Source organism: Chlorocebus sabaeus, chromosome 22, assembly GCF_047675955.1.
Source record: "Chlorocebus sabaeus isolate Y175 chromosome 22, mChlSab1.0.hap1, whole genome shotgun sequence".
Lineage (NCBI taxonomy): Eukaryota > Metazoa > Chordata > Mammalia > Primates > Cercopithecidae > Chlorocebus > Chlorocebus sabaeus.
This window is the reverse complement of record NC_132925.1, coordinates 44,590,188-44,692,473: the sequence shown is the minus strand read 5'-3', so window position 1 is coordinate 44,692,473 and position 102,286 is coordinate 44,590,188. Positions and strand designations below refer to the sequence as shown.

Genomic DNA, 102,286 nt, shown 5'->3' with positions numbered 1-102,286 from the left:
ATTTAACACTTTATAATGACTTCCTTAAACTCTTAAAATAAATAAATCCTTAAATTGAAATGTTAGGTCTCCCTGATTTAGTTCCTATCAAATCTCCAGGCTTACCTCCTTCCATGCTCTTCCTCACTCTCTATCTCGGTCACAATAGCTTTCTTCCAGTCCTTTCCATGTATCCCACTTCCTCCTGTCTCAGGGGCCTTGTACATCTTCTCCCCAGTCTGCTTTGCCTGGTTAACAGCCTACACAGCTTTCAGATCAGGGTTCAATTTCATGTCCACGGGAAAACCCAACATACCCTCCTGAGAGCTCTCCTTCAGGCGCTTACACATGACAAGTTTACATTTATACTCTTCTAATTACCGTCTGTCTCCTTCAAACCCTTAAGCTCTACGATGTCACAGACTCGCCCAGCATTCAGCACAGTGCCGGGCACAGTGCAGTCACTCAGTAAATATTTGTTGAATGACTAAATAAAAGAAAGTCTTATGTTGGATTCTGAGGATATAAAGATGAATAAAGCACAGAGCGTCCCAGAAAGCACCTTGTAGATTAAGAGTGGGAGGGGACAAGCAGATGAGAGGATGAGCAAACAGACTCAGGGTTTAATAGGACGATGAGCAGATAACAGAGAAGCCATCAGATGCCCCAGTGGAGACACTGATCCCTGGGCCCAACCTACCTGTCCCTAGGTGGAGCTCAGTTCAGGTGTCTATTAACTGATCTGTCAGCCCTCAGGTACCCCAGGCACCAGAGTCCTGAGTGTCCCTGGGACATTACTGCTGTGCATCTGCCACTGCATCCCAGCCATGGCAATGCCAACCTGCGTGACCACAAATCCTGCACAGGCACCATCCTCAGGAACTGGGCACACCGTGGGGCCAGGTTAGAATGCAGTGTTATAAAAGTCTCTGGCTACCATAAGGGCACCATGCAGACCGCTGTAGTCAGAAGAGTTCCTGGTACCTTCTGGGCAGTGATCTCATCATATCCTCAGACCAACCCCAAGAGGCAGCAGAGGGAAATGATTTTTCTCCCCGCTGGGCAGCGAAGGAGACAGATCAATAGAGATCACCTGACTTGGCCAAGGAATGAGAATAGCTTCGGAACAGAACTTAGAGAGAACCCAAGGTCCTCTCTGTTGAGTCTACCAGTCAAGCTGCAGATCCGCTGTGGCAGGAACCTGTACAGTTTGTTCACTTTGGTGTGGAAGGACATTTCATGGCCCCTTCATACCACTGAATGTTAGATTAGGTGGCCTTGAGAGATCATTTGATTCAACACCCTCATAAAGAAAGAAACGGAGACCAAAAGATGAATCTTTTTACTCTCCCTTTCTTTCCCTGCTCTACTGATATCTAGAGGTAGGGCAGAGATTGTTAGCGGTCTACCCAAATCCCTTCTCTCCTTCTTTGCCTCTGTAGTTAGACTACATTTCCCAGCCTCCTGTGCAGTTGGGTGAGCCATGTGTCCATGCTCTCTCCAGTGGAATGTAAGAGGAGATGAGGCACTTCCAGACCGGGCCCACCAAAACCTCTGCTCACACCACCATGTTCTTTTCACCTCTGGCTGACTGGGATGCCAATTCCCAGAGCAACTTTGGAAGCCATAGTAGAGTATGGCAGACCCACCATAACGTGGATTCATAATGTGGATTCCTGTTCCTTTAACAGCCTTACACACTGACGTTCAGCTCAATGGGACAGCTTCTTCACGCAGCCTATTGAGCTGAACATCAGCGTCTAAGGCTGTCAAGGGAACAAGAATGAAACACATCTGGTGTTAAGCTGCTGCATCTGGGTGGCCTATTTGTTACTACAGCCTAGCCTAGTCTGACTAACACAAGTAGAGGCAGGAAAGCCCTGGCAAAAGCTCTGACTACATGAAGTTTCAGGTGGCAAAGACACTGGGCTCCCTGCTGATTTCACTGTCAATTACATTGGGGTGCCCCCACTCCTACCTGTGGAGAGGTCAGGAATGCCTGTTAACTCACTCAGTCCTGGAATTTGTTCTGAGCTGTCTTCCCAGCTGTTTTATCCTAGATCAACAGATTCCCAGGGCTGGAATGGGTCTGAGAAGTCATCTGATTTATGACCCTGGCTCCAGATAGGACCTCTCAAGCTATCTGAGATGATCAAGAATCTTGTCTGGATTTTCACATCCCTGGGAAGGAAACACTACAAACGTTCTTAGATAATTGTTTTAGTCTATGGCCGTACCACCCTAAAAGTGCCTGATCTTTTCTGATCTTAGAAACTAAGCAGGCTTGAGTCTGGTCAGTACTTGGATGGGAGATACCTATTTCATATGTCCTTGCTACTGTGCCGGAAGTTCTTTACTGAACTCTAAAACATCAGAGCTAGAACTCTCCTTAGCAATCATCTAGGACCATCTTTGTTTTAGAGATTGGAAACTGTGGCCCAGATCACACAATTAAACAGAGGTAAAGGCCAGAAAAGAAGCAAGGGCTCTAGCACCAAGTCAACTGTTCTTTCCAAGGTTCTATACTGCCTCCAGCTCTCTCTTGCTGTCTTGCTGTTTTCTCTTGTTCTGCCCTAGGAGGAGAAGAAAAAGAGCTGGAATCCATCTACACGGAGATCAATCTTTCCAAGTCTCCCTGTGTGTCCCTCCCCTAATCTGCTGGTTAAGCCCTTTCTAGTTGGCAGTTACCCTGAACTTGGTCATTTCTCTTAGAAGGCAGAGAGAAGATTAGAGAGAGATAAACCTGTGGTACTTAAAGTGGGAAGGGATTGGGGGAGTGGGGGAGGATTGCGGGGAGGTGGCAGGTACATGTTTACTCCTTGGGTCTTAGTAGAGAAGGGAGATTCTCTCATAGGATCCCTGAATCCACACGAGAAGCCTGTAAGGGCCATTCTACCCTTAAACCTTCCTGCTTGCCTGGGAGTGCAACCAATACTATGTGACATGGTCTCCTTGGAGGGGAGGGAGTGGCAGTGACCAGAACCTCTGAGCACAGTCCTAGTCTGTTGGGGCTTGTCTGACTGGGTCTGGGCAGCTGTGCAGTCCTGCCTGTTAATGTGAGAGCAGCATCCAGAGAAGTTGAGCTCAGGCCATGAGAGCAAACCAAGTCAGTTTCAGGGGGGTTATTGTTTGGTCCTTTCTTGGAGAGACCTGGAAGTTCTGTGTGAGAGCCCTGGAAAGCTAGTTTGTTTAAAAACAAAACAAAATAAAACCAAATCTTTACTCCTCATTCCCTCATTTAAGGTGAGTTTGTTTATACACAGCCTCCTTTATGTTTTTTTTGCCAAATGACTCACTTGTACTGAGTCACCAGAAAGTGGGCCTAGGCCCATCTGCAGCTGCCCTGAACACCACGATCTCATTCTCCTGGAGGTGGGTCATGGAGATCTGGAGACAGAGAAACAGAGAAGAGCAGAGAAACGGGATGGAGAGCCAGGCCTGAAAGTGAGGTGCATACTCATATTTTCATGAGCATTTGGTTGTCAGATGGGGGCCCCCAACAGAACTGGCAAGATCCCCAAGGAGCTTCAACATTTGTTTCTGTTGCAATACTATTTGTTTCTGTTTGCAAATTATTGCAAACTGTGAATTAGGAGACCAGAATTAACAATATCACACGGTCATTCACAGATCAATCATTTCGTCTTCGGGTCTACCTTCAGAATCTTGAGCAAGTTATTTTCCCATCTGAGCCCCTCTTTCTTCACTTAATGAGGAGGCTTACAGTCCTAAACTTTAGACATTTTATTATTCATTTACTGGGGAGGGAGTGGTTATGGAAACAAACGGAACTTTATTTACCAAGAAAATGTGTTTACATGAAATCTTTGAATCTTTCCCCATAGGTTTTCATTTAAAATTTTGTGATCTCTGGGCATCATTTGGTTTAATTTGCGATCTGCAGCTCTTTTCCTGATGATGAGTTTGCCCTAGCCTGCCTGAATTCACAGTTTTCTTTTCCCTGCAGCCTGTTTGGGTGTCCTCGCGGTGACATCTCTGCAGAACTCTGGTGTGAGCCAAAGGCAGTGGTCGGATGGGAACAGCATCCAAGCTTGAGAGGGCGTGGGGGATACTCGGATTCTCGCGTTGGCCAGAGGGTGAGGTGTTAGGTTTGGCAAACACGAGTTCATCACCAGCCCTGGGGCCTGAAGAAGGGGAAGTGGGGGTGGGAGTGGGGACACTTCAAATCAATTAAGGGCGGTGACAGCGCGGGCTGGGGACCAGGGGACCATTCCCTTTCTCTCTCCTATCAAAGCACTTGGGATAATCTAGTCTGGTGCTAATCACATTACCCAGGACCTGCTTTTCACCTACTTCTTGTGCGTTTAAGGAGTTGGGAAAGTGGTGCCTGATTCAGAAGACTCTATGCGGAGCATGTGTGTGACAAAAGTTGCAGCAGCGTGGCTCCGCTGACCTCATCCCGCTGTCCCGGGCCGGGCCGCTCTCCAGGCGCCGGGCCCCAGCCCCCTTCCTGCCCTCTCCCCGCCCCCGGGCCCGCCGCGCGGGGCCGGTGATGTCAACCGAGGAGGAGCCGCCCGCCCGCCAGCGACCCGCCCGGGCTAATTAGCATGTAGCGGCGCCGCGGGCCGCCTCCGCCCAGCCCGCCCGGCCCCCGGCCGCCCTCCCGCGGCTCCGGACAACTTTTGAGGCGGGGGAGCGCGCTCGCAGCCTCACTCTGCTTACTTCCCCGGCCCCGCGCGGCCCCCGCCGCCCGCTGCCCGCTGCCCTCGCCTCGCGGCCGCCCCGCGCCCGCCCCGCGCGCCGGGCATGTGAGCGCGGGCGGGCGCCGTCACCATGGCCTCACCGCGCGCCTCGCGGTGGCCGCCGCTGCTCCTGCTGCTGTTGCTGCCGCTGCTGCTGCTGCCGCCGGCGGCCCCCGGGACGCTGGACCCGCCGCCTTCCCCGGTCCGCCGCGCGCCCCTCGCGGGCGCGGGGCTGGAGCTGCAGCTGGAGCGCCGCCCGGAGCGCGAGCCACCGCCGCCGCCGCCGCCGCCCACGCCGCCCCGGGAGCGCCGCGGGCCCGCGACCCCCGGCCCCAGCCACAGGGCCCCGGAGCCGGGCGCCGCGACACAGCGGGGACCCTCTAGCCGGGCCCCCAGAGGCGGGAGCGCGGGTGAGTGAGAGCCGGGAATCCGGCGCCGAGCCAGCCTGGGCTGGGGGCGTGGGCGCGCCCCGGGCCGTATCCCCAGCCGTAGGCCCCTCAGCGCCGCGCGACCCAGGGTGGGGGCTCCTCGCCCGGCGTGTGCAGGACCCTGAGGGTCGGCGGGTAGGGAGGGACGCTTTCGCCGTTGGCTGGACTGAGGGATGTGACCATCCCGTTCTCCCCCCACCCTTTGGAAGAAAACTTATTTCCTATGGGGTACCCTGTATCTCTTCCACCCCACTTTAAGAAAATGGAAAGGAAAGGAAAGCAAAAGGGAACAAGGCTCCAAAGCATCTCTCACCTCTGATATCTGGTCAGCCCGTCCCCAGTTTCATTTTTTCCGCTATACAGAACTGGTCTCTCCAGGTACAGGGCTCGACTTTCTCATCTAAATAACTGATTTTTAAGGGGTTCTAGCACGGGATATTGTAAAGGACAAAGGATGTACGTAGTTTGAAACAAAACGCTCTACTGGTTCGACTTAAAAGCAAAGGAACGCGGTTGGGGTTGCATGGTTGAACCCCTACAAGGCACAGGCTGATATAGGACCATCCCTGAGCCTCCTCCCTCCCCTTTCCTTTCCCAATGAACTGTTGCTCCGTGATAGCCACTGCCCGTTCCACGCAGAGAGAAAGAACTGACCTCTTCTCCCTGCTACCTTTGTGTCCAGTTCTTTCTTATGATCTGGAAAAATATGTCACAGACTGAGTGGAATTCTAACCATAATACCATTATGACCTTGGGAATGTTGTTTCTTTGAGCTCGCTTTCTCCATCTGTGAAATGGAAGTGATGATGCCTGTTCCTTCTAGCCTCCTAGTGATGATGTGACAAAATGAAAGTAAAAATAAATGGAAAGTGCTTTGAACAAAGTCAGCAACGTGGTGGTGTTAGCCTTTGCCTTCCTGTGAGTGACACAGGGCATATGCTCTGTCCCGGCTGTTCAAAGAAGCTGGGTTGCTTGCAACACTGGACATTGATTTGGAGTTTCCCTGAAAGTTGAGTTTTTTGTCTGCGTAATTGACAATTCATTTAAGTTTCTCATATCATGCAGACTTTCTGGCACGTGAATTAACTTGCTTCCTCCAACCTAGAGGTGCTTCTTAGAGTTAAATAAGAAAAAGTTTGGATTTTAAAAAATCAAGTTCTCCTGTAAAAACTCAATTTCATATTCAACAGTATTCCCATTATCGCAAAATGCCTTATTTTGTGAATTTTTAAATCACTGGCATAAGATTGAGAAACTGAGGAACAGTAAGAAAAGGGAGAGGAGAGAGAAGCTTCTGAAGACTTGTAGGACACACATCCCAGAGTGACCCTGACTTGAGATTACTTACAGCATACACTGTTTTGCTAAGTTCCATGGGAAGGAATCAAGAACATAAAAGAGCACATTTCCCGACTTTCTTCAACTAGAAAAGTAACTGAGGAACACTGTAGTATTTTGTGAGTTTTTCGAAACAGAAGATAGAGTGCAGAGAATTGAGAACATTTCAGAGGAGACACCCAAGAGCTGAAGGCAGATTTCCCTGGGTAGTAGTCAGGCTTTGTTAGCTGAATGGCCCCCATCTTGTTGTTAGGGGATAGGTGGGAGGGACACTGACTTGCAGGGGCCCTGGTTGGATGGGGCTGGCACATGAGTCTCTTTCCTTCTCTTAGGGGTGGGATCTCCAGAGACCGTAGAGAGGTAGGTATTACAGAGATAGGGACAGTGGAGGCAGCTAGTTTACAGGACTCAGCTGGTAAGAATTGGGGCCTTATGTGATCCAAACATCCCTCACAGGTGTGGCAGGTAGCACTGCTAGTCTTGGCTTTGTGGCTTTCCCAGTTTGATTCGTTTGCAGAGGTGAGTGATGGAGTCTTCAGGTATATGAGGTACTGGAAGGAATACGTGTGAGAGTCCCAGAAAGCAGCGAGAGAGTAGTTGGAATAGTGCCCACCTTCTCTTACCTAAGTAGGCTCTCCTGGTCTCCTGCTGTCCCACAGACACCACCCAAGGAGTGCCTCCTCATCAGTGGCTCGAAGGCCCAATCTCTGAAGAGATGTTAGAAAGGTGCGATTAGAAGAGATGAAATGAACACCTGTTGAAGCTGCTAGAAGCTACTCATATGGCCAAGGATCTAGGCATGACCTGTGCTTGTTTTTCTGGTAGTGGCTCAAGCAGTGTCATTTAGGGATAAAAAAGAAACAACACATAAGAAAACCAGTGTTCAGTGATTTCAGTGAGTCTGACTTTTCTAATAACCAGGATTGGGGGCCTTTTGGATTGGCCCTCATGTTTCACTAGATGCTATCACTTATTTCACAAGGCAGCAAGGTCTTGATGCTGAGAGGTCCTCCAGTCCACACTGTGTTGCAGCAGATGTCTGCCCCTGCAGCACCCCTGACAGATGGTCATCCCGGCTCTCCCTCAGCATTTTTGTGTTTGGGGAGGCGCCATGCTACTGCTGCTAACAAGCCCTGAGTCTCACAAGTAACGTGCTCCATTTGGTTGCTGGGGAAGCTGCCTGCAGCCCCTTCGTGCCATGGGGATGCTGGTAGTCAGGGCCTGGCCCCTGGGACTTCCAAATACACTAGTGTCAGCAGCAAGGGCCACAGATGTCCTTTTCTTCCCTGTGGGCCATTCCCAGCTCTTCTCTTCCTGGCAGAGTTCAACTTCTCATTGCTGAGTAACCGCATTTGCATTCTATTATGTGGGTTGTTTGCCTGTATTAGACTGTAAGTCCCTGGAGAGCAGCTCCCTGTTTATATAGCCATTGTTAAGCTTTTGCGCCCACCTGTCACCCTGCTGGCTGTTCAATTGATGTTTATTACTGATGTTTCAGCCAGTGGTGACAAGATGCTGAGACCTAGAGGTTTTCTTCTAATGCGTGTGTTTTTCTGCCACTCAGGACTTCCGAGCCACAGTTCTAAGCTGAATGCAAAGTTTATGTGCCTTGATTTTGTGATCCATATGCTATGCTTTAATTGTGAGATCTGCAGATGAGAGGGAGAGAAGGCTTAAATCATAATGAAAATCAATGCAGAAGGAAAGAACTTTCCCACCCAAAGGGGAAATGACGCTGAGTAGCTGAGCAGCCAGCCCAAGAAATAATAATCTTAGAAAAATGCAGCTCCCTAGAGGAAAGGAAGTGCTTTGAGCGGAGCCCCTTCTGAACTGTTAAATAGCTGTCGCCTGAATTGCTCTAACTTTGTGGGCCAACTTCGTCATTTAGCTTGGCTGCTGGGAGAACCATTACAAGGTGCAGCGGGCAAGAGGCAGCCCCTCAGGGCAGGGAGAGTGGCTTTCCTCCAGAAAGCTGCTACCTCACTCCTGGCGGAGGCTTGCGGCGGGTGGTAGTGGGGATTCCTGAGAAGCCTGTTTGCTTTGATGGAGGGTGTCCCAAATAGAAGGGGGAAGGCGGGAGGGGGCAAGGGACTCTCCGTGGTGCATGAGTGTTTAAAAGCCACATCCTTTTTACTTTTCAAGAACCCTTTTATTGCTTTCCTCAGCCTGTGTGCACATGCTGAACTGTTATTTTTTGCCAGAGACCTGAATGGTGTGGACTGAGGGAGACTGAAAGGTATTTGCTGCCTAGGTGGGCAGTTTCTGCATCCTTGTCCTGGAGGCTGGGGAAGGAGCCTCTGCCCTCCCGGTGATCTCTCCTACCTTCCAGCAGCCCTGCCCAGCTGGCTGAAAACAGTGTTCCTGAGGTTTAACTTGTCCTTGTCCAGAGACACTCAGAAAGCAAAGAACAGATGGCAGTTGTGGTTTCGTTAGCCACTTACTGCCTTCTTCAGTGGCTTCCCTCTGTCTCCAGCGTCCTTTTTGTATGAATGGGAGGTTTCAGCTGCAGTAAATGTTCTCTTCTAAGAATCCTGGGGAGGCAACAAGGAAGGAAACTAGTTGGGGTCTGACTTTTGACTCCCTGGCCTTTGAGCACCTATGTGTGGTCAGTGCCTTCACACTCCTTGTCCATTTAACCCCAAAACAAGCCTGTGAGGGATGTTATTTCCCTGTTACAGTTCTGGAAACAGTAGCCTGGAGAGGTTAGATCACACAGTAAATGGAGGCAGCAGGATTCAAAAAGATTTTGACCAAATCCATTTGCTTGTCCCACAATATCAGGAGGTCTCAGTTTTCTCATCTGTAAAATGAGGTGCCAGTTGTCCTAGATCTCTAAGATCCTCTCCCGCTCATCATTCTTCTTCCTCCCTCCCTCCATTCCTTGCCTTGCTTTTTTGTAGAGATTAGGGGCCAGCGTTGGGGTGGGGAAAATATGAGGAGATGGCAGTAGCAATGAGTTTTTACACCTATTGAGTAAAAATGTTTAAAAAATTTTGTTTGAAATTGCCTGAGACAAGACCACAAGTCTTTAAAATGACATTTTATATAGAGATTGTAAATTATACCCTACTCATATGCCAATCCATAGGTTATTGATGCTAGAGGTTGCTGCATTAATTATAAGCCAAGCTGAAATGAATTGGTGACTTTCTGAATGGGCCCTCTCCTGGGAACGTGGAGCAGTGGCTGACATTGTGAGGCAGTTGTTATGAATACCTGCCCAGTAGAAGGCGAGGTTAAATGGTACTCCATGCAGATGCTGTCAAACTGCTTTCATTTGAACATCTATGTATGCTGTCTTCTACCCACTCACCATTCATCAGGCATAGACAGAAACAAAGACCTTTCTATCCTGGTTTTTCACTCTTCTTTTGTTGGAGTGTGGCAGATGTCTCTGTTTGTGTCAAATTGGACTGATTTGTAAATCAGAAAATATTTGCGGAAGGCTTGCTATGTGGAAGAGTCACACCAGGTGATGAGGTTGTATTGCATGTCTGTGATGCCCCCAGGGAACATTCAGTCTTGTTGGAGCACACACATCAAGGTTGTAAAAAGCGAACTAACGATGCATGAGTGATTCGCAACTGAAGAAATGCCACAGGAGATCATACTGACCAAAGGAATGGTGAGGGTGGAGATGGGCATGCAGACGTGGAAACCACTGGGGGCTGGATAGTCCAGGGAGACTTCAGTGGGAAAGGGGAGAGTTGATTTAACTTTGAAAGTTGACGGGGATGTGGACAGACAGAGAGGTGAAGGATGGGCTGGGCACGATGGCTCATGCGTGTAATCTCAGCACTTTGGGAGGCCAAGGTGGATGGATCACTTGAGGTCAGGAGTTCCAGACCAGCCTGACCAACATGGTAAAACCCTGTCGCTACTCAAAATACAAAAATTAGCTGGGCATGGTGGCATGTGCCTGTAATCCCAGCTACTCAGGAGGCTGAGGCATGAGAATTGCTAGAACCTGGGAGCCGGAGGTTGCAGTTAGCCGAGAATGCCCCACTGCACTCTATCTTGGGCAACAAAGTGAGACTTCATCTCAAAATAAATAAATAAATAAATAAATAAGTAAGTAAGTAAATAAATAAATAAAAGAGATGGAGGATGAATGGGATCTGCAAAATCCCAAATATTGAAAAGCTCAAGACTTTTCAAAATAGAGGTGATCAACAGCCAGTAAGGCTGGAGAAAAGGCCTTGAAGAGGCCAGTTAGGCTCCCAAATCAACTAATCATTGAAGACAAGACTGGAAAGGAGGATTAGACCTGATTGTGGAGGGCTTTAGAGGCCTGTTAAGGTGTTTGTCTTCATCCCATCCACACCAAGGAGCCCCGGATGGCTTTTGAACAGGGAGAGCATAGTTTGCTTGTTCATTTCTGCTTGGAGCTGGGGTCTCATAGATGAACCACATGCATATCTGCCCTCACTACAGCCCCGTACTTGTTTAAGAGACACTGGAATGCTGCTGGGCCTCGTACTGATGTGTTGGGAGGAAAGACTGAGGACAAAGCATAGGTTAGAGTGGAGGTAGTGGAAATTGAAAGGGAGAGATGCAAGTGCCACTTAAAAGAGTAAGGCTGGCGTACTAGACTGCCTGGCCATGGGGATGACGGGACAGAATGGAGAGGAGCTCTTTGCTGTTAAAGAGGCTCCTTCAGTTTCAGCCTTTCACTGTAAAGATTGCATGTACCCTTGGAAGTATTCTGTGGATGGCTGAGAATGTGGAACTGAACTACAGGGAGGCCAGGACCAGATTCAGCCCTGGGGGCAGTAGTTAAAGCCACAAAGGAAGAGGAAATCAGCTCCAGTCGGGTGGAGAACATCCAGTGTGGATGGTGGGGAGGAAGGAATGCCAGCCCTGCATGAGGGCACAATGAGAGGTGGGGGTGACTTGCCGGCTGGCTGTGGATTGGCAGATAATCTGAATGTAGCACGGTTTACGCATCAAATGTGGAGGTCTGTGAAGGTCCGTGTAAGTTAACATATTTCTGCTTTCTGCTTTGACTTGTCTTCTCATCTGGAAACTATGTGAGTTAAAAGGCAGAGGGAGACTGGGGAGAATGAGGTCTGGGGACAGGCCACTGGCCTCCATTCTGAGCTGTTTAGTGGGACTCCTAAAAGTGCGGGAAGAAGCCTGCCTACTGTATGATAGGCATGGGAGGCCTGTCTGTGACAAAGTTTGACGGTGAAAAAGAATAGGAAAATCAGAGAGAATCAGAATCCTTGATTCTCACCCCCTAACCCTGCGTCAACTCCTGCCTCTTCCCATGTCGGGAGTTAGCAACACCATGCACCTAGTTCCTTAAGCTAGAAGCCTAGAAGTCACCCTCTATTCCTCTCCTTTCCTCACCCACTACCGTGATTCTTTCTCTGGCAACTCCAAGTGATTCTGTTTCCAGAATACATGGTGAATCTGCTCTCTTCCTCCCCACTGCTCTTTTCTGTTCTCTGCATCCACTTATGCTCTCTCTCTAATCTGTCCTCAGAGAAGCCAGAGTGATCTTCTTAAAATGTAACTCAGGTCAACCTTACTTGGAGGCTTAACACCCTCCAAGAGCTTTGCATTGTATTTAGAATAAAATCCAACCCCCTAAATTGGAATATGAGGCCTGCAGGATCTGACCGGCCACCTCTCTCACCCTCTCTTGCTCTGCTCCCCACTTACACCAGACAATTGTTAATACATGCCAAACTCATTCCTGTCTTGGAGACTTGGCACATGGCGTCCCCCTGCCTATAGCAGCAAGAGCCTTCCAGGCAGGGGGAGCAGCCAGGGCAGATGATCTAAGACAGGACTCAGCTTGCCTTGTCTCAGGATTGGCAAGAAGGAAGGCCAGGGTGCCTGGATCACCCAGGGCCGTGAGAACCATGGTAAGGAGGTCAGTTTTCCTCTAGGTGCCATGGAGGATCGTGCAGCAGGGTCTGTACCACTAAGTGGTATGGGGCTCTAGTTGCAAGGATTCTTAAGGAGCTGGAAGGACCATCTGCAAAGTCTACAGAGGCTATTAAAAATGGACAGTTTCCTTTTGCTTAGTATTTTAGCTATGAAGTACTTGAACTTCATTCTAGCTTTCCTGTCATGTAAACGTTTTTGAGGAAAGTTTACAGGTCAGATGGCATGGCAGGGAGGCAAGACCGTGTTCCCAACTCCTGGAATGTCTTGGGGGACTTGAGGGAGGATCTGACCTCACTGAAGACCCTGAATAACAGAAGCCCCCATCTATCCGTGCAGAGAAGGTGCTGAAGGCAAAGATGGATTTAAGTTGGCAAGTTTCTCCTTAATGTCTCGGATAGGCTGGGAAATAAAGATGGGAGAAGAAGAAAAGTGACAAGAAGAGGGCAGAGGCCGACAAGAAGAGGGCAGAGGCCAAGGTCAAGCTCTTCAGGTGGCCCTGCAGTTCCACCTTGGAACTGAAGAATCAAATTGGAGGAAGGAGTAGCAAGAGTCAGGAGAGAGATGCCTGCTTGTCATCTGGAGGGATGTTCCTTGTGCCGGGCTGTGACTAGTGATTATCATATGTTGGGCTAGAATTGAAAACCACTTCATTTTCCTTTTCTGGGTGATAGGAGATGGAGACACTTCAACTTAGGGACGGGTTTCACTCCTGCCACCTCCCTGGCCACCAGGACCTTTATTACAACCATGTGGTAAGAATTTTTCAGGGGTCATCTTTTGCCAGGGTGTGGATGAGAGCCCTGCTGGTGTTGCAATCACAGGCCACAGAGGTCCCGGTTTGGAAGGATCAGACAGTCTCAATTCAAACCCCAGCAGTGCCACTTGCCAGTTGTAGGACTGTGGTAGGTTATTTAGCCTCTCTGTGCAGTCAGTTTGTCATCTGTCAAATGGGCTATTAATAGAAAGAGCCCTGCTCAGAATGGATAAGTGCAGTATAACACCTATAAAGCAGACGGCTTGATGCCTGGGCAGGAGAGTTCTAGAAATGCTACTGAAACCAGTGCCCATTTACACTGGTCATTGTGTTGACAGCAACACTCTCCCCCCCGCCCCACCGCACCTTGCCCTTCAGGTATTTTATTGGACAGTGGGCAAGCTCCCTGCCTAGGGTTCAAGTTCATGTTCCAAAAACCTCTGTTACCTGGTCTCCCCTCGTTAGACCCCTGCCAACCTCACCCTTTGGTATCCCTAGAACTCTCTCTTGCTTCTTAGCCTTAAACATAAAGAGGAAAGAGCCAACTTTCATGATTTGAAGTCAGAAAAACCAAGTGCAACAGCCCTCACCTATGGTCATCTGAGGAGACCAGATGACCACATAGAAGGCAACTAGGATTAAATAAAAGCAATGTGCCAGGTGTGACTTCAAAATAAGAAAAATCAGTCCCACTTGGACCTCTGTGGTCAATGAATATTCTTCAGATCAGAACCTTTGAGGGTTATCAATACGTGCTTCACAAGTGTTTGAAGGAGTTGAGAGCCACCTTCAGAGTGTGTGTGAGCCACACAGGCAACTCCCTGTTGTTTCTTGCAGCAAACCTCCTGGATTGAAAATGGGGTCGCAGATCTCCATCTCCTGCATCTTTCATCAGATCGTCTTTGAAGTTTTGTGTTTCCAAAATAATCCAACATCATTATCAAGAGATGGAAATGTATCATTATTCAGGAAACTCAAGAGAATAATATTCTGCAGGCTCTATTGAAAATTAGCCAATTGGGTCGGGCACAGTGGCTCACACCTGTAAACCCAGCACTTTGGGAGCTGAGGCAGGAGAATTGCTTGAGGCCAGGTGTTCAAGACCAGCCTGGGCAACATAGTGAGACCTCATCTCTATAATTTTTATATATATGTGTGTGTGTGTGTGTGTATGTGTATATGTATATATATATGCACATACATATATATGAAAAAAGAAAAGTAGCACATTTTAGAAAATGGTTTGAGCAATAGCAGTATTGATGGAGTAAGTGTTATCTTATTGGGACCTCTTTGAAAAGGACCATATCCACTTGGGTAGGGGAATTCTTGTGGTTAGGAATTATTTCTAGTACAGTCATGCTTTATGGTAATGGAGCGCTACTGGCTGTAGTTGCTGGCAGAGTTGGGGAGAGATGCCGTGGAGCTCTGGAGGGGGTTGGAGGACCTGTGCTTAACCCCTTCCGCTTTCCGCCTCTGTGGCATTGGATAGCTGCCTAATGTCTCTAGGCCTTAATTTCCTCATATTAAAATTGGGGATAGTAATCCTGCTGCTAAAAAGATTTTTGAGGAGGAGCAAATACAATTATAGCTGTGAAAGCACTTGTAACTGGACAGAACAATGTTTTAGTTGTGATATAGTGACCTGGCTATGACCTTGGGCAAGTCATTTAACTTTTGTACCTGCTTCCATATCTGTAAAATGGAGACGATAACTGTTTTGTTGACTTCACAGTGTTGTTGGAAGGATGAATGGAACTGATCCACATGGACACGCTTTGTAAACATTCATATGCTGTGTACATGTTAGTCATGAACGCTTCCCGGGAACACATCAGGTGTTATGTCTCTAAGAGAGGCAAGTATCAGGAAGAGGTAGACATGGAAGGATGAGTGGAAAGTTGGAGAGGAGTTGGAGAAAGGGAGAACATTTCTCGGAAATCTCAATAGCCTTTTCAGTTGTTCGTCTCTCTCCTGTCATCTGTCTGTGATTGCCATGGCTAACGCTTTCCCATCTCTTCTGCCTCCCACCAGATGGGATGTCCTTCACAACTCTACGCTTGACCTTCTGCCTCCCCCTCGGTTCAGTGAGTGCCTGCTATGAGCCACAGTCTCTCATAAGAGACCTAGGATTGCGAGAGAATAAGCTAGAATTGTGTAACAGGATAAAATAGTCCAGAGGGAGAGAGTTGTCTCTGGGGAAGATTTCTTGGAAGGGGTGATCTCTGAGCTGATTTTGCCAGGAGGCCAAGGGGAAGGAAGTAGGACAGTCTAGGTAGAGAGAACTGCGGGACAAAGGCTTGGAGAGAAAACACAGTGTGGCTTCACCTGTGTGAGCGCTTCTAACTATAATCCAGTTCTGTGTCTTCAGCCATCTGCCAGCATTCACACAGGTCTAGTGAGCTTCACTTTAAACCAACAGGTAACAGTTATACGTGCAAATACGTCATCCCTTCCTCCTCCAAAACCTGACCTCCCTTTGCTTGCTAATGGTCCCAATAATCTCCCAATAATGCACTCAAACCCATCATCTTCGTCCTTTGCCGCCTTTTCTTACTTGCAGGTAATCAGCATGGATTCCTCGCTCTCCCTTCCTCCCATCCTTGCTCCTTCCCTTTCTTCTAAATCGTATCAGAGTGCTGAATTCCATTTGGACAGTGAGTTACATAGGACATCAAGATGTCATATCCCTGTTTGTGTCAGGAAATTGCAATTTGGATCCCAGTTCATTAGTGAGACATCCCTGAAGCCCACAAGGAGGAAGCCTGGCTCTGTCCTTTCTGGCTTTTGCTTTCAGTCCATGTTACCCTTTCTCTGGAGTGCTCAGTCTTAGTTTTGCTCTTTCTTATTTCATTCTTTCTCTATTTCTGCATTTCTTTTAAACTGGGTTTTCATTGCAGTCAGACGGACCTGGGTTTGGATCCAGTTTTACTATTTGCTGTGTAACCTTAGACAAATTACTTAATCTCACTATACCTCAGTTGCCTTATCAGAAAAGCAGGGATAATAACGGGAGGACCTCATAAGGCTGTCGTGAGGATGGATTGAGACAGTGCATGTGAAATGCTTAGCACAGTGGCTGGCATGGAGTGGATGCTACCTACGTTTTGGCTGCAATATAACAATAATAATCATTATTATTGTCCTGCTCTGGTATGTCTTTTGAAAAAATTCCTTAGCTTTATTTCTTTTTGTCTTATTTCTCTTTTCAGCCCCCTTTCTTTCTTCCTCTTTCTCTGTTTTATCTCTTTCTTAACTGGCTATGGTATACAACTGATTTTTTAAAATACTGGTTATATTTGAACAGAATGTCAGGTTTCCCAATCTTGATATACAAAACGCATTCGCAGACTTTTCATTTTCTCCCTTAACTAGATTTTAGCCTCTCCCCTCGGAGGCCCTGAGGGTCCCTCCCGTCAGCCAGCACAGGCCTCAGAGCCCTTCGTGCTGAAACATCACTCCACGGCTCCATTTTCTAGCAGTCGTCAATGCTTCAGACAAATTATTTCTATGATTTCCTCAGAGTCCTGGGCCACTTCACAGAGGTCTGTCGAGTAAATTAACTGCAGAGCTTCTGAAAGTCAGCCTCCAGCCGTGTGGCCTCCGGGGCCCGGGCCCAGGCTGGGCTGCCCAGTGCGCACACCCCCGGGAGCAGGCCCGTTTCCTCCCGCCCCTCCTGCGCCCGCCTCTCCCCCCTCTTCCTCCTCGGAACCAGGATGTTTTTCCTTGCCTTTTTATTGTTTCGCTAACCTGGCAGGTCTCCTTTGGTGGAGCCCTGCCACCCAGCTTCCTCTCTGGGTGTGATCGAATGTGGCGGTGACAACACAGGAGACCCGGAGGCCTGCACCACCCCGCTGGCGCCCTTGGCCTTTGCGTCCAGCGGGGACTGGGAGCTACCGGCTTCAGCTTCTTTCTGGAAACTCCCCCTTTACCAAAGAGCCTCCTCTTCAGCCACTCTGTTGGATATTTATTTGTCAAAGGATGAGAGGGACAAAGAAAATGGAGGCAGCAAGGAAGGTGACCCTAGAAACAAGGTAGACCCCCTTTCCTCCCTGCAAAAAGCCTTTTTGTTCACTTATTTAACCAAATGGGAATCTTGTGACCTTTGACCGTAGGACTTTTTCTCAAGGCCTTGGGGGGAAAAAAATCCTATAGAATTCTTTTTAAAGCAAAGAGCTTGAGGTCACCTCAAGGTCCTTCATCTGTCACTCCTGCTGGGATAGGCTGCATCCCTCCTTCATGCCCAAGGCCACCTCAGAGCCGGTTCTATTTCTGGAAGGCTGACCCTGACTTGGGAGCTCCAGGCCAGGCCTCCCCTGGGTCTGGGTTCAGTCCAGCAGATGTCTGTCACCCGCAGAGAATGCTCAGCTGAACAAGAGCCGACCCCTCACGGGGAGGGGAGGTAGGTTTTACTTTCTTCGTCACTAGAGTGCTTGCAGGGGAAGCATTTTAAAAATCTGATCGTCAAATCTCAAGTCCAGCACTTTCCAACATGCTTGATTTTTCTTAGGGCTGCCTCTTTCAGGGCAAGAACAAGGAAGGAAACGAAACTCCCCGAGAGCCCTGGACAGTCCAGATCGAGGGCTGAGTCTTTTGTTCACACAAACTCATTTGGCTTCTAAACGTCCTCCACCCAAAATCATTACATCCGCAGCAGCGTTTCAAAACACAGCCCAGAGTGGCCTCGCTGAGTGGGTGGCTGCTTTTCTGGGGAGGCTGCAGCCACCTTCCCACAGGCCCCCAAGGTTCTTGCATGTCCCAGAATATCCCGCTGCTGGCCACTGGCCTGAAATCCCCCTCATCGGGAGGACCCTTGGGGGAAGGTATCAGGCCAAGAGGGCCTGCAGGGGAAGGGCTCCTGCTATCTGAAGGGGACGGGGACTGGCAGCCGTGGAAGGGAGGATGGGTTTGTAGTACCAGCCTTGCCCCTTCCAAACTCCCAGGCACAGTCTCAGTCTCTACCCTGGGGGGCCCCTTCTCATACCTCAGAAGCATCATAGAGACCTATTAACATGGTCCAGCTCTCCTGGAACTCCTGGAGGCAGATTCTATACCTGATTCATCCTTGTAACCCTCACAGTGCCTTGCTTATGGTTGGTGTTCAGTAAATACATACTTTTTTTTTTTTTTTTTTTTTGGAGACGGTCTTGCTCTGTCACCCAGGCTGGGGTGCAATGTTATGCTCTCGGCTTACTGAAACCTCTGCCTCCCAGATTCAAGCGATTCTTGTACCTCAGCCTTCTGAGTAGCTGAGATTACAGGCACGTGCCACCAGGCCCAGCTAATTTTTGTATTTTTAGTAGAGACAGAGTTTTGCCATGTTGGCCAGGCTGGTCTCGAACTCCTGACCTCAAGTGATCCACCTGCCTTGGCCTCCCAAAGTGCTGGGATTATAGGCATGAGCCACTGTGCTTGGCCTAGTAAATACATACATTTCTTATTGTAGTAAAATATGCACAATATAAACTTTACCATTTTAACCATTTTTAACTGTACAGTTCAGTGGTATTGAGTACAATCACAATGTTGTTGCAATCATCATCATCATCTGTTTACTGAAATTTTTCGTCATCCCAAATAGAAACTCATTAAATAATAACTTCCTGTTCCTCCCTGCTCCCAGCCCCTGAAAACCTTTATTCTGCTTTCTGTCTCTATGATTTTGCCTATTCTTGATACCTCATGAAAATGGAATCGTATAATATTTGTCCTTTTGTGGCTGGCTTATTTCACTTACCATCATGTTTTTAGGGTTTACCCATGTAGCATGTGTTAGAATTTCCCTCATTTTGAAGGCTGAATAATATCCCATTGTACATATATACCACATTTTGTTTATCCTTTTGTCTACTGATAGATAGCTGGGTTGCTTTCATCTTTAGCTGTTGTGAATAATGCTACGAAAATGGGTGCATAAGTGCCTGTTTGAGTTCCTGCTTTCAATTCTTTTGGATATAGACCCAGAAGTGGGATTGCTGGATCAACTCATAACTCTTAAAGTTTTGAGGACCTGCCATACTGTTTTCTACAGTGGCTGCACCGTCTTACATTCCCGCCAGCAATGCAGGAGTGTTCTGAGTTCTCCATATCCTTGCCAGCACTTCTTTTCCATTCTTCTTTATTGATAATAGCCTTCCTAATGGGTGTGAAAGTATTTTTTGAGTTGATAAATGCTACTCATTGGTTGGATTGCAGATTTGAAACTGTTACTCCTCCTCTCGGACCTCAGTCCTGTGATGGTCAGGCTAGCTGGTTGCTTTGGTCCCTAAGGGTAGTGGTCACCTTTGCAGAGGGATGGGGGCACCAGAGACAATCCAGGTAACTTTGGCCAGAATGAAGGAAGTAAAGCAGTTTGGATGCTAGCTAGTAGAGCTTGCCACACCCCAGAAATCAGTTTAGCAAGAGGTTCTCTCTGCTCGGTCCTCACTGGTTTTCGTTTGAAAGTGGTCAGTGAGGAAAGACACTGGAATGAAGGAGCTGGTCTCTAGTCTCCGCTCTGCCACCTATTTTCTGGGTTAACCCGGGCAGGTGACTTCTGTACAGAGCCTCAGTCTCCACTTCTGTAAAACAGGCCAAGAATTACCCGCCTGCCTGCCACTCAGAGGGTCAGAATCTAAAGGGATAATTTAGGCCGTGAAATTATCCCGTGAAAAGTACTTTGTCGATTGTAAAATGCATGGGAATTTTTTTCTTAATTTGATCTGTGGGAAGAGAAGCACAGATTCACTCTCCTGGCAAGGACCTGTGAATAGTGCTGTGCCCCTCTTCAGTCTGTGGCCGTCCATCATACTCAAAGGGGATTTTTAAAGGAGGGTGCTGAAAGTCCTTTAAAAAAAAAAAAAGTTTGTTTTGTCCCCTCCCTGTTTGAACAATTAAATTTTAGGAAAATGTTTTAAAATGACAAAGAAACCCACTCTCATAGGTGTAAGGATCCGTTGCTGGTATCTACAACAGTGTAGGTATATTTTCATTTGAATGTGGTCCACCAGACCCCAAATTGAAGATCCCAGGAATCCTCTACCGGGGAGGCAGGAATGGGGATTTCCGCAGCTGGGGATCAGTGTCTTACTGTTCTGGAACCTCTCCCTTTTAAGCAGTATGACCTTCATCTTCAGGCGACACCCTAGAAAGGCCTAGGGACTTTCTGTAGGGCTGGTCTCACTGCCTTCCTCTTCACTGGCTCCTACCTTTAATTTCATCCTATCCTTCCCTTGTCATCTGTGTCTCTGTCACTGGCTCTTCTCCTGTCTCCACATTCAAGTTTTCCCCAAAATCAGTCCTTGATCCTTGATTTTTCCCTTCATATGTCATATCCTGGCCTTCTCCTAATCAGCAGTCCTGAATCTTTAACTGTCTGCCAGACGTTTTCACTTGGAAGTTGTAACATCACCCCAAACGTCACATTTCAAAAACAGACTTTTCTTGTTCCTCAAGCTCGTTCTCCATTACGGCTCCACTCTTTCTCTCTTATTCTTTCGTTATGCATAAAAATCCTCTCTGAGTTAGAAGCTGATTTTGAAGTCCTCTTGCTCAGTCTTCTAGCTAATAACGTGCAGCTGTTGTCAAATCAAGTCTGTCTGATTCCAAAGCCCATGTATTAGGCAGCATTTCATTCCTCTTAGGGAGAAACAAGGTCAGCACAGTTGTGTTTCAAGCTGCAGTTTGGCTTTTTGTGGGGGGCTTTTTTTTTTTTTTGGCTCTGCTCTTCTGGCCAGTGCCTTAAAGCCTCACGGAATAAGCTGGAGTGTGATGGAATGAGCCCTGGGTTCAGACTGTGTCTGTACTGCTATTGAGTGCGTGACCTGGAACAATCACTTAATCTTTCTGACCCTCAGTTTCCCCATGTGCCGTATGAGGATAATAATACCCGCCTGACAGGGTATTAATGAGATAATGCATGTGAAAATGTTTAGCACGTGGTAAGCCCTAAATAGATGTTAGTGAAATCTGAATCCAATTGGAGGGAAAAGAAAATAAAGGGCTTGTTCTTCAACTGTGTGCCTCAGAAACACAAGCTTGTAGCTGGCAGTGCTTGTCATTTGGCCCGCTGCGGGGGCTGACGCCGAGGTGTGGGGGTGGGGTGGACCCTCCAGGAGGAAATTGCCTCTTTGGATAACACAGCACACTCCCTGTATGCTTCTACTCACTCCACTGCTCCGAAACAATGCAAGTTGAAAAGCCCCAAATCACGGGCAGGGAGTGGAGGGTGGCAAGGAGTTGACTCTGTAGCAGCTGCTAATTAGGAAGTCCTATTCTTGGGCTGTGCTAGCATCTCTGATGATGCTGGTTCACAAACAGATGTTTTGGAACATTAAGACGCTACAGAAGTGGAAGTTGTCAATTAGGAGGAAAAAAAAAAACAGGCAAAGCAAGCAATAAAACTCTCTTGTTAATTTAATCTCCATTCATGGTACCAGGGAAAGTTACAGCCCAGCACAGGAGACTAAGTACAGAGGGAAGGATGGTATTTTCAGCTCAAAAGATACCTGAGGAATGGGATGTCTCATCTCCAATATGAAGAGGGTTGGTGTGAACGGGGTTTGAATGATCATCTCCGACCATCTGCGAAGCTGGCCCGGGTGAGGTGCACAGCACCAGTCTACTGAGCCTCCAGGGTGCCCCCTCCCACCCCATGAATGTCTGAGGGGGCACAGCCTCTTCTCCTTACTCCTGACTTCATTGGGCGCAGGCTCTGAAGCTTGAGGAATCCTGTCTCCTTTCCATTTCTCCAGGGTCATTTCTCTTCTCCACCAAGAATAAGAGCAGGTTCTTTGACACCTCGCCCCCCATGTGGCAGGTTTATTCCAAATTACTCTCTATTCAGGGTTTACACAGGTGTTGAATAGGGAGCCATGCCCTCAACAGAATTCATCCACAGCGGCCCTAACTAACTCAGGGCTTCAGAAAGGATCAGTCATTGGACTTCAGTACATATTTTAGCATTTGACCCGTTGTCCCTGCTGAGATGCCGCCGGGAATGATGTAAAGCACTTGGATGTTCACAGTCAAACAAGACCTCCAGTGGCAGTAGGGGTGGGCTGGGGGTGTTGCCTGCCCCAGCTGTGTGGTTTATTAATCCCTTTCCTAAGGAAAAGTTCGTAGGCAATAAGAGATATAGAGGGGCACCCGGAGTTCAATAGGGGACAGTGGGATGTCTTTCATATTGTTTCATATTGTTTCCCAAGGATCAGTGAGAAAACTCATCAGTCTTTCAGCTATGCCATCAAAAGCCACTCACATGCTTACATTATGTTTCAGAAATGTCACTGGAACTCCTACCTGCACACTTGGTTAGTAGCAAATTGCATGAGCCAGTGACTTCAAGAGCTTGCTGTGCTGGAGGTGGTCCCAGGTCTCACCCTGTGCGCCCTAAGCTCTCCCTATACCTACTAGGAGAGGTGTCGTGGAGTGGAGTTCAGCGAGGCCCAGACTGTTCCTGCAGCCATTTGTCTAGCCTCAGTGCTTTTGTCAGAGTGGATTCCTAGCTTCCAAGAGGGCTTGGGAGCCTGGGGCCGCTCTGGTATGGGCTCTGGGCCACTACCTGAAGAAGGATTAGGACACTGAGCTTTGATTGATTAGCAGTGCCTGCCAAGGTCATCTACCCAAATCTATTTCTTAAAAGTTGACAACCCTAAATCCATTTAATAGCTATGACATATGTAGCATTCACTATGTACCAGGTACTCTTCCTACGCTCTTACATGTCTACATTCCACTGGTTTTCATAGCCACCCAGTGAGGGAGATACTGTTAATATCCTCATTTTACAGAAGGCAAGCTGGGGCGTGGAGAAATTAAGAATCTCACTTAAGATCATAGGGTATGAAAGAGGTGGAGCCAGAATTCTAACCTACATGTTCTGACTTGAACCACAGTCTGTGCATTCCCCCACTGCCTCTCTTATTAAGAATTGAATTTCTAGAGACACGGAAAGCAGTAGCTTCTCACCAGTGCAGGCGACTCTGGTGCCCGCTGACTAAGGAGAAGAAGTGGAGGTGGAACCACAGAAGGCAGGTCTTTGGGGCCAGGAGGGGCCAGCAGTGGCTGCACTGGCCAAGGGTGTGTCTTGTGTCTGGCTGCTCTGGGGAGGTGGTCATGAGCCACCAGTTACGGCCAGGACTGTTACTGAGAGTAGTTAGGCATCCAGGGGCAGAGCAGCCAAGGCACAAGGAAACTCATCAGTCTTTCAGCTATGCCATCAAAAGCCACTCACATGCTTACATCATGTTTCAGAAATGTCACTGGAACTCCTACCTGCACACTTGGTTAGTAGCAAGTTGCATGAGCCAATTTTCTATAAAAGGTCTACAGACTTCACCTACCTTAGGAGGCAGTCTGGGGATCCCAGAAAGCCCGTTCCTAAGTGGCTTCTCCAGGTCCGTAGACCTGGGATCCTTTTATCAAGATACCAACCATTTTTGTTCTTTTTCTTAGGAGACACGTGTCATAGATATATTTTTAATAACATGGAATCATATGATACATACTATTTTGTAATTTGTGTTTGCATTTAACAATATAGTGTGAGCATAATACATCAGAAAAACTGTATCAACAATATATTTTGGTCAGTCCTTTAAAATGTTGTTGTCTCGTAATTAACTCCCTATTGTCGAAATTTAGGTTGTTTCCACTTTTCATTATTATAAACAATTCTGTGATAAACTTCCTTATACCCGAAACTTTGCACACTTCCTAATCGTTTCCTTAGAACTCATTTCCAGAAATGGAATTCTTGGGCCAAAATATATACCTATATTTAACGCTTTTGCAATGGATTGCTAAATTCCTCACCAAAAAGACTGTTAATTGTATTTTTACCAATATCGTATGAAAGTACCTCTAACGACATTAGCTATTATTCTTAAATCTTTGCCAATTTGATATGCAAAAATAAACAAGTAATATAAAAGGTCTTTTCTAGTTTGGGTTTGTACCTTGCTTTTCAACAACGCTTTCATGTATTTATTCTCCACTTATATATTTCCTTTTGTGAATTGCACGTTCATGTTCTTTGTCTACGAGGGGTACATCTTAGGGATTTGAAAAAGTTCTTTGTGTGTTAAGGATGCTAAACATTTTTATCAGGCACTGCAGACATTTACCCTTGTTTGTCATTCAACTTTTTACAAATATAGCTTTTATTTTTGTCAGACTTATACATAGTTTGAAGATCAAATAGATTGTATAAGGCTGTAGTAAAACTCTGATTACTCCTATCGTCATCATTTTTTGTTCCCCAGAATCAAACATTCTCAACCCTTTTAACTGATTATCTTAGTATTTTTTTCCATATCTCTAACTTGCTTATGTTACTATCTATTATTGATTTTTTAAAAATATTTGGTTTTAGGCAGTATTCATTTTCTATTATTCCAAGCTCTACCAATTTGGAAGTGACACATTCTATTTCTATTCTGTTTTTTTTTTTTGAAACAGGGTCTTGCTCTGTCATCCAGGCTGAAGTGCAGTGGCACCATCACAGCTCACTGCAGCCTTGACCTCCTGGGCTCAAGCGATCCTCCCACCCTAGCCTCCCAAGTAGCTGCAACTACAGGCATGTACCACCATGCCTGGTTAATTTTTTTTATTTGGTAGAGAAAGAATCTCACTATGTGGCCCAGGCTGGTTTCAAACTCCTGGCCTCAAGTAATCCTCCCACCTCAGCCTCCCAAAGTGCTGAGATTACAGATATGAGCCACCATGCCAGGCCTCTATTTCTGTTCTTTAGAGAAGTATTTTAAATGCGTTTTTCACAGAATTCAAAGTTACCCTTCTCCTACACAACATGATTCTAATTATCCCATGCCAGACTTATGAGCTATTGTTATGCAGGATTTGTTCCATCTTGTTTTATTAATTTCACAAATGAGAAATTATTGTTATTATTTCATAAATTCAGTGTTCCTTTAGATTTGTTCACACATGTGTTGTTTTCTTTGCTCATTACATTGACTTGCATCTGATATCTTTCATTAAGGATTGTTTTTCTTCTGCTTGAAAGAAATTTGTTATAATTTCCTTTGGTAGAAATGGTTGAAAAGCTTAATTTTGACTGAACGTGTTTTTATTTGATAGTCTGAAGATGTTTCTGAAAGATAGCTTTGCTGAATGTACGATTATAGTTTTCTCTCTCAGCACGTTGAAAATATTTATCCACTGTCTTTTGGCTTCCATTGTCACTGCTGAGAAATCAGCTGTAATTGTCACCTTCTATAGATTATTTATCATTTTTTTCCCCTCTGGTTGCTTTTAAGACCTAGTCTTAGTCTGTGGTTTTTGTGCAGTTTCACTGTGATAGAGGTTTATGTTTCTTTTTCAATTTAGTCTCCTAAGAAGCTGCCATAAAATGAAGGTTTATAGTTCTCATTAGTTTGGGAAATTTTCCAGCCATTACCTTTTAAAATATTACCACTTCTATAAGCCCCACACTTTGGGAGGCTGAGGTGGGCAGATCATCTGAGGTCAGGAGTTTGAGACCAGCCTGGCCAACATGGTGAAACCCCATCTCTACTAAAAATACAAAAAAATTAACCAGGTGTGTGGCACACCTGTAATCCCAGCTACTCAGGAAGCTGGGGCATGAGAATTGCTTGAACCCAGGAGGTGGAGGCTGCAGTGAGCTGAGATGTACTCCAGCCTGGGTGATAAAGTGAGACTCTGTCTCAAATAAAAAATAAAACAATAAAAATTAAAGAAATATTTTCACTTCTACTTTCTCTGTTTTCTCCTCCTAAACTCCAATCCGTTGTGTGTTGGACTTTCTCATTCTTTTTGTCTCTTAACCTCTTTTTCATATTTTTCTGTTTTTAAATCTCATTTTGAGCATTCTATTATCATTTATTTTCTAACTCTTTTTTTTTTTTTTCTTTCGAGATGGTCTCACTCTGTTGTCCAAGCTGGAGTATAGTGGCACAATCACAGCTCACTGCAACCTTCATCTCCCGGGCTCAAGCGATCCTTCCACCTCAGCCTTCCAAGTAGCTGGGACCATGGGTATGCACCACCATACCCAGCTAATTTTGTTTATTATTTGTAGAGGCAAGGTCTCACTATGTTGCCCAGGCTGGGCTTGAACTCATGGGCTCAAGTGATCCTCCTGCCTTGGTCTCCCAAAATGCTAGAATTATAAGTGTGAGCCACCATGCCTAGTGAATTATGATTATTTTCTAATTCTCACTTTGGTCATATCTAATCTGCTGTTGAGTTTTTAAAATTTCAGTTACTACTTTTTTATTTCTAGAATTTCCATCTAGCTTTGTTTCAAATATTTTGGGTTATTATTTATAGTCTCTTTTTTAAACATTTTTTTCTGATGTAGTTTTGTATACTTCTTTGGTAATTCTAGCATTTGAAGTCTTTGCTTGTCTAATTTGTTGGCAATTGTTTAACAAGCAAAGACTTCAAATACTAGAGTTACCAGACAAAGAGGTATGGATGTCTTGTTTCCTCATGGATGCCTCATTTTCTCATGTATTTTGTGATTTTTGACTGTGGTCTCTTATTCCCTAGAATGTTATCAATAAGTGATAACAACTGGTTTGAAGATATGTTTATCTAGAGAGCATTTGTATTTGTGTCTACACAATACAGGTACCTGAAGGCACTATCCATCAGGACCGCCCCTGCTCCATTATTAACAGGATGTGTGTGTGTTGGAGATATAGTTTACATCAGTGGTCCCCAACCTTTTTGGCACCAGAGACCGGTTTCATGGAAGACAATTTTTCCACAGATAGGGTGGAGTGGGGTGGGCTGGGGGTTGGGATGAAACTCTTTCACCTCAGATCATATCAGGCGTTAGATTCTCAGACAGAGCATGCAACTTAGATCTTTCAGACATGCACAGTTCACAATAAGGTTCTTGCTTCTTTGAGAATCTGATGCCACTGCTTAGCTGGCAGGAGGCGGAGCTAAGGTGGCAATGCTCGCCCGCCCACTGCTCACCTTCTCCTGTGCAGCCTGGTTCCTAATAACCCATGGACCGCTACCAGTCCATGGCCTGGGTGTGGAGGCCCCTGATTCACATGCCATAAAGTTTACCCTTTGAAAGTATACAATTCGGTGGGTTTTAGTACGTTCGCAGGATTCAGGACCACTCGTAAATACATCCTTAGTTTAGACCACAGAGGTAATGTGACATGCGGCACACCCATACGAGGGCTAGCTTTATGGTTATATATTCTTGGGTGAGATTTATTTCTTCTTTCACTTGAAACCAAGATTGAAGGGCCAGGTTTCTTTGCTGTGCCCTTCTGTGGGGCAGGTTTGTTTCTATTTGCCTTACACCCAAGGCATAGCTGTGTAAAGTCCCAGCTTTACATAGTGATTTCCTGTTGGATTCCCTCCTTGAGAATCGTGTCTCCCATCTCCTGATTCTCGGCAGCCATCAGAACAGAAATTCAAGGTCACAAATGTTGAACAGGTGCCTCCAGGGCAGCTGCCAGCCTCAACATTAGCTCATTTCTCTGGATTCCTAGTCATGGTTCATTTTGGGCCTCAGAAGATTTGATTCTTTACTTACTTGCCAGCTCAGCAATGCTTTCAGAAATTTTTTTAAAAATACATTTTGTTCAGCATTTTGAGTTGTTTTTAGTGGCAGGGTCATTGAGGATACTGCAGGACTATTGTCTGCCTTTTAGTTTTGTTTATAGCGTGCATTTTTTCTTTCTTACATCCTTAGTCACCCCTCCAGGAAGAGAGCGCAGGTCAGTGTGGGTCCTGCCCTGTCTGCATGTGGCCGTTGTTTTCCCCTCGGAGACTGCACTGGAGTTCCCTGAGCTGACTGGGCTCCGGGACCTCCACTCCTGGTCCCTGGAGAGGAAGGGAACAAAGCTGCCTCCTCAAAGGCCCCGTCACACTCACCAATGGCTGAGTCGCACCTTGTCTGAAGGTTGTATTGGAGCCAAGTTCATTGCCTTCCCTTTGCTCACAGCTGGCCAGCTTTGGGGCATGGGTTTCGAGTCCCTTCTGCTTCCCCACAATCACTTCTCTCTGGCTTCCTTGGGGAATAATTTCTCATTGGGTACAGTTAACCAAGAGGAGAGAGAAAGCATCCTCAGACCTTTCACCTCCTCCCAGGAGACCAACTTGCCTTTGTAGCTCCCAGAGGTAGAACAAAGGGAGCGTGTCCTGTGGGCCACTGCTGTCTGTAACCCCAGGCTCTCAAGTTGAACTTGGAGGCCTTGTGGCTACCCCTGGAAACGCCCTTCCACGTCCCATTTCTAGCTGCATGTGGGTCTTGCCTGTCTGGAACTGGGCCCCAGAGGAGCCCAGATGCATGGCAACTTCCCTCCCACTCCAGGAAGCCTCTGTTAATTATCACCCACAGGAAACAGAACAAGAGGCATAAAAACAGTAACTCTTAAGGGATTTGGGGAGGAAGTGATTCTCTCAGGAAAGTTTGTCAGAATGTCTTCTGGAAGTTTTTTGCAATCATCACCCCCTAACCCCAAGTAAGTGAGCCACTGCTTCTAGAAGGAGTGAATCAGGGTGGAGAAATGTTCAGAACCATCGATCTAGAACTGCACTGGCAAGTGATGCAGCCACCAGCCATGTGTGGCTATGGACCTCTTGAGATGTGGTTCCCAAAACATTCACTGGATTTTAAACGTTTAATACCAAAAAAAGAATATAAAATATCTCAATATTTTTATATGAATTACACATTGAGTGATAATATTTTGGATATGCTGAGTGAAATAAAATATTAATATTGAAATTAATTTCACATTTTTTAATTTTAAAAATGCAGCTACTAGAAAATTTAAAGTGTACACTTGTAGATTGTGTTTGTGACTCAGTATCGCTTAGGCAGCATTGATCTGAGAGATAACTTGTTCCGTGCCTCTGTGTGTGTGTGTGCGTGCGTGTGTGTATGTGTGCGTGTGTATATGTGTATGTGTGCATGTGTATGTGTGTGCATGTGTGTGTGTGTGTGCGCGTATGTGTGTGAGGGGTATATGTGGGGGTGTGTGTGTGTATGTATGTATGTATGTGTGTGTGGTATTTAGATACAAACTGTAGGTTCTGCCTGCAGCTTCTATTTGTCTGATGGTTTGCCATTTTTGTTTGATTCATATAAATAGAAGTGATTCCATTCATCCCCACAGAGGTTTCTCACCAGTGCCCACAGTCCCCATTCCCAAGCAGAAAGAGAAATACCATTTCCAAGTGGGGAAAATTAAATGTTGTTTTCAGGGAGTCACGTAATCAGCGACAATGTCACGTGGCCCTGTCCTCACCCTTTCTCAGTGTCCCTCAATTGGCACCCATATTTGATATTGGATTCCATATTGTTTTGGATGTATGGGGAAAGGACAGTGTTCTCAGAATCCTGTTTGGTTTTGGTGCTATTTTTTAGGGGCCCAGCACCGAGCAGTGGCCCAGCTTTGGCTTCTGAGCAGTGGCCAGGCTGGGTACAGACTTTTCCAGAGTAACAGGGCAGCTTTCTTGGACTGGACTTGGGCATCCCACACACCTGCTCTGACCCTGAACCTCCTGCCTTGACAAATGGCATTTGATGCTACACATGACTTGCTCTTGCCCAATTTAACCCCCAACTTTAACTTTATCCTCAGAACATTTTTAACTAATACCCTCTTTGCCAGCATCTTGGGCATTATGGAAGTTAACTATCATTTAAATGTATTTCCTGACTAATATAAATACATTCCTAATATACAGGCTTCAAGTAACAGTCCATACTCAAGAGCATTATTTCCTCAGCACTCCCAACTGGAAACCATACTCCTCTCCACCATTTTTCCCTTCCAGCTGAGCACAGCTGGCGGGCGAGGGGCCTGGGTTTGGAGCAGGCTGCCTGGCCCTCCTGCTTTTTGACTGTGCGACTTGGGCAAGATGCATGACCCTCCCCCGCTGAAAGAGTTTTAGGTTCGTTCTTTCTTTTCCTTTTTCTATTGTAAACAATGCTGTAATGAACATCTATGCAGCTAAATCTTTGTCCACATTCTTGACTATCTCCTTCAGATAAATTCAATTTGGAATTACTGCCTCAAACCCATTCATATCACACAAGTTTTAGTAATATTGCCAGAGTCTTCATGTTTTATCAGAATTGTGCATTACACCTCCCACCTGCAAGAGTAGGTGTCAGGGTCAAGGGCTGCCAGCTTGTATAATAGCTTCCTACCACCCCAGGAGGCAGACTTAGCAACTTTGGCAAATATGAGATGCTTCTTGCCTTATGCTTACACCCAATCTTCCTTCTCCAGTTCCTTCTCTGACCTGCACAGGTGCCAGAGGTGCAGTTGCTCTTCCATGAGCCCCATGCTGATCTCTTTCTATCAATAAATTTTTATCATTTATTGTATGTACAATGAAATTTAATCCTGTATTGTATTGTTGCTTCATAATTCCTTCCTCTGGATTATAAGAATAATTAATATGGGGAAAAAAAGAAAGGAGAAATTATTATTATTATTATTTTGAGATTGAGTTTCACTCTTGTTGCCCAGGCTGGAGTGCAATGGCACATTCTTGGCTCACCGCAACCTCCACCTCTTGGGTTCAAGTGATTCTCCTGCCTCAGCCTCCCTAGTAGCTGGGATTACAGGTGCCTGCCATCATGACTGGCTAATTTTTTTGTATTTTCAGTAGAGACAGGGTTTCACCATGTTGGCCAGGCTGGTCTTGAACTCCTGACTTCAGGTGATCCTCCCGCCTCAGCCTCCCAAAGTGCTGGGATTACAGGTGTGAGCCACCACACCTGGCCAAAATTCTTTTATTTGCATTCCCTCTCTACTGATGAGTCTCATAGTATCTTTTCTGAAGGTTTACTTTTCTTTTCAGAAGCCAGCAAGTTCTCCCTGATGCATCCTCTTCTTGTTTCAGATGCTGCCTGGAAGCACTGGCCAGAAAGTAACACCGAGTCCCACATAGAAAACATCACCTTCTATCAGAATCAAGAGGACTTTTCAACAGTGTCCTCCAAAGAGGGCGTGATGGTTCAGACCTCCGGGAAGAGCTATGCTGCTTCGGATGCTCCAGAGAACCTCACTCTACTTGCTGAAACAGCAGAGGCTAGAGGAAGGAATGGCTCTTCAAGTAGAACAAACTTCACCAATTTGCCTGTTGGGTACTCGCTGGAGATTGCAACAGCTCTGACTTCCCAGAGTAGCACCTTAGGTGAGCTTGTGCTGATGATGTGCGTTTCATGCATGCATGTCCAGTCCTGGAAAACAAAGTTTCTGCCATTCCCCACAACCCCCATTCTGAGCCATTGTGCCCTTCCAAGGTTCCTAGGCTGGGGTGGGTCAGACCTGTGACTTAGGCCTCATTTGTATTATGCTTGTCAATACAGACCAGACAAGGATGCAGATTTGCTGAGCAGCCTCGCTGGTCCTGTGATATCTGCGATCCACGGCCAGTGGAATCCAAACTTCGTGCCTTTTCCAGGGAGCCTGCCACACCCGAGGGTCTCAGAGACAGTATATTTTGTGGGATGCATAGCTGGGACAGGCTTGGGTTTGGTTCGTGTTGATGTGGCCCAAACGGTTGTTCTTGCTCTGGTGTGCACAGCCTGGTGGTTTGCTATTTTTAGCAAAGAATGTCAAGAAGGTGCTGGGGCTCAGTGGGTAAGATTTCATCGAGGAAGAGAAGACTAAGAAAAACTGGCATTAATTGGGGACCTACTACATACCACCGTGTCTGTTCTTTCAATCCTTCCAGCAAGCCCGTTAGATCATGTTGTTCTCCTTTTAGGCATTTGGAAACTGAAGCTCAGAGAAGTTAGTTGACCCAATACGTGTAGGTCAAACAGTTAACAGGTTTCCAAACTGGGATTAGAGCTTATGTGTGTGTATTTGAGCAAGGTGGCGGGAGTGCTGAGGTGTGGAATGCCTGGACAACGAGAGTGAAGTGCAGAGGACAGAAAGACAGGTGTGGCCTGTCTGTAGGGTGGCAAGGCCAGCAGCCTCCCTTGGGAAGGGTATCGGTTGCCCACAGAGGAGAGGAGGAGCAGGCAGGACCATTGTGTGGATGGAGTTAGGGACAATCACAGAGGACTTTAGAAACCTGGCAGTTTAGATTTGGTGTGGTAGGAAGAGTCAGTGAAGGTTTCTGAGCAAGTAAGTGACATAGCTAAAGTGAATTTGAGGAGGATTCGCCCGGCAGGCAGGTACAGGATGTCTAGCATGGGGGTGGGAGGATGGAGGGAACCTGGAGTCAAAGGGACCACCCAGGCAGACAGAGAAATTCAGACATCAGGTGCTGCAATGTGGCCTGGTGGCCACAGGGATGAAGAGGAGGGGATTGGTAGAGACTTCACCGAGGGAAAGTGATAGGATCTGCTGATGGCCTGAAAGTAAAGGATGAAGCTGTCAGGGATGACTCCATGGTTTCAGGTCCTAGTGACAGGAGATCTGGTTGGGAGGGGCTCGATCCTGTAAAGATGCATATGAAAGTCTTTTGTATTCATAAGTGATTCCTACAGAGCTTAGAAACTCTGCACATGATATTCCCTGGTCTTCTTGGTCACCTAGATATTGGGAATTTTGTTTATATTGCATTCAGGTAAATTCTGGGACCAATTTGGTGGAATGTGGATGCTGGGTCCTGATGATCAGAACCCTGATCTCCGATTCCATACTTATCTCCAGTGAGCCCCTTTTCTGAGAATTTTACCACAATACACAGAATCTTTGTGAGATCTAATAACAGTCTCTGGCTTGGTTTGTGGTCTCTTTCAGGAGTTTATTTTTTGTAGAATGAATTCTCCTAATTTCTTCTCATGTGTGTATATTTTGTAGGTGTCAGAACTGAGCCCCCTAAAAGCATATTAAGACATTTTGAAGTCTGCTGGTGGAATTCTAATTGTAGCTGTCTGTTTTCAGCCTCGGAAAGTCTTCACCTGCCATCCAGCAGTTCAGAGTTCGATGAAAGAATTGCCCCTTTTCAAACAAAGAGCGGAACAACCTTGGAGATGGGAACAGAGAGGTTGATGGGGCTGTCAGAAGAAGTGACTGTGCACAGCCAAGAGGCCACCACTTCGGCTTGGAGCCCGTCCTCTCTTCATGCTTTGGAGATGGGAGAGCTGACCATGCCCTCTAGGAAGAGAAATGCCTCAGGACCAGATCTCTCCTGGCTGCATTTCTATAGGACAGCAGCTTCCTCTCCTCTCTCAGACCATTCCTCATGTGAGTGCCACATACCCAGCTTAACACTCGGAAGTTACCCAAAGTAGACATAAATCAATGTGCATAGCCAGCTAGTTACATACTCATAATAGGGAGTAAGGGGAAAAGACATCAAGCCAAAATGCTCTTCCTCTAATGCCAGGTACTTGGGGTGGAAGTAGGTACAACCTACCCAGTTTATCTCAGTATTGAGGCCCATGTTTAGCATAGTTTTTCTTTTTTTGTCGCCCAGGCTGGAGTACAGTGACGCAATCTCAGCTCACTGCAACCTCTGCCTCCCAGGTTCAAGTGATTCTCCTGCCTCAGTCTCCTGAGTAGCTGGGATTACAGGCGCCCATCTGCATGCCCAGCTAATTTTTGTATTTTTAGTAGAGATGAAGTTTCAGCATGTTGGCCAGGCTGGTCTTGAACTCCTGACCTCAGGGAATCCCCCCGCCTCGGCCTCCCAAGGTGCTGGGATTACAGGCGTGAGCCACCGCACCCAGCTATTGGTGTCTATTCTCAAACAAGAGACCTTATCTTGGGGTGCATGAAATGGTGAGCATTGTACCATTTGATTAGGAGTGAGATTTTATTTCTTCATTATTGCAAAAATGTTTCCTTTAGTGGTAAAGAAAACATGAGTGTACATTTTTCTAGGTGCCATTTTGAAAAAAAAAAAAAAAAAAAAAAACAGATATAACGCAGGAGTTTGCAAGGTGTGGTATTAGTAACTACAGCTGTGGAGTGCTCGCCTCTCTCTCTGCTGTTCCAATGACTACTCATCAGTTAAGTCTCAGCTCAGGGATTCCCGAGCCTTTCTTCAACCATCTGGTCCTCTGTGCTGTACACCTTGTCATAGCAGGTCATCTAATGCCTCCCTGCCCAGAGAGACTGTAATCCTCCTGAGGACATGGGCTGTGTCTGTTACTTCTTTTAGGTTCCCCCTCGCCCCAGAACAAGGTGTAGCCGATAAGACATAGGGATTAACATGTGCCCAGATACCCTCACAGGGCACATCATGCCATGGGCCAAAGAGAATATTGGAAGCTCTGACCATCTTTTTTCTTCTCTGAGGTTTTATTCAGTGTTTGTGTGTGCTGCTTGTGTTTTCATCCTCGCACCGTAGGGAGCAGGACAGAGAGGTTTGGAAATATTCTTGGAAAATAGAGGTTAGGTTGCCTCCGAAATTGCCATTGCAGAATTTTTATAGGTCAGAGGTTTTTAGAAAGTACCTTGTGAGACTAGGAGTTTGGGTTTGTGTCATCAAAGCCAAAACTAAAGCCAGAAGTCCCTTCTGGAGTGCCTGTTTAAAGCAGCCAGTTCCTCTTCCACATACCCTGTACACAGTTTCCTGCTGACTGGATTTGGATATAATTTATGATTCATGTTTTTAGAAGATTGCTTTTTAAGATTATTCATAAACATTGGTTGGATTGGATAAAAGCTGCAATTCTTCCAGCCTCAAAGTTCTGTGGTTCAGTGATTTACAACTTTACTAAACGGTAGAAAGGAAGCATTTTCTAGGAAGCTATGCTTTGATTCTGGTCAGGATCATTTAATATTTATAATTTAAATTCAACCTACTTTGGTGGTACATTTGAAAAATCAGCCTATGTTTTCAACTTTACTGGACTTGACTCTATGACTCTATATCCACCTATATATTTTTTTCATCTATATTTTTCAACACTAAAAAATGTAATTGTTCCTGAAATTCTTTTACCATCCATCCGTTTCATCATATCTTTCATATCTCTTGAGTCTTTTACTGAGCATTTCTCTTCCTTTTTAGTGAACTGTGTGTGCAGTTTGAGGTAGAGTCCCACCACCCTTTTAGATATTAGAGATGGCTCTGGGTGCTGTTAAATGGGCTTCTCACCAGGCATCCAAGTATGTCTGAATCCATCCTGCCAACCTCCCCTCCTCCCTGTGGGGATGCAGAGGGTACATGCACAAGGATCTGAAGTTACATGGGAAACAAAGTTCTGCTTTGTTTTTAAAGCTGGGCTGGCATCTGCTAACCCACTAACCAGAGTCTTCCCCTTGAATCTAATTGTTGAGACATTACTGTCCCTTTCTGACTACACGATACAGGAGCTCTAGGCACTCAGGCAAGAGTGCTGAGAGAGAGCCAGCAGGACCTGCCAGGCAGACCTGGAGTCGACTCAGCCTGGTTGGCCAGCTCTGGAAAAACAAAAGCAAAGGGGGAATGCAGCAGGGCTTGTGAACACTTGGCCACTCCACCCACTAGGAAATATGACCCTGTGAAAAGCCTGGCACTTGCACCAGTCCGATGAGTGATGCGCCTCACTAGGTGAATACAAGGAAGATAGCTAGGAGCCTGGCACAGAGAGGAGGGGGCTCCTTATTTGGAACGTGAAGGGATTTGAGCAGATGATCTGAAAGATTCTTTCTAGTTTCAGCATCTGTGATTCCACGTGTATCCAGCCTTTGTATTCTGTGCCTCGTTTCACTCTTCACTCAGCTACACAGACACACGCATGCAACATAACCTTTTCCGAGGCTGGGATAGCCAGGAGTCACCTGCTTCCAAAACCAAATTGTATGCTTTACAGTGTTAAAGCAAGTGTAGGCCTAGGGAATGGAATCAGATTTTTAAAAAGAGATCAGAAACCATTGGAAGTTGTTTTTCTTGCTGCTTTACATCTTTTGCTGCTTTTTATCTTTCTATACATTCCATATTTTTTAATAATGACCATTGTATTGTTTGATCATCGGAGGGAAAAGCAAACAAAGCAACAAACGGGAAAAAAGCTCCCTTTTGAAGGTGGAAAGAGATATGTGTATGTTGAATTGTGTGAGAGTGGCTACAATTGAGCACTAAATTTAGTACTGAGCTTCCTGGAAACCAGGGCACAAAGGGAAACCGGGTGGGGCATGCGATTGTTTTCAGATAAAGTAAGCATACAATTTCATCCATAGGCTTAAGTGTTTGGGGGCAGTACGTTTTAAGAGGACAGTTTATATAAGAAACGTTGAGAATCATAATGCAAAATGCCTTCAATTGCTGTTTTGTGGAAATTGTGCTAATGTTCTTTAAAAGCTGATATTTTATGTAGATTCTCAATAGGAGCTGAGGGTATACTAATGGATCTCAACTCATGAAAGTATTTCTGTGGGTAGCTAAGCTACTGTCGTCCAGGTAAATTGCTTTGTGGTGATTTCACTTTGTAAAGAAAGAGAGCATAAATAACTCTGAAGATTGTAGATGTGGCGTATCTTTCTCAAATATCAGCTGCTTCAGCTGCACTTCTGGCAAGTTCTGGATTGTGGTCAGGTCAAGGTTGAGCATTCCGACGTGCTCCTGAGGTTCCAGTGTTTTGTGCTATGATTGAAGAGAGACCCATGTACTTTTAGCAGACGAGCAGGCATTCTTACAACCTCCCATTATAAAGATCAGGAATTTGGCTTGTGTCTGCTCCCAGATGGATGGTCTTTCCATCTTTGAATGGCTGCTTTAGGGGTAGAAATGAGCAAGAAGGGCAATTATTAAATAACCAAGAATCTAGCCTGTTGATTAGAAATGTGGTACATTTCCCCCTAGATTTATTTAACAGGTGCTCATTTAGTAATATAAGTGGTGTTTGTAGATTAGTTTGACCAAACATTTTCTCTTTTTACAAAGAGTCACCAACTCTGTCAAAGTATTCACACACATTTCATAGCTTTCCTGTGAGGACTAAATGAGATTTGTACATAATGTACTTAGCCCAATTCCTTGCAAGTCATAATTGGTCAGTGAATGGTAGTTTTTGATAATGATGATAATGATGAGATAATGAGATAAAGAAGCAACGTTCTGCAGAGCTCTCAGAGTCAGGGAAAAACAGAACCATTTTCCTTTCCTGACTTTCAGCATTTGTGACTTTTGTAATTATATTTCATTTCCATTGATTTGCTAAATCCACTAGAGGTGGACAGGCCTGGGTTTTTCAGGCTGAATTCAGTATCACCATTGGAGTTTTTTGTTTGTTTGTTTGTTTTGGTTTGGTTGGTTGGTTGGTTGGTTGAGACCAAGTCTCTCTCTGTCACTCAGGCTGGAGTGCAGTGGCACAATCTCAGCTCACTGCAACCTCCACCTCCCGGGTTCAAGCAATTCTCCTGCCTCAACCTCCTGAGTAGCTGGGATTACAGGCACCCACCACCACAGCCAGCTAATTTTTGTATTTTTAGTAGAGATGGTGTTTCACTATGTTGGCCAGGCTGGTCTCAAACACCTGTCCTCAGGTGATCCACCCACCTCGACCTCCCAAAGTGCTGGGATTACAGGCATGAGCCACTGCACCAGGTCGATCACTGGACTTTGATGGGAATGTTGAATGGATGAAATTCATGCAGTTTCCTGGGAATAGAAGTGTTTTGAAAGAACCTCCAGAAAGCTGATGAGGCTGTAATTTGGTGGATATAAATGATGACTCTAATGAAGTTAGGGCTGAGAAGCCATGTGGTTGAGTGAGGATTTGGGGCATGTCTATTATGCTTTTTTTTCTTTTTTTCTTTTTCTTTTTTTAAATACTGAAATATGTTTTGTTTGGTTGGTTTGGTTTGGTTTATGTTTTTAAGTAGAGGTGGATTTTGGTCGTCTGGGACTCTATTTTTGTGTCCAGGTCTTTCTGTTTCTTGTTTCCATTACTAGTTTTATAGATTGCCTGCATCTTCATTTTGTCTCCATTAAGGTGGGGTGACCAGAGCTGCTGGCTGTGTTCTAGATACAGCTGGTTTTATGGTTTTGCACAAGAGTGAGAGGAACCTTTTTGTTTCCCATGCTTGCTGGCTCTCTTTCTCTACTCTCTCTCTTGCTGTAGTGATATTTAAAATTTATTTGTGGTTGTGGTCACAACTACACATAGGACTGGTCTTCAAGGAATTGTTTGTAATGACAACTTCCTTTTTCCCTTTTCTAGGCCATAATTAACAGCTCAAAGCCTTTTATTATATAGGTGTAGAGTACTTTTTATTATTTTTAGCCTAAAAAGGAGAAAGAAACTCTCTTTTTGTGCCTTTAGTCTTACCCACCATGTTTCTTTCCATTCCCTAAGCTTTCCTGCAGTTTATTCCCGTTTGGAGTGAAGATTTTAATAGACCTTTCTGGAGGTCAGTTCTCAGGGCATCCTTTAGAAAGTTATTTATGGAAGGGAGCCACCTGTACTTATGTGGAGCAGACTACGTCTTTTGACCAATAGTGTCTGATTCACTCCTTGAGGTTCTTGACAGTTTCCTCGTGGCTGCCATCCTTCAACGAAACTGCTCGTGGAGTCCTTGATCTCCGAGGGGCCCACTGGAGTAGTATGAAGATTTGAGAGCTGGTCTCTAAAGCTTAATAGGGCAAAGTATGACAATGAAGCCTGTTTGCTTTTGGGTGGAATTAAATTTGTGGGGTAATAATAAGTATTTCCTGCTGGTTAGAAATTCTGTTACTTAACAAATGCAGTTTGGTGAATAGTCTTTCAAAGCATAAGGCTTAGGATGGCCATGAGGTGGGGAATAATAAAGAACCCTTGATGGTGACAAGGCTGGGAATTACTGCTCTAGGCCATGAACATTCCAACTGTGTTCTGCGAAACCCTAGGCCTCCTTAGTAGTGACTTGGGGTGGGCCACCTTGCAGCAGCTTCACTTTTATTCATTTTATGTATGGGATTTTAATCAATAACAACATTTGAACAAAAGCATTACATTGCTAAAACAAAGCAGAGCAAAATAACAAAAACTTTATCACAGTGGCCAGTCCTGTTTAAGCTGTCAGGTAGAATTCAGCAGACATTTTCATCTTCCTTTTTAAAAAACAAATCATGCAAATAACATATAAGCTTCTCATTGTGCCTGGTGAGGGATCTCGGTGTTCTCCACCTTCCTCCGTGAGAAGTGAGAATTAGAACTAGTAAGGGGAGAGTGCGGGCATGTGGTCGCATGTGTGTATATAGATATGTTTGTATCTATATTAGGTGCATGGTATTTAGATGTATCCACCAAAATGTAAGAAACATCATTTGTATCTCTAATACAGTGATTTTCTTACACTCCTGAGTAATTTTGAAGCATATCTTTTTCCGTTGTAGCTTCTGAAAGTACAGAGAAGCTTAACAACTCCACTGGCCTCCAGAGCTCCTCAGTCCATCAGACAAAGATAATGCACGTTGCCACAGTGTTCACTGATGGTGGCCCAAGAACACTCCGATCTTTGACGGTCAGTCTGGGACCTGTGAGCAAGACAGAAGGCTTCCCCAAGGACTCCAAGATTGCCACGACTTCAGCTTCAGTCCATCTTTCACCCTCTGCCATGGAATCGAGAAGAAACAGTAAAGTAACTGGGAATCCAGGGGATGGGGAATTCATTGAACCATCCACAGAAAATGAATTTGGACTTACATCTTTGCATTGGCAAAATGATTCCCCAAGTAAGTATTCCATCTTTACTTGATCTATTAGGGACATTTGTAAATTGTTAAATTTTCTTAGGGGATCTCTTCAAGACCATTTGTAATCTTCAGAGAAAAGTATGCTTTTAAATGGCACTATTGCATTTTGATGGTCACTCTTATGAGAATATTGTGAAGTTAGTCAGACCGGTGTCATTCCTCCTGCTTTCTTATAGATGAGAAAACTGCGGCTCTGAGGATTTAAGTAATGGGTGCCTGGCCATCTAGCTCACTCAATAGAGTTGAGACCTTAGCCTCAGGGTTCTCAGTTCCATCTTCTTTTCACTCAACAGCATGGTCTTCAAGCTGAGAGCTGGCCTGCTCTTTATGTTTTATTTTGTTTTGAAGACAATATCTGGCTCTGTCACCCAGGCTGGAGTGCAGTGGCATGATCACGGCGCACTGCAGCCTCAACCCCCCCAGGCTCAGGTGATCTCTCACCTCAGCCTCCGGAGTAGCTAGGACTACAGGTGCATGCCACTCCACCCAGCTAATTTTTCTGTTTTTTGTAGAGATGGGGTCTTGCAATGTTGCCCAGGCTGGCCTTGGGCTCTGGCCCTAAGCAATCCTCCCACCTTGCCCTCCCGAAGTGCCGGGATTACAGGCACGAGCCATTGTGCCCAGCCTGGCCCACTCTTCAAACTAGCTTCGGTTATTTTATGTACACATTGTCTTTCCACGTAAATGTGCAAATGTAAATACTGTTCCCAAACTCATGGTTTAGCTTGATCCTTATAATTGATTTTTGTTTCTGCTATACTTTGGTATTAGAATAACCTTTATTCGTAAGAGAACAGCTTTAGGAAAGTGCTCTGACTGTGCGCTGTATTTATGTGCGTTGTATTTGTTGTATGTAACCACACATTCACTCTCTCGAACACTTTCTATGGGAAAGAGAATGAAACACTCAAGCCTATAGGTTACTCTGCTACTTGCACATGCTGTTTCAAAGGTCCCCTATTCAGCAAGTTATATTTTTTTGTATTGCTACCTTACTGCCACCCAAGAGTTTTGAAATAATTATTTAGAATATGATAGTGCATAATACATTTAATAAACACCATACCAGGTTCCTTGGCAAAGCATCTTTCCCTAGAGAGGTCTCACTTCTTAGTTGCCAAGGGATCTCTTTCATATCTATGTAATGGCCTTTTTTCCTATGATACCTTACAGCCTTTGGAGAACATCAGCTTGCCAGCAGCTCTGAGGTGCAAAACGGAAGTCCCGTGTCTCAGACCGAGACTGTGTCTAGGTCAGTCGCACCCACAAGAGGTGGAGCGAGCACTGAACACTGGCTCTTGACCAACAGCACAACATTTGCAGATGTGACAGGAAGCTCTGCTTCATACCCTGAAGGTGCGAATGCATCAGTGTTGACCCAGTTCTCAGACTCTACTGTACAGTCTGGAGGAAGTCACACAGCGTTGGGAGATAGGAATTATTCAGAGTCTTCATCTACATCTTCCTCGGAAAGCTTGAATTCATCAGCACCACGTGGAGAACGTTCGAGTGAGTTTTTCTATTTCATGCAACTGTGCCCCATGGAGGAGAGAGGGACTCACGATGCTTATGAAATCTGTGGCATATTAAAACCATGCATGAGGGCCAGGCGTGGTGGCTCATGCCTGTAATCCCAGCACTTTGGGAGGTTGAGGCGGGTGGATCACCTGAGGTCAGGAGTTCGAGACCAGACTGACCAACTTGATGAAAGCCCATCTCTACTAACAATACAAAAAATTAGCCAGGTGTGGTGGTGGGCATCTGTAATCCCAGCTACTTGGGAGGCTGAGGCAGAAGAATTGTTTGAACCCATGAGGTGGAGGTTGCAGTGAGCTGAGATCACACCACTGTACTCCAGCCTGGGCAATCAAAGTGAAACTCTCCCCCCACCCAAAACAAAAAAGCATGAGTGAATGAAATAACTCCTCAGGCCCCTCCACCTTCCTTCCTTATTTCCCAGGCCCTTATTCTGGCTGGTTGATACAGATACACCTATATATCCCCCAGTTTTTTCCGGTACATCTCTGGGAAGCTGTTCTTGCCACTTCCTCTTCCCACACATAGCTCAGGGACTTCTCTGTCCACATCCTCTCATTCCCTGTGGCCAACCCATAATTCCATACCTGCCTCAGTCACAGAGCTTCTGGAAGGTGAAAATCTCACCTTCTTGTTAGTAGTTGTCGGTGCATTCATTCCAATAAATTCTCTCTTTTTAAAAAACAGGTTTATTGACGTATTTCACATTCCATAGTATTTGCCCATTTAAAGTACACAATTCAGTGATTTTTAGCATAGTCACAAAGTTGTGCAGCATCACCAATGTCTAATTCCGGAACATTTCCATCACCCCACAAAGAAACTCCAAACTCATCAGCAGTCACCTCCCATTCTCCCCTCTTCCAGTCCCTGGCAATCACTCCTGTGTTTTCTGTCTCTGTAGATTTGTCCATTCGAGACATTTCCTATAAATGAAATCATACAATATGTGATCCTTTGTGTCTTTCCCTTAGTGTCATGTTTTCAAGGTTCATCCATGTTGTATCACAAGTTCGTTCCTTTTCGTGGCTTACTAATATGCCATGGCAGGGATATGCCACACTTCGTTTATCAATTGTCATCAATTGATGGATGTTTGGGTTGTTCCCACCTTTTGGCTATGATGAGTAATGCTTTGGTGAACATTCGGGTGCAAGTGTATATGTGGTCATAAATTTTCAATTCTTTAGGAAGGGCCAGGTTATGTGGCTGTGACTGTTCTATTTTTAACCTTCTGAGGAACTGCCGAACTCTTTTCCAAAGTGGCTGCATCATTTTATTTTCCCACCAGCAGTGTACAAGTGTTCTAATGTTGCTACATCTTCACCGACACTTGTAATTATCCATCTTTCCTGATTATAGCCATCTGAGTGGGGGTGAAGCATCTTATTGTGGTTTTGACTTGTATTTCCCAGTTGACTAATAATGCTGAGCATCTTTTCATGTGCTTCTTGGTCACTTGTATGTCTTCTTTGAATATGTCTATTCCAATCTTTTGACTATTAAAATTGGGTTGTTTGACTCTTTATTATTAAATTGTAAGAGTTCTTTGTGGCTGGCTGTGGTGGCTCACACCTGTAATTCCAGCAGTTTGGCAGGCTGTGGCAGGCGAATCACTTAAGGTCAGAAGTTCAAGACCGGCCTGGCCAACATGGCAGGCCTGTCTTTACTAAAAATACAGAAATTAGCCAGACACAATGGCACATGCCTATAATCCCAGCTACTCGGGAGGCTGAGGCAGGAGAATCGCTTGAATCTGTGAGGCGTAAGTTGCAGTGAGCTGAGATCGTGCCACTGCACTCTAGCCTGGGTGACAGAGATACTCTGTCTCAAAAAAAAAATTCTTTGCATAATCTGGATACAGTCCTTTATCAAATATATAATTTGCAGACATTTCTCCTGTGGGTTGTCTTTTCTCTTTCTTGATGGAATCATTTGTAGCACAAAAGTTTTTAAATTTGAAGAAGTCCAATTTGTCAATTTGAGAAAATTTTTCTTTTGATGTTTCTTTTTAATAATGCTTTGGGATAATTTTTTAAAACAATTCTCAGAAGTCTTTTATCAATGTAAAGTATATTCTGACTAAAGCAAAAATGTATTAGCTTATCATTTAAGCTTTGAATAGGTTTAAATTCTTACTTCTCAAGTCACTAGTAATAGCTTCATTTCCCCCATATGAGAATCCTAATTGATGAGGAAGATTAGCATTTATTAATACTCATGTGATGTGGAAAAGCATGCATTTATCATGAAAGAATACCACACATATGAGCGGGGGATATTTATGCTCTTTTATGTCTGTGCCTGGAAAACACATTATCTATCTCCTAAGCAAAAGGAATCATTTTTCACCCTCACTACTGTGGGGGTCAGGACTTCTACCTTCTCAAACCAGGATCCTGAGTTTCATAGCCTTTCCCTTTTACATCTCTTCAGTACCCTCTTCTCTGCAATTAATGCTCAGTTGGTTTAAGAGGGATATATGATTTCAGTGTGATCAGATCTTGGAGTTCAGTTATAAAGAGCTAGATAGAAAGTAGCCACATTCCTGAAACCATCTCACTGTGGGTTAACACAATGCTTTATCTCGTTCCCTCAGAGTCACCCAAAGCTGACGGGTTCTGCACTCCAGCCTTTTAGAGCTCTTGACCCGCTCCCTTTTCTGCATTCAGATTCAGCCCCTCCATTTCATGTCTGACTCTCTCTCTACTTTGTTGAGCCTGTAACCCTGATGTAGTCATTGGCCTAAATTTCATTTAACAGAGAGTTTAGGATCTCCCTATCCAAGGCCTTTTTCTCTTTGCCCAGAGAAATCGTACTCAGTTAGATCCTGCTCTTGAGCCTCTCCTGGTTGGCTCTCCACAGGTCTCGAGCCCTTCAGCCTGGCTTGAGTTGCATCCCTCTCTGGCTTCTGGCTTTCTCAGTGATGCTCGTGGCCCATGCTCATTCCTGTCTCTTGTCAATTCAAACCTATCCCAAAATGAATGTAGCCAACACTCAGCTTTACACTGTTTTCCATCAAAGCATGGCCGTGGGGTACTGATAGCCAGTCTGGGCTGGGAATGTGAATAAGAACCAGAAAAGAGCCTGGTTTTTTTGTTTGTTTGTTTGTTTTGTTTTGTTTGTTTTTGTACAGCCAGATTAGGAAGGATTTAGGCCAAGGAGAATTGGACCTCATTTTCATCATTTCTGAAAAGAAGGGTTTATCTGATAATCTAACAATCTAAGATTAGTTCTAAGACCTTTTAGATTTGTAGCATAAACATATACCCAAAAGAGAATGAAAAGAACATTTATTCATGTGTCATCTTCCCTATTCCATCCCCATCAATGGAATAAAACACATGCATTTTAAAAAATAAAAGAAGACAAAAAACAAGCCCACCTTTCACCCCCAGCCCCAGGCTATTTCTTTGCCATTGTACTAATGCTCTGGAATGACTGGCCCTGTGGCCATTCATGTATTCCTGGTCCTTCCAGAAGGAAGAGCCTTCCAAGGAGGACTGTGGCCTCCCTCCTGGGCCTTGTGCAAATGTCTAAAACCCCAGTAGGGTTATTAGTCTTTGACCCACTGTTTACCTCCTCACCACCACTACCAGTTTCTCTGACATAAACTCTATTTATTATGTATCACTGAGCAAAAATCCAATATCGATCCTGTTACTAAAGTAATATACCCTCCTATAAATCCAGGGTGCCTGAACAGATGTGCTGATCCACAGTTCCTCTTGAGGTTTCAATCACTGAGCCATGTTTACAAGAGCGACAGACATCTCAGATAAAGACCCTAAGAGTACAGGGAGGTGTCTTGGCTCCCATGGCCCAGGAAGTGAGGCTTGGTGCACAATCCTGTTGCTGCAGCCCTGCATTTTTCAGCCATCCCCTTTCGCTCTACTTTTAGCCTTGGAAGACAGCCAAGAGCCGGGCCAAGCGCTTGGTGATAGTTCCGCCAATGCGGAGGATAGGACTTCTGGGGTGCCCTCTCTTGGCACCCACACCTTGGCTACTGTCACTGGAAACGGGGAACGCACACTGCGGTCTATCACCCTCACCAACACCAGCATGAGCATGACTTCTGGGGAAGCGGGCAGCCATGCAGCGACCATGCCCCAAGAAACAGAGAGCGCCTCTCTGCACGTGAACGTGACGGACGACATGGGCCTGGTCTCACGGTCACTGGCTGCCTCCAGTGCCCTAGGAGGTGGGATGTCTTCCACAGTCTCTTTTAACACATCCCTTCAGCTCATCTATTAATTTACTCACAGTCCTGGGATGATTCAGTTAGCTGTCAAGCCAGAAAGTGCCTTATAAGCTCTTTATGGAGAGAACTTTCTAGGTTCTCCCACGTCAGGAAGGTGAACACCCCTCCCCAATTCCCACCCCCAGCCCTCCACACACACTCACCTAAGGAATTTGGGATAGTGTCTGCTGGGAGACTTGAAATAAGAGACTAACCACTTGTGGCTAAGGTCAATCTCCTAGGAAAGAAATATCTCATTCTACAGAATGGCAAGTTGGGAAGGTTTTCATTTTTTCATTTAGACATAACAGTTATTCTATTTGGGGTCTTAAGAGCTTTTCAGATAGCAGTTTGCTTTTATCGAAAAAGGCATGTGGAGGGAATTTGGAACTCCTCTCCATTTTTAGACTCTTAGTCCCCACTTCTCTTTTGTTACCATTTCCACTGCCACTACCACTGCTTCTGTCAGAAGGTCAATCTGCTCAGAGGAGACACTGACCACTCCTGCCTGCCCACAATGTCTTTGTTCAGAGTGCTCACCATTGAAAGCCACCTCTCCAAAGCAAGTGTTTCACCCACTTGAATTCATTGAGTTCCAGGACACTGAAAGTCTGTTTGATAGTGTATGTTTCAGAGATTTGTTGTTCTTTTATTTGACCTAACTTTGGCTTTTCCCTTTACAGTCACTGGGATTAGCTACGGTCAAGTGAGTGGCACAGCTACTGAACAAAGGACTTCCAGTGACCACACAGACCACACCTACCTGTCATCTACTTTCACCAAAGGAGAACGGGCATTACTGTCCATTACAGATAACAGTTCATCCTCAGACATCGTGGAGAGCTCAACTTCTTATATTAAGATCTCAAACTCTTCACATTCAGACTATTCCTCCTTTTCTCATACTCAGACTGAGAGAAGTAACATCTCATCCTATGACGGGGAATATGCTCAGCCTTCTACTGAGTCGCCAGTTCTGCATACATCTAACCTTCCATCCTACACACCCACCATTAATATGCCAAACACTTCGATTGTTCTGGACACTGATGCTGAGTTTGTTAGTGACTCCTCCTCTTCTTCCCCCTCCTCCTCTTCCTCCTCCTCCTCCTCCTCTTCTTCTTCTTCAGGACCTCCTTTGCCTCTACCCTCTGTGTCACAATCCCACCATTTATTTTCATCAATGTTGCCATCAACTGGGGCCTCTGTGCATCTACTGAAGTCTACCTCTGATGCATTCACACTATTATCTTCCTCACCATCACCTTTACCAGTATCCTTAACAACATCTACATCTGCCCCACTTTCCATCTCACAAACAACCTTACCACAGTCATCTTCTACCCTAGTCCTGCCCAGGGTAACGGAGACTCCTGTGACTTCAGTTCAGACATCAACAATGACATCATTTATGACAATGCTCCATAGTAGTCAAACTGCAGACCTTAAGAACCGGAGCACCCCACACCAAGAGAAAGTCATTACAGAATCAAAGTCACCAAGCCTGGTCTCTCTGCCCACAGAGTCCACCAAAGCTATGACAACGAGCTCTCCTTTGCGTCCATCCTTAACAGAGTCCTCCACAGAGCAAACCCTTCTAGCCACAAGCACCAACTTAGCACAAATGTCTCCAGCTTTCACCACCACCATTCTGAAGACCTCTCATCCTCTTATGACCACTCCTGGCACCCTGTCAAGCACAGCATCTCTGGTCACCGGTCTTACAGCCATACAGACTACAGCTGGAAAACAGCTCTCGCTGACCCATCCTGAAATTCTAGTTCCTCAAATCTCAACAGAAGGTGGCATCAGCACAGAAAGGAACCAAATGAATGTAGATGCTACCACTGGATTGATCCCTCTGACCAGTATACCCACATCAGCAAAAGAATTGACCACAAAACTTGGCGTTACAGCAGAGTACAGCCCAGCTTCACATTCCCTCGGAACATCTCCTTCTCCCCAAACCACAGTTGTTTCCACAGCTGAAGCCTTGGCTCCCAAATCTGCCACCTTTGCTGTTCAGAGCAGCACACGGTCACCAACAACACTGTCCTCTTCAGCCTCAGGTAAAACACAGTCACGCAAGCACATGTTAACTGCAAGGCCCAGTCCAGCACTGAGAGCTACATGGGGCTCGGGGTTCATGTGAATTTGTAGAAATGGCTGGCATTTGAAATAGCCTCTGTTTTGTGACCTAAAATGCTTCCTGTTTAAACACTTAAAGTGTAAAAGAAGGTCATGGGTAGGCCTAATTTTCTCACCCCTGTGTTGCATAATGCTTCCTGAATAAAGAGGAAAGGATGCATTGGCCATGTGTCACATCAGTAGATGGTACAATTGCAGCTTTTAGTGTCCTGTAGTTGTAAGAGCTTTTCAAGCATGCCTTTAACTCCTCAGAGGTCAGAGGAGGGTAGTGAAGCAGGATTGCAGGGTGGAGAAACTCAAGTAAAGAAGCTTAGATGGCCTGACTGAGACAGGGATCAACTGGGTATCTGCTTCTGGATTAGATCTCAGAGTCTCTGAGTCAGGGGCTCCCCAGTCACCAGGGGGCTTCTTGGTATCACTGGGTTTCTCTTGATCCAGGGAAGCCCAAGCTCCTTTGTCTCCCAAAGAGGGTGTGGCTAGTTGATAAATGGGAGTGGGGAGACATGTAAATGAAAAGATGGTGAACTAACCTTTTCCCACAGTGACTGCATGGCCAGGGCTCCTTTATATCACACTTAGGGTTGTTTTTATAGCCATGTTGAAGTTGCTGGTACCAGGAAAGTAAAGTCAGCCAAATAATCCTTTGTCATTTAAGGAACAGTAGAAGGCAGTAGGATGATGCATCTTTTCATGTCACGTTCAAAATTACACTTTTGGCTTGTCCAGACACGGGAAAGGAAAACTGCTGTTGGAGAAGGAGTGAAATGGAAACTGGCGTCTTAGGGAAGAAGGAAAGAAGAGATGATGCTTTGTAGTGGCTGGAGCAGAAAGCTCAGTGAGCAGTACAGTTCCAGCCTGTCAGCCACAATCAACCTGGGCTGGAGGCTCATAAGCAAATCATCCCTGTGCCAGCCCAAGAGAAAGGACAGGGCACGTGTGCACACACGCACATAGAGTAAATCTAGCAGGGGGATGAGTTGATCAGAGATCCTTTTCCCCCCTAAAGTGTGCTTTCAATTGACATTGATTCAAGTAGAATTTTCTAAGTGTCACCAAGGCGATATAATCATCAATCCTGAATGGAGTGACCTGTAAGCTGCATTTGATTAGAATCAGTTCTTGCCTTCAGAGATCCCATTGTCTAACATTTATATCTGAACACAAACTAGTACCAGGACCCAGTCCCACTGCACCTCTGGGAAACCCATTTTACTTTTGTAATGTTGCCTTTCAGGGCAAGTAAACAGAAATAAGCAAGAATCAAATATTAGCTGGGAGAATTAAATATTTACCTAGAGCTGCCTTTACATTTCCTGTGTGGTTAACTGCTTTACTCCTGGAATGTGTTTGTAGTCAACAGCTGTGCCACGAACCCTTGTCTTCATGATGGCGAATGCATCGCAGACAACACCAGCCGTGGCTACCACTGCAGGTGCCCGCCTTCCTGGCAAGGGGATGATTGCAGTGTAGGTAAGAGAAGAAGTAATGCCCAGTGGTCTACACTATAGTAGGACATTAGGCTACCCAATAAACTCCTTTTTCCTCCAAAATGTGGACGAATACACTGTTTTAGTTAATACTCTGCTTACTCGAGAGTTAGCATGCTTGTAGGTGGTGATCTTCAGGAGAATGTCAGGAACTGTAGTGTGGCATGGACTGTAGTGTGGCACTGACAGACTTCCTGATCTGTGTCTGTTCCCGACACTTGTGCCACACAGGACCCTAGTCCTGCCCCTAGACTTTACTGTGCTGATGCCTCAGCCTGGAATCCGCCTGCTGCCACCCTAATCTATTGATTAAAGTCCTTCCAGTTGTAGTCCAGATGTTATGTGAAACAGTCTTTAATTCTCCCCTCCATTAAAATTTGCTGTTTTCCCCGTATATGCAAATCTTGTCTTGTATTTACAGTTGTTTATATGGCCACCTCCACCCTCAATAGGTGGCAAGCCCCTTGAGGGCAAGGGTGTTCTCATATTCATCCTTTGGGGTCTCACCACACCTAGCACATTTGGCCCTTACTAAGTACTTGCTACACTGGGTTATGGTTTTGCTGTTTGCTACAGATTCAAGATGGTCTTCTTTTTTCTCCTCTATAGATGTGGATGAATGCCTGTCGAACCCCTGCCCATCCACGGCCACATGCAACAATACTCAGGGATCCTTTATCTGCAAATGCCCGGTTGGGTACCAGTTGGAAAAAGGGATATGCAATTTGGGTAAGAGACTTGGTCTATTTTGGACTTTATTCTGTACCATAATATATTTTACAAGGTAACGTTTGTTATTTTTCTTCCTAATCAAAATCAGTAGTTGTCCAAGGTACAAACTTAAGGAATATAGAAAAAAGTGGAAACTATTGTCCGTTATTCTACTACCTGGAGATAAAGCGCCCTACTTTGCGTCATGTTTTTGATGTGCAGTGTATTTTTACATAGTTGGAATCATAGGACATTTGTATAAACTTTATATCTTAAACATTTTCCTATGTTGTTAAAAACATTGTACAACATCTTAATGAATGCATATTATGCTATCATTTATGTATAATATTATTTGCTTAACCACTCCACCCTGGAGCTAGGAAAAAATAATCAAAAGGATTATTCTGACTACATAGTAAAAAAAAAAAAAAAAAAAAAAAAAAAAGAAAGAAAGAAAAGAGAGAGTAAAACTCTGATTGTCCTACCACATTCACACATTCTTTCATTTTTAAAAGTGACCTTTGTGCTCTTGCTCACAGGCAGATGCGTTCTGAGAAAGCTGCTGTCCTAATTGTATCACACAATTTGTCATGTTTTGTTCGCTAATTTGATAGATTCATGAAGCTGTTTGATTTTGAAAATAATCTCCATTTTACAAGTTAAAAAGCAAACAAACCAAACAAAAGCCAAGACCCTCACAAGGTGCTGAGTGGCCAAGCTTACTTAACACGTTGGTGGGAAGCGTGGTTTCCAGCCCACAGCTCTTTCTATTACACCATAATGTGTTAATTTCAGGAGCTTTCTTGCTTGCAGGGTGTGACCCTTGTTAGAATATCAAGTTTAATGCATAGCTTGTTGAAGAAGTTAGAAATGAAAGATACAGAGTTTTGTTTTTTTTCTTTTTTCTTTTTTTTTTTTTTTTTGAGACAGAGTCTCACTCTGTTGCCCAGGCTGCAGTGCAGTGGCACCATCTCAGCTCTCTGCAACCTCCACCTCCCAGGTTCAAGCGATTTTCATGCCTCAGCCTCCGTGTACCTGGGGTTACAAGCGTGCACCACCATGCCCGGCTGATTTTTGTATTTTTAGTATAGAAGGGGCTTCGCTACATTGGCCATGCTCTCAAACTCGTAACCTCAAGTGATCTGCCTGCCTTGACCTCCCAAAGTACTGGGATTACAGGTGTGAGCCACTGTACCTGGCCAGATACAGAATTTCTAAGCTCAGTAAGGAAACTGGCAGATAAAATAACTCATCTTTCAATTGTCTTAAATTGCCCAGTGTGACACTTAACACACAAAAAGCGCTCAGTGTTTTTGAGAGAGCAAATGTCTGTATCCTTTGAAAGTGCTGTTAGCTGTGGGCTGAAGGGAATTTTTAAGAAGTACCCTACCAAAATCATGGTAGAATTGTGAAATTTGTTTAAAATACAAAGATCAAGTCAAAACATTATTTCAAAAAGAAGGATCTAGAAATAGAGACATCAGTCAAAATCAAGAATTTCTCTCATTCTGGCCTGGCTCAGTGGCTGATGCCTGTAATCCCAACACTTTGGGAGGCTGAGGTGGGCTGAACACTTGAGATCGGGAATTCAAGACCAGCCTGGTCAACATGGTCAAACCCTGACTGTACTAAAATTACAAAAATTAGCCAGGCATGGTATTACACACCCAAGTAGTCCTAGCTACTTGGGAGGCTGAGGCATGAGAATTGCTTGAACCCGGGAGGCGAAGGTTGTGATGAGTCGAGATTGCACCACTGCACTCCAGCCTGGGCCATACAGCAAGACTCAGTCTCAAAAAAAAAAAAAAAGAAAAAAATTTAAAAAAAAAAGAATTTATTTTATTCTAATAATGCACTTGCGTTTTAGTAAACTATTTAGCCACACCCTAAGAAATAGCCAGGAGTTTTCAGTTTAAGAACAGAGAAGCTGGAAATGATTTGTTTTTAAGGATTGTGGGGAAAGTATATTTGCCCAGGACTCAAATGATTTGCTTCCAGCTCCAGGGCCACCACCTATAGCACATGGCTCCTGACCCCTAATTTCCTCATCTGTAAAATCAGATTACCATCGGTCCTGCTTCCCACTCAAGATTATTGTGAAGATCAAATAAAGTAATATATTTGAGCAAGCTTTGAAAATGGTAAAGAGCTGTCCAGATGGGAGGTATCATTTAACTTTAGTCTTCAAACTCTCGGACCAGAATTGAAGGCATTGAAAACAATAAACTGCTCTGAGTGCAAAGTAATAATTATGACTCTTTCCCAAAAAAAAATCATTTAGATAACATACAGAAATCAACATTTCAATTGTAAGTAAAAATTCTACTTAAAGCCAGGTGCTGTAACTGCAGGCATAAAGGTGTAATAAGTGTCTTTAAAAACAACGACAACAACAAAAAATCCTCCCTGGAGTGAGTGCAGGGTTTGGAATGAAACCGATATATCTTTATATTCACACAGAAAGCAGAGGCCACATTTACTGTCCTGACTCAGAATAGACCTATGAACCTGACATTTGCAATATGAATTTCTATACAGAGAGTCTGGGTATCAGCCTAGACATGTGAGATGGAAAAGTGAAGAAGCGGGACCGTAGTTCTGGAAGCCTGTGTGCAGAGGGTCCCACAGGTAGCACGGCTCAGGAGGAGAACAGCACTATGGCATTCACAATCATCTTTCCCTTTTCAAGTCATTTAGCTTCCTTGTTCATAAACCTCGGAGGAACATGCAAATTAGAGCATGCTGAAATGCTTTCATTTGGCCAAGAATGTTTTCAGAGAGCTCCCTGCTGCTCAGAAAGAGTCCTAAGCAGCTGGCTTCACTGAACTGTAGAACAAGCAAAAAGATGTTAAGTAAGGATTAAGCGCTTTAGACAGTAAGTGTAAGATGTTAAATGTTTTCCCTGGCTCATTTGTGGGTCTTTTTCTCAATTCAGCATGCAAGCTTTTGGGGAAATAGCAGCTTCATGGACTTCTGTGTCTTGAGTTATTTTTTTTTCCATCTGGAGGGAAAGATAAGCATTTAATATCAAGGAAGATAAGAGCCAGCAATAAAACACGCCATACTAAATTTTGGTTGCCTGCCCATTTGTAAGTCCCATTCTCCTCTGGCCCAATCAGCACAAATTGATGTTAACTGGAATTTTATTTTTTGAGTGAAATGGGCCTTGAAAATGAGGCTGCTTTTTTTCATTTCTGAACCCAACAGTGTCTTGAATATGGGCTGTTTTCATTATGTGGCTTCTAATCATGGAGTTGGCAGCCCCATGGAGTATAGGCCCAAGACAAATGCTTGGCACCTTTCTTTCTCTCAAGCCCCTTGGGTGTCCTTAGGATATCATATTCCTCAGGGCACAGAGGTTATAGGGAAAGAAGAGCTTTGAAGATGGACACGCATATGCTCCAGTGCCAGTGGTGGCCCTTGGGAGCTTGGGTGAACTTTCTTAGGAAGTTGCCCCCTTTATCAATGATAAAATGGGAATTTCCTCTGACCAGGCGGAATGGGGATTTGGATGGGGGTAGCTCTAAGGACAAGAGAAACCTGAAGCACCCCCTTGAAGTGGAGGGCGTGACTCAGTTGGAGACCTCGGAGGACAAGAGCTTTCCTCTGTCGAAAGCCTGATGAGGCCTGAGGAGCATTTTTAGTGTCTAACACATCTCCCTCCCTCCACCTAGGATGACATTGTTTAGATCTGTTCATTTTTCTTCTTTGTAGCAACTTTCTTGGGCATCTATTATGTGGGAGGCCATCCTAGGGACATTGCAAAGGGTCCTTCTCTTAGCAGCCTTGCACATACACAAAAGGCTCTTTGGAGTTTCTCTCTCTCAAAAGTTTGCTCAATCTAAGCCTTCAGCACTGTCCAGTAGATGCTCACTTTGCTAGAGAAAAACCTAGAAGAGGGAGAGGAGGTCTCCACCCATAAGGAGAAAGAAATGCACCCAGATTGTCCTGTGAGGCAGAGTAAAGCCAGACACCCCAGAGATTTGCAAACACACAGCCTTGTGTAGATTCTTCTGTTGTGTAATCTAACAAGTTACATTCTCATTTTCAGTTAGAACCTTTGTGACGGAGTTTAAATTAAAGAGAACTTTTCTTAATACTACTGTGGAAAAACATTCAGACCTACAAGAAGTTGAAAATGAGATTACCAAAACGGTAAGTGTCCTGAATGGCATCTTTCTACTAGTCTTTTGTTTCCTAGAACAGATTTTATTCCAAGAGGGAACTGCCTAGGGGTCAGCTCTGTCTCCTGGGCTCTTCACTTTTGTTATATTTGGAAGGAAAACTTCACGGTAAAATAAAAAGCCTTTCAGAAATGGAAGCGAGGTGTGGGTGCCCAGTAGAAGAGTTTCTTCAAATGTGTCCTCATGCACAGTCTTTATCTGCACCTTGGTGTTTCTTTTCCATGTGCAAACTCATAGTCACAGACATGCAGATGACAGGCACCAGCAGGAGCTGTTGGTGAGGAAGAAGGACCCAGAAAATCTTACGGTCCCATCTGCTGTTGACAGGCTGTGTGACTTTCCCCTTGTATTTTGGAGCTCGGGGGAATGATACTCTTTTTCCTCAAAGGAATGCCAAAGGTGCAACAGTTAATCCTGATGCCCTAGGGTTTGAGAACTCACTGTATAGATGACTGAGGGGCCTTTGGTTCTGCTTCTTGCCGTCTTTGCCTGCTTTTTATCAGAAATTAAAAAAAGAAAAGAAAAATGCCATCCTGGGCAGCATGGCAAGACCCTGTCTCTACAAAAAAGACAAAAATTAGCTAGGGTTGGTGGCATGCACGTGTGGTCCCAGCTACTCAGGAGACTGAGGTGGGAGGACCATGTGAACCCAGGAGGTTGAGGCTGTGGTGAGCTGTGATCAAACCACTGCGCTCCAGCCTGGGTGACAGAGCGAGACCGTGTCTGAAAAACAAAAGAAACCCCCCAAAACAGCAACAACTAAAAAGGAAAATGGAGAGGAAGAAAGAAGAGAGGAAAATGAAGCTCATATAATAAACTTTGCTTCTCAACTGCTATCTGAGTCAGAGATTTGACTCGTCTATACAGTGAGTTTTTAAACCCTAGGTTCAGAAAATTGAAATTTACCATTAACAAACTTTAGAGATGAATTGATTTCCAATCTCAATGTTACTTGTTCTTTGTGGATAGGAGTTAGTATATTAGCCAGGAATTATACATTTCTATGGGACTTTGGACTTTATTTATGTAAAATGTGGATCCAGTTCTATTTCTCTATCTCCTGAGCATTCCCTTCATGATAGGGATGATGTCAGATGGCGCACTCCTGTGACAGGCATTGCCAGCACGTCTCAGAGAGAAACCCGGGAGGTCTGGAAGTGAATGACATTGCCTGAGTCCACGCACAGCAGGTGCAAAGTTGGGAAACAGTCCACTAAACCACCCTCACTACTGATACCAACTTCAAGTTCAGGCATCCCCAAGATCACCCTCAGTTTCAATATTCACTAGAGGAGTCAGAGCTTACTAAAAGCAATTATATTCGCAGCTACAGTTTATTACAGTGCAAGTCAACAGGTTTAAATCAGCCAAGGAAAGAGATGCACGGGCCAGAGAGGGCAGAGAGTCCGGGAGAGTTCCAAACACAGAGCTTCCAGCTGTCCTCCCGCTGAGGAGTCATGCACAGTGTTAACTCCTCCTGGCAACAGTGTGTCCAGTATGCAGGGAGTTCTGCCAACCACGGAAGCTCTCCAGAGCCTTGACTGGGGCTTTGTCATGGGGCTGACCTCAATCTCTAGCCCCTCTAGAGGTTGAGCTGATACCATGTTACCCAACCCCACCATAAATCACATTGTTGGACTCTCTGGCATGGCCCAGCACCCCCAGGTAAACAAAGAAGTTTTTATTAGACAGCACATTCCAAGGGCTTAGAGATGGCCTCCCAGGATCTAAGAGCAAAGGCCTGACTTCCCTGGGGCCAAGGTTAAATTCTTTACTACACAGCAGAATTTTATGTCTACTAATCCTACACCTTGTCCCTTCACCATAGCTGCCCCTTGGTCGTGCTGCAGGTGGATATCTCCTGCTAAGACAGTTTAGGGGTTTAGAACCCTATGCAGAAGTGCAGTCCTTCACATTACATGGCGCTCAGTGACTCATTTGACTTGCTATTTTTTGCCCAGTATCAATGTATAATTTACTGGTGATGTGACGCACCTGTCCCCAAGAATGAGTGAAGATTAATGAATCATTGGCTGGGAAAGCCACTCACATGGTCTTTCCCGAGATGTTATTCTGTTTACCAAACCTGGAAAAACAGGTTAATAATAAAACAACAGTAATAAATCATTGCTATTAGGCTATAAAATGATGTCATAGGAAGCCAGAAAGGGTTTGATAATGTCCCATGTTTGCCTCTATCTTCTGTAGAGTGGCATGTAGACAGGTGAGTCTGCACTGGGCCCAGTACTGAGACCCTCCACTCTGGGAAGGGAGTCTCGATAGCTCCTATTGTGCAGGGCAGCAGGGAAGCAGGCCTGATATTTCATGCTGTAGAGGGATTTTCTACTGTCTCCAAGGGCACAAGGCAAACATTGGGAGAGTAGCTCTTAATTTGCTCTCAACAAAAGGGCTCTTGACCCACGTAATGTAATTTCTCACGGAGAGCCTTTTTGAAGAAGACCTGTCTTTGAGTTAGGTCAACTCATTGTAGATTATAAGGCGTCTATGTAGGGCCTGTCAGAGCTAGGGTAGCTAAAAGGAGCCTTTCCAGTGCAGCTCGTTCACTATGCAAAGTCCAAATAAACAGTTGCCTCTGAGTTGTTTGAAACCCTGGGCCTTAGAAGAGAACTGCTCCTTTGAAGATGTTTTGCATCCAAGGGTGCTATTCTGAACATCATTTCCTGCCAAGATTTTCCCCACTGATTTACTCTCTGCCTCTTTCTCTTTGTACTCATGGAACAACAGAAAGGCATTTAAGAGGGGAACAAAAAAAGGACACCACTTCTGTGCAAAGCTGCCTGCTGATAACTTGATGGCTGGAAAACGCCTGTTTTATCCTGAAAATAGGAAACTGGTTCTAGGTCCAAGGCTTTTGTCTAACTCACAGTTAACGACAGACTTGTTCTTCCTTTCAGTTAAATATGTGTTTTTCAGCGTTACCTAGTTACATCCGATCTACAGTTCACGCCTCTAGGTAAGTGACAGATTACATTTGCTTGTGAACTAGTCTGTAGAAAGGGGAGGCTATTCTAACATGGGTGATAGCAACAAAACCGGTCTGTTTTCACCCAGCCATGGGGCAATCCAGGGACAAGGTCACTGACCTTCATGCTCTCCCATTCCGTCACTGGAGAATGGTGATGACACTCATTTCCAAAAGCCTTGGGACCTATGTGTCATTTCAGGGCTATTAAAAACCCACAAACTTTGCCTATAGGGAGTCCAACGCGGTGGTGATCTCACTGCAAACAACCTTTTCCCTGGCCTCCAATGTGACGCTGTTTGACCTGGCTGATAGGATGCAGAAATGTGTCAACTCCTGCAAGTCCTCTGCCGAGGTCTGCCAGCTCTTGGGATCTCAGAGGCGGATCTTCAGAGGTAAGAGGGCAGCCCTCTGGGAGGCCCCTACCCATATTGTTAGGCACAGACCTAAGATGGAAATGCAAGGCATCCAGGGCTCAGACCAAGGAAAGGCCCTCACAGAGCCTATTTTTGGCATGGGTGTTAAGTCAAAGACCTTTGTGCACATGCGTCTTCCTTTATGTGTGCATGCATGTACAAACACATGCACACACACACCCAGAGTCCTGTACACAAGCCTTGAAGACACCTGGTCCTTGGCATGCAGCTCCTTCTATTTCTTTTACCCAGTGTTGATGTGGGAGGGGGAGGGGTATAGGAGCTGATGTGACAAAGCAGAAATCACTCGTTTTCCCTTGAAAAGTTCCAGCTCTCTTTGGGGAAACAGAATGTTCATGCTTGTCAATGATCCAAAAAAACCTTCATCTGGCCAGAAGCAGTGGCTCACATCTGTAATCCCAGTACTATGGGAGGCTGAGGTGCCCTTAAGCCCAGGAGTTCGAGGCTGTGGTGAGCTATGATTGCACCGCTGCACCCCAGCCTGGGCCACAGAGTGAGACCCTGCCTCAAAAAGCAAAATAAACAACCACCACCAAAACCTTCATCGTGATACATTATTAGGTTAAAAAAAACACACAAAACAAACCCATGTGCGTTTTTACCCATTGTTTGTGTGTGTTTGCACATTATAAATGCACAGAAACGAGACCAGAAGAATGGAGGCCAGAATGCCCACAGTGGCGCCATAAACAGTTATTTTCCTTTTCTCATTCTTGCTTTGTCTGTTCTGTCAAAAGCTTCTGTAGTGCCTCTGGTGTGAGGCAAATGAAGAAAGGATCGGAGACAAGTTCAAAAGGGAAGTTTGGGTCTTGGAGGGGAAGTTTCACCTCCAGGACAGGAAAACTCAATTGGAATCTAAAGTACTTCTTTGCAAAGGGGGCTTGTCCCTGTTGCCACATGCTATATGATCAAAGTTAGCTCATTTTACTATACAAGTAGGGCTGGCAAAGGATGGAGAATCTAGTCTAAACCTCCCATCTGGCATCCAGATGCTGGACATGAGTAGAAGATACCAGGTTGTAACAGTCTGCTGGTAGATCCATGACACTGACGTTCCCAGTGGGCCTGGGTTCCGTAACTGCCGGTCAAGAGAGCTTTCCGGAGTGGGCCTGTATATTACAGAGCTTGGGAGCCAGATTGTTAGCCCTTCATTCTAGGATAAGAGCTGGAGCTTGGCCCATTTAAGGCTAGTTATTAATTTGAAAAAAAAAAAAAAAAAGCTAAACCTCTGTAGTTGAAGTTACTATTGATGGGGGAGTGAGGTAGAAAGGTCATGCCCCATTATATCATGGTCATGCCCCATTATATCATGCTCGAAACTTTGAGACTCTGTGGTTTTACTTTTTTGTTTCTCTTGCCACGGATTCAAGGGTACCAAGTTGTCCTCCCCACTGCAATAGGAAGGTCACCTTTCAGTTCACTAAATATTTATGGAGTACATTCTATGTGATCAACATTGTACCAGGTTACTTTCTGTGCCCCATAAATGCATTCGTGCCTTTACAATTCAAATGCCAGTCATTTGGATTTGAAAGAGCCTGCTCATGGCAGCCCTACCCACCCTCTGACTCCCATTCTTCGAACTGGTTGTATATGGTTTATGGGAAAGTACCTCTCACCCTTGCTACCTTGCTGAAGTTCCTATTTCTCCTTTCAGAGCCCATGAGAACAAAGACAGCTATGCATATCAACTGAGAAAAACAGGCTTGTTTCCCTGTTTTTCCTCCCAGGTCTTCTTCAGGTTTTGCCAAGACCAGCCTGGTCTCATGCTAACCTTTCTGAGTGCTAGAGAGGTGGCCTTGACAGCTTCTGACATCTGGGTGTTTCCAGCATATGGGCAGTGCTGGGCTACTCTGGACACTGCCGTTGGAAAGGAGGGTTTTCTGTCTTCACTTCATAAAACATCCACTTCCTTGCCTTTCAAAGAAGTGCAGCTCTTGTCGTCTCCAGAGGTTTAGTCTTTGGAAATCCCCCATGGAACGTCTCAGCTTTAGATTTACTTAGAGTCTCATTGTCTGTGTTGGCGGATGTTATGCCCAGGAAAGACCATGGGAATTGTGAATGTAACAAAATCACATCGCCGGGCTTTACATGAAAATGGGGTTCTACGTGGTCCTATTGGATGGATTTATGGTAGAATATTCTTCGAGAATTTGCAGGGTAGCGACTCCTCCACTGCAGAGGCGGGCCCTGTGTCCCATGCTTTTGCGTAGATCTGCTTCTGTGCAGGGCACAGTTGCTGCAGCAGAGTGTCCTTTTTGCCAACGGGCTGGATTAATGGGCAGGGTGGAAGGAAGACGTGACATTGGCTTCCAGAAAATATCTAATCAGGCCAGGCGACTCTGGCTGGCCGCTGGACAAGGCAAGTGTCAGCCTGGACAGGTTTCTGCCCTGGAGGAATTTCTTTATATTAAGGCTTGAGGACTGGCAAAGCCTTCAAAGAGTTGAGATGAGGGATTGTGGAAGTTCATTACCTCCCTGGTGCCAGCTTCGCAGTGTTTGCCTGGTGAGATTTTCCATTTTTAATTTTTCTCCCTTAAATACAAACTTTTTACAATAAACAAAGGAAATTCTATCGCACACACAAATGTGGTTCTGATTGAGCACGCCAGCTTCCACTGATAAAGGCAGGAAATTCAGCTTTGAGAACTAGAGTTGTGTCCTAAGCTTACCTCGTGTGACCAGGCTGTCCACTGGCCCTGAGCTCTCAGGACTCACAAAAGGGGGCAGATGTGAGGAACCCCATGTGGGGTGGCAGCTCATGTCACCAAAACTTGCCTGGGCAGGGGCAGTTTTGCACTTTTAAAAGGGGTACCTGGCTTCTGAATAGGTTGGCTTCCTCCTTTGGGTGGGAAATGGGAGACCATGGCTGGAAAATTGGCAGTCATTCCTCCCTGCACAGTAGATACATGGCCCTTCCTCTTGCATCTTTCTTCCCATTCTGAACTTGAGCTTGCCCCCCAATAACAACAGCAAGTATCTAGCTTGCCTTGCCCTGCACATGGGTGTAGATAAGGTACTATCCACTATCCAGTTGGTTTCCTATTTTTGTTCCATTCTCTGTGTACCCCATATACACAGTAGGCCTATGCACCCTTATTGTGTCTGCTGTAGACAACTTCACAGAGGGCCATATGCCCCATAGGAAATGCTTTCTGATAATAATGAAATGATTCTTTGTCATCCATAAAATGAATAAGGCCCTAAAGTGAATGAGGTAGCAAGCCTGAAAGATGGGCTCCTTCTCTGCCTGCCTCTGTTTCTCTCTGCCTGGTCAGTGACAGGCTGCCATGTGTACCAACCAATCCCTGTGCAAGGCACTGAAGACCCAGAGATGAAGAAGCCTCAAGAACCCATCAGTGGAGTGGGGGAGACTGCCTGATAAACAGAATTACACTGCAGCCCGGGGCAAGTAGATTGTCTTTCAGACCCCTCCTCCTCACCAGTGGGCAGGGTGATGTAGGCAGCACGCTGTCAGGACAGCAAGCCACCCTGCCACAGGGAGTGGTGCTAGGTCCCTTTTTAGGCCATGCAGAGACACAGAGCTGAGATGCACTTCCACTTGAGATAGGTGTGGCCTGCACTCCTGTTCTTAGCCTGAGTCTCGGCTTCCTAAGAACTTGGCCGTATTTTCTGGTTGTGCTGATCCTTCCTCTGCAGTCCTTTGGAAGATACCGGGTCATTAAGGGCTGTATTTGCAGTGAGCACCAGAGGAGGGAACAGGGCCCTGTTGATTCCAATTTGGTTTTTCAGTTGGTCCGTGGCCCGCCGTGAGGGTGTTTTCAATGGCGAAGGCTGGTGCACAGCCTGCGGCTGATCAGAGAAGGAGTGGCAGAAGGCAGTGCAGATGGACTCCCGAGAGGAGTGTTGCTCTGTGGAGACTTTCTGGAAAACTGTTCTCAGCCTCTTGAAATAGAAAGTTCATGCAGACGCACGAGCTTTGAAGTGGAGGAGGTTTTAAGGTTTGAAGTGGAGGAGGTTTTGTTTTGTTTCACCGTCTTGTTTTTCCATTCCAGCGGGCAGCTTGTGCAAGCGGAAGAGTCCCGAATGTGACAAAGACACCTCCATCTGCACTGACCTGGATGGCGTTGCCCTGTGCCAGTGCAAGTCGGGATACTTTCAGTTCAACAAGATGGACCACTCCTGCCGAGGTAGCCACAGCTTCGCCTAGGGTTCTGTGCCCCATCCTGGGACTCTGCCTGGTGCTCTGTCTCTCTCTCTTGCTCTCTCTCTCTCTCTCTCTCTCTCTCTCTCTTGCTCTCTCTCTCTCTCTCTCTCTCTCTCTCTCTCTTGCTCTCTCGCTCTCTCTCTCTCTCTCTCGCTCTCCCTCTCTGCTTAGGCGTGACCATTCTAAACTGAGGGTAACTGGTTCTTGTTATTTTGCTCATGGCAAGATTGAATACATTATCTCCTTGGAATAATAGCATTATCTTTGACTGGTGCATGCTGGTCTGGCCAATTAAATTCAAAGAAAGAGAGAATGGAATGCCTGTGGTAGCAGTGCCTTTTCTTTTTTTTTCCACTTAAAGGAAGTTAGAAAAATTATTGTTTTAATTCCCAAAGCTTTATCTATTGTCTGCTAATCTTTTAAAGTGGAAGTACAGGCATAGAGTCAGGCTTGTATCTTTCAGAGGCAGCTGAGGCCAGAGTCAAAGCCTGACTCTGCCTCACGGATCGTGTATCCCCTTGGGCAAGTTACTTTGTTTCTCTGAGCCTCAGTTTCCTCTTCTGATAAATGGGTATGGTGATCCTCTATTGGATATTTATTCTAAGAGTTAAGGAAAGCAGTGGATATAGAGGCCCTTTGTAAGCCGTCAGCATCTGCTCTTGTATTTGGTCCAGGTTGTTGTTGAATTAATGAGTTCTGGTTTTAAAGGTCTCATGCAGTGTTTGAGAGCAGAAATCTAATGCTACTAACCTTTAAGATGAGGCTTAAATTCATTTAGTTTGAGGGAAAAACTGCTCAAAGAATGTAGTCCAAGAATACTGCTTTAAAATAAAATTAATTCAGGTCCAGAGCACCACGCACCCTGACTTATAAAAAGGCTGCTGCAACTTGCAATCACCAGAAAAATTAATGATATAAAGGCCATTGTGGATGGCCAGTTTGCCTACTCAGTCAGCACCTTGTTGGTGATAGATGTCAATGGATGTTACTGGAATCTAATAAAAATCACATACTGGGGCAAGGTGACATGCCAGTTTTCTCTATCAGGACTTCCCATTGGAGGACTTGTTCATCACAGATAAAAATATATTTCAGGGCAGCACTCTTATCCTGAGCTTCAGACCCTCTGACTTTGTTAGGTTTGGATACAGAGTTCTCAAGTGCTCATCATTAGCTCTCCAGGTGAGACCTGTGATGGGTTTTGAAGGGGAGGGCCAACTCTCTGTTGGGCCTAGGTCCTGATGTGTGACTAGCACACAGCATGTCTCAGTGCCATGCCAGACTGCCACATTGCTACAAAGAGATGATGCTTCCTCATGCCATCTTATCTGCTTTAATGCAGAGGGTTCCTTGCACCTCTTAGAAATGGGGAGTTGAACCGGGAGCAGTGACTCACGCCTGTAATCTCAGCACTTTGGGAGGCCGAGGTGGGCGGATCACCTGAGGTCAGGAGTTCAAGACCAGCCTGACCAACACGGAGAAACCCCGTCTCTACAAAAAATACAAAATTAGCTGGGTGTGATGGCGCTTGCCTGTAATCCCAGCTACTTGGGAGGCTGAGGCAGGATAATCTCTTGACTCGGTGGAGCAGAGGTTGCAGTGAGCCGAGATCACGCCATTATACCACTGCAGCCTGGGCAACATCCGTCTCAAAAAAAAAAAAGAAATGGGGAGTTGAGCCTATCTTCACGTGGGAAGGGGGCTGGGCTAACATCCATGTGTGTTGGGGTGCTGTGCTGCTGACAGGGGATGATACAAGGTAGGCAGAGGATGGGCATGGTGCTGTGGTGTTCCCTGTGAAGAGTATCTCAACAAGGGCCCTATCACCTTTGCTTCTGGCTGGCCTGCGCCACTTCTTCTGTTTCCAAGTCAGCAATTTTATAATCGTTTCACTTACAGGCTAGCATTAACAATAGCTGTTAAAGATTTACCGAGTGTGCTGACACAGGCACCAGCCACCTTATGTTGACCAAGTAAGGACCCAAGAAGCAGCATAAGGAAACCTTAGTTTGCTTTTGGGCTTGTTGCTGAGACCCGGTGAAGCCCTTTCTTGGCAGTATTTGCACCATCAGGCTTCTGATGAGTGGATTCTGGAGCTTCTTGGGCCACAGCCCTTTAGGCTGGATTCTGATGGGTTAGCAGTGACATCTTCTGGCCATCAGTGCTGGAGCACTGACACCTCAAATCAAGGCTCAATCCTGTGTATAAATAGAGGATAGAGGAGTGTGTGTTCTCTAAATCACTGCAGTTCAAGCTATACATTAGCAAGTCTCTATGTTCTCTGCTGCGTGTGCACGCATACACACACACACACACGCACACACACAATGTGTTTGGTGTCTCACAGAAAATGTCTTTACCAGACTTTCAAAGCTACCTGTAAAATCAAAGTAGATATCCCTCTCATAGGTTTCTTAGCTTCCTTCCATCATGCAGGCATCATGATTAATTCTTTTTTTTTTTTCTTTTTAGAGACAAAGCCTTGCTCTGTCACTCAGGCTGGAGTGCAGTGGTACAATCAGGTCTCACTGCCGCCTTGACCTCCTGGGCTCAAGTGATCCTCCCACCTCAGTCTCCCAAGTAGGTGGGACTACAGGTCCTTGCCACTATATCCAGCTAATTTTTGTATTCTTTGTAGAGATGGACTTTTGCCATGTTGCCGAGGCTGGTCTCAAACTCCTAGGCTCAAGCAATCCACCCACCTCGGCCTCCCAAAGTGCTAGGATTACAGGCGTGAGCCACCACACCTGGCAATGAATTCGCACAACCTGTTCGCATGTCTCTTTCTTTAATCAGACTGCCAGTGCCTTAGGTGCCAGAACCGTGTCCTGAACAGTGCAGGGTTCAGCAAATGTCTGTTGAATAGATGAATGGATAAGGCAGCAGATAAGATAGGAAAAGATTGGCATGGCTAGATACAATTTCCCACAAGGGAACACAAGAGTTTTTAAGAAGCCACTGGCAGCTGGGCACAGTGGCTCATCATGCCTATAATCCCAGCACTTTGGGAGGCCAAGGCGGGAGGATCATGAGGTCAGGAGTTCGAGGCCAGCTTGGCCAATATAGTGAAACTCTGTCTCTACTAAAAATACAAAAATTAGCTGGGTGTGGTGGTGCACGCCTGTAGTCCCAGCTACTCAGGAGTCTGAGGCAGAAGAATCGCTTCAACCCGGGAGGCAGAGGTTTCAGTGAGCCGAGATCCCGCCACTGCACTCCAGCCTAGGTGACAGAGTGAGACTCCATCTCAAAAAGAAAAAAAAAAAGATGTCACTATCTACTTATTTCTATTTTTAAGTCCAGAAGACTTGAATTCACTTGTGCCTTATGGCAATAGGGGAAGCCCAGTTTGTGAATATGTACTAGCTGTTGCCACATTCATTTCATCTTCAGTGCTCTGTGTCAGAATACCTCTGGGGCAGGAGTCTCCAACCCTACTGGTCTATTAGGAACTGGGCTGCATAGCAGGAGGTGCAGTTAGGAACCGGGCTGCACAGCTGAGCTCCACCTCCTGTCACATCAGCGGTGGCATTAGATTCTCATGGAAGTATGGACCCTATTGTGAACTGCACACGCAAGGGATCTAGGTTACGTGGTCCTTATGAGAATCTAATGCCTGATGATCTGAGGTGGAACAGCTTCATTCCTAGACCATCTCCCCGAGACTGCCACCTTGCTGGTCCATGGAAAAATTGTTTTCCATGAAACCGGTCACTGGTGCCAAAAATGTGGGGACTGCTGCTCTAGGGTGAGTGAGATGAGAAGCTGGGTCCTAAGGAGCACAGTAGCACCTCACTGACAAGTTTCCCCAGAACAGCTCCACAGCATAGTAGCACTCAACCACCAATGAATGACGGAATGAGCCCATTTGAAATAGAGAAATATCATGACATCAGGGAGTCAGGTCACTCCTGAAACAAAATGAAAACAGCCCAACCCATCAGCTTGTGGCAGGACAACAGATGGACCTTACATCTGGCTGGATGACAGCCATGGAGTGGATCGCCTCCACCCAGCAGATGAAATCTCATGTTGGGTGGGGAGATTGGATGTAAAAACATTTCCAGGAAGAAGTGTTCAAAATAGAACAGGCTAGTGTGACATCACCCTGCCTCAGAGCCGAGATGGGTGGGGAGGAGTCACTAAGAAGCAAGCAATCCCCAGTGGCTGCCCTGCAGCCTTAGCCATCCACAGATCGTCCAGGGCAGCCTTCCCCACTCCCATGACCTGCTGCAGCATAAGGCAGAGGCACACACAGGAGGAGGGCCACCGGACATGGGAGAGGCAAGAGCACTCAGCTGCCTCCTTGGAGAAGACCCCACCTGAGTGAGGCCAGCTGAGAACTCAGGTATCAAAGATTGGGAGATGGGGCCTCGTTACTCCTTCCCTAAACGGGATGCAATTATGCTCTACCCGTGGCATAAAGCAAAAGCACCTAGTGAAAATTGAGTTGATAAAATAAGATTGAAAAATATGTAAAAGGTAAATCAGGTTGAAGGGGAAATTAACAGACTGTTTTGTTGAAGCCAGAAGGAAAGTGAATATGCAGAATGAGACACAGCAGGGTCCTGCACACTTGGTAAAAGAAGGCCCCTCACTTAAGTGCTGAGGTTCCCGGACACTGAGGCAAAAAGAGAAACATGACTTTGAAAAGAGTCAGGGTCCCTAAAATAAAGAACAGCTGTTCAGGAGCATCCCTGTCTTTTAAAACAATGGGGCCAAGAGAAATTTCTCTGGGGCATCCTCATCAAGAGGTTACTGAGTGGTATTGTAGCAAAGCAGTCCATGACATCCCCAAATAAATACCATAAGGACTTGCCCATAGCTGCTGCTTATAACAAAAAGGCCTTTAATACAAGAGATTGTAGCTCGGAAAAGTGATTCTGTGGGGCCAAAACAGTGCAGTCCAGGTGCACAGCTCTCTAATATCTTCCGTGAGACACATTACAGTTGATTTTGTTTTTGAAACTGTATTCCACAACCCTCTAGTGATATGTTAATAGAAAGTCTGTAACAATAAAGCAAGTGCCAGAGATGTTCAGCTGCTAACATTAAGAAAGTAGGAGGAGGGGCCGGGCGTGGTGGCTCACGCCTGTAATCCCAGCCCTTTGGGAGGCCGATGCGGGCGGATCATGAGGTCAGGAGATCGAGACCATCCTGGCAAACACGGTGAAACCCCATCTCTACTAAAAATACAAAAAAAAAGTAGCCGGGTCTGGTGGCGGGCGCCTGTAGTCCCAGCTTCTCGGGAGGCTGAGGCAGGAGAATGGCGTGAACTTGAGAGGCGGCAGAGCTTGCAGTGAGCGGAGATCTCACCACTGCACTCCAGCCTGGGCGACAGAGTGAGACTCCATCTCAAAAAAAAAAAAAAAAAAAAAAAAAAAGAAAGAAAGTAGGAGGAGGAAGAACATATTCAACACATCATCATGAGGAAAGTTATCATGCACAAGGATGCTGGAGCCAGCCCACAGGGCCCCTCTCGCCAGCCCCCTGTCCCTCCTCACCCCCAGCCATGCATGCTGCCGGCCCCCCAACCCACCATTAGCATGTCTGCTATCCCGTCAAGTATTGCAGCTCTACCACTCTGTACCTTTTCTTATTCGGGATCTTTTATGCAATATATCTCATACATTAACCCTGAATCACATTTTTATCATTCTTTGCAGCAGAGAATTTGTCTGTGAGGCCATTTTTCATTGTCTGCTTTCATTCAAGCATGCATTATAGCTCATGGTGTTCTGTCATCTTATTGTTGTGTTGAAAATGTTCTGTGATCACAGAAATTCAGGAACTGCTGATCCAGGGAAATGGCCGGGCCACAACTGCTTCAGTGAAGTAGTGTTCCAGGAGCCGCACCACCCAAGGGTTCAAAGTTCTGTTCTTGGGCAAGATGCCGATTAACACACATCTAGATATGTCCAAAATCCCCTACACAGACTACAGGGTGAGCATTCTGTTATGAAAACCTGGGCACACACCAGAACTGTGCCCCAGAAGATGTCACCCAAAGCTCCCCCCTTCTCATCGAAGGGTGGCAGCAGGGCCGTTATCAGGTTACAGGTTTGATTTACATTAAGAAGGTGAGCCATATGTTTTTGCGATGGAAGGAGGTTCCCCAGGGGACATTCTTCAGCTATAGAGAACTTCTAAATGAATTGCATTGGTCATATAATAACTACAACTACATGCCTGACACGGTGGCTCACGCCTTTAATCCTAGTACTTTGGGAGGTGGAGGTGGGCGGATTATCTGAGGTCAGGAGTTTGAACAGCCTGGCCAACATGGTGAAACCTCATCTCTCCTAAAAATACAAAAATTAGCCAGGCTTCATGGCGGGCCCCTGTATTCCCGCTACTTGGGAGGCTGAAGCAGGAGAATCGCTTGAACCCAGGAGGTGGAGGTTGCAGTGAGCCAAGATGGTGCCACTGCACTCCTGGGCGACAAAACAAGACTCCATCTCAAAAAATAATAATAATTACAACTACAAAACATTGATTTAGTGGTTACTGTGTACCAGACCTGTACTAAGCCATTTGAATGCTTTAATTTCACTTAATCACCTCCAATAAAATACTTTTTATAGCTGGGAGATTGAGAGCCACAAAGAGGTTAAGAAAAGTTTCTTGATAGGGTTAAGATTTGAGGCCGGGCACAGTGACCCACGCCTGTAACCCCAGCACTTTGGGAGGCAGAGGCGGGCAGATCACTTTGAACTCAGGAGTTTGAGACAAGCCTGAGCAACAGGGTGAAACCCCATCTCTACTAAAAATACAAAAATTAGCTGGGCATGATGGCACATACCTGTAATCCCAGCTACTTGGGAGGCTGAGCCTGGAGAATCCCTTGAATCCAGGAGGTAGAGGTTGCGGTGAGCCAAGATGGCACCACCGCACTCCAGCCTGGGCGGCAGAGTGAGACTGTGTCTCAAAAAAAAAAAAAAAAAAAAAAAAAGTTGCGCTGGCAACAGTATTTAAGTGAGGATCATTCCACAGCAATTTGCAGGCTTCTGGTACTAGAATAATCTTGTGGACTTTAGGGTGGCTGGCATTTAATTAACTGGGAGTTTGGGAGAGGTAAACAGACACACTCATGCATTTTCCTTTTCTTTTTCAGCATGTGAAGATGGATATAGGCTTGAAAATGAAACCTGCATGAGGTAGGCTGAAAGTTCATTTAGTCTCATTTTGTTACAAATCTTATCTAGAAGTTATTTAGATTAATTGCCTCACTTATTTCTTTTGAGATTTGAAACTAATTCTTACCCTTTTTTCTTTCTTGGCTTGCAGTTGCCCATTTGGCCTTGGTGGTCTCAATTGCGGAAACCGTAAGTGTACAAAAGTGGACCATTATGCATGGGCAGGGGCCTGGCCCTGTTGTTAGTGCACAGGTGTCAGTCTCCTCCCACTTCCCTCAGTTCACACCCGCTGTCTTCTTAGGTTCTGTGCCGATGGCATGGGGTCAACAAAGAGAAAGGCTGGGCATGGTGGCTCACACCTGTAATCCCAGCACTTTGGAAGATGGAGGCAGGAGGATCACTTAAGGCCAGGAATTAGAGACCATTTTGGCCAACATGGTGAAACCCCATCTCTAGTAAAAATAAAAAATTAGCAGGGTGTGATGGCATGTGTCTGTAATCCTAGCTTCTTGGGAAGCTGAGGTGAGAGAATCACTTGAACCTTTGAGGCGGAGGTTGCAGTGAGCCAAGATCACGCCACGACACTTCAGCCTGGACGACAGAGTGAGACTTCATTTAAACAACAACAACCAAAAAAAAAAAAAAGAGAGAAAGATTTGACTGGTGCTGTTTAGGGGCTCAAGGTCTGGGCAGGGAGAGAAACACTCACTCCTAAATAGCCCTGCTGTGTACTGAGTGTTACTGTAATAACTAGACATGGGGTGTGGGACAGGGAGGCAGGGACTGTGCCCAGAAAGAATGGGAGGACAGTCAACAGTACTTCTTGGAGGGAGTGGAATTAGAGGAACAGTTGGAAAGATTTAAACTGACGGGTGTGAGGGGAGGACATCCCAGGCAGAGGGAACAACTTAGACAAAGGTCTTGAGGCAGCCATGGATCCTTGGTGTTCTGGGGACAGTGTGTAAGTGGGCGTGGCTGGAGGATAGGAAGATAGGAAGGCAGAAAGTAGAGGATTTGGGCTGGCAGAGTATATGGGGTCTGAACTGTTGGCGTTAGGATCACCAGGCTGAGGAGTGTAGACTAACCAATAACTGTCAGGCAGGGCAAAAGTCTTAGAGCAGGAAAGCAGTTTGATCAAGGAAAGCAATTTGGGCTGCATTGAGAACAGACTGTACGGAGGAGAATGTGGGGGTTCAGCTTAGAGATTTCCAGCATAGTCCCCCCAGGCATGCTAGAGACACACTTAGGAATCCTCTCTGCTCCAAGTGGAAGTCGAGGGTGGAACTCCAAGCAGCCAAGAGTGTTGGTGGGGACTGTGAGTGTGGTGTGTTTTGCACCTAATCCAGTTCTTGGAGAAAAGCAAGTGTGATTCATTTAAGATTGCTTGCACTGACATTTTCTTATATTGATACATTAGAAATGGAAATTATCAGCAAAATTAAATTTGGGGATATAGCATATCATAGGATGCAACAGAAATACTAACAATGAAGATTTTAGTTTAGGACAGCTTTGTCTCTCATCCCACAGACAAATGTGCCAGGGGACTGTATTCTCAGTTTACTAGAAGGAAAGTAGACATGATTTTATTGAATGTGTGTAAAAAAGCCCCCTGTTTCTATTCCCCAATGGTATACCTTACATCTGATTTCTTCAGTGGTGTTTTCTTTGTTCGTAAAGGTTTTCTATTAGCAAGTTTCATTATTGACCTTCTTTGAGCATAACTAAAAAATAAAAATAATGAAATAAAATCGAACACATTCAATGCTGAATATAAAACTGACATAAAACTCTCTTGGCGCACCCAGCATGGAGCTACTCTCAGGCCAGAGTCTAGAGACTTAGAATTACATATCCATTTAGGATTACTGATGACTTTGGTCATCTGATTTATTTTGACTGCAAACTAGCAAGAGGTTACAGAAGACAGTCTCAGAGGAAGACTAAGGAGGCACTTCTAGAAGCAATTATATGTATAGTCTTATTGAGTAGAGAGGGAGGAGCTCACAGAATTGATATTTGTTTGTTTGTTTGTTTGTTTGTTTGTTTGAGACGGAGTCTCGCTCTGTCGCCCAGGCTGGAGTGCAGTGGCCGGATCTCAGCTCACTGCAAGCTCCGCCTCCCGGGTTCATGCCATTCTCCTGCCTCAGCCTCCCGAGTAGCTGGGACTACAGGCGCCCGTCACCTCGCCCGGCTAGTTTTTTGTATTTTTTAGTAGAGAAGGGGTTTCACCGTGTTAGCCAGGATGGTCTCAATCTCCTGACCTCGTGATCCACCCGTCTGGGCCTCCCAAAGTGCTGGGATTACAGGCTTGAGCCACCGCGCCTGGCCTGTTTGTTTTTTTGAGATGGAGTCTTGTTCTCTCTCCAGGCTGAAGTGCAGTGGCGTGATCTCGGCTCACTGCAACCTCTGCCTCCTGGGTTCAAGCGATTTTCTTGCCTCAGTCTCCCAAGTAGCTGGGAAAACAGGCACACACCACCACGCCCAGCTAATTTTTCTATTTTTATTAGAGACAGGGTTTCACCATGATGGCCAGGATGGTCCTGATCTCTTGACCTCGTAATCTGCCCACCTCGGCCTCCCAAAGTGCTGGAATTACAGGTGTGAGCCACCGTGCCCCGCCGATGTTTGTTTTTTAAGTAGCAGCCTGCAACCCTAAGTGGTGTAGTAAACAAGCCTGTACTCTTTAGAAGTCCCAGAGGACACTGTGGGGCCATAGCACCATGTGGGCACGGCCCTTCACTCCGATGGACCCCAGTCATCACACGCTAAATGGTATTTGGTGCACTCAATTTAAATAAGGCAAGGAAGTTATCATAATTTAGGCTTTTTTGTTTAATAAAGAATAGTCAGAATTCTTTCTAGGTGTCAATGCTTCACAGGGTAGGCTTGAGTATTTTGGAGATTTGGCTTATGTAAAACAATATGAATGGTAGTACATGTCCTTTTCTAAAGATCAGTATTTAGGCAAGTCAGTTTCGCAGCTGGGCTCAGGATCTTTATGCTTTCGTGTTTAGGAGGCTATCTGTGCCTTAAAGGGGCTGCCTGGTCTTCAGAGTGGTGTGTGTTCACTTTTTTGTGTGAATCTCATTTCTCACTTGAAACCAGAACAGAGTCACAGAGAGCTCGTAAACTGATCAGAGAATGGAGTAGCCTGTGCACAAAAATAGATAAGAAAATCTATAACATTTCAATGTGGAAAAAGGAGGCTGAACAATCAGAAATTTAAGATATTTGAGACTTGTTTCTCAAATGCTGGAATACTAGAACTACATGGTATATATATATGTGTGTGTGTGTGTGTGTGTGTGTATACATATATAGTCTTTCAGAAGAGATGCTTCAAGGCTAAGAGTAGAGGTTGCATCACAAGCCTGCAGACCTGATCCTAAGATATTATAAGTATTAGGAACAGAGGCTGAGACAATTTCATGCAGCATGGATTAAAAATAATGTGAGGGAAGGAGGCTCAAGGTGCAGCAGACCTGTATCACGTGTGCAAGAAACTCATCTGAATGCAATCCACCTGATGGCAGAGAAAGAGAGATCCAGTGAGACAGGTGAGAGGTGTGGAGGTGTGGCCACCCTGTTCTCCACGTGTGCCCCTTGGGTGAGCCAGGGAGCAGGAGGTAAGAGATATGACCTGCTCAGTCCTCTTGGGGCCTCTCATCCCTGACAGGCCTCTCATAGAATGAGCTACTGCTTTAACCCTGCTTTGGTCAGACAGCTCCCTAGTTTTTAATTTTTATTTTTAGGGATGAGGTCCCTCTCTGTTGCCCAGGCTGGAGTGCAGTGGCCTGCCTGATCATGGCTCACTGTAGCCTCAATCTCTCAGGCTCAAGCAATCCTCCCACGTTGGTCTCCCAAAGTGTTAGGATTACAGGCGTGAGCCACCGCACCTGACCCCTAAATAAGTTTTATTCGAAAATGCTTCATGTTTCTCATCGAATGGAAGAGTGATCCATCGAGGGAACATGAGTCTATAAAGGGTTGCAGGACGGGGGTGAGAGCTGCAGGGCATTTTTCTGAGCGGCATTGGTAATTTTTCTCGGAGATTATTAAGCACTATACATGTTTGGGGATGCTATTTCCCTATGTCATTGACAAGTCTGTAAATTCTTAAGTCAGGAAAAAGTCAAGCCCTCCCCATGATGTTTGTGGGGTTCTGGAAGTAGCCAAGATTTCTCTCTGATGCCTCAGACTTCCTTTTCCTTCCTGTTAGTCCAAGTCACTGTCACTGTGTCCAGCAGAGGGCAGAGGCCTGTCTGGATGGTTTGCTCCTGGCCACCTTTTGGACCTGGCAGCTTATCATTAGTGTGGTAACTGTTGTTATTCTGCGATGGTGTGTAAATATCACTTTATCATTTTGATATCTCTATTGGTTTCAGTGTTGCAAGGCAGTTAATATTATAGTGGCTGATAATAAGTAACACTTGCCACCTGCCTCTTTCTCTGAGGTCTGGGCCCAGACCTGGGTGTTGGTTAAGGAGTTGGGAATTCATCCTTCTCTATGGTGATAGCATCTTGGGAGTCTGTGACTCAGCATTCAGTGTTTTGTGCCAAATATCAGGGCTCTGACCGCCCACCACCGTTACTCCCATTATTGCCACCTAAGACAGCAGGGGCCTTCCTGGGGCTGTGACTCAGGCTGGGTTTTTCATAGGCAAGAAATGCTGCTTCTCTATGCAGACTTCTTAGGGCATGTGCTCTACCCAAGCCCAGTGAGGCTGGGGAGGCTGGCTTTTTCTAGCCAAGCACACAGTCTTAAGATTTTCTTGCTCCTACATTCCTTGCAATCATCCAACTCCAGTAGATTTGGGCATTAGGCATAACCTATGTCCTACTCCTGTAAAAGTTTCTGTTCGCTTTCTAGTTGTGCCCAGAGTTCAGTCCTTACTCCTTACAGAGAAACTGGAAAGGGCAGGGCACGGTGGCTCACGCCTGTAATCCCAGCACTTTGGGATGCTGAGGCAGGAGAGTCACTCGAGGTCAGGAGTTCAAGACCAGACTGGCCAACATGGTGAAACCTCGTCTCTACTAAAAATAAAAAAATTAGCTGGGTGTGGTGGCATGTACCTGTAATCCCAGCTACTCGGGAGGCTGAGGCAGGAGAATCACTTGAATCTGGGAGGCAGAGGCTACAGTGAGCCGAGATCGCACCATTACACTCCAGCCTGGGTGATAAAGTGAGACTCTGTCTCAAACACTAAATAAATGAATAAATAACTGGAAAGGGCAGGACAAGCCTTTCTCTCAAGTCTTCACCACCTGTGGAAGAGCAGGCCCTGCTGGAGCAGGGGCCCCGCTCCTGGGCAGCGCAGGTCTGCACCTTTCTTATCACTGCTCTCCTTTTAATTTTCTAAACATGTAAAATATCTCTCTGTTTATATCCCAGATTCCACCAATTCCAACAGCAAATATACCATTTGCCAGATGGCCCCAGAATTCTTTTAGGAATGTGTCATCAGATGTGTCTCTCTCTCCCCCTGCCTCCACCCTTTTCTTAGGGCGTGCGCATTTCCTCTGTTGCTGGAAGCTTACGTTGGTTCCTCCTCACAGTTTCATAATTGCTCTCATGACACTTTGGGTTGTTTAGCCTTTTTTCTGTTTTTAAAATAAATTCCTTTTTTAAAAAATAACAATACAGCACATGCCCATTAATTTCCCCTATTTTAACCCAAATTAATTGGAAAATAGAAGTTCAGGGAAGAGGAGAGTAAAGTAAAAAATCTCCGTTACACACTATGTTCACCACGTTTCCTTACTACTAAGTGTGCGGCATAGGCCAGCAGGATCCATGTCACCTTGGAGCTTGTTGGAAATGCACAGCTTCGGACTCCCAACTCCAGACCCACTAAATCCAAATCTGAATTTTCACCAGGCCCATAAATTTAGTTAATAGGCAGATTCATATGCATATTAAAGTTTGAGAAACACTGGTATTATGTATTTTTCCAGAGATATATATGTGTGTGTCTTTTTAACAGAAATTGAATCTCACTGAATATACTGTTCCGTGACCTGCTTTTAAAACTAGTAAACTGTGGAATGTTTTCACTTACATGATTTTATAATGTCACTTTGGATAGTCCTGTGGAATTCTGCTCTATGGACATACTGTAATTTGCTTAACCATTTCTCTCACTGCCTTTCAAAGTCTCTTTTTAAAATATTCTTGTCATCTAAGCCATTTTTTTTCTGTTTTTTGTTTGTTTTTGTTTTATTTTTTGGTTTTCTTTCTTTCTTTTTTTTTTTTTTGAGATGGAGTTTCACTCTTGTTGCCCAGGCTGGAGTGCAATGGCACGATCGTGGCTCACTGCAACCTCCGCCTCTGGGATTCAAGGGATTCTCCTGCCTCAGCCTCCCGAGTAGCTGGAATTACAGGCACTCGCCACCACACCTGGCTAACTTTTTGTATTTTTAGCAGAGACACGGTTTTATCATGTTGGCCAGGCTGGTATCGAACTCCTGAACTCAGGTGATCCACCTGCCTCAGCCTTCCATAGTGCTGGGATTACAGGTGTGAGCCACCGCGCCTGGCCCCATTTTTCTGTTTCATGGTTATTGTCATTTTGTGATTATAGAGCTCACATAATTCTCCCAGATTACTTTTTTCTGACCGCAGACTTTTTTTCCATCCCTCTGTCAGATTGCCACGTGTCTCTTTTGTAGGTCATCCTTTCATTCAAATGGTCTGCACCTCTTCAGAGCAGAACTCTTCCCCACAGCCTCCCAGCATAGCCAGCAGGGAGTGAGAGTCTGCCTTCCCCACTGACAGCCCTCTTCCCATGAAGTCAGACATTCCGCTTAAATGTCAGTCTGCACTGTCTCCCCAGCCCAACCCATGGTCTCACGACAGGTGTAGAAGGTGTCTTTAGTTGTGTTCACCCAGTCGTTGCCTTGTGTTATAAAAGACTTAAACCAGTAGAAGTGCTGTGTGTTGGTGGGAGTCACTCAGAACAAACATCCAGGAAGACAGCACTAAACTGCTTAGGAGGAAGGCGGAGAATCTATTAATATTACTCAGAAGGCAGCTGGAAGTCTCATTCAGCTAAAAGCAGTCATTTTATTCGGTCTTGACTGGCCTCCCTTCACTTCAAACGGGGGAAGGCAGGGATTGGGGAGAAGGAACTGCTGCTCTGTACCCAACCCTTCTACTAGCGAGGACTGTTTGGTGAGGTGGAAGGGATAGAGTTGTGTAAAACATCAGGAGAAAGTGACAGAATCATGTGGGGCACTATCACAGTGGGGAGTGGTGGGCACTAGGTATGTTCACACCCCGCCTGTAGACTTGAAAAAGGTGAATTTCAGAAGGTGCAGGGGAAAATAAGAACGCTGTGAACAGAGATGGAAGAGGAATGGAAAGATTTTAAAGGCAAAAATTGTCTGAGTGCAGTGGCTCACACCTGTAATCCCAGCACTTTAGGAGGCCGAGGAGGGAGGATTGCTTGAACCCAGAAATTTGAGACCAACCTGGACAACACAGCAAGACCAAAAAAAAAAAAAATTCAGCCAGGCATGGTGGCATGCGCTTAGTGTCCCAGCCACTCGGGAAACTGAGGTGGGAGGATCACTTGAGCTGGGGAGGTTGAGGTTGCAGTGAGCTGTGATCATGCCACTGCACTGCAGCCTGGGTGACAGAGCAAGACCCTGTCTCAAAAAAAGATTAAAAAATAAAAGGCAAAATTCTAACTATAAATCACGAGTGAGCTCAGTGAGGAAAATATGGAGAGAACTGAATGCATTGTAAGATAAAAACTAATGTGGCTACCTAGAAAGTTCTGTAATGTGTTCAAGAATCTTAAAAGAAGGTTGGCTAAGGTTCTCCTGGAGTAAGTGAGCCTAGCTAGCCTAAGTGACAAAGAGAGTTTATTGGAAGGATCCTGGCATCAGGAGTGGCAGGAACCAAGGAAGTGGGGGAAGGAAGCTCAGCAGCTGAGGGTAGCAAGGGGCTTCCTGTGAGAGCACATGTTGCCATGACTGCATCCTCATGTCTCGTCTCCGCTCTTTGCCGTGTGTCTGTACACAGGCTCTCCTTCCCAGACAACATGATGGAAAATAGGGTCACCAAGCAGCTCTTGGTCAGGGGTGGGGAGGTCACTAGCTCACAATTTTGAAAGCGATGGCCCTCTCTTTCCCACATTCCTGGGAAGTAACTAATGGATCCAGTTTGGATGGTGGGTTTATTCCAAGACCAGCCCGCTGTGTCCAGGGGATGGTGTTACATGTCAGAGTGTGCCCACCCCCAGCTGCAGTTGGAAGGGGTGTAGATCCCATCCAAATAAGCATATAAACATAGACAAATATGGCTCTGAGGAAAGGCTAAGGCCCAGAATGTGCTGTTGGTTTGATGAAAGATGCTAACAGTGATGACAACAATGTCAAGCTGTGAAGAATCAGGGAAACATGGAGGCATTGCTTGAGAAAGACTGAAATGTCAACAAATGCCGAGAAGAAAGGAGGACTAAGAATCCCAAGCTCTTCATGCCGGAAAATCTTTTCATACTAGAAAGGATAGGACAGACAAACCTAAGATGACATTCACTGCCTCTGTCTCACCTAAATAAATATTCAGAGCACCTCTGAAGCTAGGAAACACTTCAGCTGGCACTTATTCAAATCCGTGCACTTCTACATCATCATAAATCTAAAATCAGTACTTAACCCCAAAAGATCATTTGTAGAGTGATTTTAAGAAGATCTGTGGGGGATATTACAAGGTTACAGTGACATGGCTGCCAAAGAACCTCAAATGAACTCTTTAAAAAATATGTATGTGTATCTATACACAATGTCAAGATTTCAGGGAGGGGTGTCTGTATGTGTGTGTGCGCGTGTGCACATATGTAAATATGTAAATAAAATTTGGGAAATGCAGAAAAGCACAAAGAAGAAAGCAAGTTCTCCACCATTACCCGAGGCAGTACTAACTTGTGCAAACATTTTGGTGAGCTCCCTCCCAGGCTCTTTCTCTCTGCTTGTGTGCTGGGTGGTCTCCTGGCTTTCAGCCCAGTGCTCTTTCCTCTCCTGTGTAATCAAAACCAGTGCTCCCCACGGTCTGGTCCATTGGCTGGCAGCAGCACCATCCCATAGAAGCCTCTAGAAGTGCAGGTTCTGAGCCCCTGCCCAGTACGACTGAACCAAATCCCTTGGAGCAGGGACCAGGAATCTGGGTTTTAACAAGGCTTGTGGGTGACTGAGATGCAGATGGGAGTTTGAGAAGCCCTCATCTATGCCAGTGCTACGCAACTTGTGGTCTGCCATGTGAAGTGTTACTGGACTGTGGCAAGATGACACAGAAGTTGATAGTGAGCACTTAGAAGTGTTTATATTAACTTGACATAACTGTGACATCCAAGCATGGGAGCCTTGGAAAAGAGTGTTATTATATTTTACAAATATACCAGTCCACAGTCAACTCTTTTAAAAAAAAAATGAGAAAGTTAAATTTATGATAGTTGGTACCTGTGGGGACAGATGAGGGGAGGAGCACATGGGACTTTATTTTCTTTATTTAAAAATAATATCAGGCTGGGTGCAGTGGCTCACACCTGTTATCCCAGCACTTTGGGAGGCCAGGGTGAGAGGACCACTTGAGACCAGGAGTTCAAGACCAGCCTGGACAACATAGTGATACCCTGTCCCTACAAAACCCAAAAATTAGCTGCGCCTGTGGTCCCAGCTGCTTGGCAGGCGTCCGTGGTCCCAGCTGCTTGGCAGACTGAGACAGAAGGATTGCTTGAGCCCAGGAATTGAAGGCTGCAGTGAACTGTGATTGTGCCACTGCACTCCAGTGTGGGCAACATAGTGAGACCTGTCTCAAAAAAAAAAAAAGGATAACCAGAAGCACGAACAAGCAAGCAAAAACTGGTCCTCAGGCCAGGCGTGGTGGCTCACACCTGTAATCCCAGCACCGTGGGAGGCCAAGGTGAGCAGATCACTGGAGGCCAAGAGTTCGAGACCAGCCTGGCCAACATAGCGAAACCTCGTCTCTATTAAAAATACCAAAAAATGAGCTGGGCATGCTGGCACCTGCCTGTAATCCCAGCTACTCAGGAGGTTGAGGCATGAGGATTCCTTGAACTTGGGAGGAAGAGGTTGCAGTGAGCCAAGATCACACCATTGCACTCCAGCCTGAGCGATGGAGCCAGACTCTGTAAAAATAAAAAAACCAAAAAACTGGTCCTTGACCACAGATAGTTTGAGAAGCATTGATCTACACCATCTGTGTCTCTTTTTAGACAAAACTACTTGTTTCAAACAGGAACCTGCCACAGTTGCAGCCACTTGCAAGGGTCACTTCTAAAATGGATACTTACGCCTGTAATCCCAGCACTTTGGGAGGCCGAGACGGGCGGATCACGAGGTCAGGAGATCGAGACCATCCTGGCTAACACGGTGAAACCCCGTCTCTACTAAAAAATACAAAAAAAACTAGCCGGGTGAGATGGCGGGCGCCTGTAGTCCCAGCTACTCGGGAGGCTGAGGCAGGAGAATGGCGTAAACCCGGGAGGCGGAGCTTGCAGTGAGCTGAGATCCGGCCACTGCACTCCAGCCTGGGCGACAGAGCAAGACTCCGTCTCAAAAAAAAAAAAAAAAAAAAAAAAAAAAAATGGATACTTACTTCTTTTGTTGGAAATGAGAAAATTTAACTTGGTGTGGAAGGATAAGCAGGAGCTAGACTCTGGTCTTTAGGAAAAAAGGGAGCCACGGAGGGTTTTTTAAAGCAGGGAAATGGCAAGATCAGATTTGCTTTCTGTAGTGAGTGGACAAGACTGGGCACAGGTAGATGCGTTGGGAAGCAGCTACAGTTGTCCAGACAAGGGATGATGGTAGCTCAGAGCCATGTTGGGGGAGATGAAGAAAAGTGGATAAATTCAAGAGGTTTGTTTTCTGTCTTCACTTTTGTTAAAAAAGAAACTTTCAAATACATGTGTTGGGAGGTAAGGAAGAGAATGTGTTTATTCTGTGGCTTGGCTTTGTTTCCTGTGTATCTTAATACTGGCAGTTTTTGTATCCTAATACTGATGGTTTTACATAATAGTCAGGTTTCTATGCTATTTATTTAAATAAAAGGATAGGTAAATTGTTGCATGGCTTGTATTTGCTCACAGTCTGCCTGCTGCCTGTCTTCACTCTCAACCAGCACCTAGTGCTCTGGGAGCTTGGTGAGGAGGGGAGGAGCGTGTCAGCCCTGTACCTCATCCTTGTTTACAAGGACAAGAGAGCATGAGACCCTAGACAGCATAGCTCCAATCTTAATTTACTATCGCGAATCCGGCTACTGGTGTTTCATCCTGGATCCTACAACTAGAGAACACAATTTTCATTATATTTCCACAACCAAAAAATCAACCGGAATATTTAATAGGATTTATTGAATCTATGATTTTGCCAGAAATACATAGATATAAAAGCAACTAAAGCTTTCAATATTGCATCTACATATGATATGTACTTGCTTAATCACTGCTAATTTCTGGTAATTAAATTTGATGTGTATTTATTGAGGAGCTACTCAGTCCCTAGCATGATTGATGCAGTGATTCCCAGACTCTGTACTTAACTGATCAGTAATGTTCCTTATAAAATTGGGGAGTCTAACCTAGGGTTGCCTCCTTTTTATTTTATGAAGTAAAAATCTAGAACTGAATCAAGAATTTTTAGGCCAGGCATGGTGGCTCAAGCCTGTAATCCCAGCACTTTGGGAAGCCAAGGCGGGCGGATCTTCTGAGGTTAGGAGTTCGAGATCAGCCTGGCCAACATTGTGAAACCCCATCTCTACCAAAAATACAAAAAATTAGCAGGGCATGGTGGCATGTGTCTGTAATCCAAGCTACTTGGGAGGCTGAGGCAGAAGAATCGCTTGAACCCAGGAGGCAGAGGTTCAGTGAACTGGGATCACACCGTTGCACTCCAGCCTGGGCAACAAGAGCAAGACTCCATCTAGGGAAAAAAAAAAGAATTTTTATATCTACTATTACCATTAACTCAAAAAATTAAACAACACCAAAGGGTGGGAAGTGGCCAAGAAAAGATTCTGCGTTATCTGCATTACTTTTTTATTTATTTTTATTTTTTTGAGACAGAGTCTCTCTGTGTCGCCCAGGCTGGAGTGCAGTGGCGGGATCTCGGCTCACTGCAAGCTCCGCCTCCCAGGTTCACTCCATTCTCCTGCCTCAGCCTCCCAAGTAGCTGGGACTACAGGCGCCCGCCACCGCGCCTGTAGTTTTTGTATTTTTAGTAGAGACGGGATTTCACCGTAGTCTCGATCTCCTGACCTTGTGATCCGCCCGCCTCGGCCTCCCAACGTGCTGGGATTACAGGCGTCAGCCACTGCACCCAGCCCAAAAAAGGGAGCTTTTTGGCCGGGCGCGGTGGCTCACCCCTGTAATCCCAGCACGTTGGGAGGCCGAGGCGGGTGGATCACGAGGTCAGGAGATTGAGACCATCCTGGCTAACACGCTGAAACCCCGTCTCTACTGAAAATACAAAAAATTCGCCAGGTATGGTGGCAGGCGCCTGTAGTCCCAGCTACTCGGGAGGCTGAGGCAGGAGAATCGCTTGAACCTGGGAGGCGGAGGTTGCAGTGAGCAGAGATCGCACCACTGCACTCCAGCCTGGGTGACAGGGTGAGACTCTGTCTCCAAAAAAAAAAAAAGAACCTTTCTCAATACGGAGAGGCTTGGAGATAGCCATTGAGGATCCCTTGCCAGGGAGTAGGAAGTTGTAGGCGCGGGCACCCCTCAAGGCAGGGTGGTGACTGTAGAGTCAGGGGAGACCATTCTTGAGAACTCACTCATTCCTTCATTACCTCCAGCCAATCCGCCTTTTTGTTTGTTTTACGTTTAGCCTATCAGCTTATCACTGTGGTGATCGCAGCTGCGGGAGGTGGGCTCCTGCTCATCCTAGGCATCGCACTGATTGTTACCTGTTGCAGGTAAGTGATGAGAGTTCAGATTCCAGTCCTGTTCCTTTACCTGTGCTATACAAGGGTCAGATTCTATTCTCTTACAGAATACTTGAGATGGTTCACAATATTAAATCGTAATGTGACTAACCCATTTTAATAAAAGGAAAAAGGGAATTCACGATAGTTGGTGCCTGTGAGGAAAAAGAAGGGTAGTAAATGAAACTTCATTTTCTTTATTAGAAAAGAATAGCTGAAAGCATAAGCAGGAAATGAGAAAGTAAATAAATTAGGCTTCATCAGAATTAAAAACTTTTATACTCTGAAGAACACTATCAAGAAAGTGAAAAGACAACCCATACTTGCAAATATGGATTGCATGAGAAAATACTTGCAAATTATATGTCTAATAAGGGACTTGTATCTAGAATATAGAAGGAACTCTTATAACTCAACAACCTAATTTTAAAAATGGACAAAAAACTTGAATAGACATTTCTTCAAAGAAGATATACAGATGGCCAGTAAGCACATTGTCTTAGTCCATTTTGTGTTGCTGTAAAGGAATGCCTGAGGCTGCGTATATTAGTCCATTTTCATACGGCTGATAAAGACATACCCAAGACCGGGCAATTTGCAAAAGAAAGAGGTTTAATGGACTTACAGTTCCACATGGCTGGGGAAGCCTCACAATCATGGTGGAAGGCAAGGAGGAGCAAGATACGTCTTACATAAATGGCAGCAGGCAAAGAGAGAGAACTTGTGCAGGGGATCTCCCCCTTATAGAACCATCAGATCTCATGAGACTCGTTTACTATCATGAGAACAGCATGGGAAAGACCCTCCCCTGTGATTCAGCCACCTCCCACCAGGTCCCTCCCGCAACACGTGGGAATTCAAGCTGAGATTTGGGTGGGGACACAGCGAAACCGTATCACTGGGTAATTTCTCAAGAAAAAGGTTTATTTGGCTCACAATTCTGATGGTTGGAAAGTTTGAGACTGGGCATCTGCATCTGGTGAGGGCCTCAGGCTGCTTCCACTCCTGAAGGAAGATGAAGGGAGCCGCCTGATGAGAAAGGAAGCAAGAGGTGGGGGACTGGGGAAGAGGTATCAGGCTCTTTTGAACAACCAGCTGTCCCAGGAAAGGCATTAGTCCTTTCATGAGAGATCTGCCCTCATGGCCCGAACACCTCCCTGTAGGCCCCATCCCCCAGCACCTCCACACTGGGGATTAAATTTCAGCATGAGACTGGGTGGGGACAAACCATATCCTGATCATAGCACACACAAAAGGATGGTCAACATCATTAGTCACCTAGGAAATGCAAATCGAAACCACCGTGAGACACCACTTCACACCCACTAAGATGGCTATTAAAAACAAACAAAACCCCAGAAAATAGCAGCTGGGCACAGTGGCTCAGCCTGTAATCTCAGCACTTTGGGAGGTTGAGGCGGGTGGATCACTTCAGGTCAGGAGTCCGACACCAGCCTGGCCAACATGGTGAAACCCCTGTCTGTACCAAAAATATAAAAAATTAGCCGGGCGTCATGGTGGGCACCTGTAATTCCAGCTACTTGGGAGGCTGAGGCAGGAGAATTGCTTGAACCCGGGAGGCAGAAGTTGCCATGAGCTGAGATCATGCCACTGCACTCCAGCCTGGGCTACAGAGCCAGACTCCATCTCAAAAAAAAAAAAAAGAAAAGAAAAAACCCAAAATAACAAGCACTGGTGAGGATGTGGAAAAATTAGAACCCCTGTACACTGCTGGTGGGAATGTAAAATGGTGCAGCTGCTTTGAAAAAGTCTGAAAGTTAAAGACAGAGTTACCATTTGACCCAGCACTTCCACTCTTAGGTATATCAAGAGAAGTGAAAAGGTGTACTCACACAAAAACTTTACATGAATGTTCACAGCAACATTATTTACAATAGCCAAAATGTGAAAACTCTACCAATGTTTGTCAGTAGATAAACCAAATATGATGTATTTCTACAATGGAATATGATTCCAGCATAAAATGAATGAAGTACTGATACATACTATAACAGGGGTGAACCTTGAAAATATGCTAAGTGAAACAAGCCAGTCCCAAAAGACCACCTATTGTGTGATTCTATTTATATGACTCATCTGAAATAGGCAAATCTAATAGAGTTGGAAAGTAGATTAATCGTTGTCTAGGGCCAGGGTCGAGGGAAAAAGGGGAGAATTGGAAGATGGTGGCTGGGGGTACGGAGTTTCTTCTTGGGGTGATGAAACTGTTCTAAAATTGTGATGATGGTTGCACAAGTCTGAATATGCTAGAAACCATTAAATGAGTGAATTGTATGACATGTGAACGGTTTCTCTGTAAAGCTATATACAGAGAGAAAGAGAAGCAGACAAAGAAAGATGAAATATTTTTGCAGTAAAGAGGTTGTAGCAGCAATGTGGGATGCTTTGGGCTTCCTGGAAGCCACTGAGATTGGGTTGCTATTGGAAAAGGAAGGGAGAGGAGGAAATTGATTCCCCTTCTCCATGATGATCTATTCAGATAGGGGAAAATTATTACCTCTGACTTAGATGATAATAATGGCAGGAATTATCTAGATGTAACAGATGAGGGGAACCTCCCAAAATAGCTAGTTATCTTTTCTACCGCTGACATAAAGGACATTTTAAGATATCCTCTGTCTCCAAAAAGGCAGCAGAGAGCAATGTGCCCTAACTACCTAACTAGGAATGCAGGCCTTATGGTATAGCCTTTGCCTGTCATTTTCCAAATTGCTAGCAAATCATCAAGGATAAACCATGAGTGGAAATAAACTTCAGGGGATGAGACTAGGAATGGTTACCTAGAGGGACATAACCTGAGCACTCAAGGGACAGAAGCCTCATATCTGCTATGTGTTCTGTACTATATGGTGTACCCATTTGGGGAAGGAGCCTGTACCTGCTGGCTCCTGAGAAGAGAAGATAGTTGCGCATGAGTATATCTTTGTCTGAGCCCAGGTACCCCACCCACCAGGAAGCAACGCAGTGCCAGGTCTGTTCCCAACTTCCACAAAGAGCCAGCACCTAAGCCACACGCTGGGCATTCGGTTTTATGACCCCGAGTCACTTTATGCCTTCCCTGGAAAACTTATTTGTAGGTTAAGTGAGGTAGAAAGAAAAGACTTCGGATTATCCTGTCTGTGACAAATATAATTTTAAACTTCTGGTCCTGGGTCGGTTAGACAGGTGGAGAACACAGATTCCAACAATTTGCCATCAGTGAAATCTCACAAGTAGCATTTCTCTAACCTGCTGAAATGAGAATTTGTACAGATATATAAATAGGTGGACTTTTTCATAAACAAACCGTTCTGTTTTTATGACTTGTGAAATATTTGCTTATTGTAGTAGAAAGAGCACTGCCCGGAGAGTTGGAGGCCTGAATTCTAGTTCCAAGCCTTCTAGTAGTAAAAGGTGACCAAGAGGACAAGTCAGGTCTCTTTACTGAGCTGGAGCTGCCGTATCCTATCCCCAGAGCTCCTGCTTCAGTCAGTCTGGGGGACACCCAGACTCTTCATGTAAATTCTGATGTTTGGGCAGCTCGGGATCCACTGGACTAGAATGAGTCTAAGGGTCCCTCTGGCTCCAGCATTCTGTGAATTTATGACCCTCGTTTTCCTGGCCACCCCCAAGACACAGTAATCTCTGTCCGTAGAAGAGTCTAGATCTGCTCTGTTGCCACTGTTTTTGTCCCCCTACCCCTGATAATCTGGTCCTTTGGGATTGGAAGACTTTTTGCATCTTTTTTTGCACCTAACTGCATATTTACTTGTTGTAGGCAAATACCAAATAAAACAATACTAATAATACTCAGCGGGCAGCTACAAAGAAATATAATGGTAGCTTTCAGTTGAATTTACATTATAAAATCATAGTTGGTGCTTTCACAGATACCACTTCCTTACAGAATTGAGCTTTAAAATATTTTTGTATCCCGCAGAAAGAATAAAAACGACATAAGCAAACTCATCTTCAAAAGTGGAGATTTCCAAATGTCCCCATATGCTGAATACCCCAAAAATCCTCGCTCACAGGAATGGGGCCGAGAAGCTATTGAAATGCATGAGAATGGAAGTACCAAAAACCTCCTCCAGATGACGGATGTGTACTACTCGGTGTGTATTCCTGTGTCAGGATGACCCCAGGGCCCCTGGTTCCTCTGAGAAGTAAAATAATTCTGTTTTGTTGTAGTAAAAGCATTACAGTTAGTTAAGGGTTAAAGAGTAGTGGCATGAACCTCTGATTTGCTATTCAGTTTACCTGCAGTCTATTTGCATGGTACTTATCAGTGTTGCTATTGAGGTGTGAAGGATATTTCCATAAAGCACATTATATTTATGTGGTTGTAACAGTAACCTTCTTGTTACTAAACTTGCTTTTAAGTTATAGGAATGGAAACTGAAAGGTAGAGCAAGAATTTGGTGATATTTAGGCTTTGGCCCTTTCATTTTTATCTCCTGTCTGCCATGCTTACCTTGTGTGGTTAAGTATTTAAAACTAGGGGATTGGTGGCTGGGTACAGTGGCTCACACTTGTAATCCCTGCACTTTGGGAGGCCAAGGTGGGAGGATCTTGTGAGTCCAGGAGTTTGAGACCAGTCTAGGCAACATGGTGAAACCATGTCTCTACAGAAACCACGCTCATCTCTACAAAAAGCCTGGCATGGTGGTGCTTGCCTGTGGTTCCAGCTACTTGAGAAGCTAAGATGGGAGGATTGCTTGAGTCGGGGAGGTGGAGGTTGCAGTGAGCTGAGATTGCACCACTGCACTCCAGCCTGGGCAACAGAGTGAGATCCTATCCTCAAAATAATAATAATAATAATAATAATAAAATAAACAACAACCAAAAAAACCAACTAGGGGATGGGGAAAAGGTATAAAGAGAACAACAATTCAATGTCATCCTCAACAAGCACTTCTCAGGTTTAGAATATTGTATACTCAGTAGGCCTTTAATAATTTGCTATGTCCAGCCTGGACTGCATCATTTGGAAAGGTAGGAGACAACCTTGAACTCTTGCTGCTTCTCTCCCACGTTGAATTTAACCTGTGTCATATTCCTGTAAACCGTTCAGCTCATTTCATATCACTGTATCAACCATAAAGCAAACATGAACAGGCTTATCTGAGCTGAAAAGTAAATGGTTATCAGGTGACTTCTCGTGCCGTGTGCAGCTGTTTGAGGAATAGCAATAAATGTGAAACCTTGCCCCATGGGGACTTAATGGTGTTAGACAATCTTGTTACAGAAACCGTAATCCCTCTGGGTTGCTGTGGGAATTCACCATGAGGATTCAGACTTTGGATGGGAGGGACAAGTTTGTTCATGCTAAAGAGCTGTTTATTTCCGTGGACTCTTTTTGAAAATTTTGAACCTAAAGGAAGAACAAAAAGTTATAAATAAGGATAAAAACATAAAGAGATACAAACTTAGCTCTAGCGAAAATATTCCCATTAATATTTCTGCATAGGACTTTGTTTCTCTGTTCATCAGGAAAGTCCTTTTCCTTTACTAACTGAAGCCATAACTGAGCAGGTATTTTACCCCAGTGTGTCCCCACACTGACCTCCTTTGCTCAGGACCCCTCAGCCCCAGCACGTTACAATAACCAGCAACAAACAGGCCTGTGGCATCATAGGAACCAACTTCACTGCATGTTTCCATGGTATTAAAGAGTTGCCTTAAATAAATATAGTCAAGAATGTAAATGAACCCCATTTTTATTCCAAAAATAGCACACTGGCCAGGCACGGTGGCTCATGCCTGTAATCCCTGTAATCACTTTGGGAGGCCAAGGTGTGGGGATTGCTTGACCCCAGGAGTTCAAGACCAGCCTGGGCAACATGGTGAGACCCTGTCTCTACAGATTTTTTTTTTTTTTAATTAGCCAGGCATGGTGGTGGACCCCTGTAGTCCCAGCTACTCAGGAGGCTAAGGCAGGAGGATCACTTGAACCCAGGAGATCAAGGCTATAGTGAACAGTGTTTGTGCCATCGCACTCCAGGCTGGGCAACAGAGCAAGACCCTGTCTCAAAGAGAAAAAAAAAGGCCGGGCACAGTGGCTCCTGCCTGTAATCCTAGCACTTTGGGAGGCCGAGGCAGGCGGATCACGAGGTCAAGAGATTGAGACCATCCCGGCTAACACGGTGAAACCCTGTCTCTACTAAAAATGCAAAAATTAGCTGGGCTTGGTAGTGTGTACCTGTAGCCCAGCTACTCAGGAGGCTGAGGCAGGAGAATCACTCGAACCCAGGAGGCAGAAGTTGTAGTGAGCTGAGATCGCGCCACTGCACTACAGCCTGGCGACAGAGTGAGAATCCGTCTAAAAAAAAGAAAGAGAAAAAGAAAAGAAAAGAAAGAAAGAGAGGGAAAGGTAAAAAAAGAAAGAGAAAGAAAAAGAAAAGAAAGGAAGGGGGAAGAGAAGAGAAGAGAAGAGAAAAAAGAAAAAAGAAAAGCTGGCTGAGCAGTCTGTAGAGGCAGAGCCTAAGCTTAGGGCATGAAACTGTCACCTGGGTAGACAAGCTGTTACACACAGTGGGCTCAGGTGTCGTCCAGGTGATTCCCACACTGGGCTCTCCTGCGACTCATTTATGATACACAGTAGCTAGTATTTTATTTCTGCCAAGAAATAATTTACCTTTGGTGCTACTATGAAGGCCTCCTCAAAGTAGCCCCTCTTATTCCCAGAGAGCCTTTTTTGAGATCAAACTGGTCACTTGAGGATTGCTGTTGGCCTCCTGGTTTGGGGTCCTAACTCCACCTGCAACTAGGTGGTCGTAGGACTTTACAAAGGTCATTTCCTCCATTTGCATTAGTCACCTTCTGCATGGTGGCAGGGACAGGAAAGATTTAAAGCAGGTTGTGCTCCAGAGAGAAAGACACTTTAAAAAAGTTAGAAATAATCAGTAGAACCACATTATACAGGATAAACCCAGATCTTTTCCTACATTGGTCTAAAATCATTGGGATTTAACACTGTAATTTAAACCCAAGAAAGATAAATTGACTTTTCTTCTTTTCTCTTTGACCACCAGCCCACAAGTGTAAGGAATCCAGAACTTGAACGAAACGGACTCTATCCGGCCTACACTGGACTGCCAGGATCACGGCATTCTTGCATTTTCCCCGGACAGTATAACCCGTCTTTCATCAGTGATGAAAGCAGAAGAAGAGACTACTTTTAAGTCCAGGAGAGAGAGGCACTCATTTCTCTGAGCCAGTCACCTGGGACCTCTGACTCAGAGGACCGCACCAGGAGGCTGCGCTCAGGATTTGTCGGAGCCACGCTGAGTGGCAAGCAGGAAGAGGGACAGGCATGCGGGGCATGACCACAGTGGAGGGGACAGGTGGATGTGGAACCACAGGCTGCTCATTCGGCACGTTTGTTGTTACTGTGAACGTGAATGTGGGCCAGTATCAAGAGAGTCTCTCTGAGTGACTGCACCATGGCACTGGCACCAGGGCGACTATTAGCCAGGGCAGACCACTAGACATCAGTGCAGGGACCTGGTTTTCCCTTCATTTGCACTTTAGTAAATTGGGTGGGAGGTTTCCTTTTGGATCTGTTTCAAGACTGTTCCAGAAAGAAGGCTTCCTTTCCTGAGACACTTCCATAGGCAGCAATTTGGTGATTCATTTGCAGCAAAATACTGGCTTGTTAATTATTTTCCTGCCCAGCGCCTGTGTGCTAAACAACAGATGAGGATGAGCGTACCACTAAAGTCTGAAGACGTCGCCGCTGAACGGACAGTGTTTTCATATGTTTCTAGGTTGTCTTATGCTACAGTTTCCAAGCCAACCCCCACAATGAGGAAATGTGTGAGGCACAGCACACAATTGCAATGTGTTTTTTTTAAGTCAAGGTGACACATTTATTTAAGATTTTTTTTTTAATCTCTTTGCAGTTAAACCTCACTTTTTCAAACAAGCCTGGATCAAGGCAAAACAAATTACATTTGGTTTCAGCTGGAGGCTCCGCAGGCCGATTGCAGGCAGAGGGGCATTTTTCATCCATGAGGGTCCAGCCTAGGGCCTGGGACTCTGACCACCATCATGGAGGCCAGAGGCAGCTGCGTAAGGAGGAGAAATGTCAAACTGAATGCAGGTTTCACCACTCTAGGAAAGTAGCTTGATGAGCCCCGGCAGCTGGATGTGTTTAGAGGGATGGGCTAAATAGGCAGGTTAGATTTCCTGCGTCGACAGTGCTTTGGGAAGCTGCGTGGATTCCTGAGGAAGAACAGGGAGCCGAGATGGAGCCACATGTGAGTTTGCTCACCTGCTACTGCAGCACTTTGTACCCAGAATCTTGTCCACAAACCCCATGTAAACTTTCAACCACTCAAAGCTGTTTATTCAGCTGAAGAAATAACTATTTTTTTTCTCACCCAGTCATTTGTACCTCTTTATATGACTGTGTCACACCCTCCAGAAATGTTATACTTCCAGTCAGTGTGGGAGAACTGAAGACTTCCGGTTGGTCGAGGAACTGAGGGTTGACCTTCGGGAAGGAAGTTCCACTCATCTTATTTATTATACCTGTGACGTGGGTCCTGCCACGGAGACATCCAGTACTCGGTGTCTTTAATTGCCACCTGTGGAACTGTCTATTGGCCTGCTTTGGGGCATCCTGGTTTTGGATGAAGTGAAGGGATACAGAGGTAAAAGAATTGTCTCCACCCTGAAGCGGGGAGCGCCGCAGCACACACATTTCTGGAAATGGTGCAGCCACTGGGACAGTTCTGCCCCGGGCATGGTTGTTTCTTCAAGGTTCTCTAAATATAATCCCTATTCTTACATAATCCTTGGCCCTGATGGTTTTAAGCATGAACTCCTGTGTCCCGTGGTCTCTACCACTCACCATCACCCTGCTGTAGCAAGAGCCCTAGTTAGGGGAGGTGCATGTTAGTAGTTAAATTGCACTCATCCATGAGATAAATAAAAGGAGAACTGTTTTTATCAGTGGAGGCTAACCTAAAATTTCAAAGTATCGCCTTTTTGAAATCTTGGGCCTTGCCTCTCTCTCTCTGTAGAACCAGTGGCCCTTTGTGGCTCACGGCCTCGCACCTAACTGGAGAGCTCCGAGCTCCTGTAGCTCACCTGAGCCCACAGACTTGGCTTCTTGGCTCCTTCCGCAGCATGCCTGCTCATCCCCAGGACCCGCAGCTGTGGGAAGAGCCATGCAGGGAGGCTATTCCCAGGCACACACTTCTGCTGCCTTCAGCTGACATCACAACTGACAAATCATCTCCTCTATTGGAGCCAGAAACCTTCAGCTCCACAAAATGAAGTGTTCTGTCCCAAAAGCATTCTTGGGAAGAATCCCAACATCCAGAAAACGGTGTCCTGTGAGTTCCAAGAATGCTGCTTCTTCATGGGTTTCTTCCGTATGGAGGGGATTATTTATTTTGTTGTTGTTTTAACTGAGAAAAAAAGGAGGTACCCACAAGGTTGAGTTCACACTGTCTCCACGGTTTCCAGGAGGCGTGTGGGGGTGGGGAAGGCACCTCCAGAGCATGAGACTCTAAGGGGACGTGAATAAAGCATGGCTGTGAGCCTGTGAGGAAGGGAGGGCCAGCGGCACTCCTGCATGGGGTTCCTAGCTGCAGAAGGGTCCTGCCTAGGCCGAGGGGAAACACCCGGTAGCAGAAGAGGCCTGGATGCACACTTGGCACACCAAGGCTCTCCGCCCAGACACTGCTCTATGTCAGCCCCTGCAGCTGGGGTCTGTGATTCACGTGCACAGATGCCACAATCCTTCAGCAATATCCCACAGCTGGGGGAAGGTGAGAGGACGGGGCAAGTGATGTGTAACTGCTCAAGAGATGCTTAAACCTCTGTAGAGCAGAGCCGGTCGCAGGGCATCTGTGTGTCCTGTCACACACTGCAGCAGGGAAGGGTGGCTGGCTGGCTCCTTGGCATCAGTGGTTTGGTTTAAGCTCCAGAGGGTCTTATTGCATTGTCTTTTCCTCTGCCCCTTGAGCCAGCCCAAGGCCCTAGAGTCTGTGTCTTTAGGCAGATGAACTGACATGCTCCTACCATGACCAGGCTCTGGGCAAGGCTCCTCACAGCATCCTCGAGAGGTGGGCATGGAAGTGCCCATTTCTCAGATGCAGAAACATTCAGAGAGGATACATAGCTTGCCTTGTAGAAGCAGGACTGAAATCCTTGTCTGCCTGACTCCCCCAGCTGCTCTGCCCACTGTAGCCCCCGCCTCACTGTCCTGGCACACCCGTCACCATCCTGTGGACCTTAAATATCAAAGAGGGCAAGGAAGAAAGGGCTTTTAAAATAAGTTTCTTCTAAGGAACCTTAATATTATTTTTAAGGAGTAACCAAACTAATGATATGAAATTTTAAAAAAAAAATGCTGAATACCCTTTCGAAAATGTGCTTTCAGATTGGCTTTTACATATCTTTCTTAGACACTTGTCATTAAGAAAATAGTGGCTGGCTTGTGCTCAGCAAGAAGCACACCAACACGTGGCTTTGGTATAGGAAGTGTAAGGCGAGGACCTGGGTTTCTGACAAGCGCAGTCAGACATACACATCCATCTGAGAGCTGCTTGCCTTGTTCCCATGGTAAGGCCATGGCTCCCACCTACTGGAAGCATATTTTTGTGAACTGTTTTCAGAATTGGAACATATTCAGTGGAATGTCTTAAACGCTGACACATCTTCCTCCTTTGAGGGGAAGTATATTTTCAGAAGCAGCTAAGTCATTTAGAGCCAAAATTGCTGATAGGTGGTTCAGTCAAGCTGGCTGATGGCATCTGAGGTCAAAAACTTCAAGATGTAATAATTGAGTTCTTAAAGAGGTAACTCTTAAAGTGGGCCCAAGGCAGAAGGCAGCATCTTTGGACTCCTAGGCTGGATGGCTGGCCAAGAATATGCTGTTGAAGGATGACACCTATTCCAATGTGAAAGTTCCCAGAGCGGGCACCTTTGGGTCACCCACCTCGCGTGGCTTTTTGATGCCTGTGTGAAACTGTCTTGCCCCCTGGTGAAGTTCCCGGGTGTCCTGTAAGCCGATTTAACTCTGCCTGAAGAAGAGGAGCTGTCCAGTCCAGTTGCCCTTGGCTAAGTTTAGCCTAACACACCCAAAACTAGGGTTTTGACCCATAGTTCTAAAATACACCAATTTTGAGACTACAGCACTTCTTTGGAAAGAGGAAGAATGCAAAGTTCAGTATTTCAATATTTTGTATTTTACTTGAAATTACCCCTAGTATCATCTTTTTTTTCCTATCTGAAAGCTTTTGTGTGGATGAGAAGGGACATTTCATTTCCTCCCTTAACAAAGTGTCGTTCTGAGGTTCTCATGTGTGTTTTTGGAAACAGAGATACTGGTTTTGTAGAGTTTGCCTTTGGGTATGTTTTCTTTTTTCTTTTTCTTAAATCTCCAAGGAAGAGAACTGGCTAAAATAGTAGGAACATGAAAGTATTAAATGCCAATTAATTGTTGTAGTAAAGTATCCTCAGTAGCGTTACACTCCATCATATCTGGACCCTGTGAAACCAAAGGGGACCATTTAGGTCTAAAAAGAGACAGGTCTGAGACTGGGTCTGTCACCTGGGCATTTTCAAAGAGGACATTTTGAAGAATTTGCATATTCTGATTTTTAAATTGCACTTAACCATACTTCATTACAGATTTTTTGGGTAGGGAGGATGGGATAGGCCAGGGATGGGATGGAATCAGTTCTGCCTGGGAAATTAATCCGACTCATTTACCTTTCTTTATTAACCTTGGCCTGTCCTAAAAAGAGAATGACTATTTCATCATGAGTTGCTCTGAGTTTTGTTAATGTTTGTGTTGGTGGATTGATGGTTAAATGAAGCATGTAGCTGGAATATGAACTTTTGGAGTTTTCATTTTGTCCTGGATTTCTCTTTGTAAACCTTTAAACCTTAGCCCCTGATTGATTGTGTTAAACCTATTATGAGAATGTTATTTAAAGTTGTATTATAATTGCAACCTCCACTAATTATTCAGTACTGTAGCAGCAAAGTATTATTTGTAAGAATTTGGTTATTTTTATACTTATATCCACTATAAGTCTGGCGTTCTAGTCAGCAAAATGATGCAATAAAATTAATATCATTTTCATTGTGTGTTTTCCTCTTACAAACAAGAAAACCAGACTAGAATGCAACAGTTACTTTACAGGAGGGCATCACTTAAACAATGGAACAGTTGTACAGTGAACTTCCACATGGCAATGTGGAGGCTGAGTCATTTCTATATTCTCAGTGCCCAGCACGGGGGAAGTACACTTTTGGTGATGGATGGATAGATGGATGGATGGATGGAGGGAGGGAGGGAGGGATGGACAAACAGACCTAAATGGCAGAAAGCCAAACTTAGATATCACATCTGCTTTTATTTATGTGAATTGGAGAGCATAAGTGACCAATTCAGAAACTTACAATTTCCTCCTCAATGTCTCCCACTGCGCCTTCCATGCCAACTCTTCATGGGTTGGAGGAGAGAGGGGAAAGTAAGCCTTTGTGTGCTCTGGTGGGGAGAATCTGCAGAACTTTAAGATAGTGGGCCATGGACCTTACACTCATGGTGGCCGAGGGATGTGGCTGCCTGTCTAGATACACATTCGTGAATGAATTGCTTCCTTGGATACCTTGCAGGTCGGGGATGATGAGCCTCTCATATGCTTTATGGCAAAAACCTTGGCACTGAGGGAGGCCAATAATGGCAGTTTGGGGCATGAAGGTGACCTTTTGGCAGGTTGAATCAGGGCTATGGCTTTCCAAATGAATGGAGGTGGCCAGTAGCGCTCTCCTCTCCTGAGCCAGCCCCACCCACTCAGCTCTCCAAGCCCCACAGCTCACAATCCCAACTGAGGTCTGAGCAGGAACCCAGGACTGACCCCTTTCTTGTTCCCGCTCAGCTTAGGCAGACTTATAAACATCACATCATTTTCAGACTTTCTCTCCTCTCATACTAGTTTTTTTTTTTTGTATTTTATTTTTTAATTGTATATATTTAAGGTATACAGCATGGTGTTTTAATATACACAGTGAAATGGCTATTATAGTCAAGCAAATTATATCCTCGTGTGTGTGTGTGTGTGTTAAGAGCACCCGAAATCTATTCTCTTAGCAAATTTTCAGTATACAACACAGTATTACTAACTGTGGTACTCAGACCATACATTAGATCTTGAGGCTGATTCATCTTACATAACTGCACGTATGTACCCTTTGATCTATTTCTTCCCATTTCTGTACTCTCCCACCGTTCCACTCTCTGTTTCTATGAGTTCACCTTGTTTCTAGATTCCACATGGAAGTGAGATCATTCAGTGTTTGTCTTTCTGAGCCTGGCTGACTTCACTTGATAATGTCCTCCAGGTTCCTTGTTGCCCACATTGTTGCAAATGGCAAGATCTCTGTTTTTAATACTGAATAATATTCCACATGTGGTAATACACGCCACAGTTTCTTTATCCATTCATCGGTTGATAGGTACTTATGTTGTTTCCATATTTTGGCTATTGTGAATAATGCTGCACCCTGGTAATTGTTGTGAACCTAAAATGGAAGGAACTTCTGCTGTGCACGATAAGCTGGCCTGAGTGCTTATCCTGCTTGTGCCACTGACCTGGCAACACAGAACCTCCACCTCAGGCTTTGATTGCCAGCAAATAAAGAGCTAAAAAGTGGTTTTAGACTGTTGGGCTAAACCTCAGCAATGCGCAATGAGCCATTTTCCGGTTGCTTGGGAAGTCAAAGGTAAGGGGCACAATGCGTAGATCACACAGGTCAGAGTCCTCTCCCATACTGGATATCGAACGGCTGTGGCAGCTTTCAGTTCGTAGGGCTGGATTGTGGTAGCCACTTGGCACAGTGAGCAGGAATTTCAGGTCAGAAAGATAAAAAGATGCCAGGCATAAAGGTATTTATGTTGATGTGTATTGACCCCATGCATACTTGCAGCACCATCAACTGGTACAAGACACTCTCCAACCATTTTGTGGCTGTTTTCCCAGATCATGACATCAGGCCTAAGAGGCTGCCCAGTTCTTTGACCCTTAGTGTCCTGATCAGTAAAGTGGTGATAATAATCATTGCCTCACAGAGTTATGAGGGTTAAAGGGGAGAATTCATAGGAAAACACGATGAGTGTCTCCTATGATTTCAATACAAATCAACATAAATATTGTTACTCCTGGGATCTTTTTATCTTTCTGACCTGTAGTTCCTGCTCATTGTGCCAAGTGGCTACCACAATCCAGCCCTAGGAATTGAAAACTATGAAGAAATAGCACATTGGTTCTCTTCAATAGGGCCCTCCTGTTACCAAAAGAAGAAAAGATGACACTTGGGAAGCCGAAGTGGGAGAATCGCTTGAAGCCCAGAGTTCAAGACACCAGCCTGGACAACAAAGCAAGACCCTGTCTCTACAATTTTTTTTTTTTTTAAATTGACCAGCCATGGTGGCTCATGCCTGTAGTCTCAGTACTCAGGAGTCTGAGGCTGGAGGATCACTTGAGCCCAGAAGTTCAAGGCTGCAGTGAGTTAGGATCAAGCCACTGTACTCCAGCTTGGGTGACAGAGTAAGACACCACCACCGCCAACAAAACAATAACAACAACAAAGTAGAGGAAAGACAGTTGCAGAATTGAATGTCCTCTCCATACTGATATGCTAGTAACTGCCCCTGAAGACCTTGGACTTGTGGTCAAAGGGTTCTCATCATCTCCCCTTTACTCCTTCTCCAACCTGTTTCCTATGTCATGAAGGGATTAATGAGCTCAAAATCATAAATCCTGTGGGGATAGGAACCAATCCTATCCTTATTAAATACTATCTGCTCAGTGCCTGGCACTCAGTTGGCATTCACTAAAATAAAGAACGAGTGAGTGGGCAGACTGATCAGCCAACAAAACAAATAAATCATTACAATTAAAGATTCTGGAGTTCTAGCTCCTCTAGTAGCTGCAGGCCGATGACTGGCTGATGGTGGAAAAATATATAGCTATGACATATCACTGAACAGGAGCACTTAGCAAAGATCTCTTGTAGCAAAGCCCAGGCAAACATTTGTGGAGGAAAGACTTAAAACACACTAGAAAGTCCTTTCTCTGGGGAATTGTGGAAGTGTGCAACAGAATCTCAGCAATTTAAAGGAACAAGTACTACAACAGGCAACGACATAGATGAATCTCAAAGTATTGTGCTAAGTGAAAAAAGCTGGACACAAAAAGTCTCAAAGCAGTGTGCTAAGTGAAAAAAGCTGGACACAAAAAGTCTCAAAGCAGTGTGCTAAGTGAAAAAAGCTGGACACAAAAAGTCTCAAAGCAGTGTGCTAAGTGAAAAAAGCTGGACACAAAAAGGACACAAAAGGCTTTTCCATTTACATTGCATTTTGGAAAAGATAAAACTATAGGAACTGATTGCCTGGAGGTAGAGAAGGAGATTTCTGCTATTTACCAAACATGTCCAGCTTTCTTCCTTCCAGGCACATGGTAGGATGCACTTTTCTACCCCTTTGAAATGTGGCCACGTGAATCGCTTTGACCAAAGAAATGTAGATGGGAGTGAAATGTGTCACTTCTGGGAAGATGCTTTTTATTTATTTTTATTTTATTTATTTATTTATTTTTGAGACAGCATCTCTGTCGCCCAGGCTGGAGTGCAATGGCATGATCTTGGCTTACTGCAACCTCTGCCTTCTAGATTCAAGCAATTCTCCTGCCTCAGCTTCCTGAGTAGCTGGGATTACAGGCATGCGCCACCATGCCCGGCTAATTTTTTTGTATTTTTTTTAGTAGAGACGAGGTTTCACCATATTGGCCAGGCTGGTCTCGAACTCCTGACCTTGTGATCCACCTGCCTCGGCCTCCCAAAGTGCTGGGATTACAGGCGTGATCCACCGCGCCCGACCCCGAGAAGATGCTTTAAGAGCCTGTGTGTGATGTTCACTTCTCTAGCTTCAGCAATCGTGGAACTATGTGCTGGGATGGAGCCATTGGTGGCCTAGGACACTGACTGCCTCAGACGAACATAGTGGCTTGCTGACCAGAGTTGGGCTGGTATGAGAAATGTTGTTATGTTAAGGTACTGAGACTTAGGCATCACTTGACTTGTTACTGCAGCATTACTTAGCTGGAGTGCTGATGAGTACAGCTCTCCAAAAGTAACCCTAGTTACTATAGTTCATGCAAATTGTTTGATTCCTAGTTCAATGCCATGGGACATTTATGTTATTTTTTTATTTTTTATTTTTGAGACAGATGATTTTTTTTTTTTGAGACAGGGTCTTATTATATTGCCCAGGATGAAGTGCAGTAGTCCAATCATAGCTAGCTGTAGCCTCAAACTCCTGGGCTCAAGCAGTTCTCCCATCCCACCACAGCCTCCTGAGTAGCTTAGACTACAGGCATGCACCACTATACCCACCTAATTAAGAAAATATATATAGATATAAGATCTTGCCATATTGCCCAGGCTGGTCTTGAACTCCTGGCCTCGAGCGATCCTCCTGCCTTGGCCTCCCAAAGTGTTGAGATTATAGGCATGAGCCACCATGCCCAGCTCCATTTATGATTATCATTAACATTCTTCAACCAAGTTATTTTAATTTGTTTTTAAAAATTTAAATCAGAAGCACTTATTGTATGTCTAATATTTTTCAAAGCTGCTATGTGAAGCTTTGTGATGTGAGTGGGCTGTTGAACCACAAGGACCGAGATTTGAAACTCCCCTCTACTGCAGTGAGACCTTGATTAATGTCTTAACCACTCGGCATTCGTTTCCTCCTCTATAATATAGAAGCAATGAAAACTAGAGAATTTAGATGTATGCTGAGGGATTGAATGATAGGATGTCTCTAAACTGTGTCTAAATGATGGGTGCATCTAAGGCTCTGGGCCTGAAAGGAAGCAGGTGTGAGGAACTGTGTATCAGGCTCTGTGGCAGGCACACTTGAAGTAGCTGTCTTGTTATATAACAGAAAAAACTAAAATGTTAATTCCTCTGCCCTTCCCTCCTGCTTGCTTCATAGTTGCACAAGTAAGGCATTATCACTGTAATACTATTATCATCAATAAGATAAGAGCAGCTGGGCATGGTGGCTCACACCTATAATCCCAGCAGTGTGGGAGGCCCAGGTGAGAGGATTGCTTGAGCCCAGGAGTTCGAGACCAGCCTGGCCAACATGGCAAAACCTTGTCTCTACAAAAAATACAAAAGTTAGTCAGGCATGGTGGTGTGCGCCTGTAGTTCCAGCTACTCAGGAGACTGAGGTGGGAGAATCGCTTGAGCCCAGGAGGCGGAGGGTGCAGTGAGCCAAGATCATGCCACTGCGCTCTAGCCTGGGCAACAGAGTCAGTACCTGTCTTAAGAAAAAAAAAAAAAAAAGACAAAAGCTGTATTGGACAATACGTCATAATTTGATAATCCATGTAGAACTCAATCTATATTTAGCCTGGTGATAATTAAGTTAACAGGAGCAAGGTCCAAGTTTCCTGTCTGTCCGTACCCACCACTCCCATTGTGGAGTCCCTTGTCCCTCGTTTCCTTTCTGGTTGCTTCTTATCTTGCACTGAGGCTAATTCCTTTGTAAAGATCAAGTGACAGATTATAGCCATCTTAGCCTGCAAAATAGGAGCAGCTTCCCCTTTACTCAAAGTATCAGAATGTGAGACCTGGACAACTTTTTAGAGAGGTCATGTGGGCCAAGGCTTTAGAAATCCTACTCATAGAGAGACAGATGCTGATTCAGGAAGATGTTACCACTGGGCAGAGGTCAAATGCATAAAATAAGTAGGGAGATTTTCTAAAAGCAATATTTACTCAATTTAAATGCTACCTCATTGATATGAGATAATATCCTTTCTACTTTTTTGGTAATAAAAATGTCCCTTATAATGGTGATAGAAGATGGTAGTTTTCTGTACCTACACTTAGTCAGCAGCTCCATGTCAGTCCTCTCCACAATCAGTTTTTTTTTTTTTTTTGACATGTCATTAATTTTTCTAAGCCTTTAAATCTATGAGCCACTAATGTGGTCCAGTTCTGCCATGTTACAAAAGAGGATTTTCAGGCCCAGTGAGGCTGAATGACTTTATCCAAAGTTTCCTAATATCCCTGGTTGTATTTTCCCCAGCAGGACAGAAACATCCTCATATGGTGGGATAGAAGAAAGCAGGCTTCACAGACAGATCTAGATGCAAATCCTGGGCTCAAATGAGCTATTTACTAGGACAGGACCTTGGCAAGGCCATGGAATTCTCAGATCTTAGTTGTTGCTTTTGTTGGCTACTTTTAAAACCAGGACAGTTTAAAACCAGGCATTAAAAGGAAGTCCTGGCCGGGCACAGTAGCTCACACCTGTAATCCCAGCACTTTGGGAGGCTGAGGCAGGTGGATCACCTGAGTTCAGGAGTTCGATACCAGCCTGGCCAACATGATGAAACCCTGTCTCTGCAAAAATACAAAAAGTTAGCCAGGTGTAGTGGCAGGCGCCTGTAATTGCAGCTACTCGTTAGGCTGAGGCAGGAGAATCGCTTGAATCTGGGAGGCGGAGGTTGCAGTGAGCCAAAATCATGCTACTGCATTCCAGCCTGGGCAACAAGAGCAAAACTCTGTCTCAAAAAACTCTGCCCTTTGAAAGGGCAGAATCAGACTTCTTCACAGCAACATGCAAAGCCAGAAGACAATGAGTCAACATCTATGAGGTTATTAATTTAATCCTGAAAGCAATAGGCAGATTTCATCCAATAAAAATGATTTTAGGGAACCTGGCATGCAAGGAAAACCACTCCATGGGGACATCTGCCAACTAAGAGAGGAATCAAAACGCAAAATTTGGGAATGAAAAAGCTATGAGGGATAAGTATTGGATGTGTTTAGATATAGAATTAATGCTAAAAACTGAATGCATTAAGATTTGGAAATAGAATATGTTATAAAACCCTGATAGAGTAAAAATAATATAGGCAACAAAACAGGAGGTATGGAAAGAAGAATACGATGTTCTTCTGCTTATTTTTGGTGCATATCTATATATATCCTAGCACAGTTCCCGGCATATTGTAGGCACTCAATAGATGCTGAGGGCTATTATTATGGCTTTCTTGAGGAGGCAAATAAGAGCTTTAAATTCTAACTATCATACCCCCCTGTATTAGTTGGGTTCTTAGTTGCAGACGTAAGCATCCAATCTGTTTGATTTAAAGGATATCAGGTGACTCACAGAATTTCCAGAGGGTCTTGGAAGATCTGCAGACAGGAACAGGGGTCAAGTCACTCTGCAGGAGGGCTCTAGTGAAGACAGCCCCACTGCCACCACCAAAGGGCATGGACCACACAGCACCCACCACTGACCCTGGCAAAAAAAAAAAAAAAAAAAAAAGGACTCTGTTTGTGTCTGCTTCCTTTCTCTCTTCTTTTTTTTTTTTTGAGACAGAGGCTCGCTCTGTCACCCAGGCTGGAGTGCAGTGGCATGATCTTGGCTCACGGCAACCTCTGCCTCCCAAGTTCAAGTGATTCTCCTGCCTCAGCCACCTGAGTAGCTGGGATTATAGGCATGAACCACCATGCTCAGATAATTTTTGTATTTTTAGTAGAGATGGGGTTTCACTATGTTGGCCAGGCTGGTCTCAAACTCCTAACCTCAGGTGATCTGCCTGCCTCATCCTCCTGAAGTGCTGGGATTACAGGCGTGAGCCACCGCATCCGGCCCGTTTCTCTCTTCTAAATACAAGTCCTAGGCAGGTGCCTCTGACTTACGGTGCCAAATCACAGGCCATTCATGCAGGCTTCCTGGGTGCACCTCCCCCACTTACTAGCTCCGTGACCCTGGGCACATTATTTTGCATCACTTTGTGCCTTAGTTTCTTCAAATGTTAACAATAATAGAATCTACCTGTTGGAGTTATGAGAATTGAACGAGTCAATATTCACTAAATACAGCATTTACTAATACAATCATATGTATTAAATTACATGTATAATGTACCTATTTGTTAAATGTAATACATTTTGTAGTTCGCACTGTGAATCAATCAACTGAACTGTGACTTGGGTTTCACCATTTATGTAGCTGATTTCACATAATAACATGTTTCTTTCTTTTTTTTTTTTTTTTTTTAGCATACTCCCAACAACCTCCTAAACTGTGAAACAAGTTGAGAAGCACACTGTAATGAGAGGAGCACATCCTACTCACTCTCTTGCCCCCCAACACTGTGCTTGTGTCCAAAGAATTAAGTCAGAGTAATCTTCAATGGTAATGAACTTTGAGGCCATGAATGTTCACTGAGCCTCTCTCTGTCCCCTTGTTAATAGGCATCACAATAAAGCAAATTTTCTCCTCCTAGTTCTCTACAGTGGCAGATAGGTCAAAAGACTCACTGACATCAATGCCATTCATTCATAAATGTGTATTATTCTTAAATTTCTATTATTAGCTTCTTGGTCATCACCCACTAGACTGTGGACTCCTCAAGAACAAAGACCTCAGTCTTACTTATCTATTTGTTTTGGTATCAACCCCTGCTCCCCGCTGTTAACACATGGTAGGTGCTTAATAAGTACTTGTAAAATTGGCTTTCATTTCAGTCCCTCCCCATTCCATAATGCCCCATTCTCTACCCTCTTTAGTTCAT

At 45.2% G+C, this 102,286-nt stretch overlaps 1 protein-coding gene across 4 annotated transcripts; it reads left to right on the top strand.

Moving 5' to 3' along the window:
- Positions 1–4,575: 4,575 nt before the first annotated feature.
- On the top strand, positions 4,576–93,762 carry HEG1 (heart development protein with EGF like domains 1). 4 transcript variants are annotated; one of them, XM_007985543.3, is made up of 18 exons: positions 4,576–5,092; positions 30,954–31,247; positions 32,954–33,256; positions 39,318–39,656; positions 40,851–41,186; positions 45,115–45,414; positions 46,137–47,522; positions 48,955–49,071; positions 49,698–49,817; positions 53,854–53,957; positions 56,902–56,960; positions 57,204–57,364; positions 61,423–61,557; positions 68,686–68,728; positions 68,859–68,896; positions 81,560–81,647; positions 85,597–85,771; positions 88,691–89,623. In XM_007985543.3, exons 1-18 carry the CDS (start codon positions 4,774–4,776, stop codon positions 88,838–88,840), a joined length of 4,467 nt encoding a protein of 1,488 aa, XP_007983734.2. In that variant the 5' UTR covers positions 4,576–4,773; the 3' UTR covers positions 88,841–89,623. The 4 variants fall into 4 exon arrangements, with proteins under 4 accessions (XP_007983734.2, XP_037859360.1, XP_072865895.1 ...); XM_073009794.1 differs by lacking the exon at positions 4,576–5,092 and adding an exon at positions 27,573–27,993; XM_038003432.2 differs by lacking the exon at positions 45,115–45,414 and having other exon boundaries at positions 88,691–93,762.
- The last annotated feature ends 8,524 nt before the right edge of the window (positions 93,763–102,286 follow it).

What these genes read in the sequence shown, in the direction of transcription:
- HEG1 (XM_073009794.1), top strand. Translation starts at nt 27,639, where the DNA reads ATGCTTTCAGAAATTTTTTTAAAAATACATTTTGTTCAGCATTTTGAG. An exon ending in GAGTCGCACCTTGTCTGAAG is followed by an intron (nt 27,994 to 30,953) that starts GTTGTATTGGAG and finishes TTCTTGTTTCAG; the next exon opens with ATGCTGCCTGGAAGCACTGG. An exon ending in TTGGCAAAATGATTCCCCAA is followed by an intron (nt 39,657 to 40,850) that starts GTAAGTATTCCA and finishes GATACCTTACAG; the next exon opens with CCTTTGGAGAACATCAGCTT.